Below are 144,179 nucleotides of genomic sequence, written 5' to 3'. Positions count from 1 at the left end.
GTAAAATTAAGATTTGAGCAATCTGATCCCCTTTTTTAATTTTCCAAGGAATCGCAGTGGAAACCATCACTTGTACTTTATCATCCCCGTTATTATCCAATATCCTGGTATGAACTCGAACTCCTTGTTCTGTTAGCTCTGCCCTTCCTATTATCAATCCTATTGTATCTGATGGTAATGGATTTTCCAACTTGGTTGTAATAGAAGTAGGAGTTTCGCTAGGAAGGAGAATTAAATCCTGTAAACTAGGGAGATCTACTGTGATGTCGAACGCTGGTGCAGAGCGTAGTTCCAGGGAGTCTGGCTCTTGTTCTGAATGGGGAAAGTTTCCTTGGTTGACGGGGCTGGAAGCTTGCCCCGAGGGTAGTTTCCCAAAAAGGGGGTTCCATCTTTATGAAAGATGGACCGGCACTGGTTAGCCCAGTGATTTCCTTTATTACATCTTGGACATAGTCTGGGCTCTTTATTATTGTTACTAGAAGGTGCTGAAGCTTCATGAGAGAAAGGTCAGGCTTGTGGAAGAGCACGACATTGTTTTTTAATATGTCCTGTCTTACCACAATTAAAACATTTTCCTGAAAATTTGTCTTTAACTTTTAAATTAGCCATTGCTTGGGCTAGCATTGAGGACTTAAAGGACTCTGTCCCCACTCCCTGACAGGCTTTAATATATTCGGCTATGTTAGCTTTTCCTTTTAAAAATCCTATGGCCTTTTTGCAATCAGTGTTTGCGTTTTCATATGCTAACAATTGAAAAATAGTATCAGACACCTCAGAGTTAGTAACTTGTCGTTTTAATGCCTCTTGTAAACGAGCAAGAAATTCAGTATAAGGTTCCTTAGGGCCTTGTAGGATCTTTTGAAAAGAAATATTTATTTGACCCGTAGATTCAATTTTATCCCATGCCATTAAGCAACATTGTCTAATCTGTTCAATAGCCAAATCATTCATTCTTAATTGATCTTGAAGATTACTCCAAGGACCAATCCCTAACAATTGTTCCATTGTAATTGGAAGATTTCGAACCTGATTACGATTAGCAGTAATTTGGGCATGATCTTGCCACCAAGACTTAAATTGTAAATATTCACTAGGTGATAGCACAGCACGGGTTAAGCTATGCCAATCAGCAGGAATCATAGGATTTCCTTCAGCTACTCCCTGCACGATTCCTTTTGTAAAGGGAGAATTAACACCATAGTTTTGAACGGCCTGTTTTAATTCTTTAAGAATTTTAAAAGGAAAGGGCTCATGAATGAACTCGTAAACTCCATCAGGGTTGGCGGGATCAATGCCTGGAGCCACTGTCTCCCTGACAGTTACTGGAAAGGCTAAGTGTATGGCATCCAAATCACCTTCCCTTTGAGCCTGTAAAATTTCCTGTTGAATGGATGATAGGTGGTGTTCAGGGATAGCGCTCACTTTCTTTACAACCCTGGAAGTAGAGGCTTGACGAGTCCTCGTCACCTTACTCCTAATAGGAGGCGATTGAGGAATATCAGAATCAACAATTGGAGCTGAAGGCTCAGGAGCCAGATATTCTCTATGATAATTTTGTTCAGGGACTGCATATTTAGATTCTTCCAGCAAAGGTGTAAACTCCCCTTCTTCCTCTAAGTCCTCTGTGGTCTCTGGAAGTTCTAAAACTGATTTAATTAAGTTCCAAGTACTCCAAATGGACTCAGGAATTCGAATGCCCTCATCCTGCAATATCCTAAATTCCATTCCTATCATTTCCCATATCTTTAAATATAATGTTTCTGATGTAAAAAGCCAATCACAATGTCTCTCAATAGTCTGAAAAAGTTTCAAAAGCTTACTTTCACTTGTTTTTGCACCCCCCTTTTTAAGGAGTTGTCCAAACAAACAAATGTAAGGATTATAATTTCCCATTTTACCCCGTAAATACCTGAGAGAGGGAACTTATCTGCAGGATTTCTTTAGCGTGGCCACACAAAATTCCTCCCTTCTTCTCAGGGCTCCACAGCACTTCCAGTGAATAAAATTTCCGCTGTAGTCGCGGTCCTTCATTCCTCGTGCCTGCCTGTTTGTGGGCCTGCCCCACGCTGGGCGCCACTTGCCGGGGCCAGCTCAGCAGGATGGGGAAGAACGGGTGCTGTGGAACTTAAGGAAAAATAGTTAACATAAAACAAGACACAGAGACATTTATCTTAAGTAAAGGTGGGAGCCAGGGACTCAAGGTCTCAGGGACCAAGAGCGCGGGACTCAAGGTCTCAGGGACCAAGAGCACCGCCTCAAGAAACCACACTGCTTTTATTGTGAGATTAAGTGAGGAGTGGCTATGGGTGGATGATACAGGGTTTGTTTAGAAAGCCACTTAGGTGGTAAAGGGTTAAGCTCTTACTCTGACCTCTAGGCACATAACAGTTATGCCTTTAGGTCTTTGCTCTTAAGCTTAAGTCATTTACCAGCACTGTGACTGTTTTTCCAAGAAGGAAGATGGGATAAAGTAAAGAAGGACAAGACGGAGTTTTCAAGGAAACATGTCTTGCAACAGATGAGGACGAACCTTTAGAAAATAATATTCTCTTTGAGGAAACACAGAAGGAACATTGGACAATGGTTGTATTTGTCGTGGAAGATAGAATTTCATTTATTATCTTGGGAAAATGCTCAATTATATTATACCAGGTGTAAATAGAGATCAATAGTTCTAATTCTATATTAATGACTAGAAGTTTAAATTAGAGTGATGAAAAATATTGAGGCACAGCATAACTAGTGGACCAGGAGAGCCTTGGAATGGTCGAGCCCAATGAAGGAAGCTATCTTTGTGGTTTTCAGGAAAAAAAGGGTGGGAGCACAAAGAATGTGAAAATCCCACATTCCTGAAAGAAATGGAAACCAATACAAAGAATGTGTGGAATGATGAGAGGTGTTAAACGATTTATGTTCAATGTGGAAAACAGTGAAATTAACAGGCTGGAATGTGGAAATACAATCCTACATAGCAGAGCACCTTAAGTCTGGAACATGGCAAGGTCAGAAATAAGAGAGTCAGGCACTTGGCTTGCCAAGAGGACCACAGTGGCTGCATACAAAAGGCCTGAGAAATTCTGAGCTGGCCTGTCATTTTAAGGGTGTTCATTTCCTCTAATGCCTTCCAGGTCCTCAAATTTGAAGGGAAATTTAAATGAGGGTTAATTCTTGGGATTTGCAAGAAATGCTGTCTGTGGTGTCTTTGGCCTTGATAATCAATCACTGGGTTTCCAGTGACCCGCACTGCTCTCCAGCTCGTTGCCAACCATGTGGGTGGGCTCTCCTATTTCTTAATGTGAGCCCTGTGTTGCAGGGAGTGGGGAAGGTCCAGCAGCCATGCTGATTTCCATAAATTGGGGTGGCGCCTCCTCAGCCTTTATAAGATGCCTGTCTCCAGGGAGATCACATTGGGCCAGCATTCTCCCTGCCACCCCATTAGTTCTCACACCATGGATTCCTGCAGCATGTCTTGAACATCCAGTGGTATGTTGACATGTGTATCTGGGCTGGGGATTGCATCCCATGAATGCCTTGATGCCTTCATGAGTGTGCAGCTTGGAGAGATGTAGAAATGCCCTTCAAGACGGTATGTTCAGAGATTGGCTTGGCCTTTTGCAAGCCATCATTTTGCCTAAATGAAAGAGACTCACCTCAGAATAACACTGTTTCTCCAAAACCGTAGCATTTCTGCTCTGAGCTGGAAAATACTGTTGTTTTGTCCAACAGAGTTGCCCATGCAGATATCACATCACCTGACTAAGAGACCTAACATGATTTCTCAGAGAATATAGGATCCTTTTTTGCTAGTCAACCTTTTGAACCAACTTAAATTATTATCATGAATTCAATTGAAACGATTTGGGATTTACAATACGTGAAGATATGGAATTGTGGTCTCTTCCCCTGGTTTCACAACAACACATATTGGTGTATACTTGTGGGTTTATGTCATCAGTTCTTTCTCTCTCTTTTTTTTGATTATTTTTCCTTTTATGATTGTTTATGTCTGGATAATCTTGAAAACAATTCATCCTGAGTATATGAGGCATTCCTGTGAATTGTTGTCCACAAGTTTGGCATTTCTGGAAGAGAGAACTCCGAGCAAGCCAGGTGTTTGTATAACCCAGGGCAGTCAAGGAATATTGATCCAATTACTGTGGAAAATGGTGGAACTTATCTATCTGTCGAGATTGTCCATCTCATTTTGTCTTTCTTCCTCAAAATCTCTACTCCCTTTCTTTCTCTCAATCTCTGTCTCTCCCTCTCTCATATTCTACCCTGTATTCCTAATTCTCTCTTTGTATATTTTCTTGGTTCCCTCCAAACTATGCCTACATTACCAAACACTTTTCCAATTTGAGCAATTTATTTCTGCGTTATGTCACGCTGGACTTTTTCCATTGTTTAATAGACTAGGTATTATTCTGATTGTGTCTTGGATTTGGTGTTTTCTCTGCTTCGTGTGCTGCATTGGGTCCTGATTTTCACTGTCTCAATAGTAGTTTCACTTTCTATTTGATGGGTTGGATATCTTTTTTCCTGATCTATCATCAATATCCGGAAAGTTCCAAGAGGAGCAGGAGGGAATTTTGCTTTTTGTGTATCCAAAAAGAAAGGCCAGGGAGATACATATTCCAGGAACAAAAGAAATTGCCTTCCTCTTAATTCTACTTGGGGGCTGTGAATTATTAGATTATTAGATCTACAAAAGGAAGCCCACAATGGGGCAGTAAGTTCCATGGGACTTTCCAAAGAATTAGCCATGGGTGTTAGGCAGAAGGAAGCGTGGACTTCCTAGGGGGATTTGTCTGGGTCTGTGAGATTGGCCAGGTCAGGGATGAGAACAGCCATCCCTGAATCCATAAGGTTGATAGCAGGCAGCCTGTGGTTAGTGGGTATTTCCAGAAAAATGGATCCTCTTGTCATGGAGCAGGGTATAATTATGAAATCTAGGGATCTCTTGGATTCAGGGATGTTCATGGAACTACACATCCCCTGGCCATCACAGTGGTTTATCTTAGGAATGCATGAACATGAAGCCTTTCTTTCCATTCTTTGTCACCGACACAAGGACATGACCACACATAGGACTAGGGTCCACGCTATGCAGGACTCCATGGAGTAATTGTAGCACACTCACAGCACATAGCAGCATAACCTCTGTGCCTAGAAATGGTTTCCACATTTGCAAGGCGTACTGAACAGGGCTGCCATCAGAAAAGTTATGGTGGTGTTTGCAAGCCTATAAGTCTTCTTTCTCTAGCAGCCAGGAATGCATTCCATATTTTGCGGTGGTTTGATTGCTTTCTTATTGCATTAGGGTTCCTTCCACTTATATTCAGGTGGTTTGAGATGATATGACCTGGATATAGGACAGACTACCGTGTATTGAAAAAAATACACAGGGCTATTGAAGTCGTGCATGAACCCATCAAAACATCAGCCATCACCAAGATGCTGAAGGCTTTATTTCATCCAATAATTTGATGCCCCTCTTCCTGAGGGTCTTCCTTCCATTCTGTTTTCAATGGAATCCAGGTGGGAGTTGGGTATTGGGCCCCAGAACCTTGACATTACTTCTCCTCTCATAGGCATAGGAGGAGCCCCCAAGTTCCACATTGCCCTTGGGTTCAAAAGTACCGATATCATTTTAAAACTTTAGAGCAGATACTCATTTGTTTGGGTGAACCTGCACAGGGCCAAAAACACCAGCCAGCCTGGCAGGGCACGATTGTTTTGCATCTCTGCAGAATCATCCCCAAGCTCTTTCACGTTGGTCCTTGGGAATCCTGTGTGTACCTGACCTGGATTGACCCAGCAGGGGACCACAAGTAACTGCAGGCCACTAGATCCCTCTGCCATGTTGTAATGGCTTTCTCCAGAGAGATGCATAGCAGGGAGTATAATACCTTGATATAGACCTAGGTTTTTTTTTTTTTAAATTCATATATTTTCATGAATAGAGCCAAGATTTAGGCCACTTGGTCTAGAACTCTGTTCTTTGCCATGATTTGTCTTCCATTCTACTCTGTTCATTTCTCTTTCCTTTTTTTCTCTCTCACGTATTCTATCTTCTTCATTGTAATGCTTGGTTCTAACTTACTGAATATTCCATCTATTTATCTATTTTACTACCTACCTATCTCTCCCAATTTATTAGTCTATATTTCAAACAACTTATTATTCTCTCTCTGGGTATTAAATATTTGGATGTGGATGAACCATTCAAAAATGCCAGAGGCCAGCTCCTTCAGCCAGGGAGCTTACACTTTTTCCCAAAGGAGATGGACAACATTGGTGAAATGTACATACAGAGACAGCCTCTTTGTCCCTTCTTTCAGGATGCTGGACTACTCAAATTGTATTGGCATTAAGTGGTTGATTATATAGACAGTTTCTAACTACAGATTCCATCATAGTGTTAAAAGTACATTGGTTAACTCTTATTATATGGTATAGCAGCTATACATCATGTTTTAAGATCTTTAGTCTAACTAAATTTAGTGAGTAAAATTTAAGGGCAATTAGGTATAATACATCATGTGGAAAGGAGGAGATTCAGTACAAATCATCCCATAGCCAGTCAATCTCCACAAGTTGAAGAGGTCACAGACATAACAAATCTTGTTTTTAGACGTGCTTATCTTTAAAGCATTATGGCGGGGAGACAGTGTAAGAAAATATAAACCAACTTAACTAGCTATCACTTAAAAGCTTCTATAACTCATAGCTGGGTGTCTTTCAATCCAGAATAATATATGTTTAACTTCTATGAGCCCCATTAAAATCCTAACTTTAAAGTTTACTGTATAACTAGTTAGTAGATAAACACCACGGTTTAGTTAACTTGGATTTAAATAGGGGAAAGTCCTTCAGGATGAAATTTTTACTATATTATTGTTGTAATTTTGTTAAATCACAAATAACCACAGGAAAATAGAATGGAAAATAAGAATAATAAGTAAATAATCAGGAAAGACTGAGGAAAACTGAATAACAAGTGAATAACAGAAAAGACTAAGTCATCCATGGAACAATCCTCACTCAGCAGCGCAAAATGGAGATTGTTTCCTGGAAAATTCAGTTCCCCACCAATGTCAGCAGGCGAGCCTTATTGTCTTCTGGGGCCTGTCCTCAGAATTGCACCATAAAGGCAGACATCTCCTTGCTTAGGTATCTGCCCTCGGAATTGCACTGTTCAGACAGGCCCCTTTTTCTTGATTAGGAGCTTGTCCTCAGAACTGCACCGTTCAGGCAAGCTCCCATCCTCAGCTCCTTGTATCTTCTCAGCTCCCCGCACAAAAATAATATTTTCTTTATAGAAAATCAGTAGAAACACTGGACCATGCTTGTATTTGTGGTTGAAGATATAATTAGTTTTATTATATTGAGAAAGTGCAGAATTATTATGTAACAGTTGTAATTATAGATTAATAGTAATAATCCTATTTTATTATTAGAATTTTAATTTATAATGAGGAAAACTATTGAGGCACCTGATGCCCAGTGGATCAGGACAGCCTGTGGAATGGTCTAGCCCAACAAAGGAAAACTGTCTTTGATGGTTTCAGGAAAGAAGCAGGGGCCAAAAAAAACTTGAAAAACTCATATTCCTGAAAAAAAAAAGGAAAGTGGAGCCAAAGAATGTGTGGAACGGTGAAAGGTGTGAAGCCATTTGTGCACAATGAGGAAAACTGTGAAAACAGCTGCTTGGAATGTGGAAATGTATGAATCCAACAGAAGAGAGCACAAGAGATCTGGAAAATGTCAAGGTCTGAACTAGAGTGTTAGTATACTTGGCTCACTGGAAAGAGCACAGTGGCAGCATTCCAAAGGCCTGGGACAGTGTGAACTGGCCCGTCATTATAAAGGGCCTTAGATTTTCCTAATTCCTTTCAGGTCCTCAAATTTGAAGGGAAATTGAAATGACGGTTAGTTCTCAGGATTTTCAAGAAATCTTGTCTGTGGTATCCTTGACCTTGAGAAGCCCTTGGTTTCCAGTGAGCCACACTGCTCTCCAGCTGTTTCAGAAATGAATGTGTTTCAGGGGACGAGGAAGGTCCAGCAGCCCTGCTATTTTCCATAAATTGGGGTGGGGCCTCCTCATCCCTTATAAGACCCCTGTCTCCTGGGCAAGCAGAGTTGGACAGATGTCTCCCTGCCATCCTGTTGGTTCTCACACCATGGTTTCCTCCAGCATGTCTTCCATAACCAGGGGTATGTTGACCTCTGCAACTGGCCTGGAGTTGTATCACCCAAATATCTTGATGCCTTCATGAGTTTGCAGCCTGGATAGACCTAGAAATGCCCTTCAAAATGGCATGGTCAGAAATTGGCTTGGCTTTTGCCAGCAATAATTTTGGCTAAATGAAAGAGACCCACCTCAGCATAACATTGTTTCTCCACAACCATAGTATTTCTTCACTGGGCAGGAAATTAATGTTGTTTCATCCAACAGAGTGGCTCACGCAGATATCACATCACCTGACCAAAAGTCCTACCAGGATTCCTCAAGAGTATATGATCCTTTTTGGATGACCAACGATTTAATGGAACTTACATTATTTTCATGATTTCAGTTGGCACAATTTGGGATGTAGTATAAGTGTAGCCATTGAATTGTGGTCCCCTCCCCTGGCTTCACAACAACGAATATTTATATATATATATATATATATCTGTGCATTTATTTCCTTGTATCTTTCATTTTTATTTGTGATTCTTGCTTCCTTTTTCTTCCTAGTTATTTCTGGATATCTTTGAAAACAATTCATCTTGAGTATACAATGCCTTCCTGTGAACTGTTTTCCCCACGTGAGGCATTTCAGAATGAGAGAACTCAGAGAAAGACGGGCATTTTGTATACCCCAGGACAGACAAGGAATCTTGAGCCCAGTACTAAGGGGAATTTTGGAGCATATGTCTATCTTTCAAATTTTTCCATATCCTTTTGTCTTTCTCACTCAAACCCCTACTCCTTTTCTCTCAATCTCCCTCTCTCCTTTTCTATCCTGTATCACTATTTCTCTCCTTGCATTTTTTTCTTGATTCCCTCCAAATATTGCCTTACATTACCAAACAGATTTCATGTTTTTGTGATTTAATTCTACATGTATATCACCCTTGACTGTTTCCATTATTTCACCGCCTATGTATTTTTCTGATTTTTGTCTTGTTGATGTTCTCCCCACTGTATTCGCTTTGTTGGGTCCTGCTATCCACTTGCTCTTTTTAGTCAGAGTTTCTAGTTGATCAGTTCGCTGTCTCTTTGTGCTGAGGTACCATCAATATCCAGAAAGTTATAAGTGGTAGAGAAGTGAATTTTGCTTTGTGTGTATTCAAAAACAAACACCAGGAAGTTATAGATTTTGGGAACACTAGAAATTGTCTTTCTCTGCATTCAGTTTTGGGGGGCGTGAGGAAAGATCTTCAAAGGGAAACCGCACCGGGGGCAGTAACTTCCCTGTGACTATCCAAGGAATTAGCCATGGGTTCATACCAGAAACAAGGGAGATATCTCTAGGGGGATTTGTCTTGTTATGTGTGTTTTGCCAGGTGTAGAGCATGAGAACCAACCCTGAGGCCATATGTTTGATAGCAGGCAACCTGTTTCTAGTATCTTACAGGAAATTCAGTACTTCATGGATTCAAGGATGTGCAGGGAACCACACTTCCCCTGCCCATCACATGGTTTTGTTGTGAATGTGTGAACCTGAGGCCCTTTTTTCCACTCTTTTTCACCAACACAAGGACATGAACTCAGATAATAGTAGGGTCATGTTGATGCAGGCCTCAATGGAGTAACTCTTCACAGCAAGAGGCAGTGCAACCTTGGTGACTAGAACTGGTTACACATTTGCAAGGAGAGTAAGGTGTACCAGCAGGGATTCCATCAGAAATTGTACGGTGGTGTCAGCACCGCCTATAAGTTTTCCATTCGTACCTGCCAACAATGCATTCAGTATTTGACAGTGGTTTGTTTGCTTTCTTATATTTGTGTTTGGTTTCCTTCCACTTATATTCCAATGGTTTCCGCTGATGAGCCCTGGACATAGGTGAGACTACTGTGTTTTATCCAGGTTATACACACTGCTATAGAAATCTTGCAAATCATTATAAAACTACAGGTGTGATAAATTCATTTGAGTAATAAAAAAACAAAACAAAACAGTATTTAGCACTCTCCAATGGGTTGAAAGCTGGGTTCATCCAATAATTCGATGCCCCTATACACAAGGGGTTTCCTTCCATTTCATCTGCAAGGGAGTCTAGGGAAGTTTTGTGAATTGGAACCCAAAACCTTGACTTTACAATCCCCTCTCACAGGCATAGTTTGAGCCCCCAAGTTTCCCATTCCCCTTGGCTTCTAGGGTACAGATATCATTTCAAGATTTTGAGCAGAGATATCCCTTGTCTGGGTAAACATGCACAGGGCCAAAGGACACCAGCCAGGCTGGGATTTCACCATTGTTCTGCACCTCCGTGGACTCATCTCAGAGCTCTCTAAAGTTGGTCCTTGGGAATCCTGAGTGTACATGACCTGGATTGATCAGGCAGAGGACCCCAAGTCACTGCAGGACACTAGGCCCTTCTGCCACATTATAATGTCATTCTCATTAGAGCTGCATAACAGGGAATAACAGACTTTGATATAGATCTAAGTTTTTAAAAATTCAGATTTTTTTTTGAATATAGCTAAGGTTTAGACCAATTGGATTAGCTCTCTGTCTTCTTTGCCATATTTAGTCTTCCAATATTTTTGTTTCTATCTCTGCCTTTTATTTTCTTTCAAGAATTCTATCCTCTTCATTTTTAATGCTGGGTGCTAACGTAGCGATTCTTCCATCTATTGATCAATTTCATATCTATCTGCATCTTGTCTACTATTCTGTGTATCTAAATGTTTTTTTATTTTCTCTACTGGGGTTTGATATTTTGGAGGATGCTGAAACTTTGTAAAATACCATTAAATGGGAAGACTATTAAAATATTATTAAATAAGACTACTAATAAAAGGGAATGCTAAATGATTGTGGGTTCCCTGGATTTGTGCAAAATCTTGTCTCTGGTGTCCTTGGCATTGATAAGCCCTTTATTTCCATTGACCTGCACTGCTGTCCAGCTGTTTGACACATATTACTGTGGGCTCTCCTCTTTCCTGATGAGAGCCCTGAGTTTCAGGGGATGGGAAGATCCAGTAGCCCTGCTGAGTTCCATAAATCGAGGTGGGACCTCCTCAGGATTATAAGATCCCTACTTCTAGGGAGAAAAGAAATGGCCAGCAGTCTCCCTTCCCTCCTGTTGGTTCTCCCACCATGTATTCCTCCAGCATGTCTTGAACATCCAGTGGCATGTTGACATCTGCTTCTTGGCTGGGGGTTACATCACCCAAATGCCTTGAAGCCTTCATGTGTGTGCAGCCTCAATAGACATAGAAATGCCCTTCAAGATGGCATGTTCAGAGATTGCCTTGGCCTTTTGCCATCAATAATTTTGCTAAATGAAGGAGACTCACCTCAGAATAACTCTGTTTCTTCATAACCATAATATGTCCCCTCTGTGCTGGAAATTGTACTTGTGTCATCTAAAAGAGTTGCCTGACCAGAAGTCCTGACATGATTCCTCTGAGAATATAAGACCATTTTTGGTTGGCTAAGCGTTTTATCCAACTTAAATTATTTCCATGAATTCAGTTGACAAAATTTGGAATTTAGAATAGATGTAGCAATCGAGTTGTTGTCTCTTCCCCTGGCTCCACAACAACAAATATTGATATTTATCTGGGTCTTTGTACTTGTTTCCTTTTGGGGGGGTTCTTGTTTCCTTTTTATTCTTGGTTATTTCTGGATAACATTGGAAACAATTCATCTTGAGTATACAAGACCTTTCTCTGAATTGTTTTCTACAGGTGAGGCCTTTCTGAATAAGAACTCAGAGCAATCCAGGCTTTTTGTACACCCTCTACAGTCAAGGAATCTTGATCCCAGTACTGAGGAAAGTTGTGGAACTTATTTCTAACTTTCAAGTTTTTCCACCTCCCTTTGTCTTTCTCCATCAAACCCTACTCTTTTTTCTCTCTCGATCTTTCTCACTCTCCCCATTTCTAGCTTGTATTCCTATTTTTCTTTCTTTGTAATGCTTTTGGGTAAATGCCCAACAGTGACTCAAATTTCCAAATACTTAGCATATTTTTCTAGTACATCTATATGTATGTCACCGTTGAGTTTTTCCATTATTTAATCAACTGTATGTTATCCCAATTTTGTCCTGGTTTTGATGTTGTCTCCACTCTATGTGCTGCGTTGGGTCCTGATTTTCACATTCTCAATTTTAGTTTCATTTTTGTTGTTGTTGTTGTTGTTGTTGTTGTTGCTATTTCTTGGGCTGCACCCACGGCATATGGATGGAACTATAGACTCATACTGAGTGAAATAATTCAGAAAGAGAAAGACAAATACCATATGATATCATTCATATCTGGTATCTAATATACAGCACAAATGAACATTTCCACAGAAAAGAAAATCATGGACTTGGAGAATAGACTTGTGGTTGCCAAGGGAGAGGGGGAGGAAGTGGGGTGGTTGGGGAGCTTGGGGTTAATAGATGCAGACTCTTGCCTTTGGAATGGATTAGCAATGAGATCCTGCTGTGTAGCACTAGAAACTATGTCTAGTTACTTATGATGGAGCATGATAATGTGCAGAAATAGAATGTGTACATGTATGTGTAACTGGGTCACCATGCTGTACAGTAGAAAACAAAAAAATTGTATTGGGGAAATAATTATTAAAAGAATAATAATAAATATACACCCTATATATAAAATAGATAAGTAACAAGGACCTACTCCATGGCACAGGGAAATCTCAATATTCTGTAATAACCAATACGGGAAAAGAATCTGGAAAAGAATGGATATATGTATAACTGATTCACTGTGATGTACACCTGAAATTAACACAATATTGTAAGTCAACTATACTCCAATAAAATTTAAGAAAGGATGGTCCAAATTTGCTGACAAAACAGAAATGTTAAAGCAGAATGTTTGCAGACAGTGTTTAGTACATAGCATGTACTTGATAAATAGTCATAGAGTAACTATTGTTGAACTGGGACCAAGATGCTGGATGCCTGCTACATGGAGACGAATGTCCCTGTTGTCTATTACATGCCTGGTCATTGCAGTGCTAGCCTTTACCTCATTACCTGGACACACAGTTTCTACCATGGTTCACAGTTGTGCCCTGTGTGCTGTCACTTACTCTTCAAAGACTATGTTCTTCTCTCTAACTTCCTTCTGGTGTTTCTTTTCAAAGCCTGTGTTCCAGGTTATTGATCCTTTGTATCTGTGCCATCCTGGTATAGTTAATTGTTTAGGTATGGCTGAGCCCCAGTGTATGACACCTAATAGTTTAAGAAAATATTTCAATTATATACTTGCATCTTGATCTGCAATCTATAATGACGCTATCCCATTGCAGAAAGCATGAGTCTTCCATTCAGTCTCCTCATGGCTGACTTCATCTCCTGGTTCCTCAGGGTGTAGATGATGGGGTTCAGGACAGGGATGATGACAGTGAAGGTGATGGAGACAGCTCTGTCCATGGAGAGGGCAGTGAAGGGCCAGGCATAGACATAGATGAGGGGCACCAAATGTAGGGTCACCACGGTGATATGGGCTGTGCAGGTGGAGATGGCTTTCTTTCTGCCCTCACCCATGTGAGCCCTCAGCATCACAAGGATGACTGTGTAAGACACAAGAAGAAGGACAAACCATAGAGTAGTGACCAGGTCATTGCTGGAAATCAGCAGCAGCTCCAAAACAAAGGTGTCAGAACTCAAGGGCCAAGGTGTTGGTGCAGGCAAGTTTGAGGACCTGGGGGACATCGTAGCAGAAGCCATCCACAATGTTGGGTCCACAGAAGGGGAGTGGTAGCAGCAGGGAGATCTTCACAATGGAGTGGGCAAAGCCCCCCAGCCAGGAGGCCACAATGAGGGTAGTGCACCGGCCCCTTTTCATGATGGTCACATAGTGCAGGGGCTTGGAAATGGCCACGTAGCAATCAAAGGTCATCACAGAGAGAGAGAAAATATCTGCCCCACCGAGGAGGTGGAAGAAGAACATCTGTGTGATGCAACCATTGAAGGAGATGGTCTTTCTCCTGGGAAGAAGGTCTACTAGGACCTTGGGGGCAGTGAGGGAGGAGAAGCAGATGTCCAAGATGGAGAGGTTGTGGATCAGGAAGTACATGGGTGTGTGCAGGTGAGACTCCCAGGTCACAGTGACCATGATGGCAACATTTGCTAACACAGTTGTTACATATACTGTAGATAAGATGAAAAATAAGAGCAAGCTAAACTCTTGAGACTGGGTAATTCTGCAAAAAATAAATTCAGACACCGTGGTATGATTTCTCAAGGCCATTGGATAATATTTTTTCCTCTATGTACAGCTTTAAAGGAAATAATGATATTACTAAGGCAATGAAATCAAGCAAAGATTTATCTCATGCATAAATTGAACTATGTAATTTTTAAAAATCACATGTTTTATTCTACAGGAACTTACTGTATTACCCAGGGAAATCACTCAGTTCCACCTGCTTCAGCTCCCCTATTAGCATAAGTTATAGGTTTGTTTCCCTATTATAGTCAGAGGGGGCCCTTGGTTTCTGTTAAAATCTACCCCAAGAAGTTACTGAGAAAGAGAACTTAAGGAAGTTTTTGTGGAAGCAGTTGCAGGTTCCCTACATCTTCATGAATCAGAGCAACTCCTATTTTATTCATTTTCTACTTTGTTCCTATGGATTAAACATCATGGGAATAAATCAATCCTTAGATGCCTTTCAGGAACAACATGATAGGGATCGATGTCAATAGCATATTATAGTTTTAAAAGCAACTGCACATCTAATTTCAATAAAATTTCCTAACATATCCTTCTGAGTTTTGTGGGAAGGCATTATCTTTTCCACTTCAACAATAGTGTGCAGTGAACTCAAAAAGCATAAGCTGATTTTCAAGGTTATACAGAAAATCAGTGTCAGAGAGAAGGTAACACAGATGTCTTCCATTTCTTAGTCCTAGGATCTTTCCATTATACTACACTGCCTGCCAGTTTCATAATACATAAATTCAGCAATAATTTGTGTAAGGGACTCTTTGCAGGAATTTTCCAGCACCTTCCATGGTGAGTTTTATCACTCCCTCAATTTCCACTCTCCATCACAATGGAATTTTAGACTATTGTTCTTCTATTACCTTTCCGAAATATCTCTTTAAGTTCATTTCATAAGCACTCAAGGGTTGGGGTTTAACACAAAGAAGATGACAAAGATGGTGATGGTTCAGTCCATAAGGAAGACAGCAAAGGTCCAGGCTTGCATCCACAGAGAAATGTCATGAAATGCAAGGTTACCACAGTGAAATATTCAGTCCAGGTATTTGCAGATTTCCCCCTGTGCCGTTTCTATACAATTAAGCAGTTTCTGATGAGCTTGCAATTTGCATTTCCTGATGCAGAGCAAAGTAACACAGGATATAAGCAAAGGTTGCTCCCAGTTCCTGGAGACCTGTTGGTTCTCTTACTGCAGAGTCCTTGTTTGGGAAGAAAGAGACAATTTTATTATATTTTTCCCAAGTGAGTCAGGAGTAGGCAATGTCTTATGGCTAGAGAATTAATTGAGGAAAAATCATGTTCTTGAAGAAGCTTAACAAATATGCATAACATCACATAGGAAGCTAGTGGTGAAGCCTTTAAGCGCAATACATATTTCACCCATGTCAGTTCAAATCTGCCCATGTCAGTTCCACGGTTTCTAAGAAGATTTATGACGGTGGAAGTGGTGAAAAGGAAAAAGTTAACTCAGAGGAAAAAAATCCTCAGCCGTGGCATCTCTCTGAATTACTAAAACCTCTATATAGAGAGATCGTCCCTAAATTAGTGCCTGGCTGGAAAGCTTCCTACTTAGTTTGTGTTGAAACAAGCTTTCAGAGCCTTGAGAAATTATGTGGATGAATAAACAAAAACCACACATTGTTAGAGTTCCCTGGTGCTCCAGTGGATTAAGGATCCAGTGCTGTCACTGCTGTGGCTCTGGTTACTGCTGTGGTGCAGGTTTGATCCCTGATCAGGGAACTTCCACCTGCCATGGGAGCAGCCAAATAATTGCACCAATGGTGGATCAAGCCCCCATTCTCACATATACTAGTCAGGTCCTTAACCTGATGAGTCACAACAGGAGCTGCAAAAAACCCGCCACACTTTGCCTCTCATTTGGTCTGGAGGACAGGACTACTTGTTTTGTTTCCCTGGTTTAGTCAGTCTTTGTGGGCTTAGTCACCTCCACAGCCTGTACTGATAGGTAGCACATTTTATCTCATAGACTTCTCTGAGTTTCCCACATTGCAAGGAAACTGGACACTGTGTCACATCTCTCCTAAGGATTCTACTGTCTTCATGGCTCTCCATGTGTCCCCTTATCTTCATCCTCAGTTAAACCCTTACCATTTCTGCTGAGATGGTTGTAGGAATTCCCAAATTGTTCTTCGGTGTAGTTGTCTCTAACTACATCCTCTCAGTTGTTTCCAGAAATATAAGTCACAAATGAGATCATTTATTCCTTTGTTTGAAAATTTTCCATGGTTCTCTATTGCCTACAAAACATCAAACTCCTCAAATAGCAACCATGACTTTTTTTTCCTTCTTGAGTATCATCTAGTGCCCTTTTTCCTTTGATCCTGTTTCAGATCTTTATTTTTTTGGTTTTTGGGTTTTTGTGTGTGTGTGTATTTTTGCCTTTTCTAGGGCTGCTTCCTGTAGCATATGGAGGTTCCCAAGCTAGGGGTCCAATCGGAGCTATAGTCACTGGCCTATGCCACAGCCACAGAAATGCCAGATCCGAGCTGCATCTGCGACCTACACCATAGCTCATGGCAACGCTGGATCCTTAACCCACTGAGCAAGGTCAGGGATCGAACCTGCAACCTCATGGTTCCTAGTCAGATTCATTAACCACTGTGCCATGATGGGAACTCCAGATATTGAAATGTTATGCAGATTCTTGCTGGTTCCTGCCTTTGGATCTAAGTTCCTGTTGTTCTCTCCATCCACCATGTCCTCCTCACTCTTAGACTCTTCTCCTGGATGAGCACTGAGTTTTCATCACTCAGGTCCAGCGTCCCCTCTTCTCTGAAAAATTTCCTAACATCTTTTTATGACCATAATTCCCTGCACTGACTTCTCTTCTGGCATAAATAACAGTTTATTCCATCTGATTTCTTCTATGTTTATATTTCCTTAGTTCAGTATAGTTTCCTTGTTACACCTCAAGGTCATCCTGTCTGCTCAGTGTTTCACCCATCCCAATGTCATCAAAGCTTTACTTAGTTTGAGCCACATGTTTGGTGCTCAGTAATTTTTTTTAAATTAATGAGTAAACTTGACATGACTTATAGGCATGGGCAATGGAGTATGAGTGAGCAAGAAGAATCTTCACAAACATAGCTTAAGAAACCCTTTTGTTAATGTCTTTGGACTGGCTTCAGGGGTGCCAGGTAGAGATTTGTTTTCTGATCCAGGCTTTAAAATAGCTCCGTGACCTTGGGAAAGTCATGCTGCTACTCTGGCCTCAGATCTTCAGTTGTAAAATGTACAGACAGTTTAGTATGATGTAGTCTGTTGCAGGATCTAGTGTGATGTGGGGTAGGACAAGGGGTTTGGAGGCACACTGGGATTGAAATTCTGCCTCTGCCTCCTTTTGTTTCTCAGAGCAGGTCCTTTATTTTCCTTTAATTTCCTCCACTGTAAACTGGGAAGCACAGAACTTACTTCACTGGGTAGCATGAGGAGTAACTATAATCATGTTTTGTAAAGTACCCAGAATATAATAGGCATTCAATTAATTCATTTCCTTTCTCTTTCCCTGAAAAAACAGTGCCTTCCCTGAAGGGTTATTTATGAGGACAGTTGCAGAATGTAAAATGCTACTCAACAGAAGAACAGCTTCTCTTTGAACCAACTTGCTTATTTTTATTCCAGTGAACTTGTGTAAATTAACCAAGTGGACCAGAGACTTCAGTGCTGGGTATTGAGTTTGGGACTTAAGGCTGGATCAAAGGCAAAAGAGACCCAGTGAGTCATGGGCAATGTACTTATACGGGGCTGCCTCTGCAACCTCCACAGTTTTTAAGGGAATTTGGGCTTAAAACCATGGTTTTTAAGGAAGCACCCATCTTGTATAAAGAGGTTCTGTGACCCACATGGACAAATCCTAAGCTGGAACAAAATCTGTTCCTTATGTGCAACTCAATCACTTCATCAAATAGAAACCGCTTTTTCTCCTACCATGTGGTGGTGTCCTCTTCTTCTTAGGAAGACATTCCTCCTTACCGAATATTTTTAACATACACTTTGTTTTCTGTCGCTGAAGTTTTCAGCTATTTGTGTGGTATCTTATACACTGGGTGCACTTTTCATGCTCATAGTGTTCATGTGTGGTCTGCAACATCTCACATTCTGATGGTTCAATATCCTTACCTAAATTCTTCAGCAGCAAACCAGGAAATGACACATTTTGAGACTGGGTAGCTGGGCCTCAGTGTATATGATGCTAAGAAATAGCATGATAGAAGGTGAAGTTCTTCTTAAGATTAGTTATACTAGACTTCAACATCTTATCCTCACCCTTCTTGTTGGGAAAGCCAGACTCAGGAAGTCATGTCATCGTGGCTCTTCTGCTTGTCCCAACGTGTTCCTGCTAGGCTTAGTCCCTCAGGCCCAAGCCTAATATGAGAATTAGCCAAGAGAATTTTATTGGATGTGAGTCTGGAAACAGAATGGACATTCTTCTGCTAGTGTTGGAGTTCCAGTGGGGATTATTACACCTTTGCTAAGTCATCACCACACAAAGTCCACACACACACACACACACACACACACACACATGAAGTTGTTTAAACATTTCAATAACTTCCAAATTCTTGCAAGGCTCCAGAAGATAAATCTATATAGTGTGTGAGTTTCTCAGTATTGGGGAAATATTTGTACAAACATTAAATGTTATATGATCATTCATTCTCAATGTGGGCATCATGCCCAAGGAGACAAAAACAGGTTCTTGGGGGCCAAAAAAAACCTTGGATATTACAGTGATTTGTGGTTCTTCAGAGAACATCAGTACATAAAAAGATATATAGTATATCTTTGGGAGTAAGATTTCTTGAGGGAGAGCAGTTAGGAGAAACATCTAATAAAGATCCTTTGGTGGGGTAATGAGTTAATTTTATCTATTTATTTATTTATTTATTTATTCTTTTTATGGCCAAACCTGAGGCACATGGTAGTTCCTGGGCCAGGGGTTGAATCAGAGCGGCAGGTGCTGGCCTATGCTACAGCCTCAGAAACACCAGGTCTGAGTTGCACCTGTGACCTACTCTGCAGCTTGCAGCAGCACTGGATGCTTAACCCACTGACTGAGGCCAGAGATCGAACCTGCATCCTCACAAAGACTATGTCAGTTTCTTAATTCACTGAGCTGCAACAGGAAATCTAGGAGGCAATAATTTAAAACATTTTGAGAAGCACTGGCAATATGTTTAAGAGTCTTGGACCAATGCCTCTGTCTTGTAGGGTGCAGAGAAGATGTGTGCCACCTATAAGGATTTTTTAGCTAAATATGAGCCCATCATAACAATTTGCAAAAAAATTGTTCTGTACGTTTCAATGTCCTCAGCTTCCTTATTCCTCTTGACCAATTTTTAAATGACGATTGGAGACAGAAGTTGGGATTGCATGTGAGCATAGAGAGAAAAAGGAGATTTACTGTCTCTTTGCAGATTTACTTCTTTGGAATTATTCTCTTGAGAGAGAGGAGGATTATAACATCGGCCCTGTGACTACTCCTAAGTGACCCTGTATAAAGTCATTGTTTACAGTATTTTTTGTTTGTTTTTACTCTCTTGGTGCACAAAATGGGTCTTGAGTGTGTGAAAAGTTATTCCTTAGGTAATTTTTTTATACCAGAGTGATTTGCTTCAATTGCCTATGCATACATAGATGAAAACTATAGTTTTGCTCCAGCTCTAAAAGTCTTGGGGGTGAAATAGAAATAGGGGATAAAGGTAAGAAGGAAGTTCAGGTTAACATAAAATAAATGTGGATTCTGTGCAGATATATCCCCAATCTGCTAATTTTTTTTTTTTTTTTTTTTTGCTTTTTAGGGATGCACTCTAGGCATAAGGAGGTTCCCAGGCTAGGGGCTGAATTGGAGCTACAGCTGCTGGCTTAGTGACAGACACAGCAATATGGGTTCTGAGCCGAGTCTTTGACCTACACCACAGCTCATGGCAACACCAGATCCCCAACCCACTTAGCGAGGCCAGGGATGGAACCCACATCTTCTTGGATACTAGTCAGATTTGTTTCCACTGAGCCATTATGGGAACTCCTGTAATTCTTTTGAGATTAATTTTAGCAGGCAAAAGTGTAGAACAGACTTGAGCATAGGAAATGCTTGGTCCATGTATATAGATTTGTTCATGTATATATCTGACTTAACACAACTTAAACAGTTCCTTTTGTTTTCACTAATTTATGAACTATTTTGAAGACTATGCACTCACAATATTAAGTCAAGAAGTGATTCTAATAATCCACTGAAAACAGCAACACCACTAGAGAGAGAATGTATGAAACAAATGCATTCATATTCTGTTTATATACATATTTAGGAACAGACATGTATACAATAGGGAACATTGTATGGCTGGTCATTCACAGGAGTGGTGCTATATTTGGAAGCTACAATCTTCTCAACATTTATCATGTTTCATTCTCATGACAACCTTGTGTGTAGACAATGTTATTTCCATCTTGCAGGTGGAGAAAATGAAGTCCAATATGTTGGCTTGAGAGCCACAGAGCATACCAAAAGAGTTTTTAGGGATATTTTTTTTCATCTTCTTAGGGCTGCACCCAGGGCATACAGAGCTTCCCAGGCTAGGGGTCAAATCAGAGCTGTAGCTTCCAGCCTACACTACAGCCACAGAAACACTGGATCCAAACTGCATCTTAGACCTACACCAACAGCTCACAGCAATGCCAGATCCTTAACCCACTGAATGAGGCCAGGGATTGAACCCACATCCTCATGGATACTAGTCAGGTTCATTAACCACTGAACCATGATGGGAACTCCAACATTTAGGTTATTGATTTCAACCTCATGCCCCACACTTCTCCCCAGTCCCCTAGCTGATGTCTGATCTCATCTCTTCCTTTTGTTCTTACATAATCTCTAACTGGAGTTCCTGTTATGGCTCAGTGGGTTAAGGACCTGATGTTGTCTCTGTGAGGATGCAGGTTCAATCCCTGGCCTCATTCCGTGGGTTAAGGACCCAGTGTTGCCACAAGCTGTGGCACAGGTTGCAGCTGCAGCTCCAATTGGACCCCTGGCCTGGGAACTTCCATATGTGGCAGGTGAGGTCATAAAAAGATAAAAAAGAATTTAGTGGCTCTGGGGATATAGACAAATGACTGTAGAGAAAGAGCCAGCTGTCTCTGACCCTTAGGTTAGCAGTGAGGTAACCAACTCAAATTAGATTTCCAGGCTCCATCTGACTGCTCATCCCATTTTATTGCTTTCAAAAGGCCCAAGCCTCCTCTGCATTCTCTTTATGGCTGACTTCATCTCCTGGTTCCTCAGGATGTAGATCATGGGGTTTAGCATGGGGGTGAGGACTGTGTTATTGATGGATACATCTGTGTCCATGGGCAGCGTAGTGAAGGGCCAGCAGTAGATGTACACACAAGGCATGAAATGAAGAGTCACCACCAGGATGTGGGAGGTGCAGGTGGAGAGGGCTTTGTTCTGGCCCTCCACAGAATGAGATCTCAGCACCACCAGAACCCTCGTGTAGGAACCCAGGAGAAAGAGGAACAACTGCAGGATCACCAGCCCATTGTTAGAGATCCTGAGGCGCTCCAGAGCAAAAGTGTCAGTGCAGGCAGCTTAACCACCTGAGGCACATCACAGTAGAAGACATCCTGGACACTGGGGCCACAGAAGGGGAGTGGAAGCATCAGAATAATCTGAACAGTGGAGTGCAAACCACCACACACTGAGGAAGCCACAACCAAGGCCAATCACACCTCTCTTCCCATAAGGGTTACATAGTGCAGGTGTTTGGAGATTGCAAGATATCTGTCATAGGCCATCACAGAAAGGAAAAAAATATCTGCCCCACCAGCAAAGTGGAAGAAAAAGATCTGAGCAGTGCAGCCATTGTAGGAGATGGCTTTCCTCTCTGATAAAGATCCACTAGGAATTTGGGAATGGTGACAGATGAAAAAACAGTGTTCAGGACAGATTCATTCCACAGGAGAAAGTACATGGCAGTGTGGAGGTGGGACCTGCAGGTGATGGTCACCACAATGAGGGCATTGCCCAGCACAGCTCCTACATAAACAGCAAGAAAAACCACAAACAACGTTTTCAGGAAGAAGAATTCCTTCATGTTGGTGTGGTTGCTCTGGACCATGATGGGGAGCACCCTCTTCTAGATCTACTTTGGGTGAATATATTTTAGAGTTAGGAGTGTGAAGTCCTGAGGTGACAACATCATTTATCATATATTATTATAAGGCTCTTTCAAGCATTTAGATCATTGTGACTACTAAGAAAAACCAAGCTAGAGTCTCCCCCACACACACCTTTTTTAGTCACACCCATGGCATGTGGAAGTTCCCTGGGCCAGGGATCAAATTCATGCTGCAGTTATATGTAACCTGCACTGCAGCTGTGGCAATGCTGGATCCCCCAATGCACAACACAGGAACTTCCCAGGGTGAGAAAATTCTTTTTTGTTGTTGTTGTTGTGGTGTCTTTTTGTCTTTTTAGGGCCACACTGATGGCATACGGAGGTTCCCAGGCTAGGGGTCTAATCAGAGCTGTAGCTGCTGACCTACACCACAGCCCCAGCAACTCAGGATCCAAGCCACATATGCAACCTACACCACACTTCGTGGCAATGCTGGATCCTTTCCCCATTGAGCTAGGCCAGGGATTTAACCCACATTCTTATGGTTCCTAGTTGGATTCGTTAACCACTGAGCCACAGTGGGAACTCCTGAAAATTCTTTACCCTGGTGATTCTTCTTTTATACTGTAAATGCCTTGAGTTAACAGGAAGAACCATCATAGTCTTATGTTCTTAATCTGACAAAAAGAAAGATTATGGTCTTTTGACTATGGCTTATCGTCTGTCCTGTAAGAATAACTTCTTCAAATGTATACAAAACTTTACACTTTACCCAAGTCTTCACCTGTAACATCATCTTGATTTTGATTTTCATGATGCCACTTTGGGGTTCTATAGAGCAGTTATGATTATCATAAGGGAAACTGCTCACATTTGTATATTTGTATATTTGCCAAGTTAATAATTGAAAAATCAGAGATTCAAAGCCAAATACATTTTATGATTTGAAAAGAAGTCTCTCTTTGACCAAATTTTAGACCTCTTCTCAAGGAGGTCTCAGCATTTACCTTCCTTGTCCTTCATTGCCAAGGACAGTTTTAGCAAGAATCCTGTTAAATCAATTTATCAAGAAGCCCCTACACTTCACTTCCAATCAAACTCCTCATCCACGCTTTTGAAATCTAACACCTTGTATATAAGTCCTTGGCTTGTCTTTAGCAAGAATCCTGTTAAGGCAGCTTAGCAAGAATTCCACATCCTTGATGTCTCCTTTTAGTAATTTTTCACTCAGTGACCCCTACATTCTGTTCATTGGCCATAAATCCTCACTTGTCCTTGTTGTAATTGGAATTGAGCTCAGTCTTTCTCCACTAATTCAGTTGTTTTGACCCCATTGAATTAGTCTTGAATAAAATCTGTCATCATTTTTAACAGGTGTTCAGTAAATAATTTTTCTTTCAGTCTCCAGGTTTTTCCACTGTTGCACTCTGCCAGATCAGAGTCTGGGGCTTCCTTTGATTTATTAGAGTTACCATGAGTACAATTAAGTAGCCCAAATCCTTAATCTTCATCACTTCCCTTAAAGGAAGAGACAAATCAGGGCCTTATAAGTACTCCCAGTAGGCTGAGACACTCGGACCTCATTTGGGTCAACAAAGCTCTTGGTAAAGAGCAGAGCTACAGTCATTGCTCAGAGCCCATGGAAGTGTCACACACAAGCTGATCATTAAAGCTTCAGGATCCCAGATGTGACTTAACCCAACCCCCCTGACCTTAAGGGGGGAAAGAGAAAAATATTTATTTTTCCAGAATTAGTCTATGGATTGGTGAAATATGGAGAATTAAAGAAAATTTAAGGTATTTTAATGATTTTTCTTTTTTTTTTGTTGTTAGAAGAATGAGATCTACCCCTTAAACAAATTTCAAGTACATAATATTGTTCACTATAGTCACATTGTGCTAATGCTCTCCAGGATTTATTCATCTGGCACAACCAAAATTTGGTATCCCTTGACCAAAATCTCCCCATTTCCCCCTATTCACAACCCCTGGTAATCACCATTCTACTCTCTGCTTCTGTGAGTAGAGGACATTAGATTAAGTGGCATAAGTCAGAAGCACAAAGACAAATACTACATAACCTTGTTTATAGGTAGAATCTAAAATAGTCAAACTCATATAAAGAGCTTAACCAGGTTTGTTAACATAAAATTCACTGATTTTTGGCTATTGCTATATTGTAGAAAAATAGCTGTTTTTCCCCCACATTATATATCTGGTCATCAGAGGACAAACCCTTTTCAATAAGAATAACTTTATGTCTAAGAACTCTCATATCAGATCATGTTAAAAAATTAAAATAGCTGAGATGATCAAAAATACACTTCAACAATAGAAAATAGACAGTCTTGGTATTTGAAGCAATGGAATTGTACCTGAAGAAACTAGGATGAAAAAGATGAGAGTAAACCAGATTTTGAAAAGAAAGAACACTTGTCCTGAAGCAAAAGCATAGTAAAGCATCCTGCAAGAAACCTATTTCTTTGCCACAGCTGCAGCAATGCCAGATCCTTTTCCTTTTCTTTTTTTCTTTTTTCTTTTCCCACTGTACAGCAAGGGGATCAAGTTATCCTTACATGTATACATTACAATTACATTCTTCCCCACCTTTTGTTCTGTTGCAACATGAGTATCTAGACATAGTTCTCAATGCTATTCAGCAGGATCTCCTTGTAAATCTATTCTAAGTTGTGTCTGATAAGCCCAAGCTCCCGATCCCTCCCACTCCCTCCCCCTCCCATCAGGCAGCCACAAGTCTCTTCTCCAAGTCCATGATTTTCTCTTCTGAGGAGATGTTCATTTGTGCTGGATATTAGATTCCAGTTATAAGTGATATCATATGGTATTTGTCTTTGTCTTTCTGGCTCATTTCACTCAGGATGACAGTCTCTAGTTCCATCCATGGTGCTACAACTGGCATTATGTCATTCTTTTTTATGGCTGAGTAGTATTCCATTGTGTATATATACCACCTCTTCCGAATCCAATCCTCTGTCGATGGACATTTGGATTGTTTCCATGTCCTGGCTATTGTGAATAGTGCTGCAATGAACATGCGGGTGCATGTGTCTCTTTTAAGTAGAGCTTTGTCCGGATAGAAGCCCAAGAGTGGGATTGTGGGGTCATATGGAAGTTCTGTGTATAGATTTCTAAGGTATCTCCAAACGGTTCTCCATAGTGGCTGTACCAGTTTCCATTCCCACCAACAGTGCAGGAGGGTTCCCTTTTCTCCACAGCCCCTCCAGCACTTGTTATTTGTGGATTTATGAATGATGGCCATTCTGACTGGTGTGAGGTGGTATCTCATGGTAGTTTTGATTTGCATTTCTCTTATAATCAGCAATGTTGAGCATTTTCTCATGTGTTCACTGGCCATCTGTATATCTTCCTTGGAGAACAGTCTATTCAGGTCTTTTGCCCATTTTTCCACTGATTGATTGGTTTTTTTGCTGTTGAATTGTATAAGTAGTTTACATATTCTAGAGATTAAGCCCTTGTCAGTTGCATCATTTGAAACTATTTTCTCCCATTCTGAAAGTTGTCTTTGTGTTTTCTTTTGGGTTTCCTTTGCTGTGCAAAAGCTTTCCAGTTTGATGAGGTCCCATGGGTGTATTTTTGCTCTGATTTCTATTGTTTTGGGAGACTGACCTGAGAAAATATTCATGATGTTGATGTCAGAGAGTGTTTTGCCTATGTTTTCTTCTAGGAGTTTGATGGTGTCCTGTCGTATATTTAAGTCTTTCAGCCATTTTGAGTTTGTTTTTGTACATGGTGTGAGGGTGTGTTCTAGTTTCATTGTTTTGCATGCAGCTGTCCAGGTTTCCCAGCAATACTTTCTGAATAGACTTTCTTTTTCCCATTTTATGTTCTTGCCTCCCTTGTCAAAGATTAATTGACCATAGGTGTCAGGGTTTATTTCTGGGTTCTCTATTCTGTTCCATGGGTCTGTCTGTCTGTTTTGATCCCAGTACCACACTGTTTTGATGACTGTGGCTTTGTACTATTTCTTGAAGTCTGGGAGAGTTATGCCTCCTGCTTGGTTTTTGTTTCTCAGGACTGCTTTGGTGATTCTGGGTCTTTTGTGGTTCCATATAAATGTTTGGATTGTTTGTTCTAGTTCTGTGAAAAATGTCATGGGTAATTTGATAGGGATTGCATTGAATCTGTAGATTGCTTTGGGTAGGATGGCCATTTCACAATATTGATTTTTCCAATCCAGGAACATGGAATATCTTTCCATTTCTTTACATCTTCTTTGATTTCTTTGATTAAAGTTTTATAGTTCTCCCATGTAGGTCCTTTACCTCTTTGGTCAGGTGTATTCCGAGGTATTTGATTTTGTGTGGTACAATTTTAAAAGGTATCGTATTTTTGTATTCCTTTTCTAATACTTCATTGCTGGTATACAAAAATGCAACTGACTTCTGAATGTTAATCTTATATCCTGCTACTTTGCTGAATTTATTAATCAGCTCAAGGAGTTTTGGGGTTGAGTCCTTAGGGTTTTCTAGGTATAGTATCATGTCATCTGCATACAGTGACAGCTTTATCTCTTCTCTTCCTATATGGATGCCTTTTATTTCTTTTGTTTGTCTAATTGCTGTGGCTAAGACTTCCAAAACGATGTTGAAGAGCAGTGGTGAGAGTGGGCATCCCTGTCTTGTTCCAGATTTGAGTGAGAAGGCTTTCAGTTTTTCCCCATTGAGGATTATATTTGCTGTGGGTTTCTCATAAATGGCTTTGATTATATTCAGGAAAGTTCCCTCTATTCCCACTTTGGCGAGGGTCTTGATCATGAATGGATGTTGAACTTTGTCAAATGCTTTTTCTGCATCTATTGAGATGATCATATGATTTTTGACTTTTTCTTTGTTAATGTGGTGTATGATGCTGATTGATTTGCGTATGTTGAACCATCCTTGTGAACCTGGGATGAACCCTACCTGGTCATGGTGTATAATTTTTTTGATATGTTGTTGGATTCAGTTGGCTAAGATTTTGTTGAGAATTTTTGCATCTATATTCATCAATGATATTGGCCGATAGTTTTCTTTTTTGGTGGTATCTCTGTCTGGTTTTGGAATGAGGGTGATGGTGGCCTCATAGAATGTCTTTGGGAGTATTCCTTCTTCTTCAACCTTTTGAAAGAGTTTAAGGAGGATGGGCACCAATTCCTCTTTATATGTTTGATAGAATTCACCTGTGAAGCCATCTGGTCCTGGACTTTTATTTGTAGGGAGTGATTTTATGACCTCTTCAATTTCATTTCTAGTGATCGGTCTGTTCAGTTGGTCTGTTTCTGCTTGATTCAGTTTTGGCAGGCTGTAAGATTCTAGAAAATTGTCCATTTCTTCCAGATTGTCAAACTTATTGCCATATAGTTGTTCATAGTATTCTCTTATGGTTTTTTGTATTTCTGCAGTATCCATTGTGATTTCTCCTTTTTCATTTATAATTTTGGTTATTTGGGTTCTTTCTCTCCTCTTTTTAGTGAGTCTGGCCAGGGGGTTGTCAATTTTGTTGACCTTTTCAAAGAACCAGCTCTTGGTTTTATTCATTTTCTCTATTGTTTTTTGAGTCTCTATTTTATTGATTTCTTCTTTGATCTTTATAATTTCCTTCCTTCTGCTGACTTTAGGACTTTTTTGTTCTTCTTTTTCTAATTCATTTAGGTGGAGGGTTAGGTTGTCAATTTGGGATCTTTCTTCTTTTTTGAGAAAGGCCTGTATTAGTATAAATTTCCCTCTGAGCACTGCTTTCGCAGCATTCCGTAGATTTGGAGAGGTTGTGTCTTCATTATCATTTGTTTCAAGGTAGTTTTTAATTTCCTTCTTGATTTCCTCATTGACCCATTGGTTTTTTAGTAGCATGTTGTTTAGTCTCCATGGAGTAGGTTTTTTCTCTTTGCTTTTCCCATGGTTGATTTCTAATTTCATGGCATTGTGGTCAGAGAAGATACTTGAGATAATTTCTATGCTCCTAAATTTATTGAGATTTGCTTTATGTCCCAATATGTGGTCGATTCTTGAGAATGTTCCATGAGCATTTGAGAAGAATGTGTATTCTGATTTTTTTGGATGTAGTGTCCTGAAGATATCAATGAAGTCTAACTTTTCTATTGTTTCCTTTAGGATCTCTGTTGCTTTATTGGTTTTCTGTCTAGAGGATCTGTCCATTGATGTGAGGGGGGTATTTAGGTCTCCTACTATGATTGTATTCTCATCAATATCTCCCTTTATGTCTGTTAATATTTGTTGTATGTATCTGGGTGCTCCTATATTTGGGGCATATATGTTGACGATAGTAACATCCTCTCCTTGGATGGATCCCTGAATCATTAAGTAGTGGTGTCCTTCTTTGTCTTTCTTTATGTCTTTTGTTTTAAAGTCTATTTTGTCTGATATGAGCGTTGCGACTCCTGCTTTTCTGTCATGTCTATTGGCGTGAAATATTTTTCCCCACGCTTTCACTTTCAATCTATATGTATCTTTTGTCCTAAGGTGAGTTTCTTGTAGGCAGCATATTGAAGGTTTTTGCCTTTTTATCCACTCAGCCACTCTATGTCTTTTGATTGGGGCATTCAGTCCATTGACATTTAAGGTGATAATTGATAGATGATTATTGCCATTTTAACCTCGTGTTCCAGTTGATTCTATGGTTCTCCATTCTTCCTTTCTTTTTTTTTTTCTTTTGGTTGGATGTTCTCCTGTTATTATCTGCTTGAGTGTTTTTTTTTTTCATTTTTTGCAAATACAATATTTGGTTTTGGCTTGTGGTTGCCCTTTTTTTTAAGTATGCTAACCCCTTCCCATAATTGTGTGTTTTAGCCTGATGGTCCTGTAAGTTCAAACACTTCATTACTATATTAAAATTAAGAAGAGAGACATACATACAAACAAAAAGTGTTATTTACCTCCTAACATCTCTTGCCCATATTTTATGGTTTTGATGTCTCTTTTTTATTTTTTTCTTTTTAATTTTATTTGTTTGAAGCATGTTCATGATTAAATCTGTATGCTGGCTTATTTGAGTGACTGCTCTCTGATTGCGGTTTCCTCAGTCCTAGTTCTTCCTCTTCTTCTTTTTTTTTTCTTTTCTTTTTTCTTCCCTTTCCTTCCTTTCTTTTTGGTTTAGAGAAGCCCTTTCAATATTTCCTTTAACCTGGGTTTTGTGTTGCTGTATTCTTTAAGTTTTTGTTTGTTGGGAAAAATTTTTATTTCTCAGTGGGAGATATTTAGAATTGGTCCCTGTTGCTATCACCTCAGGTTCACCTATTTCTTCCTATGTGGGGAACTGATGCCCAGGCATTTCAGCCCATCTCAATGAAAACAAGTTTTCAAATGTGTGTTTACCAAAACTCAGGCAAGCTGCATTCCAGCAAGAGAGCTTTCAAGCAAGTCATTTCCAGACGGACCATCGGTTGCATCAGCACAAATAGGACCTCTTTGTGATGTAGGACGTCTGCGTCTCATCAAGTTCTTAAGAGTCCCAGCATATTCAAAAATGTATCTTGATTCAAGGACATAAAAATTGGTATATATTTTGAATACTTGGGCTGAAAAACTGATGCTTTTTTCCACAGAAAAATGCAATGACTACATGGATGATTTTCCCTGATCATGCATCTGGCAATTATTGGTTGGCCATGTGTGAATGTGATGGTGATACCATCAAAGCAGAGGGCAGAGAGAGGGAGGCTGGGGTCCTAATGGCATCACTGAACCACTGAGTCATGCCTCACCTGAAATTGTCTGGTTGAGGCCCTACTATTAGACCCTTCCCAGTTAAGCCAGTAAATTCCTTTACTTTCTAAGTTGGGGTGAGTTGGGTGTTGGTTCCTTGCAGCTGAAATTATCCTGACTGATACAGACTTGGTTCTGCCCACTGTCCCACCTTTAACCACCCTCAGCTCATACACAATGCTCAGACTCTTTTGACTTAGTTGCAATTTTAATTACAGGAGGAGGTCTGTTGTATAGGTATTGGTGATTTTGGTCTCTGTAATAGTAAACACATCTGACAAGTCATCTTACGGACTTGACTAAATGGATGGATTTTTGATATGACATAAATTCTAGCTATTAGCCATCAATTCTTTCAACCTTAAAGATGCTGTTTTCTCTTTTCTTTACATTGGTTTGACAATTTATACAGTTTGAAATGTTTTCCTATGCATTATCTCATCTGATCATAAATCCATGTTTGGGGCTTATAGGATAGACATTTCCTACCCTTTTGGAAGAGGAAGCTGAGACAGGAGCCTGCACAAGGCCAGTGTGAGAAGGGGATTCTGGACCCCTCAGTAAGCCTGCTTGCTCTCTGTGACTCTGCATGGGTTAACCTCTCCTGTCAGTATCATTGTTGGTTGGTATGCCTTACATCTAAGTGACAAAACACCATGACTCAGGCCACTCCAAACAACAAGGACATTTACATCGTGCAATAAGAAACCCACAGGCAGAATGGGATCCACATGTGCACATCAGGCTCTGGTGCATTTCTATGCATTTCTTAGGGCTCCTTTCCCCTCTATTGGCTTCATCCTCAAGTGGACAGCATAGTGGCTGCAGCTGCCCAGGTATCAACAATGTCCAGCAGAAGGAACTTCTCTTTCCCCAAACCCTTCCCCTAAGTACTCTCAGACTATATTTCCATTTTGTCCAGCACTTGGTCCACACCCACCCCTCAACCAGCCATTGGAAGGGGAAGGGGTGTCCATCATCCTCTTAGAACAGTCAGCTGACTAGAATTGGAAGTTGAAGAATGACCTGCAGACCACTGCATCCACTTAAAGCCTATTTATGTCAACTAGATAGCTGTTCAACAGAACTGGCCTGGGATCTGTGGGGTTTTGCTGTCACAATCCCTCAATTGTTCATGCTTCCCTGTATCCATGCACAGGGGTAGTCCCCACCACTGCCTCAGAGCTTGGCCATAGGATTTGTTTTGGCCAATGAGAAAACAGTGAATGTTACACAGGGTGCTTGCCTTCTGGTTGCTCTTGGGATCTGTTATGGACTGAACTGTGTGCCCTTCAAAATTTATAGGTTGAAGCCCTTACACCCAATGTGACTGTATTAGGAGATAAAGCTTTTAAGGAGGAAATTATGGTTGAGTGAAGTCAAAAGGGTGAGGCCCTGATCCAATAGGACTGGTGTTCTTATAAGAAAAAGTGACAAAAAGAATGCTTACACAGAGAAAAGGCCATGTAAGGACCCAGTGAGAAGGCAGCTGGCTGCAAGCTGGGAAGGGAGGTCTCATCAGAAACCACATTTGCTAGCACCTTGATCTTGGACTTCCATCCACAAGAACCACAAAAAAAATCAAATTTCTGTAGTTTTAGGCTACCAGTTCATGGTTTTCTATTACGATAACCTAAGCCAACTAACACAGAAATCCTACCACCACCACCACCACCACCACAGGAACAAGCCTGGGCTAGTTTGCTGGGTGAGAGACACAAAGGCCAGTGGCCTTCATTGTCTCAACCAATAGCCAGCCAACACTCAGCCACATGAGTTATTGCATTGACCACCAGCCATTACAGATGCATAAATGAGCCCAAGTGAGACCAACACAAGAACTACATACCTGAGTCCAAGCAAAATTGCTGACCTACAGACTCAAGAGCCAAATAAGTGACTATTTTATGGTTATTTTAAGCTACTGAGTTTTGGGGAAGTTTGTTATGCAGCAATAGATAAATGATACATGTTGAATATATGAAGTTTTCAGTCACACACTTTTAAGTTCTCTGCAAGGACTTGATTACATAAGCTCCTGTTAGTCTGATTTGCAATGGAATTTGTCTACCCCATGCCAGAGGCATATTTACAGAGACCAGGCAAAATAAGTGAGCAAGGCAAAAATACAAAAAGATAGAAAAATAATCTTGAGTCCTTTTAGCTTGATTTTTACTTTCTATCTTTGATTAAAGACAGAGATGCAGAAGTATTCTCATACCATAAGGAAACAAAAACATAGGTGAGACACTTGATGGCAACTGTGCACAGAATCTCAATAATGGGGATACTATAGGGAGGGAGTGATGTGGCCTGTGAAGAACCAGATGTGCCCTACTGAAGAGGATGGCCTGGCACTATTTGGCACTGGCCCCTGTTGTCATGTTGGCTCAAAGCTCAGTGTTTTTTTAGTAGAGCTTACAATTTTTCAAGAGAAACCATAAATCTGGATTTTTATATAAAACCTCTTCCTTTGAAAACACTAATTCCATTCAAAATAAAATAACCCTACAGGTGAAATGAAACTCACTGTAGCCTGACTAGCCTCTGGAATGTTTGGTATACATATACTGGCTAACACAAAAATTAGAAATCAGTGAAACACACTGATGTCATGTAACTGGCTTGATGGAGCTTTTACTTTCCTATTAGTTTGGGATGCAAATATTTTCAGTAGACAGATGCAGATAGAAGATTTTGCAAAAAAAAAAAATGTGGGTTCTGAATGCAAAATACAATAGAGAGAAAAATGGAACAATGAAAAAATTACAGTCTGCAATTGCAGGTCTCTCTGCTTCCAAGCACAGAAAAAACAAACAAATAAAACACAAACCTCTAATATGGTAAACCCAGCACAAATTAAGAAAATGAATGAATGAAGATTTTATCCTTCACATTTCAAAACTATTCTCAGCCTGATGGTGTCCTTCTTGAAATAAGGAGTCTGATTTCACCTATCTTTGTATCCCTGGAAGCTAGAAGCACCTAATCAAGGTTAAGTGAATACATGAATGAATGAACAAGTGAATATTCCAAACGGATTTATAGGTGATTAACATAGGAAGTGTATGCTGGGAAGTGGCATTGTGTGGGTTACATGTCTGCAGTCAGGAGCCCATCAAACCCGGCCTTTTTCCTTCCATCTTGGCAAGGTAGTTAACATCTTTGTGCATCCATTCTTCATGGGTAAAATGAGGATAATGAAAAATGCCTACCCGATAGTGTTGTTATAAAGATTAAGTGAAGGCTGCTTGCAGACTGCACAGCACAGCCTGAAACATAGCACAGGTCTTCTAGATGTTGCTTCGGTTGATGGCTAGTTAAACAGTGGATTACTGGGTGAGTTGATAGGATGAGAGGCAGCATATTAAACTCCTCTCAAGGACATGACTTTTGAATAAAGCAGTGCAAATTTGGACTAGATTAAGTAAAAACCTTCCTTATATGGATTCTGTGAGAATCAGTTCAGGTCACATCTTGGGCAGAGGCCTATGGAATCTGGAAAGAAAAAAAAATTCTGTTTCCAAAGCATTTTCAGCAGCAATGAGGCCCAGAAGCTTCTCTGAGGAATGATTCTTTGCTATAGAATTGGCCATTTTCGGCAGCACACACTGATGTTGTAATGAGGGAGATAAAACAAACGAGTCCACAGTCAGCTGTTTATAGAGTACTCCATACAGCCTAGTTGTTCTTGAACCAGCAGAGAGAAACTGCCTTCTCTTCACTGGCAGAAGCTTGTGGCTTTTCATTTTCTGTCTCTTTTTGGGCATTGTTGCTTTCCTTTTCACTTTGCCCTAATAAGGAATGTTCTCTCTTGAGCCAAAAAGATGCCAATCTTAAGCAATTCTGAAGGAAGAGCTATTGCTGTTAGAAATTACTGAATAATTCTCAGCATTATTTTGCTATTATTGTGGCACTTTTCACTATTGTGTTCCTGATGTTGGCTGGGACTACCCAGTCTTCTGAGATGTGGGCAAGGTCAGTGCCAACCCCCACTGAATCCTCTGCAAAAGAAAAAAACTCCTACTGTCCCCCCAGGTGAGTGGGAGGGTCAACCCTGAGGGCTCCTCCTCCTGGTGCCCTTGCATCCTGGGGGCCTTTTTTGAATGTGGGCTGTTTTGCTCCATGTTGATTCTGATGGAAAAAATTAACTTCTTTTACCAGTCCCATAAATGGACCCTATTCATGCATAATGTATGTGACTACAGCAAGCCCTTCTCTCTTTTTAAGCTGAAGGTGAGAGTGGTTGAGAATGGGGAAAAGAACAACCTGCACTGGAATACAGCGAACGATTGAGAAACAACTTCAGCTGGAAGAGTAGGTAACACTGCTCTTACAATGCTCTGACCCTACCCCAACCCATCCCTCCACCTGGGACCCTCTGACTCACTCCCTATTTCTTGTCCCTTCCTCAGACGTGTCCTGGAGGTCCAAATGCTCAGAGCATCAGACTCGCGAAAAAAGTGGCTCTAGTACCTCAGACCAAACCCATCCAGACCCAGCATACAGCCAGGCACCCCTTTCCCTTAAAAGGCAGCTGAGATGAACATATTTGTCTATTTCTGACACATTTTCAAGGATCAAATGTGATGACCACCACGGAGGCTGGCGCATGCCCTCTGGCCCTGGTGTCCTTCCCAAGAGCACCTGCTACACTGTGCAGATGGGCCGGGGATCACACATCACAGGCCCAGCCCTGCCATCTGCTTTACTCAAGGTTTCTCCAGAGCGACCTCCACCATGCCAAGAAAACACCACTCCATGCGACAGAAATTCTCCTGGGGGTCCCATTAGAACAGCACGTGAGAGCCAAAATCTGCCCACCTCCCATGTTCTCTTCCCCCACTCTCCGGAAAGCACCATCACCTCAACCTACAGTCAGTATACAAAGTCAGGAGGTGGTTTACCTTCACTCGGTCCTCACCTCCAGAAAAGCGTGCTTCCCCGCCGTGCACCGCAGGGACCATGGCGTCACAGGGCCAGGGGGCCCGCGGGGGTAGGAGGAACTTGGGGGCTGTAGCGGGGGCCTTTTACCAGGGTGGGGCATCCACTGTGGCTGTGTCACACTGAACTGTGTCTTGAGTTCAGTGACTGCCGGTGTCTCCAGGGCTACCTTGGTCCAGCCCTCAGACGTGTCCTGGGCCCTGGACCAGCAGACTGGCCTCCTCAGCACCTCACAGGATCCTGCCCAGCTGAGAGAGCGCAATCATGCCTAAGGGAAAGTCACTCTGATTGGCTGAGCTGGATCACATGCCCAGGAATGAGCTGCACTGATTGGCTCATCCCCCTCTGTCTGAGGAGTGGGCAGACCTGTTTGTTGGAAGCCCTGTGAGTTCCGGGGGGAAGTTGGAAGTGGGGACAGGACGCTGGAAGGCAGGCCACAGTTTGGACTGAGTAGGTGGCTGGTTTAACAAGCAAGGGGACTTAGGGCTTGTCTTGGGAGCAGGAAGAATAGATTTCTGTGCCTCGTGTGCCAGAATCTTAAAGTTTATGTAGCGGCCTTAACAGGGTGCAGTGAGTCCAGGGTCCACACAGTGCTGCGTCCTTCAAAATAAATCTGGCTGTGGGTCTGGCGAGTGGCACCCACATGCCAAGGACAAGGGTGGGGGTGGGGTGAGGAGCCCCCACATGTCCCTCGAGGGTCAGCTGGTGGTCATGTCTTCCTGGCAGCCTCCTCCAAAGAGCTGCAGGCAGACCAGGAGCAGGGTGGCAGACTAGAGCACCCTGGGTCTCCCGGAGGAAGGGGAAGTGGGTGTGGGTGCCACCCAGCACCTATCTGGAAGGTTGCAGAAGGTGATCACATCTTATCTCAGCCTCAATGCCACATTTCCTTTTGAGCTTTGTGGTGGTTGCAGGATTCTAAGACTGTTTTGAGTCTCACAGGTGGATCGCCCTGAATTGTGTTTTCAGTCCCTCACCTTTCTATCTCTTTAATTAAACTAACCAATTAGATGAAAAGTGGGATGGTAGGAACTAATTTTACATATGAATTACCAGTAAGCACGATGGGTACATGATTTGTGGAAGCCAGTGCAAAATCAAATGTGGACCCTTGTGCAGAATTAAGATTATCAAGTTGTGACAGCAGAGAAGTAAACCAGGGTGGGGAGTCCACTGTGGCTGTGTCAGCCTTGCCAACAATAGCAAGTACCAGCTCACATTCCTTTTCAAAGAGCACCCTAAAATTGCAAGTGCTAAACTACCTGTACCATGATTTGACCTCAAGATGACATCTCTTTCAGAATGGCATAGTGTAGCAGTTTAGACCAGACTGCTCCCCTGCTAACCAGCTCTGTGGTCTTGACAGGTTACTTCATCCCTCCTCACCTCCTCAGTTTCTCTCTTTGTAAATTGGGATATTAAGACCATCTACCTCATGGGATTGTTTTGGGGATTTAGATGAGATAATGAAAATAATATGCTCAGAATGGGACTGGGACAGAGTGGCCACTCCACAGATTTTAGCTGCTGTCGAGGTTATGAGCATCGTAGCGGTTTTACCTACAGCTTAGCTGTACAGTGTTTCACACTCTTAGACATACTTCTACACAGTACTGGTATATGCCGTGCAAGGTGCCTCCTAGTATTTCCTGAATGTGATTGAGAAAGGCTATCTGGTGTGCTCACTTTTATGATTTTCTGTAAGTACAATGAAAAAAATCATTGACTCTTCTTTGGTACACACACACACACAGTGGACTATAACTCAGCCATAAAAAAAGAATGAATAATGCCATTTGCAGCAACATGAATAGATTTAGAGATTATCATACTAAGTGAAGTATGTCAAAGACAAATATATGGTATCACTTGTATGTGGACTCTAAAATATGACACAAGTGAACTTATTTACAAAACATAAACAGACTAACAAACAGAAAACAAACTTGTGGTTGTCAAGGGGGAATGGGGGAGGGATGGATTGGGAGTTTGGAATTAGCAAATGCAGATTATACATATAGGGTGGGTAAACAACAAGGACCTACTGGAACTATTGCCAATCTCCTGTGATAAACTATAATAAAAAAGAATTATGTTTATGTATAACTGAATCATGTTGTATAGCAAAAATTAACATGACATTATAAATAAGCTGTATTTCAATAAAATAAATTTTTAGAAAAACTCATTGACTCTTCAGAATGCCCAAAGCAGAGCTTTAGCCTTCTTAACCCGTGAGACATGTTTAGAGAAATTAAATTTTGCACAGAAATTGTGGGGAACTTTATTCCAGTGTCTGCACACAGTCTAATTTGTGTTCTAATTTGTTATATGTGGCCTGTAAGAAGGCATGTTGCTCTTTATTATACAAATTGGGGGGGATGTTTAAAATATATTTTAAGAAAAACAAATTTGAATTAACTTGGCGGGTCCCTCAGACTCTGGCTCCTGTCCCTGCAGGTCCTTGTAATGCTAGGATACTTGGCCTTTGGCAAAAGGCCTCATAAGGGACTTCACTAACAGTGGGTTGTGGATTTTTGTTATTAAGTGTTTCTAAAAAAACTAAAAACAAAAACTTGATGGAAACTTCACCTTAAAACAATGAAGTGAAAATTAGGAAAATAATTTGATCTTACATTTACTCCTTAGATAGTAATCACAACGCTAAGCTAATTTTAAAATGGAGAAAGAGTCAGGTGTTGATTTTTCCCAAATTTTTATTGTGGTGAAATATACATAACACAAAATTTACCATTTTAACCATTTTTCAGTGGACTGTTTAGTGGCAGTAACTGGACATTGGCATTCACGTTGTTGTGCTGCCATCACCATCTTCCATCTCCAGAACTATTTTCATCTTCCCAAACTGCAGCTCTGTCCCCATTAAACACTAAGCCCTCATGCTTCCCCTCCCCCAGCCTTCTGTCTGTGAATTGGGCTGCTCTGGGTACCTCATATAAGGGTGTCATCAGACAATATTTGTCTTTTTGTGAGTGGCAAGAATTGCATTTTTTTGTGTGTGCGTATAATTTTCCTAACAAGGTTGGATAACAGTACAATAAGATATCCCTCATTTTATGCTTGCTTTCATAGAACCAAAAAGACGTTTTTGAAGAGTCATTCAAGGGTTTCATCACTTACACAAGAATACACTTAAAATGTTTAATTACGGTGTAACTTATGGTGAAGTGTAAACATCTTAAGAATTCAGCTCAGTGACCCTTTTTATATCTGGTGACATCCAAATATAGATGTAGAACATTTCCATCATCCCAGAGTTGTCTCTTGTGCTGGTTCACAGTCAGCAGCTCCTCCCCACTGAGGACTTCCCTGACCATAAATAAGATACCCTGCTCCTGAACTTCATGTAAATGGAATTACCGTCATGTGTTATTTTGCATCTGGCTTTTCACTAAACACAGCATCTGTGATATTCGTACAAATTGCTCTTCTTTGCAGTTCACTCTTAGTTATTACCATGTACTATTTCATACTATGAATATACCACAATTTTTTTTACCCATTCCCTTCCTAATTGCCCATTATAAAGTCTCTGTGACTGCTCTGCCAAGAACATTTCCTAATTCAAATAATTTTTCTTTGACAATATCTGCATTGTCATCATTCATGTAATTGTTCTTTTCAGTTCTTGACTCTGCCATGTCCTCATTTGGGATTGCCTCTGCAAGAGAGTCTGTGTTTTCTAAAATCACATTATTGACTTCATAAAATCCTGCATCATTTGCAAGACTTTCATGTTTCCTTTGAAACCAGTTTGTCCTGTCTTTTTAGATGATGCCTTCATCTGCCTTGTGAAAGGGACTGGCTGATGAAGACATTGGTGCCGCAGGTGAGGGCAGGAGCTGAAGGTGAGTGGGCTGGGATGTTTGAGAGGGCTAACATTCCAACAGAGGAGTTGGGGGGGGTTAGGACTCCCCTCTCTTCTCCCTGCAGCCTTGCACTGGGGTTGGGGCAATGCACACCCAGCGAACAAGGCCAAATGTGTTCCACTCTGCCGGCTGCTGTGAGGGTCCCACACTTGCCCCTTTGGAGGATGGCCTTCCCTCTGTTGGCCTCATGCCACAGCCTGTGGTTAGCGATGCATGAATGTGCAAATGGGGACGGTTGTCACTGAAATTGCACACAGCTGAATAGCAATTTGAATTGCATGAGCATTAAGTTAGTCTTCCTTAAGAGAGATATGCAAAATCTGTGATTAAATGATTTTATTCAAGCGCCAGGAAGTATACTTGGCAGGAGGCACTTTGAGAACCTAATTTTAATGAATATACATTTTGACTTTTCAACTACAGGGCAAGTAGGGCAAAGGACATATTTAGATCATCCTAATTAATAGCCCTGTGTATTAGGGCTACTGTAGGGCTATTCTGTTTCTCCAGAGAAAAAGAACCAATAGGACATATATATTATACACATACATACTTATACCTCTGATATATTACACACACATATATACATACATAAATACCTACATTTTTAATGTATGTGTATGTATAAAGATAAGAATTGGCTCATGTGATAATGGAGGTCAGAACTCCCAGTCTGCAATCTGCAAGCTGCAGAACCAGAAAACCCTGTGCTGTAACTCATCGAGTCTGAAGGCCTGAGGAGCAGGAGCCCTGGTGTCCAGGGGAGAAGATGGGTATCTGAGCTCAGCAGACAGAGTGAGTTCACCCTTCTTGTACCTTTTTGTTCTATTTGGGCCTTAGGGTTTGGATGTTGCCCACCAGCCATGGTGAGGGCCATCCTCTGTAGCCAGTCTACTGCTTCCTGTGCCTATCTCTTATAGACACACAGACACACACTTTTTATCTCATGAGGAGGGACCTGGAAGTTGGCTGTACTTTCTGCTCTGGTCAGTGCACCTTCTCCTGGGCACTGGGGCTGCTCGTGCTCTGGGTGGGACCTCACTTAGATGCCCATCAGATGGGATGGAGCCATGTCTGTGAGGAAATGAGATACTGCTCTGTGCTTCATTCATGGTGCTCACGGGATTTGGGCAGCATCTGGTTGTTTGGAGGGACTCACTCTCTCACTTATGGGGTGTCCATTGGGAATGCAGGGAGGAGGTCAGGCTGTCCCAGCCCCCTTGGCCTGGAGAAGCTTTCATGAGGGTCATTGAGGGGTTTCCAAACAGAAGGAAACCTCTTGGAAGGGGTCAGGGTGTGGAGGAGGGGAGCACTCTGCTGACCGACAGGGCCATGTGCTTAGTGCTGAGTGAATTTTCAGTGAACCTTTATGAAATTGAAGTTTTGTAGGTCAGAAAAGCTCAATTGTAAGATTGACTAATACTTTCAAAACCCAGGAAGTGCCCATGCTCACTCCCAGCCACCCTTGCCCTGTGTTCATCTCAGCTGAGGGTTGGGAGTCCCTCCCTGCCTGTCCTACATCCTCTTTCTTACTACTGTTGCTGCTGCACTGGGTGCAGGGGGACCCATGCACAGAGGTGGGAATCTGAGGAATGTCCTACTTTTAAATTTTCTTCCTACTGAATAGAATATGAATATGAATTTGAGGCCGAATCCTAGCAGGCTGGAGAGAAATTCATGTTTTGGAGACAATTTACTCTCCCTTTAGGGCACAAAAGTTCTGGAGGTTGAGGTGGCTTGGGGGGTGACCTCCTCCTCTTTAGCCTATGGGGTTCACTGCTGATATCTCAGTGGGTGATTGCAGGTTATTTTGGGGAGATGAACCTGAAAGGCAGTCTTCCATAAGCTCCTGTTTCTGTTCTGTCACAAGTTATTATCTCAAAGATTATCCTTGCACACCTGTTTTTATTTTTATTTTTTGCTTTTTAGGGCTGCACTTGCAGCATATGAAGGTTCCCAGGCTAGGGGTCCAATCAGAGATACAGCAGCCAGCCTACACCACAGCCACAGCAATGCAGGATCTGAGCTGCCTCTGTTACCAACATCACAACTCATGGCAATGCCAGATCCTTAACCCACTGAGTGAGACCAGGGATCGAATCTGCAACCTCATGGTTCCTAGTCAGATTAGTTTCCACTGTGCCACAGCAGGAACTCCCTTGCACATGTGTTTTTGAATAAACACCTCTCTCTATGCTCCATGAGCCTCCCAGGCAAACAGACAGGTGATGGATTCCAGGTAAGAGCCTTGCCGAGGTTGTAAGCTCCATTAGAGCCAGGGTGTCTTATTTCACAGCTTCATCCCCAGAGCTCAGAACAGTGCCTGGTGCATGGTTAGTGTTCATTGACTCTCTGCTGGATGAGTGATTGAGATGGAAAATTCTTGGGGCTGAGTGAGGAAGTAAACCTGCAGTGCATTTGTATGATTTATTACTGAATATTTAAGAATGTGATCCCTTTTTTAAAATGGATTTTATTATATATAACCTACATATGTAGGGGTCTAAATGATACTTATAGAGTTAATGAGCATGTACATACCCAAAGCAAGAAAGAGGACATTATTAGCATCTCAGAAGCACCCCCATTGACCCCTCCAATTACTACCTTCTCAGAAAGTGAGCTTGCTCAGAAGTCCTGTCATTTAGGGCTCACCGATTGTTCTGAGCTTTATATAAATGTACATGTAGAACATGCTTTCTTTCGTGTCCAACTTCTTTCCCTCATCAGTATGTTTGGGGAGGCACGTGTGTTGGTGTGGTGTAGTGTACTGTGTTCCCTTTCATTGCAGTGTAATATTCCACCATGAGAAGAAACTGATTTATCCCCTATATGTTGATGGACATCTGGGATGCCTGTTACAACTGGCATTGCTGTGAGCATCCTGGCTTGTGTCCCAACTGCACAGAGTCATACATTTCTGTGGAGTACATCTGAGTGTCTGGGGTCACATGACCAGAGGCAGAGCCTGAGATGAGTATTGTAGAGCAGGTGACATATAGAAAGCACACTCTCTGGAGAAACCTGTAAGGACGTGAGGGCATGGGGGAAGCCAAACTACACTTGCAGCTGGAGTTCCCAGCAGCCTGATTCCATGGGGCTCTGGGGATGAATGGCACTGCAGAGTCACCCCCTGAGGAGTTTTGTAACTTTCAGTTAGCCAGGAACTGGCTGTGGGCGCCCCCCACCAGGGGATGAGCCCAGCATTGTGGGTGTTTCCAGTTGCGGCAGCTCCCATCGGCACAGTTGTTCTCTGGAACAAAGCTGGAAGTGGGTGCCCTGGCCTGTAAAGGTGATCCGGGTGGGTCACCAAACCACCTCCTACAGGAGAACTTGGGGAAGGTTCACTTTTCATGAGCATTGCCAAAGTGTCCACAGGTCCACAGTGCTTGTGCCTGTATATACACCCACCAGCATCATGCAGGTGTTTCAGTTCCAAATCCTCACCAACACCCGGCCTTGTCTGACTTTTACATTTTAGCCATTTTAGTAGAATTGCAGTAGTATCTCATGTGATTTTAATTTGTATTTTTCTAATGACTGATGAGGCAGTGTCCCTAGTCTTACATTTATTGCCGCATGAATATTCTCTTTTGGAGAAATGTCTCAAGCCCTTTGCCAATTTTTCTTCTGGGTTATCTGCCTTTCTTACTGTGTGAGTTCTGTATTTATTCTGGTCAATTGTCCTTGTCAGATATTTGTATTAGAAATATCTTATCCAACATTGTGGTTTTCCTTTTTACTCCATAATGTGTCATTTGCTGAACAGAAGTTCTTACTTTAATAAAGTCCAATAGGAGTTCCCGTCGTGGCGCAGTGGTTAATGAATCCGACTAGGAACCATGAGGTTGCGGGTTTGGTCCCTGCCCTTGCTCAGTGGGTTAACGATCCGGCGTTGCCGTGAGCTGTGGTGTAGGTTGCAGACACAGCTCAGATCCTGCATTGCTGTGGCTCTGGCATAGGCCGGTGGCTACAGCTCCGATTTGACCCCTAGCCTGGGAACCTCCATATGCTGCGGGAGCGGCCCAAAGAAATAGCAAAGAGACAAAAAAATAATAATAATAATAAAATAAAAAAATAAAGTCCAATAAATCATCTCTCCCTCTTCGTGGTTTGTACTGTTATGTCTCCTATTTAAGAAATCATTGTCTAGCCCAAGGCCATGAGATATTCTCCTTTAGCGTCATCTAGAAATTTTGTTTTAATTTTCACCTTGAACAATTAGATCTACAGATCATTTGGAATTGAGTTTTTTCAACAGTATGAAGCAATGCCTTTGTCATGAATCAAGGAACCATGTGTGTATGGTCTGTTTCTCATTCTCTATGTGTGTTTTATGAGCTCTATTTGTCTATTCCAGTAGTTCTCAACTGGGGGAGATTTTGCACCCTTCAGGGGCATTTTGCAATTTCTGGAGATATTTTGTTGGTGGTGGTGGTGTGTGTGTGGTGGTGTGTGTGTGTGGGGGGGGGTGTTGTGTATTGCTAGCACTTAAGGACTAGAGGCCAGGGCTGCTTGGGAACATCCCACATCACACAGGACAGCTCTGTAATAGAGAATCGCCATCCCCAGTGTCAATAGTGCCAAGGTTGTAGACCTGGGCTATCCCCATGCAGTGCCTATTGTCTTAATTACTTAGCATCACAGTGTCCCTACCTTGGGTCCTGTGAGCCTCCAGTTTCCTGAGTCTTCCTTTTTCCTCACATACATCTTTTTTTTTTAATTAAAAAAAATTTTTTTGGCTGCATCCTCAGCACAGGGAGGCCTCCATGCCAGGGGTGTAATCAGAGCTGTAGCCTCCAGCCTAAGCCATAGCCACAGCAGTGCGGGATCCAATCCATGTGTCTGTGACTGACACCACAGCTCATGGCAACACTCGATCTCTTTTAACCTACTAAGCAAGGGCAGCGATCGAACCGCATCCTCATGGATACTAGTTGGGTTTGCTATCACTTAGCCACAATGGGAATTCCCCCACATACATTTTTTTTGGTCTTTTTGCCTTTTCTATGGCCGCTCCCAGGACATATGGAGGTTCCCAGGCTAGGGGTCAAATTGGAGCTGTAGCTGCCAGCCTACACCACAGCCACAGCAACACGGGATCCGAGCCGCGTCTGCAATCTACACCACAGCTCACTGCAACACTGGATCTTTAACCCACGGAGCAAGGCCAGGGATAGAACCTGCAACCCCATGGTTCCTTGTCGGATTCATTACCCACTGAGCCACGATGGGAACTCCTCCCCCAAATACATTTTTAAACCAGCTTATCGGCTTTTTTTTTTTAATCTGCTAGGATTTTTTATGAGATTGGACAGGATCTATATCAATTTTGGAGGATTGACATCTTTCTAATAACATGTCTTAAAACTCATGAATGTGATGTATGCTATTTATCGAGTGCTTTTAAATTTTTATAATTTTGTTATTTTCCTCTATAGGTATCATATATGTCTTTTGTTAGATTTACTCCTATTTCAATTGATAGTTTAAATATTACCAGTTTTTTCCATTTCAGTTTCTAGTTACTTATTATTGGCAGTTGCTTTTGTATATTAACATGTATGTGGCAGTGATACTGAATTCTCATTAATTCTACTAGCTTATGTGTTCTTTTCACTTTTCTACATATACTATGAGAATTTACTTTGTCTTTTTCAATTGCTATTATATTTATTTTTACTTCCTTGGTCAGGACCTCCAATACAGTTTTGAATAATGACTGTCATTCTCTTGTTTCTAGTTTTGGTGACAAGTTTTCAGTATTTCACTCTTAAGTTGTCCTGATAACTTCTTGCTTTGAAGTCAGCTATGTCTGATTAATATAGTTTCTCTTGCTTTCATTTGATTAATATTAGCGTGGTATATATTTCTTTATATCTAAAGCGGATTTTTTTTTTTTTTTTTTTACAGAAAACACCATATTGGGTCTTGTTTTTTTGATCCATTTTGACAATCTGTCTTTTAAACCATTGGTGTTCAGGGTGATTACAGATATGGTTGGATTAGTATCTGCCATACTCATTGCTGTTTTCTATTTATTATCTTGTTTTTTGTTCCTGTCTTTTTGGTCCACTATTTTTCTGTATTTTGTGGTTTTAAATGAGCATTTTATATTATTCCATTTTCCCCTATCTTCAAATATTAGTTATACTTCCTTTTTTAATTTTGTTAGTGATTGCCCTAGAGTTTGCAATATACATTTACAACTGAAACAGGTCCATTTTCAAGTTACATTACTTCATGAATAGTGAAAGTACCTTATGATGACAAAACAAATGTAATTCTCCCTCCCATTCTTTGTATCACTGCTGTCATTTACTTCACTCATATTTAAGCATACAGAAGCATACATTCATGTATTATGTATAATGCATACATATGTATGTATAATCAAATACATTGTTGCTATTATTATTTTGAACAAACTGTTATCTGTTAGATGAGTTAAGAATCAAAAATATGAAGGTTTTTATTTTACTGTTATCTGTTTCTTCTTCACTGTGCTTCCTTTATGTAGATCTGAATTTCTGATCTGTATAATTTTGCTTTTCTCTAACGAAGGTCTTTGAACATCTCTTGCAAGACAGGTCTACTGGCAACAAATTCCCTCAATTTTGTTTGACTAAGAAAGTCTTTATTTCAACTTCACTTATGAAGGAGAGTTTTGTAGAGTACAGAATTTGAGGTTTAGGCCATTGATGTTTCAGCTCTTTTCTTTCTTACATGCACATTTAAGACCATAAATTGTCTTCTAAGCCTGGCTCAGGTGCATGCCACACATTGTGATATGTTTCTGTGTTTGCATGTGTGTGTGTGTGTTTATATATATATAATATAATATATATAAAATGTTTTATGATATTTGGAAAGTATGCAAATTCTGCAGTTGTCGGATACATTGTTCATGTAAATTAGGTCAAGTTTGTTAATCACAGTGCAAAAAGGTTTTATATCCTTTTTGGCATTTTGTCTGCATATTCTGTTACAGAGAGAGGCATGTTAAACCCTATCAAAGCAATTGCAGATTTTCTATTTCCTTTTTTTAAATTTCTATCAATGTATGTTGTGCATGTTTTGAATATATGTTCCTTAGGTACATGCACATTTAAAATTGTCATGTCTTCCTGATAGATTCTTCACCACTACAAGCAATCCCTCTTTATTTCCAGTAGTGCTTCTTTCTTTGAAATTGACTGTATGATATTTGTAGGTAAACCTCCAGTCTTTTGATTATTGTGTGTATGTATGTATTTTTCCATGCTTTGATGTTCAGCTTATTTGTATTTTTATGTAGAGTGAGATTCTCTTTCACAGCACAGATTTTAAAATAATCCAGTAAGACATTATTTTTTTAACTGGAGTATTTAGTCAATTTATATTTTATGTAAATACTGACATATTTGAGTTTATACCTACAATTTTACTCTTTGCTTTCTCTTGCATTTTTTTACCTTTCTAGGTTTCATTTTCTCTGCTTTCCTGCTTCCTTTTATATTACTCCATATGTTTTTTGTTATATATGCCCTCTCCTTAGCTTGTCATGCATTCCATTGCTATTGTTTGAATAGTTAACTAGATGTTATAACATGCATCCCTGAGTCCTTACTGTGTATTTGTCTAGTATAATTAGCACTTCCCCACTTTCACCACAGCTCATTTACCATAGAATAATGTTACTCCATTTCACCTCTCACTTTTCATATTATTGGTATATTTTATTTTTGAATATATTTTAAATACAACTAGACAGTATTTCTACTCTTCTGTATCCTTAATAATTCTTGAGATTGACCCATATATTTACACATTTATTTTTGTTCCTGAATCTGTACTTCTGAACACGGTCGTTTTTATGCTAACCTATAAATCCTCTTTCTTATTTTAGTTTAGGCTGATTTTTGTTTGTTTGGGGAAGTATTTCATCCTCACTTTTGAATGGTAGTTTCACTGGGCAGAGAATTCTAGGTTAGATATTAGTTTCTTTACTACTTTACAGTATCATTCCTTTTTCTACTGGATTCAATTGTTTCTGTTGAGAAGTCAGTTGCCATTCTTACTCTTTGCTCCTTGAAGGCAATGCCTCCTACTTCCTGGCAGATTTTCTTTTTGTTTTAAGAACCTAGGTATGGCTTTCTTTTTATTAATCATGCTTGTCAGTCTTAGTGTTACTTAGTGTTAGTCCTTTGAAATAGTTTATTGTGGTTGCTTTTAAGTTTTTCTCTTTGTTTTAGACTCTCAGTGGTTTCATTAAGATGTCTCTGGATGTGGCTTTCTTTTCATTTAACATTCTAATGGTTCATAAAATTTTTCAATATATGATTTTATATTTTTAAATCAGTTTTGGAACATTCTTGGCCATTATTGTATAAAATTGGGCTTCACCCCCCCCCATTCTCTACTTCATATATTTTGGGATTGTAGTTACACATCTGCTTAATCTTATGATCATGTATATAATTTCTATTCATTTTTACCCCATTCAAAATTCAGCCTGGGTATTTTCTATGCACTTATACAGTCCACTTTTCTTCATTTCATCTGTGTCCGATCTGCACTAAGACTCATCTCTTGAATATGTAATTTCAGTGATTGCATTTTGAGTTCTATAATGTCCAGTTTCAAAACAATTATAGATTCTAATTCTCCCTAAAATTCTCCCTTTCAGGTTTTTAAAAATTTTTGTTATTTATTTTCTTGAACACATTAATCAGAGTTATTTTAAAATCCATAGCTTAAGATGGTAATATATGAGTCATCCATAGATCTGTTTCTATTTTCTGCTTTTTCTCTGTATTTTATTTCATAGTATGCATGCTACTTTTGGAATTTTTCCCTGAATGATGGAATAGAGAGCCTCTATATGACACTACATTCTTCCAGAATATTGTTTTATTTTAGCTTGTAGTGGGAAGATATATTAGGGGAGGAACATTTTAAACCAGTCCGTTTCTTTTATCATCTCAAAACTCGCTCTCTTCCTCTCTTTGTCCCTTTTCCTAAGGAGTCCTGTGCTCCAGTTTTGTCTTCTTAGCACTGTGAGATGAAAGTGATGCTCTCTCTTTGACATCTAGAAGAGTTTTCTGCTTGTCTCCTTGGCCTTTTATGATTCCCCACTTAGCAATCAGCAAACATCTCTGGGTGAAAACAGCAGAATGTGAACTCGTGTCTCTGTGCCTGACCTCTCACCCAGGTCTTGGATCTGTGTGTCCTGAGAGCCTTGCTATCCTTGAGCACCAGCTTATTTTCCAGCAGGAACTCTGCCTAGCTCCTGCCTTCAGCTTGGCTTTCTTCTCATGTTCTCAACTTGTGTCTATGCTTCTTGCAAGCTATCAAAATCTTAAGGGAAAAGCAGTGTGATATATTGGACTCATCCAAATGTGTTTTACTTTTCTCTAGGACCTTTTGCCACCCATCTTTTGTAGTTCTTTCTCTAATCTTGAAAAAAAAAGCATAGTTTTGTAAAATTCAGCTTTTCTATGTATGTATTTTGTCTAGTTTTTCAGTAGAAGATTTATCTTGCTGCCAACTAGTCATTTATACCTTTAACTAGATGATAAAATATATTATCTTGGTCACCTGATATCCTACTATAAAGTAATATCCTATATTTAAGTCAAACTGGTGTTGTTGTAAGCAACAGAAACTGACCCTGGGTAACATAAGCAAATAAAAACTAAATAAGCCAGAAAAGTAGCCTCTGGGATAGGAGCTACCTTTACCCTTATTGTGTACCTGAAGGTCTGAGGCTCTGGGAGGTTAAGAGATCACACACATGGGATTGAAGCTGATACTCTCTGACACTAAACACTACTGTGCAGCTACTCTCTAGGAATAATGTAGATTCACATGTAGTTATAAGAAAAAATACAGAGAAATCCTATATATATATAGTTTCCTAGAGTGGTAACATCTTGTAAAAACTATGGTACAGTGTTAAGATGAGGATGCTGACAAGGAAAGTCAATGGACTTTATTCATCCTTCACCAATTTCACATGCACCCATTTCTGTATGGGCATTTCTTTTTACCACTAATGTATCAACTATTCTTTATGCCAAACTGAAATTAAGAGGAACATAGAAGGATCAAGATGTTGGAGGAGTAAGATGTCTTGCTCACATTCTCCCACAAACACATCAAAAAAATACACCTGTAGAGCGATTTGCACAAAACATCTGAATGCTGGCAGAACTTAAACCTCCAGAAAGGGCAAGAAATTCTCCACAAAACTGATTAGAAAAAAAGAAAAAAAGAGAGAGAGAGAAAGGGAATCAGGATGGGGCTAGCATTCTTGAGAAGGATCTGCAAAAGAGAAAAGGAAGCTGTACCCTGGGAAGCCACCTAACTGATGGGGAGAACAGCTAAGACAGAGGGATCTTAAAGTCACAGAGAAAAGCACTGCAGCTGGACTGAGGAGGGCAAAGTTGAATGAGAGATGCACAGATCATCTGCACCACTGCCCCAGACACCACAGCCTGAGACACTTGGGCAGGGGCTGGGCACTGAGACTCAGGCTCCAGAGGTCAGTTCCAGGAAAATGACTAGGGATGGCTGTGTGGAGACAGCCTGAGGGGCTAGGGAGTGGTGTGCCACTGGCTGAGGAGCAGAATGCCACAGCAGAGGAAACCCTGGAGGAGGTCTGGGCCCACAGGAGAGGCAAGGCACCATTGTTTGAGAGGGTGAGAGGAGGAGGGGCAGAGCACGATATAAATCTATTTCACTGCACACATGGACTCTACAGATGTTGGGGTGCCTCTGGTGCAGGCTACGGGTAGTAAGAGGCTATTTGCTCGTGCTGCTGGAGACTGGGCACCTCTTGTGCTGGTTACAGGTGGCTGCTGCCACTGCCAAATGATCCAGGCACTGCCTAAATCTGCCTGAGGCTCATTACCACCTTCCAGGGTCCTGCAACTAGGAGTACCTTCACCACCTTCCTGCAGGTCCTTGTAATGTCAAGAGCCCAGCAAGCAGCCACTAAAAACTAGCCCTACCCATTGCTTCCTTCTCCCTGAAGACACACTCAGCACCCTGGGGATAGCAGCCTGCTCACACTGAAGAAAGAGACAGCAAATATCCAAACTCCCGTGCCAAAAATAAATAGTAACCTGCCACAAAACACAAAGGGCTGCTCTTGCATAGAAATAGCCCTCCAAGACTATAGTTTGATTTCCCTAAACTCACAGCAAAAGAAAAACAAGCAAAATGAAGAAGCTCAAGGACCATTCCCAGTTAAAAGAATAGGAGAATTCACCTAAAGCAGCAAACAATGAACCAGACCTCTGCAGTGTAATAGACACTGAGTTCAACAGGGAGATAATGAAAATACTGAAGGAATTAAGAGCAGATATAAACAGTAGTCAGATTCCTTTAGAAAGAAACTAGAAAATATAAGGAGGAACCAAGAAAAATTAGAAAATTCACTTGCAGAGATGCAAACTGAGTCAAAGGCACTGAAGAGCAGAATGAAAAATGACTTGGAAGATAGAATAATGGAAATCACCCAATCAGGACAGCAGACAGAAAACCAAATGAAAAAACATGAAAGCAAATGTGGGATAATAGAAAGTGGGCCAATCTACACATAATAGGAATTTCAGAAGGAGAAGAAAAAGAAAAGGGGATTGAAAATATATTTGAAGATGTTATATCTGAAAACTTTCCAAATCTAAAGAAAATGGATATTAAGATACAGGAAGCACAGAAGGCCCCAAACAAGTTGAACCCAAACAGGCCCACACCAAGACATGTTATAATAAAAATGGAAACATTTAAAGAAAAGAGGATTCTAACAACAGCAAGAAAATCACCAAGTGTTAATTATAGGGAACTCCTATAAGACTATCTTCTGATTTCTCTACAGAAAACTACAGGCCAGAAGAGAGTGGCAAGACATATTCAAAGTTCTAAAAAGGAAACATTTTCAGCCTAGAATACTTTACCCTGCAAGAATATCATTTAAAATAGGAGAAATAATTTCTCCAAAAAACAAAAGCTAAAAGAGCACAGGACTACTCAACCAGTTCTAAAAGAAATAGTGAAGGGCCTCTTCTTAAAATAAAAAAGAAGAAGAAATAGGATGGAGGAAATCACAACTGGAAAATCACTTCAGTCAGTATACAGATATAAAAGGGAAAAAACCCTATTGTAAAAGTGATGATAAACACAAGGAATAACAAAAGGACAGACATGAAGATGCTAAAAAAAGGACCTCAAAATCATAGAATGTGGGGAAGGAGAGTAAGAAAATCTAGACTCTTTTTTAAAATAATGTGTTTGAGCCTATATGACTATCAGGCTAATGCAAGCCAGTATAGCAAGGAGTTAACATACTTAAAAAGCAGGGCAACCACAAATCAAAACCAAACATTACATTCACAAAAACTAAAATGAAAAATGCACAAGCATAAAATCAATGGAAATCATCCAACCAAAGAAAAGAACAAAGGAGAAACATAGAATCAACTGGAAAACAAGGATTAAAATGGCAGTAAATATATATTTATCAATAATTACCTTGAATGTCAATGCACTGAATGATCAAATCAAGACACAGAGTGGCAGATTGGATTAAAAAAGCAAGAGTCTACAATCGTCTGTCTACAAGAGACTCACCTTAGGGTAAAGGACACATATAAATTGAAAGTGAGGGGATGGGAAAAGATATCTCATGCCAGTGGACAATACAGGAAAGCAGGAGTTGCAATGCTTATATCATACAAAATAAGGCTTTAAAATGAAGGCCATAAAGAAAAAGAAGGACACTATTTAATGATAACGGATCCATTCAAGAAGAGGATATTACAGTCATCAATATATATGCCTCTAATGTCAGAGTACCCAGATACATACAGCAAATACTAAGACATAAAAGGAGAAATTGATGGGAGTACAATAATAAGAGACTTTAATACCCCCACTCAAATCAATGGACAGATCCTATACATAGAAAATCAATAAGGCAACAGAGATCCTAAAGGAAACAATAGAAAAGTTAGACTTAATTGACATCTTCAGGACATTACATCCAAAAAATCAGAACATACATTCTTCTGAAATGCATATGGAACATTCTCAAGAATTGATCACATACTGGGGCACAAAGCTAACCTCAACAACTTTTAAGAATATAGAAATTGTTTCAAGAATCTTCTCTGACCACAATGGCATGAAACTAGAAATCAACCACAGGAAAAGAAATGAGAAAAAACCGACTACATGGATACTACACAACATGCTACTTAAAACCCAATGGGTCAGTGAGGAAATCAAAAGAGGTATTAAAAAATACCTCAAGACAAATGATAGTGAAGATACAACCATTCAAAATCTATGGGACGCCACAAAAGCAATGCTCAGAGGGAAATTCATAGTGATACAGGCCTTCCTCAAAAAAGAGGAAAAATCTCAAATCGATAGCTTACCTCACCACCTAAATAAATTAGAAAAGGAACAAACAAAACATAAAGTCAGCGGAAGGAAGGAAATCATAAAGACGAGAGAGGAAATCAATAAAATAGAGATGCAAAAAAATAGAAGAAATGAATAAAACCAGGAGTTGGTTGTTTCAAAAGGTAAACAACATTGACAAACCTCTGGCCAGACTCACCAAGAAGAGGAGAGAAAAAACCCAAATAAACAAAATAAGAAATGAAAAAGAAGAAATCTTAATGGATACTGCAGAAATACAAATAAATAAATAAATAAATAAAAGAATACTATGAGCACTTATATGCCAACAAATTTCACAACCTAGAAGGAATGGACAACTTTCTAGAGACTTACAGCCTGCCAAAACTGAATCAAAAGGAAACAGATTAACTGAACAGACCAATCACTAGAAATGAAATTGAATATATAATGAACACACTCCCTACAAACAAAAGTGCAGAACCAGGTGGCTTCACAGTGAAGTCTACCAAACATACAAAGAGGAACTTATACCCATCCTTCTTAAACTTTTCCAAAAGGTTGAAGAAGGAACATTCCCAAGACATTCTATGAAGCCACCAGCACCCTAATACCAAAACCAGATAAAGATACTACCAAAAAGAAAACTACACGCCAATATCTTTGATGAATGTAAATGCAAAAATTCTCAACAAAATTTTAGCCAACTGAATCCAAAAGATGATACACCATGAATGACCAAGTGGGACCCATCCCAGGTCCACAAGGATGGTTCAACATGTGCAAATCAATCAACATCATATACCACGCTAACAAAGGAAAAGTCAAAAACCACAGGTAGAAAAAGCAGTTGATAAAGTCCAACATTTATTTGTGATAAAAACTCTTACCAAAGTGGGTATAGAGGGAACATACTTTAACATAATAAAAGCCATTTATGACAAACCCACAGCAAATATAATACTCGATGGAGCAAAGCCAAAAGCATTTCTGCTAAAATCTGGAACAAGACAAGGATGCCCACTCTCACCACTTTTATTCAACATAGTATTGGAAGTCCTAACGTGAGCAATCAGATAAACAAAAGAAATAAAAAGTATCCAAATTGAAGAGAAGAGGTAAAATCGTCACTGCATACAGATGACATATTACAAATAGAAAACCCTAAAGACTCCCCACAAAAACTACTTGAACTGATCAACAAATTCAGCAATGTATCAGGGCACAAGATTAACATTCAGAAAACAGTTACATTTCTGTATACTAACAATGAAATATTAGAAAAGGGATTCAAAATTACAATACCTTTTAAAATTGCACCCCAAAAAAAATCAGCTGCCTAGAAATAAACCTGACCTAGGAGGTTAAAGACTGATATGCTGAGAACTATTAAATACTAATCAAGGAAATTAAAGAGGATTCAAAGAAATGGAGAGATATTCCATGCTCCTCGGTTGGAAGACTTAATATCATAAAAATGTCCATACTACCCAAAGCAATCTACAGATTCAGTGTAATCTCCATCAAATTATCAATTACATTTTTCATAGAACTAAAATAAACAATCCAATGATTTATATGGAAGCATAAATGATCCAGAACTGCCTAGGCAAACCTGAGGAACAACAACAACAACAAAAACCAAGCAGGAGGCATAACTCTCTCAGACTTCAGACAATATTACAAAGCTAAAGTAATTAAGACAGTGTGGTGCTGGTACCAAAACAGACATACAGACCAAAGGAACAGAATAGAGAACCCAGAAATAAACACAGACACCTCTGGTCAATTAATCTTTGACAAAGGAGGCAGGAATATAAAATGGGAAAAAGTCTTTTCATTAAGTGGTGCTGGGAAAACCAGACAGATGCCTGCAAATCAATGAAACTGGAAGACACCCTCACACCACGGACAAACATAATCTCAAAATGGAGTAAAGACTTAAAAGCTAAGACAAGACACCATCAAACACCTAGAAGAGAACATATTCTATATTAATTCTCTGCACAAATCTGTGTGCTGGCCATAACCAAACTTGGCCCTAGAGGGAGGGTCAGACTGTTCCTCGGAGGAGCATCTCTGGATTACCCAGGGCACTTGCTTGTCTCCTACTTCGCAGTTGGCTGCCAGAGCTGCAGGAAGATCCCTGACCCAAGGCAGGGGGACAGAGCCCCAACCCTGCACCAGGTGTGAATCCTGCTTCTAGGGAAAGTCAGGTTGAAACTCCACGGTGGAGAAAGCAAACCGGCATTTGTGGGCGTGGCCCTCTGTTCTGTGCGCTGGGATCCTGAGACACGGGAGACGAGCAGGGGGCCTAGGAGCTGGGTGGGTGGAGAGCAAATGCAGATCACTGGGCATGCACGCCTGCACGCAGGGCCAGGCGCGCCTGCCCGGCTGAAGAACAAAGGGTGACCTCGGAGCCTTCCAGGAGCCCTGTGGAGGATGTGCCAAGACCATGAGGACTTGCCCGCCAAGCAATGCCCTTGCCCACCTGCCCCCCCCCCCGGAGGGCGCGCTGAAAGGAAGAGTACACCCCTGGTGAACTCCGCCACAACTTGAGGCCAAATTTAAGGTAAGCTTAAGAGAAACCACATTGCGGCCTGTGTGGTGGGTGAGGGGTAAGTGGTGCCGCACTCCTTAGGAATGCCTGGCCAAGGCCCCGAGCCCTTTGTGCCTGTGGCAGGGGCAACTTGCTGCAGCACTGTTGTGGGTTTTCAGCTCTGTGGGGCCTTGCTTCTGCCCAGCCCTGGGCAGTAGACCTCTTAAGTTTGGGGAAGTGGATGGAAAGAAAGCGCCCTACCAGATTGCGGGGGTGCCTAGGTGCTGGTCCACTTGGAGAGTTCAGGGCTGGCCCTGGATTTTGGCAGGTTTGTGTGGGGGGAGGCAGAGCGGCAGGAGCAGATAATTTGTCTTTGATCAGAATGGTACTCACCTTAGAGCTGGAGCGAGGAGCAGCCGGTGGCAACCCGGGGCACACCAGGTTTGGCCCTGGAGCCATTGCTGGAAAGCAGAGTGTTGGCCAAGGCAGAAGAACATCTGGTGCAGAGGAGCTAGGAAATCTCACATGTGTGCCCTGCCCTGCTTTCATAGGTAAAAGGTGAGTCAGCAAAGACTCCACTGATCTGAACCTGCACTTTGCTTCCAATTTGTGAAATATTCAGAATGTAGGTGTGATGTCAAGAGAGATCAACTGATGTCAAGAGAGATCAACTCCATCTTTGCGATGGAGTTACTGAGTTCCACTGGATGTTTTGTGACCTGAAGGAGTGCTGCTCTGAGGTTTGAGTTGGAGTTGGTTGAATGTACTTAGAATAGGTGTGGTTGGCCAAATCTCTGGGCTAAACATTTGAAACTGTGCTATCAGTTTATTGTGGTCTCTCTTTTGGAAGAGAAACTAGTAAGGTTATAAAAAAAAGAAAAGAAAAAGAGATCCTGGATCTTTCAGTGGTGTTTCTTACCCCAAGCGCTTTCCTCTAGGAAGTTAACTTGCTGTTGTGTCTGTAAGATTTTTTGTCCCCACTGATGTGAATTGTGGGGCTTTGAAAACAAGAACCAGATTTATGCATTAGGAAAGTAAACTCATAAGTATTTTCTATGCAGTTAAAGTTTTTTTGTGTGTGTCTGAACTATGGTCTTATTAAATGGTTTTTGTTAAGCAACTCCCAGGTGCCCGGTAGAGAAGTTTTTTGTTTGTTTGTTTAATTGTGTATTTACAGTTGCTGTTAGAATCTGAAAAGATTTAAAAGAGATGATCTTCAGTTATTTTTATATATTTTACAAAATCAGATTCTTAAGGCTTCATACATTCAGAAAGAGATTTCAGTAGTTTAAGAAGATTTCTATCAGTAAGTGTTAAAAGTAGGTAAAGGTGATTTTTTCCATATTACTCTTAGAATTGTGGTGCTCCAGCACATCCACTTTCTGCAGTTACTCAGAAAATGTGTTTCTCCAGGTCTCTAGGTTAATTCTGATGTTTGGCTTTGTGTTTTAGAAGGACAAATGTGGTGCCAAAAGTAGAATTATTATCCACCTTTCTTTGCTGTGTATTTAAAATTCATGATGAGTGCAAAAGTACTTAAAACATTGCATAATTTTTAAAAGCAATTAATATAACCCTAAATTATGTCATACGGGAGTTCCCATCATGGCTCAGTGGTTAACGAATCCGACGAGGAACCATGAGGTTGCGGGTTTGATCCCTGGCCTTGCTCAGTGGGTTAACGATCCGGCATTGCCATGAGCTGTAGTGTAGGTTGCAGACGCGGCTCGGATCCCATGTTGCTGTGGCTCTGGCGTAGGCTGGCAGCTGCAGCTCCGATTAAACCCCTAGCCTGGGAATCTCCATATGCTATGGGAGTAGCCCTAGAAAAGACAAAGAGACAAAAAAAAAAGTAAAAAAAAAATTATGTCATGCATGGAACTTAACACATTCATTCTAAGGTTTGACTTGAATAAAGTGTGCATTTGTGTATTCATTCCTTGAAAAATCACTAGCTTAAATGAGCCAAATTCCTTGTCACTCTGAAAGGAAGTGAGATTGTTAGAAAACTTCAGAAAATCTCTCAGGCCGCCTGTTTATGTCCATTTGTATCTTTTCATTAGTTACTAGAAATACTTCTAATGGGGTCTCATCATGTTAATAGACCATTTAAATCCATGTTATGGACAGGTACCAGAAGAGGAATCTAAAAATTATGTGCAGGAGTTCCTGTCTTAGCTCAGTGGTTAAAAAACCCAACTAGTATCTATGAGGATGTGGGTTCAATCCCTGGCGTCACTTGGACGGTTAGGATCCTGTGTTGCTGTGAGCTATAGTGTAGGTTGCAGAAGTGGTTCAGATCCTGTGTTGCTGTGGCTGTGGCTAAAGGTGGCAGCTGTATCTCTGATTCCATCCCTAGACTGGGAATCTCCTTATGCCCTGGCCGTGGGCCCAAAAGACAAAAGGATAAAAAATTCAAATTAAAAAATAAAAATTGCATGTAAAGTAATACTGTTTTTGTTCCATGGATCCCATGCCTTCCTAGTGTATGACTCTAGGCTTAGCTGTTGAGTCATCTCTGAAGCAGTCATTTCTTTGAATGTTAGACAGACATGAAAGGGATGTTACAGAATATTTTAACTGCCTCATCAGACCTACTTGCACCTGTTTTCCAACCAAGTTGGCTGATTTTACATAGAATCAAGAAACCTAAGCAAATTTGTGCATTACTGCTGCATTAAATGTTATCTGCATGGCCTAATTTGTGGCCTAAAGGACCTGGTTTAATAGAAGGAAGCCATAAGGCCAGGTGTCAGTTTAATCTTTATGAGTGGTAAATTGCTGTAGGTGAGGTTTCTTTTTTTTTTTTTCTTTTTTTTTTTTTGGTCAAAGCTAAATTATATAGATGATGAAACCAACCTGTGTCTTTTTTTTTCAGTTGTCAATTTGTAGGTGTTTATCCTGAGACCCTGGTAAGGAGCTTTTGAAATGAGTGATCCTAATAGCTAAGATCAGAAAGTTGCTTTCTTTTTTTTTTTTTTTCTCATCTCCTAGCTGAGAGGAGCTCTTTATTTCAAAAAATGTATTCAAGCATAGGAAGACTCAGTATATGTCACATTTTAAGTGTTTTTTTTTAAATCTTTAAGTCCAAGATTTAAATATTGTGCCAGGGAGTTCCCATTGTGATGTAATGGAAAAAAAATCTGACTAGTATCCGTGAGGATGCGGGTTCCATCCCTGGCCTCAATCAGTAGGTTAAAGCAGCTGGCATTGCAGTGAACTGTGGTATAGGTTAAAGACGTGGCTTGGATCCTGAGTTGCTGTGGCTGTGGCATACACAAGCAGCTGTAGCTCCAATTCAACCCTTAGCCTGGGAACTTCTTTATGCTGCAAGTACAGCCTTAAAAAGCAACAGATAACTATTTGGCCAAAATTCTTGCTTAATTCCAAAGGTTTATGTTCTATATGGAGGTAAATTTATGATTGTCTTCTACAGACAACATGGGAAAATCAGCCATTCTTTACTCCTTGTTAGGATATTCAAGCATAGTGCTTCTAAGAAACTCTGCAGTAGGGACACTGATCTGGCATCACTTGAAGCCACACTGGAAGCATTTTTAGGTGAGTAGTGACATGTTTCTCAGCTGCTGGAAATTAGAGCCATTTTCAGGGCATCCATCTGCAACATTTTCATTGGCCTGGTGGCTGCACCAGGATTTTCTGTGAAGCTTACAGTGATGGATGGATGTTCCCATGTTACCACGCCTTACTTCCCCACCCCTGTTTCAGTCCTGCCTTCCAGCCTTAATCCAAATCCATCTGTCCACTCATGAACTCAGCAGGTGTGGATCTCCTCTGTGCCAGACACTGGGCCAGACACAGTAAAGACAGGTGAACAAAGCATTTTACCTTATACTCTGGGTAGAAGTGGTAAGAACATACAAACAGTTCTCTCCATGGTGATGAGAGAGATCCATCAGGGTCTGCGTGGTTCATCACTGCACTTCAGTGAGCTGGGGATCTGGGGTGGGTTGGTATGAGGATTGGGTGGGATCTGAGGGAAGAGTTAATCAGGAGGGGACAGTTCAGGGAGAGCAAATATAAGTAAAGTAAATTGTACAAGCCTTAGTTGAGACTTGATTTCTGGTTTGATGAATGGTGAGTAAAGAGACTTAAGCATCCCATGTTATCATTCAGACGATGGTTAGTTTGTTTATTATCAGTATTTCTTTAATTCTGTTTTCACATGACTTATGACTTGCGTTTTTCCTTTTTATAGAACATAGAAAATCTCTGACCGGGGCTTACATTGGCTTATAAAGACAGAAAAGATAATTTGCATGGGGGATAAGAAGAGAGGAAAGATAGAAATGCTGAAGAGAAAGAGGAAAATAAATAAACTCTATACGAGAGTGAAGGGCAGGGGGAAAAAGTCATGTTTGCCTTATCTCTTAGAAGTGAAGGGGTGAAGATGTTACAAGTTTAGAGGCCCCACCACTAGGTGGTGGCATCGGCCTGGGATAGCTTGGTGGTTTCAAGCCTATGGAAAGGATACCTTTTTGGTTTGAAATAGAAAATAATATTGGGAGATTAAATTAGGAAAGTAGGTAAAAGTCAGATAATCAAAGATCTTTATTACAACACTACAAAGGATACTTAATTAGGCTAAGGGGAAACACTGAATATTTGCAAATGAGGGACTAATACTACAAAGAAGTTTTGTTATTTTGTTTTTTTATTTTGTCTTTTTTTTTTTTTTTTTTTTTTGCCATTTCTTGGGCTGCTCCCATGGCATGTGGAGGTTCCCAGGCTAGGGGTCGAATCGGAGCTGTAGCTGCCAGCCTATGCCAGAGCCACAGCAACACGGGATCCAAGCCGCGTCTGCAACCTACACCACAGCTCACGGCAATGCCGGATCGTTAACCCACTGAGCGAGGCCAGGGATCGAACCCACAACCTCAGCGTTCCTAGCTGGATTCGTTAACCACTGCGCCACGACGGGAACTCCATCCTGTCCATTTCTAATCTGCCCTAAATTTGCTAGTAAGAAGTGTCATGCACTGAGCTCTTATTATTTGCAATCCCTTTTCATATTTCATCTCAACATAAATTTATGACATGAATGCATTATTTCCAATATATAGAGATGAAAGCTGAAGCTTAGAATAATTTATTTCACTTGTCCAGGATGCTGTAACCAGTAAGTTGTGGAAATGAAAGGTTGATTCTGCTGTTTCAGTTCCAAGCTCTTAGCCTTCTAATTTAAAAACCTTCAAAAGCAGAAGTCTCTGCAAAGTATCAGGCATGATTCCCCACAAGAAGGATATTTATCCTGTCTTTTAGATCATACTATAAATAAGCTTTCTGAGAATTCATCTACATGGAGACCAGTATTTGACCTACACATAAACAATAAAATCTTAGGCATTGCGTATTGAGTGTTTTGTGGGAGAGTATCTATTTCATTCTCTTTACATTTCATCAAAAGAAACTGTGACATGGAAAAGGAAAGGAACATTTCTAAAACTGCACATTCTGATGCTGGCAGAATTAAGTTTAACTACTCAGGTTTCCTAAATCCCAACCTCTTTTATTTTTCCCCTACCTGGAATCACTGATGTACCAACTTGTTATAGAGCAATTCAAACAAAAGACAGTTTAGTTTTTCCATTTGATCTATGTAATTACTTAAATGAGGCTTATCATTTTCCAGGTGAGGCCTGCCTAGGGAAAAGAAGAGGTTAAAAGATGATAATCAAACACATCCTTTGACACTGCCTTGCAGCATTTTATCATATAAAGAAAACTCACACAAAGAAAACATTTATGATACAGGATTTTTTTAAGCTTCCATTTTGCACATGGATTTAACCTGTCTCTCCATTTTATTCCTAAATCATATAAGTAAGTTGTGTGGGACTATGACAAGACTTACTCTCTGCATCTATCAAATCTTTTGGTATTACAAGAATATGATGATTCTTTTTCCTATTTTGGAAAAGGAGATTTGTTCCAAATACGTCTACTCAGTCCTTTACAACAAGTTTACTCAGGCATCTGGGACACAAGATGGAAATTTATGCCTTCTGAAGAAGACACATGGTCTACTAGATATGAAGAACTGGCCCACTATGAGAGTGCTGAATCAATATTCCCTGCCTTTGTTGTTAAAATTAATTAACATATACTCAATTCAATGGAATTAGGTGACCAGAAGGAAGAACTTTTATGGCCTGTAACATAGCAGAGCCCAGCAGGAATAAGATAGACTTCTTCCCTTGCAAGTTGTTCAGCCCATGAACAGCCATGGGCTCATTATTTATTTACTTAACTCTCCAAACTCTCTTTTCTTCTTTTTAATATATTTTTATTCTTATTTACCCCAACACACTCCCCCCCCCACTGTACAGCCTGGGGACCCAGTTACACATACATGTATATGTAATTTTTTTTCCCACTGTCATGATGCGTTGTAAGTATCTAGACATAGTTCTCAGTCCAAACTCTCTTTTATCCTCTGTAGAGCATTCACCTTTTCTTGCTCTGATGGGGATTGCATATGGTTTGTCATGATTTCAGGCCTCAAATTTAAATTCTTGCTGACCCCCAGTAAACACGTCCTTCTGCAAAAATATCTAGCATTCTTCTTGTTTCACATCAATAACCAATGGAGGATGCTAGTATAGTGCCACCCATGAGTGAGTGTTAGCTTAGAACCTACTTCATGGAACCTCCTGAATGATTTGAGTATTTCCATTTGCACAGAGCACAATTCCTTTGGTAAATGCTCTCAGATTCCTCAGAGGAAGGTTAGATTGAAGATGTACACCAGTTATTTTTGGATGATATTTCAGATTTCTTACTCAAAATATCTGATGTGTTATTTATTCCAAAATCTATGGATATGGAAACTATCCACCTTTGATGATGGGTTGAGAGTGAAGATTGTTCTGAATCAAATCTGGCAGTTCATTCATCCTTCTGTATTCACCAATTCAGGTTAAATTGCATCATCACCACCATCATCATCATTGTCAGATTATTGGCTAGGGTTTCCACAACAAAACACTACTGACTGAGGACATTTATTAACACAACAGTTATTTTCTCACAGTTGTGGAGGCTGGACCTCCAAGATCAAGGTGACAACAACAGGGTTGGCTTCTAGTGGGTCCTTTCTTCCCTGCTTGTAGATGGCCAACTTCTCACTCTGTCCTCACATGGCCTTCCCTCCAAGAAAACATGCGGACACTAGTGCTATTCTATTAGTACCCCACCCTTGTATTAGGAAGCAACACCTATTTAAGTCTCCCCTGTTCGAAGCTTTCCAGCCTAAACATCTAGTATAAGAATAAATCATTTTAGATTACTTCAGTCTCACCCAATTTATTTTATTTATTTACTTATTCACTCATTCATTCATTCATTTTTTAAGGCCACACCTGTGGCATATGGAAGTTCCCAGGTTAGGGGTCAATCAGAGCTGCAACTGATGGTCTATAGCACAGCAACATGGGATCTAAGCCACATCTGAGTCCTACACCACAGCTCACAGCAACACCTGGTCCCCAACCTGCTGAGAGAGGCCAGCGATCAAACCCACATCCTCATGGATTGGACTAATTTCTGCTGCTCCACAATGGCAACTCAGACCTTAGCAAATTTCTAACTGCAACCTCCTAAGAGATGCTGAGCCTGAAGTACCCAAATGAACTGATCAAATTCCAAACCCACTGGAAACATATGAAATAATAGTAAATGTTGATGTTTTAAGCCACTATTTGGGGGGTGATTTTTTTTATAAGGCAGTGGTGTCTGAAATAGTGCAGTAATTTAGACACTCTAGTATTAGATACACTAATTGAACTAGATGGAAACCTGAGAAAATAGAAAAATAGGTAAATAGAAATTGTATATGAAAGCAGTGGTATTGCTGGGAAGTGGGAAACAGAAGGATTGTTATGGAATAATATTCAGCTGCTTGCCTCTTAAAATAATCAATTTTTGCAAAAGTTGGTAGAAAGGAAAGGTGCTTTAAATCAGAATGTGATATTGAAAAAAAAAAAAAAAGGAGTTCCCATCATGGCGCAGTGGTTAACGAATCCGACTAGGAACCACGAGGTTGCGTGTTCGGTCCCTGCCCTTGCTCAGTGGGTTAACGGTCCGGCGTTGCCGTGAGCTGTGGTGTAGGTTGCAGACGCGGCTCGGACCCCGCATTGCTGTGGCTCTAGCGTAGGCCAGTGGCTGCAGCTCCAATTCAACCCCTAGCCTGGGAACCTCCATATGCCTTGGGAGCGGCCCAAGAAATAGCTAAAAAGACCAAAAAAAAAAAAAAAAAGAATGTGATATTGGTCATTCTTTTCATTCAGTTTTATGGTCACTGTGCAATGTGGCAGAGAAGAAAGCTCTGTATAGACACAATGAGCAGTAGAAGCTACCTGTTCCCAATTCTTGTCTGGCTCCTGTCACTGCTGAGTGTCCAAAATTCCATTAGTAAAGTCCACCAACTCCCTCATAGGGCACAATTCTCTAGAGAAAAAAAATTTTGTGGCATCTTAGGTCATTAAAACTCCTCAATTTGAGAGTTCTCTTGTGGAAAAATGGTTGAAAGATCCTGTGTTTTCACTGCTGTGGCTCAGGTCACAGATATGGTGTGGGTTTCACTGCTGGCTCAGGAACTTCCACCTGCCACTGGCACAGCCAACAAGCAAACAAATGAACACACAGAAACAAAAAACCAAAACCATCTCAACCTGAGGGAGACAGCATCGTGTCATAATATACTCCGGGTATATATTTATTCCCTCTGTTGTCGTTCTTCTGTCTGTTTTATTATTCAAGGAACATAATCCATGATCCACTGCCAGGCTACTCCACTCACCATCATCTCTAAAAAGTTCACACAATATATAGTAAATTAAACCAAATCACTTGCCATCATAGAATTCACTGGTGTCATTATACCTTCCATCACCAAGAATCATTAACTGAGTAGAAAATTGGTATTTCCTGCTGAAGGCTGAGCTGTAGAACCATTTGGGACACCCTAGACTGAAAGTTTGGAATACCCTCCTGTATGTTTAGTATACAGTATGTGCTAAGTAAGCTTTGGCCATTTTGTACTTCATGGTAGCCATACTCATGGGGGAAAACCCCCATGCTAATGGAATTTCCCATGTGAAGGCTTATATTTTCCCTTCTCCATTCCAATAGCTAAAAGGTCCATTTCCACATATGTTCCTAGATTCTGCAATTGTTGGTTGAACAAGCGACTTCCTTCTTGAACAAGACTCTGTTTCCTATTTGATCTCTAGTGATGCCTGAAACTTTCTTGATCCAAAAGCCATGAGAGACAGCTCTGGATAAGGACATGAGGTCTCTGATGAGGAGGCATATTCAAATCTTCAAGAGGTTGTCTGCTACCAGCACTGCCAGCAATAGGAGCAATATATTATTCTTTTTGAAAGGGGAGCTGGGCAATACATTACCATATTCACCGTAGTCCACCCCTTATGCCCCTTATGGCACCTTTAGGATCCTGTTTCTGAGGGTAAATTAAAAGAAATGGTTAGAGTGGTGAACTCTTTCCTTTGCTACTGCAGTTGATCTTAGAGCTGCGTTTTTCTACTTCTCATCTTCTTCCTTCAGTGTCAGTTCTTCCTGGCTTCACTTTTCACCCACAGCTCAACTGATCTCTGTAACTTAGCTGGAGGTCTAGTCCAGAACCTTACCATACAAGGTCTAATCACTTCTTCAAAAATATTCTTCCCAACACCAGTGTTATAGCTTCTCCTTTTCCACCTAATATTCAGGGTCAATTACCTCTGCCAGTGTCACCTCTGCCAGAAAGAGGCTCTTCTCTGAATTATTACAGATTGTACTCCTTCTAGTGCTCAGGCTCTAAGATTTAAGATAAATTCAATACTGACAAGTAGGATAAGAATACAAAAAGTAAAGGATTTTATTATAGTATAATTGATCATTTTTATCAATGCATTCTGAGGCTGTCCAGGTTTTGGAGTTTGTATTTACATAAGCAAGTCAACAAATATCCTTACATTTAAAAACAATTTCATTTGATCTTCCTTTCATTTACAACTAAAATGATCCTAATTGAAACATATTTTTTTGTGGCATATGGAGTGCCCAGGCCTGGGGTCATATTTGAGATGCAGTTGCAACCTACTCCACAGCTGTGGCAACAAAGGATCTTTTATTTAACCTACTGTGCCAGCCCAGGGATTGAACCTGTGTCCTTGGTGTTGCCAGTCCTATTGTGCCACAGCAGGGATTCCATATTTTATATTGAAATATCCTTATTCTAAATATATCTTTGTGAAATTGGGCTAATTCATGTTTTGTTAATGATTTGCATTCGATATGTATTTCTGAGCCAGGATATGATTCTAATTCTAACATTATAATTCGTTTTGTCTTCTAGAAAGACTCATTACTCTTTTAAAAATTAATTGCAATTTGCATACATTTATGCTTCCGGATTAACTTTTAGAAACAAAGAACCGTCAGGCATAGTTTACTTTTCTATGCAAAAGAATACAGTATAGGTTTACTATTTTCCCCCAAAGATATAGATTTAGCATACTGTCATACTTTTTAAAAAAGACTTATGTATTACCATACCTAAAGTAAGTTAATTCATTATATTGACAACATCATAATAGTTTTTGTCTCAAAGGGAGAAGCTTGGGAGACTAGGCAAGCTGTGGTAAATAGAATTAGCCAAATAGAACTCTTCTGTTTAGCCAAACTAAAGGGTTTGAAGTAATTAGGCCAGTTTCTGGAAATAACATGGTCTAAGGTCATTAGAGACATGCTGCAAACCCTACCAAATTCACCACTACCATTTTTGCATCATAGTAACAAAAAAGAAATGAAACTAGCTCTAGGAGATTCATAGTGGGAAATTACTGGTACAGTGCCATTAGAGCTCCTTAATAGGAATGCTTAGATGTTTTTGGAAGTGTCTGCTCCATGAATACTTGCAGCCTGATGACTGAGGCAGAAGATGAATTCTGCCACCCTGTGGTGGACACTGGGATTTGGGATTCAATAATTTCATGCTACAAGTGGCTAGATGCATGTCATTTGAAAGACAAATCCTAGAAGTCACTGGATTTTTGTCAAAAACTTCATCACAAATGCCCTTTATGTCATAGATAATGTCAGAGGGTCATTTGCAAAACGATGGAGTAGCGTTACAAATTGTAATGAAATTGAAATCACGTATCCTATCTTGGCCGTGCTGATCACGGCCCTGGGAGGGGCATTGGCTGCACTTGCTATGGGTCAGGAGGGGTGTCCTGGGCCCCGTGGCTGCGTGTTCAGTGGGCCTGGGCAGGACCTGTGGCTGAGGCCTTTGTGGGACTGCAGGGCTAGGCCTGCAATGTGGCCCTGAGGGCGACCTTGGCCCGTGCTGAGGGGCAAAGGTCCCAACACTCGGGCTCGAATCCTATATCAATTGGCCACTTGAGGGGACACTCATAGTTCCTGGGGATGTTGGGAAGAGAAGCCCATCTCCACGGCCACATCCGGTCCTGAGGTATGTCCAGGGGTGGAAACGGGCAGGCCAGACGTGGTGGCTCTCGGGCCCTCCAACGGAGTTGTGGTGCCATGGCCCGCTCTTGCTGGTGTCCCTCAGCCTTTAGGCAGGCCTGGCCGTGTGAGAGTCCGGGCTGCTGGTGCTTAGCAGGTGGGCCAGGGAGGTCAGGCCCGTCCTCTCCAGAGAGTTCCTTAATGCTTATAATGGTTGGGCAAGGCTTGGGTTCCAGGGATGACCGCTCCAGGCCCAGGGTCCTTGTGGGGAACTCCTCAGGTTTTGCTAGAAGTGAGCACACTGGATCAGAATCGCCCCCAGGCTGCGTTGTCTGTGCAGGGTGGGCCTCCTGGTGGCCCAAATGGCCACCGGGGCCTCACCCTGAGAACATCCCTCAGGCTGGGTAAGGTTAGGGTCAGCATCTGCTTAGGCTGCCCTGGGGCCCAACCCCTGCCAGCCAAACCTTAGAGCAGACCAGGAGGTGGACAGGGTGAACAGGAAGGCCCTGGGATGCTCCACAGGTCACGGCCCTGGAGGGGGAATCAGGAGAAGACCCCTGCTGAGCCCACCTGGGGGAGGTAGGTCCCAATTCTTCCTGTGCAGTTCAGCCATTGATGCCTGTAGCTTTTTGATCACTGCATCATCCTCTAGGGCCCAGGGCCCGGAGATCTTGTCCTGAAGAAACTCATACAGGCCTTGCAGGGGCAGCTTCAGGAGGTGTTCTGGGGATGGGGATGTCATCAAGCCAACAGGGCCCCCATTGGGAAGGCTCAGCCCCCACCCTGGGGCCCCTCCCTGGGGGCAGCATGCATGATCGGCTGGGCCCAGGAGAGCCACAGCAGTGCCACAACCAGGAGCCAGCCCCATTCCTGCCACCTCTCCAGGGACCCTGCCCAGCCTGAGTCCTGGCTGGCCCTCCTCTGTGGCCTGAGTGGCCCAGGCTCGGGCTTACTCACTTCTGTGCAGCTTGATGATTGTATAGGCCATGGCTGTGAGCATTCGCTCCCCCTCCAGGATGTATACATCCCATAGTCTTAGTGTGAGTGAGAAAGGTGTCTGTGGGGACAGCAGGCCCAGGAGGGGCGGTTTGAGCAGGGCATGAGGTGTGTGGGGGGGTGTCCCAGCACAGGTTAGGAGCTCCCACTGCCTCTGGGTTCTGCAGTCCCACAGGCTGCCTCCAAAAAAGCCGTACAGCCCTTAACTGAGTGGACTGAGGAGGTCCCAGCCAGCCTGGCCTGTACCTCCACTGTCCTGGGGACAAAAGATAGCCCCATGCTCTGCAGGAGATATTCAGAGGAGCCTGGGGTTGACTGCAGTGTGGGCACATGCTTGCCCTCCCACCAGCCTGGCCCAGCCTTCCCTATAGGAGCCCAGGGGAAGATGGCTCAGCCTCAGGACCCCAGATGCCCCCTCCCCAGGGCTCTGGGCTTGCTTGGGGGGTTGCCTCTTGTGGACCTAGTCTCCCTGGGTACACTTACCTGGTCAATAAAGCAATGTTGGAACCACAGCTTAGTATAAATTTCTGTGTACATGTATTCCTTGTCCTGACAGAGGAAAGAATGTTTAGGGCTGGCCTGAATGGCCCCAGTCCTCCCCGCCTGGGGACCCTGTGCAGGCACCCCCTTCAACCAGTGGATCCCAGCTCAGACCTGGCTGCACCAGGACAAGAAAGATGAAAGTGCAGGCAGGCCAGGCTCTCTGAGGGCTGCCTCTACTCACCAGGTGCCTCTTCAGCTTGGGAAGAGTCCTCTCCAGAATCTTATCATGATGGGCCTGCAATCTCTGAAGTTTCGGGAACTCCAGAATGAAGAAGCCTGAGAAGCCCCAAGGAGCGTCCCCACTGGAAGTCAGAGGTGAGCCTGGCAAGGGCTTGTGTGTCCTGGGAGCCCAAGGCCTCCTCCCCAGGTAGTGACTCCAGTGTGCAAGGCCCACCCCAGCCTGGCTACATGGATCTTCCCAGACATGACTGACTGCCTTTGAGGCTTGGGGTGGCCCAGGGTTGAGAACCTGCTCACAGAGGCCCAGCTTGGCAGGTGCTCAGTGGTGAGCATCAGGCAGGCATCTGTTTCTGGCACAGCCCCTCCCCACTGTGGCTGCAGAAGGGGATGAGGACCCCAGTACTGAGGGACAGGTTGTGTGGCCCATGGGATGGGGGTTGGGGTGTGCGTGAACATTTCCTGGGCTTGAGAGTCAGGCGAGGGGAGGGGGTACAGCAGGGAGACACTGCCACCTGGGCCTCCTCTGATCAGGGGCTTGGGGTGGGGTTGGAGGTGGCCTGGTGGGTGGCAAAAGAGAGGCAGAGGGACCAGCAGGGATGGTGTGGTCTGGACAAGGACAGGGCTGAGAGCCATGGCTGTGGGACACAGAGGGCTGTGAGGGGAGCTGGTGCCCTTTGCTGATGGGGAGATGGACCAAGCTAGTCCCTGTTAGCTGGGGAGAACTCTGCAGGGAGACTCCTGTCGCCGAGTCACATCCAGCTCTCCAGGGTAGTCACCTACCATGCATGGCATGTCTTTTGTTGTCCATCAGTTGGGCCAGTGCCCAGAAAGCATCCTCCTCATTAAGAAACATGAGCAGGATGGCGACAATCTGGTTCATGCCATGGCAGTAGCCCACCTCCTGCAAGAATCAGTCAGATATGGCTGCAGGGACCCTTGGAGGCCTCCACCACCCTCTCCCTGGCACTTGCTCCTCAGCTACTTACTGGATGGTCTCCCATTTGTGCCTGGGCACCATCCCATGGCCCCCTTTTTCAGACGAGGCATGCCGGGTGCTGAGGACCAGCAAGGTTTGGAGGTCCTGCCATGAGGGCAGGTGGGGGTTGCTTACAGGCATATGTGGGGCTTGGAGGGCCATGGTGGTGGTGGAGCAGCCACAGACCCCACTTTGGTCATCCTGTGTGGTCATCTCAGCTGGTGCTCCTTGAGGGAATATTCTGGAAAGTGCAGGTGGGGTGCGGAGCCACCTCCAGGGAGCCACACAGGAGTTTGGGTTGCTGGGAACTCTCATCCCTGTTAAGATTCTGGTTCATGAAATGGCATCTTCAGGATTCAAACTCAAGTGTCACCACCATAGCAATGCTTTTTAGGTCCATGTGAACTTGCTATAAAACATTCCCAAGCTCACGGGCTGGCACAGCCTAGGCATAATGTGCCATTTCTGTCCTAAAAGTGGGGTCTGCACCCCAGCCATCCATGTCAGTTTGAGAGCAGAGCTCCCCTTGCATCACCTCTGTGGCTGTTGGAGCTGGCATGCTGACTGGTGCCAACAGGCCACTTAAGAAGCAGGGCCACTGTGGGATGGCTGGCCAGGGGTGGGTACTCACTGTGTTGTAGACAGAGTAAGCTGTGAGCACATTGAAGAGGGCTTGCTGCCTGGAAAGGGGACAATGGGGCTCGCTATAAACATAGCCTTCCACTGGTCAAGTGTGTGGTGTGTGTGGAACACTGGATGGAGCAAGGATCACTAATGTAGGATGGGGTGATAGCATTGCAGGTTCCATCCCACTTTACTTTTAGAAATGATGCAGATGGTCTAAAAAAGTAGACAAAGATCTAAATGAGGTGACATCTGGACCCATCTGACACTCACTCTATCCTCTTATGTCCTTGTGCAGCCTGCTCTCTGCTGCCCAGGGACCCTCCCCTCCACACGGGGGCCTTTTGACCTATGAAGGCACAGCCAACCTCCCTCAGGGTGCCTGCCCTGTGCATTTTTACTTCTGCAGGTGCTCTGCACAGGCCCCACTCTTGCCACCTCAGCTCCAGCCTCATCCTCGAGCCTCCCCTCCCCCAGGACCCCTGGCCATCACCCCCTGCCCCTCTGCCCAAGGGACCAGTGGCTCAGCATCCTCACTTGATGCCGTACCGCTCCTGGAACATAATATTGTTTTGGAAGGTGCGGCTCACGTCCATGTCAATATATTTGATGTCCCGAGAGTAGAGCCTGGCCTGCTCCTTCATTCTCTGTGGGTAGAGTCAGGGGTAGGGGATAGCGAGGTGAAAAGCCTAAAACTCTAACCAACTGCCACAGCAGAGCAGGTGCTGCTGGTTCAACACAAGTGTTTTCTGGAGAAATCCTTCTTTTGCCTGTTTCTGAAGCCAGGTAGGGTCACAAGGGTGCCCAGGTCACAGCCTGTGTCCAGCATCACTGGGCAGGGGACGTCGGCCTGTGGATGATCAGCCTGTGGCTTCTCCAAGGCTCAGACCCCCACCCAATAGTGACACAATGACCAGGCCAACAGCCTCCCTCCTCCCCCAGCCCACACAAGGCAGTCCAGGATGACAGTGCTGCCACTCTGGCCCTGGGCTTATCTCCTGGGAGGCTTCTCCCAGGTGTGGGTGTCCCAGGGCAATGGGGAGGCTGGGAGGGCAGCTGGACCTCTGTCCCTTGACCCCTCCCAGTCCCACCACATACAGGCTGGGTGAGGCAGAGGGCCAGAAAAGGAGCCCATGCCTGGTTTTCAGGGCCTTTTGAGAGCATGAGGACCGAGTGTGATGCTGGCTCTTTTCCCACGGTGTCAGTGGATGCCCACCATGCTCTGGGCCTCTCAGACTGCCCATCATTGAGCAACTCGGACACCTGTGGCCACTATCACACCTGCTCCCCCTTCACTTCCCCTGATGCTGCTGCTCAACCAGGTGCATAGAGCATCCACCCTGGGCTGTGGGACCTCGGGTACACTGGGGACAGGGGCTGAGTGTCAGGAACTGGCTGGGGGCAGGAAATCTGGGGATGGGTGAAGGGTCCCTGAGGCACAGGTGGATGGGCCATACCTGGTATTTCCCTTGGTTCTCCACCTTCACCTTCTCCAGATCCAAGAGCAGAGACCACGCCTGTCCTCTCACCTGTGGGGGGATCCCCTTGTAGACCCGCCGGCGCATCTGCAGGAAAGAAGGGGCCCTAAAACAGGTGCAGGTGACACCCGGCACAATAGATGCTCAGGAGAAGTTGCCTCTGTCTGGACCTGAGCTGGTCTCTACATGTGGCGTGGGCATGTCTGGTCCACCCTGTGGTGTCCTGGGCCAGAGTGGCCAGGGAAGCCCCAGGGGACCCAGGGCAGCTCTCTTCAGGGTCAGGATGTTCAGGTTTCTACCTTTCGACTGCCCCGGTATTTACTCCAGTTCCTCAGCATCTTCACCCACTTAGTGGCTCGCCTAATGTCCTGGGCTCTTTGCTGGAAAAGGGGACATGGTGGTGTCAGCCAAGCTGCCAGCTTCCCTAGAGTGGCCCTGACTCAGGGCCATGATCTTAGAGGAGGCAAGAAGGCACATACCCCTCACAGCCCAAGGACCCTTTGGCTGCTCTGGGGTCAGGCAGGGAACCACAGCCACACCCCGTGGCTACCTCCCACCAGCATAGCACAGATGGTTTCTCACCCTCGCCTTGTGGGTGCTGAGGCCATGGATGCTGAGGCCCTGGGTGCTGAGGCCAGGCTGTTCCCATCTGCAAGGCAGGAGAAGTAGAGCTGTGGGAACCAGGTGACTGGAAACCCCTGCCCCTGCCACCCCCCATCTTAACCAGAGACACCCAGAAACAGAGGAGGACCCAAGGAGGATTCCAGCTCTAGAGCAGACTGCAGCACCCCAGGTGGAGCCCCTACTTCCAATGGGGCTGGTCACCCCCTCTGCACTGTGCACCCCCACTCCTGACCTGACAGGTGAGCAGCCTCTCCCAGAGCTGACCCAGCAACTTTAGCCCAGTCTCCCCTCACCCATCATGGCTGGGCCATGCCTCCTATCCTGTGTCTCCTGGCACCAGACAAGGGATCAAACTCCACCTGCCTCTGTCACCTACCCATGAGCTTCCAGGTTCTGCATGACTGTCCTCTGACCATCTCTCTAAAGCAATCTCTCACTGCCCTTTGTGCTGTCCCCACATGGCCCCCTGTCTGGGCCCACTGCCCTCGGAGACTTGTTGGCCAGGTGCCCCCTCCCTGTGGCCATGCTCTGCAGAGCTGCTGCAGACCAGCCTGGCCCTGACCCTGCTGGATGGATGCCCTGGGCTCTCCCCAGTATGGATGTGGAGGCCACAGAGCTGAGGCCCATGTTGGCCCAGCCCCCAGTTCTGCCTGTACTACCTCCCCTGTGCACTCTTGTCAAAAGTCTAGTGTGGACCTTGGTCCCCAGTGGCCACCAGGGCTAGAGGCCCTGAGCTAGGCTGAAGGGTCCTGCCTCCAGAGTTGATTCCCCAAATGCAACCCTCCCCAAGGAGAGAGGGAGGGGGTGTCCATATGACTCATAGTGAAAATACTAACCTGTAGGTGACCTTGTAGCACGAGAGGTCAGAATCATCCCATGGGTCCGGGTCCGCTGGAGACCCTGACTGGTGCCCCTGAAACCCAGATGGTGCAATGAGATGAAGTTACATGCAGGGTGTCCTTGGGCGCCAAGGAACATCTGACAACAGGCCCAGCATAAGACCCTGCCCCTTACCTGCTCCTACCTGTTCTGATCCTGCCTGGGACACATTTGCTCCTGCTGCCTCTGGTCCCCACATGGGCCTCACCTGCTCAACCTTGGATCCGATCCTACCAGGAACATACCTGCCCCCATGGGCTGTGACTCCATTCCTGGGCCTCACCTGCCCCTTCAGGCTGTGGTCTGCACCTGGGCTATTATAATTCCCACTTGGGTGATGTACCTGCTCCTGCTAATGATGATGCCCCTTTGGGCCTCACCTGTTACCTGGCTCTGGTCCCCACCAGGCCTCCCTGTCTGTTCTTGTCTCTGACCCCTGCCACAGCTGCACCTGCTCCTAGTGACTTCACTCCCTCTGGGGCCTCACCTGCTCATACTTGGCCACTATTTCTGCTCGTTCCAGGGCCAGCAGAGTCTCCAGCTTCACCATGTTTGATGCTGCAAGACAAAAATCATAATATTCAACTTCATGGAAGAGCTCCAGAGCACCAACAGGTTAAAGTGGGCTCCCTGTTGGAGGCTCCCCATCTATGTGATCAGAGGGGAGAAAACTGTGCTGCCTAGGTAGGTGACAACCCAAACATCCTAACACTTCCACTTAATAGACCCCTCCCAGCAGCCTGGGAGATCCTATCACAATGAGATGATGGAGATCAAGAAGGGGGCCCAGAGGTCCATGGAAATGGCTGTCCTGCAGCACATGGGGGTGCACTCCTGGCTCAGGTATGCCAAGGGGAGGGCAGCTGCCAGGTGGGGAGGCTCCTGCTGGCTCATGGGACTCACATTTTGCTTAGGCATCAAAAGCCCAGGCAACAAAAAGTAAACATGGATAAATTGGACTTGATTAAAATTAAGGCAGCTGCACCTCAAGTGACACTGCCAAGGAAAAGACAACCCACACAATTCATAAAAATATGAGAATGACCTGACCTACAAGGGCCCGGTGTACAGAATATGTCCAAACTCCTAACTCCACTATAGAAACGGACCAAGTAGACAATGGGCAGAGGGCCCGGATAGATATTTCTCCAAAGTCAACCCAACTTTAGAGAACAAGCCCAGCAGGCACAGGAGACGTGGCTCAATATTAGCATCAGGGGTATGCAAATCAAAGCCACCAGAGGGCTGAACGTCTCCCCACTGGAGTGAATGTTACTGATTAAATGAGGATGTGAGAAGCTGGAAACTTCTTATATGGCTGACAGGATTGTAAAGTGGTGCAATGTCTATGGAAAACAAATCCTTTCTCCAAAAGTTAAATGAAGAGCCGCCGCATGACCCAACAGTTCTACTCCCAGATATAAACCCAAGAGAGAGGAAGACAGGGATGCAGACGTCTAAACATGTATGTTCATAGCAGAGCAACTCACAAGAACAAAAAGGTGGGCCCCATCTAAGTTTCCTTGGACAGATGGCCTGATGACCAGAATGTGGTGGAACATCATTCAACCAGAGAGGGAGTGAAACACTGCCACATGCTGCAACATGGACAGAGATGATGCTCAGGAAAGAAAGAAGGCACAGAGACTGCCTGTTTTGAGTTTCCAAGGAGGAGCCCGATCCAGCAGAGCCATGCCCAGAGAAACAGGAAGAGGTCAGCAGTCCCCAGGGCTGCAGGAGGGCTGAGTGGGAGTATCTGATACTAAGAGATTTACTTGATGAGGTAGTAGAAGGTGGAAATAGTGGTGGTCGTGGCATGGATCTGCTAATACACTAAAAACCTCTCAGTCATATACTTTAGCAATTGCATTTGATGTGTGAATTTTAAGAAAAAAGCTCTGAGCCAGATTCCCCACTTTCTGGGCCCCAAGAGGCTCTGAAGGTGGGAGTGGAAGTTGCACAGGTTTAAATAATGTCAGGTGCTCACCCAGCCAAGAACAGCCCTTTGCTCCTGCCCACTAAGCTCTTCCCTAACCATGCCCCTACTCCAGATGTGCCCACTGGGGAGGCAGATTGGGATGTGGGGACCAGAGGTCTCTAGGACAGGAGGCTCCCATCTGCTCCATTCTTCTTAACTCTCAGCTGATTCTGGCTGGTGAATCAGAGTAGAGTGCTAGCTTATCAGGAGGAGGGCAGGATTGGGGACAGGATGACATATTTGACCACAGGTGGCCACTGTGCTATGAGACCATCCCTAGGTTCACACTTGTGAACAAGTCACAGGGGGAAGTGGCTCATTTTCCCTGTTGATGTGGTGGGACACATCTGTTGTGGGACAACACAAAGAGGGTCTAGCCAATGGGGAACACAGCTGGGTTCTGTGGGTCAGATGACACATGGAACGATGGGGGACAGGATGCTGAACTGGGTGAGGCTCTATGTCCCCACCCCAGCTCACAGACCACATGTGCTCACCTAGCTGGAGTCTCTGATCTCAGGCAGGATGGATGAGCAACCTCTAGGATTTAGGCCAAAGAAGGGGCTTTGAGGAACAAGTGGGCCCTGGAGAGTTGCCTGAACTCAGACCTCCTCCTCTGCAGTTGCCCGGTGCTGCTCCTCGTCCCTCCATTCACCCCTCTTGACCTCCTCCTTCTCGGTCTCCCTAATGTCCGCCTCCCAACACCACTTTTCCACATTCCTCCAACATCCACACTCATCCACAATGGTCTCAATGCTACATTCTGCCCACTTCCCAGGGCCATGTCTCCCCATCCACCTCCACAACAGTCCTCCACGTTCCTCCTCCCCAACCACTGCTCCTCCGCCAGCCATTCATCCTTCCACCTCCTACATCCATCTCTCCACCTGATCCAGCTTCCTTGCACGTCCACCTCTTCCTCCTCCTCCTGCATCCTCTCTCCTCACTACTCCTCCCCACCTTCCTTTTCTAGGCCAGGGGTCTGAGCTCAGACCTCAGGCTCCTCACAGGTATTCAGGCACCTCTGAAAGCATCCCACACACCACAGATCCCTGAGTGGGCTGCATCTTCAGTTGGTTGGTGCTGAAGGTCCTTGTCACTTAGGCTACAGACCAGAGCACTTCAGCCTCCCACCAGAGGCCCCTGTCCCCTAGTGTCAGTATGTGGTGAGAGTGCAAGTCACACTTACTTTTGTGACCTCTCGCTGCTGGAGCTGTGCCTCTTTGGTAGAAATGCACCCAGGGATGGGGTGGGAGAGGTGGAGAAATGGGCGAGCGTCAGAGCAGGTCGGAGACCACAGGGCCTCCAACTGCCTGGGGACAAGAAAAAAGTGAGTGCCAGGCAGAAGACAGAACTGTTGGTCCACTGTTATTCCAACAACAATAGGGCTGAGGGCAGAGGTCACAGTTCATGCTGAGCCTGTATCTAGAGACTCATTATCTCCAGGGGCAGGGCTGTAACCCAGCAGGACAGGATGGCAGGGGAAGATGACAGGGGAAGCTCTAACCTGTCAGGTGATGGGTGCAGGCATTTGGAAACTCAGGAAAGCTTGGTCCCCCAACCCTCACCTTCCTCACTCTTCCTCTCTCTATTCCTCTTAGGAGTTCAGGGAACATAATGATGTGGACTCTTAAGTTCCCGGGTTTGACATGACTCAGGCCAGCGATGGACCACCCAGGTAAAAGCAGCTCCCAGATTTCTCTGGGTCTGAGCATCAAACCAGTGGCTCACATGGGTACACTTTTAAGTGACACCACCTGGATCCCAGTAGATGAGGCTGTTGGCTGGCCTGGACCTGAAAGTGTACTTCAGCCCCTTCTCCATCTCACCTTCATTCTCTTCCATCCACCTCCCACTCCTCCATCTCCTCGTGCATGGTCCTCCCACTCTCCCTTCTCCATCTACATTTCCTCCATCATCCCCCTCCCCATGCATCAAAATTTTATTTTCTTCCCCACAGTCCTGTCTTTAATGCTCCTCATCACTCACCTGCTTTCTCCATCCTCCTGCATCCACCTTTTCTCCTACATCCATCTCTCCTCTGACTTGACCTTCCTTCCTCCCCATCCTCCTTCTCCTCCTGTGCCTGCATCCTCTCCCCTCCACCTCCTACAACCTTTCCCCTCCCTCCTATTCCCCCTCTTCCACTTCTGGTCCAGGATTCTGAGCTCTGACCTCAGGCTCCTGACAGGGACTGAGGCACCTCTGTCAGCAGCCCACATTTCACAGAGGCCTAAGGGGATTGTGCATATGGTGGTTGGTGCTGGGTGTCCTTGTCACCTCAACCTCAGACCAGAGTGGTCCAGGCACCCACCATGGGCTTCTTTACTTGAAGTGTCAGTAGGGGCTGAGGGCACAGCAGTTGCTCACCTTTCTGATTTTCACTTTTGGATGTGGGCCTCTCCTCAAGATGGTAACGAGGTAACCAGGCGGGTGTGGGGATCAGGTGGGTCAGAGCAGGGCAGGCAGGTGAGTGAGCGTCAGAGCAGGTCAGTGACCACAAGGGCCTCCAACTGCCTGGGGACACAAAGCAGAATGGGTTCAGAGCACCAGATACAACTCTGGGGTCTCTGCCATTCCAACCAATATGGTGCCCATCCCACTGGCCAGGAGCATCACTGACTTCTTGACCTGAAAAGTGACTTTCTTTTCTGGGAGGGTCCTCTGTCCACACAGGGGAGCATCAGCAGGGGGAGATGGAGACTGGCTGTGCTGGAAACTTGCAACCAGCTGGCCCACCAACACTTCTTGCACTCCTCCTCTCCCCTGCCTGATTGCAGTGCCAGGAGGATTCTGATGTGGACCCTAAGCCCTTGCCATTGGATTTGAATCAGGCCAGCTATTTCATACCACCTTGTCCTCACCCAGCTTCCTGAGGTCCCTGGGACTTAGCATCAACCCAGGGTCTCAGTAGGGTACAAGCATTGCAGGGACCCCATCCAGATCCCAATAGAGCTGGTTCTGGGCTGGCATGGACCCCCTGCTCCCCGCTCCATCCATCCATCCATCTAGGACAAAGGTCAGATGTCTGGGTCAGTATTAAGCACATAACCAAGGAGGTTATCCTCTCCAGGGACAGGGCTGTAACATGGCAGGAGAAGTTGACAGGAGCAGGTGTTACCTGGCAGGTGAGGGACCTGGGCAAATAGGTCTTCACTAACATTTGGACCCCAACTCTGACCTTCATTCATTCCTCCTCTCCCCTCTCACTTAGGGTTTCCAAGAAAGTACTCAAGTGGACTCTAAGCCCTTGCAGTTTGACTTGACTCAGGCTGGAAATTTGCCACCCAGGCCGCACCACGCTGCTGGATTTCACCAGGTCCAAGCATCAAACCAGGAGCTCACTCAGGTACACCCTTTAAGAGACCCCACACAGCTCCCCACCACCTGCTCTGGGATGGCCTGGACCCCTGCTTCCCCTCCCTCCTCCTCCATCTTTCCTTCAACCTCTTCCATCCATCCATGTCCTCCTCCTCAGTCCTTTCCTCCCTCTCCTCTATCTATTCCTCTTCCTCCTCCTGCTCTTCATGCTTTTCCTGATCCATCTTCCTTGCATCCACCACCTCTCCTCCATGTTGTCTCCTCTTCCTCTCCCTCTTGTCCCTACATCTCCCTCTTATTCACCTTCTCCCTCCATCCTGCTGCATCCACCTTTTCTCCTGAATCCATCTCTCCTCTTGCTAGACCTTCCCATCCTCCGCCTCCTCCTGCATCCTCCTGCACCTCCTTCAGCCTCACCTGTCCATCCTTCTACCTCACTTCCTTTTCTGGACAAGAGCCTGATCTCTAACCTTGGGCTCCTTGCAGGGTGTCAGGCACCTCTGGCAGCAGCCTGTAGTTCATGGAACCCAGAAGGGGCTTCATGCTCAGGGATTGGGCTAGAGGTCCTTGTCACATCGACCTCAAATCCACGTGCTCCAGGCACCCACCACAGTCCTCTTCCCTTGAGATATTGGTAGAGGATGAGGGTGCAGCTCAAGCCCACCTTTCTAACGCTCCCTATTGGATGTGGGCCTCTCCTCTCAAGATGATAAGAAGGTAAGCAGGTGGGTGTGGAGATCAGGTGGGTTTGATCAGGGCCAGAAGATGTGTAGGCTTCAGAGCAGGTCAGTGACCACAAGAGCCTCCACCTGCCTGGGGACATGAGGCAGAGTGGGTTCCAGGCAGCTGGCATAACTGCAAGTTCATTCTAATTCCTCACAATATTGGGCTAAGGTCAGAAGTAAGGGTCAGTACTGAGCCCAAAATGAAGGAGGTCATCCTTTTCAGGGACAGGTCTGTAACCCAGCAGGGGAGGATGACCACAGACAGGTGTAGCCTGACAGGTGATAGACTCGGGCACATGAAAACTCAGGAACACCTGGTCCCTAACCCTGCTCTTTCTTCACTCCTCCTCCCCCCTCCTCTCCCCTCCATCTTGGGGTTCCCTGGTGGACCCTAAGTCATTGCCATTGGACTAGAATTAGACCAGCAATTTCCCACCCAGGCCTTCCCTAGCTCCCTATGGTTAGCGAGTTTGCAGCATTAAATTAGGATGTAAATCAAGTATACTCTCTAGCAACTCAACTTGGAACCCAAGACCAACTCTCAGGGCTGGCCTGGACCCCCTGCTTCTCCTCCACATCCTCTTCCATCTCTGCTTCATCCTCTTCCATCCACTTCTTGCACCATCCATCTCCTCCTGCTCAGTCCTCCCCCGCTTTTAACTCTTCCTCCTCCATCAGTTGCCTAACACTCCTTCCATCTTTTTTCTTTTTTCTCTCACTCCTGTCTTCATTTCTCGTCCTCACTCACCACTCCTCCCTCCCTCATCCTACATCCAACTCTGGTGTAGTTGGACTTTCTTTCCTCCCATCCTTCTCCTCTCCTGCATCTGCTTCCCTTCCTTCTTCTCCATGTCTTCCTTTTCTGGGCCAGGTGTCTGAGATGCAAGCTCTGTGCTTGGTGCTGGAGGTTCTTATCACCTCCTCCCCAGCCCTGAATCATCCAGGTACCCACCAGTGACCTGTTCTTGAGGTGTTGGTATGGGGTGAGGGTGCAGCTCCAGCTCACCTTTCTCACTTACTGTTGGATGTGGGCCTCTCCTTTCAAAATTGTAACAAGGTATCCAGTCGGGTGGGGGATCAGGTGGGCCAGAGAATGTTGGGCAGACAGATGAGCAGGCGTCAGAGCAGGTCAGTGACCACGAGGGCCTCCAACTGCCTGGGGACACAAAGCAGAGTGGCTGTCAGACAGCAAGCAGAATTGTGAGTTCACTGTCATTCCCCCCACAGTGGAGTTGATGTCAGAGATCAGGGTCAACATTGAGCGCATAACCAGGGAGGTCATCCTCTCCAGGGACAAGGCTGTCAGGAGAAGGTGACTGGGGCAGCTGTAGCCTGGCAGGCAATGGACTTGGGCATATCAACCCTCAGGAACACTTGGTCTCCTAACCCTGACCTTCCTTCACTCCTCCATCTTAGAGGTTTCTGGGAGGATAGTGATGTGGACCCTCAGTTTTTGCCTTTGGATTTGAATCAGGACAGAGATTTCCCACCCAGGCCTCACCCAGCTGCCTGAGGTTCCCTGGGTCACAGCATCAAACAAGGTGCTCCCTCAGGTACAACTTTTAAGAAACACCATTTGGAACTCAATACAGCAGACCCTGGGCTGGTCTGGACACCCTGCTTCTCTTTCACTCCCCTCTCCATCTCACCTGCATTCTCTTCCATCCACCTCCATCTCCCCACTTCTCCTCCGCTTCCTTCCTCCTGCTATTCCCCAACCATCTGTCTTTTACTACCTCACCCTCCTGTATTTTATACTCCTCTTCAATCATCTCGTCCTTCCTCCTTTCTCCATCCAATTCTGGTCCAGCTAGACCTTCCTTCCTCCCCATTCTTCCCCTCTTCCTCCTCCAGGACTTGGATTCTCTCCCCTCCTTCCTCCTCCCCCTCTTCCCTTCTGGGCCAGGAGTCTGAGCTGTCACCTCAGGCTCCTCAAAGGGACTTGGGCATTCTGGCCCTGAGGGGTGCTGCATGCTCAGTGGTTGGTGCCGGCAGTCCTTGTCACCTCAGCCCCAGACCTGAGTGGTGCAGGCACCCACCAGTGGCCTCTGTCCTTGAGGTGTTGGTAGTGGGTGAGGGAGAAGTTCAAGCTCACCTTTCTGACTCTCACTGTTGGACTTGGGCCTCTCCTCTCAAAATGGTGAAAAGGTAACCAAGCGGGTGTGAGGATCAGGTGGGTCAGAGCAGGGTGGGCAGGCGAGTGAGTGTCAGAGCAGATCAGCAACTCTGAGGGAGTCCAGTAGCCTGGTGACATGAAGCAGAGTGGGTATAAGGCAGGGTGCAGAACTCTGGGATCCCTGCCTTTCCACCCACAGTGGAAATGGGCCATCCCCTTGGCCAAGAGCAGCATTGAACTCTTGACCTATAAAATGACTTTCCTTTGGTATGAGATCCTCTCTCCACACAGGGGAGTGGGACCAGGAGCAGGTGGAGCCTGGCTGAACTGGTCATGGGCACCTGGACTCTCATGACCAGCTGGTCCTCCAACCCTGATCTTCTTTAACTCCTCCTCTCCCGCTGCTTGTCAGAAGTGCCAAGTGGATACGGATGTGGACACAGCCCTTGCAGTTGGACTGGCATCAGGTCAATGATTTCCCACCTCATCCTCACCCAGCTCCCTGAGGTTCCTGAGGTCCAACCATCAAACCAGGGGCTCATTCAGGCATGGCTTTTGCAGGGACCCTTCCTGGAACCCATAGAGCTGGCTCGGGCTGGCCTGGACCCCCTGCTCCGCCTCCATCCATCCATCTCCTCCTGCTCCTTTGTCCTCCTCCTGCTACACTTTTCCTCCTGCTCCTTTGTTCTTTCCTCCCCTTCCCCTCCCTCTTTCCTCCACTTCGTCTCCTCCTGAAACCTGTCTAATATTCTTCCCACCGTGCCCCCACCTGGAGTCAGTTTTCTGAACTCTGACCTTGGGCCCCTCACATGGAATCAGGCACTGTGGGCAGCAGCCTTCACCCCTTGGAGACACAAGGGACTGCACGCAGCTGGCTCATGGTCAGGGCTGGGTTTGGCATCATCTTGGCTGAGACCAGGGAGGACTGAGTCACCAACCCGCTTGCCCCTGTCCCCAAGAGTCAGTATGCAGTGCAGGTTTTTCTTACCTTTCTGGCCTCTTGCTGTTAGAGCTTGTCTCTGCTGTATAAATGGACCCAGGTTCAGGTCGGTGGGTCAGATCAGGGAAGGCAGGCGAGTGTCAGAGCAGGTCAGAGACCACAAGGGCCTCCAACTGCCTGGGGACACAAAGCAGAGAGGGTGCTATGCAGAGGGTGGAACTTGGGAGGTTGCTGCTAATCCACCCAAAATAGGACCAAGGTCAGAGGTCAGTGTTAGCACTGAATCTATAACCAAGGAGGTCATCTCCTCCAGGGACAGGACAGTCAGCTGGCAGTGGAAGGTGACTGGGCCAGCTGTAGTATGGCAGGCAATGAACCCGGGCACACGGCCCCTCAGAAACACTTGGTCCCCCAACCATGACCTTTCTTCACTCCTCCTCTCCCCCTCCCTATTAGCAGTTCCAGGACAGTAGTGATGTGGACACTAACCCCTTGCCAATGGACTTAAATCAGGCCAGAGACTTTCCACCCAGGCCTCACACAGCTCCCTGAGGTTCCCAGAGTCCAAGCATCAAACCTGGGGCTCACTACACCACTGAAGCAACCTCATCCAGATTGCAGTACCACCTGCTCTAGGCTGGCATAGATGCCCTATTTCCCCTCCTCTTGGTCCTCCACCTCTCCTTCTTCCTCTTCTATCCATCACTTCCATCCATCCGTCTTGTCCTGCTTAGTTCTCCCCCTCCTCCATCTACTCCTCCTCCATCTACTTCTCCTCCTCCTCCATCTTTCTGCTCTACTTCCTTCATCCTTACTCTTCTTACTCTCACTCCTGCCTTTTTAACTCCTCCTAATTCACCTCTTCTCTTGAGCCTCCTGTATCCACCCTTCTACTTTCATCTCTTCTTGGCTAGACCTCCCTTCCTCCACCTCCTCCTCCTCTTCCTGCATCATCTCTCCTCCTTCCTTCTCCCCCCCCCCTTCCTTTTCTGGGCCAGGGTTCTGAGCTCTCACCTCAGGCTCCTCACAGGGACTCAGGCTCTCTGGCAGCAGCCCACACCCCACAGAGCCCTGAGTGGGCTACATTTTCAGGGGCTTGGTGCTGGAGGTCCCCGTCACCTCAGGCTCAGACCTGAGTGGTCCACACACCAACCAGTGATCTCTCTGTCCTTGAGGTGTTGATAGGGTCAAGGGTGCAGCTCATGCTCACCTTTCTGACTCTCACTGTTGGATATGGGCCTCTCCTCTCAAAATGATAATAAGTCACCCAGGAAGGTGTGGGGTTCAGGTGGGTCAGAGCAGGGTGGGCAGGTGAGCGAGCATCAGAGCAGGTCAGCAACCACAAGGGCCTCCAACTGCCTGGGCACAGGAAGCAGAGTGGGTGCCAGGCAACAGACAGAACTCTGGGGTCACTGCCATTCCACCCACAGTGGAGCCCACCCATTGGCCAGGAGCAGCCCTGAACCGTTGGCCTGAAATTTGACTTTCCTTAGGGGGAGGGTCGTCTCTCCACGCAGGGGAGGGTGGCCGGGATGCAGTGGAACTGGGCACCTGGACCCTCACAACCAGCAGTCCCTGAACCCTGATCTTCCTTCACTCCTCCTCTCCTACTGCTTGTTAGTAGCGTCAAGAGGGTACTGATGTGAAGAGTAAGCTCTTGTGGTTAGTCTTGAATCAGGCCAGTGATTTCCCACACAGGCCTCAATCAGTACCTTGAGGTTCCCCAGATCTGAGCATCAAACCAAGGGACCACTCAAGTAAAATATCTACAGGGACCCCAACATGACTCTCAAGGAACTGGCTTGGGTTGGTCTTGGCCTCCTGTCCTCCTGCTCCCCCTTTCTATGCTGGTCCTCTTCCTGCTCATCCTTTTTGCCCTGTTCCTTCACTGTTCATCTTTCCTCCTCCCCTGCACCACCTCCTCCTGCCCCCATCCTCCCACCTCCATTTATCCTCATCTTCATTTTCCTCTCACCTACCCCCCTTACCCACTCCAGAAATCTAAGCTCTGACCTTGGCCTCCTTCATGAGCCTGGGCGCTGTGGCTGCAGCTGGCACCCCTCGGCTCCCTGAGGGGCTGCATCCCCCGGCTCACCTTCTGTGCTCCAGTGTTGGTGTCAGCTCAGCCACAGCTCATGGGGAAGGGGGTCACCTGCCAAGTGGCCTCTGTGCCCAAGGTGCCCATTAGGGATGAGGGTGCCTCTCTTGCTCACCTTTCTGAGCTCTCGCTGTTGGAGGTGCGCCTCTCCTCTAGAAACAGTGACAAGGTGGATGAGGGGGATGGTGGGTCAGAACAGGACAGACAAGCAAGCTCCAGAGCAGGTCAGAGACCACAAGAGCTCCCAACTGCCTTCGGACACGAAGCAGAGTGGGTGCCAGGCAGCATTGGAATTATGATGTCACTGCCATTCCATCCATGAGGGCCCATCTCATTGGTCGGCATCAGCCCTGAGCCCCTTACCTGGAAGCTCTTGCCTTCGGGGGAGGGTCCTGTGACCAAACTGATCTCCCCCGGAGGCCTGGCCTTGTCCCACTGTCCCTTGGCCCACCTCCCCAGGTGTCCAGCACCACTTGGAAGGGTGTGTATCACAGTCGTGCTCTGTTCCTGCCCCCAGGACACTGCAGAGCTTTTGCACTTATACCAACGCTAGGGACCATCATTAACTTGGGGCCAGTATCAGTGGCTGTGTAACATGTGTATTATGGATCTATCATGATTTTATTAAAGGTCCTTATTTTGGAGCTCTCAGGTCTTTCCATTTGCCAAACACCCAGGAGCCCAGGGGGAGCCCCAGGCCCTTGCTGCTCCCCCACGTGGAGGTCCTGTCAGTCACCTCTGCCTGTGGTTATAAATAAGGGTATTTGTGGTGCTCCACTGACCCCAGCTTCAGTCTCTCAGCCCTCCTGACCCTCAAACCTTTCCTCCCAGCTCTGACCTTAAAAGCTGTTGAGCTAAGTGCCTGCTGTCAGGGCTTTTGCGCTCCATCTGCATGTTTCTTAGTAGTGAGGTCAATAGGCATATTTTCTCTCTCCTCCCTTTGTATTGTGATTTATATGTCACATCATTTTCCAGCTGTTTGCCATATGTTTATCTGTAGAAATTCCTCAATAAGGACTTTAGAGGAGTTCCCGTCGTGGTGCAGTGGTTAACGAATCCGACTAGGAACCATGAGGTTGCGGGTTCGGTCCCTGCCCTTGCTCAGTGGGTTAACGATCCGGCGTTGCCGTGAGCTGTGGTGTAGGTTGCAGACGCGGCTCGGATCCCGCTTTGCTGTGGCTCTGGCGTAGGCCGGTGGCTACAGCTCCGATTCAACCCCTAGCCTGGGAACCTCCATATGCCGCGGGAGCGGCCCAAGAAATAGCAACAATAACAACAACAACAACCAAAAAGACAAAAGACAAAAAAAAAAAAAAAAAAATGACTTTAGAAGTGCAAATGTCTTTTCAGTTTCAAATTTTCCTTTACTTCATTGAGGGGCCCCCATGCACATACTTGACTTCTGTGTGTTTTGAACCTGTCCCTTTTTATAAGCAGCCTCTAGGATTTTGTCTGACTTAGCAAGACTTTTCCTATGTATGTTAGTCTTGTATTAGGTTTATCTTCTTAGCTGCCAGGGCCTCCCCTCTTGAACATTTTTTTTCCAGTTTTTCTAGCTATTGTTGCTTAGTTACTCTGCAGGTGAACTTTTAAAGCTGCCCAAGCAGGCCTCAAAAGAGCTGGTATGACATTTTCCCTGGGGTCATCTGTGTCATCCACTTAGGGAGAAGCAGGTTCATGGAGGCAGTGGACATTGATGGTGGTGGGCTTGAGAATTTCCTGTCTGGGCCTGGGGTGGGGTCTGCAGGCTGCATAGTCACCTTTCTACAGGGAGGGGTGGGTTTGTGGGGGCCTCTGTAGCTTCACTGACACCAAGAGCCTCCTAAAGTATAGCAACCTGGGAGTTCCCATTGTGGCTCATTGGAAATGAATCTGTCTTGTATCCATGAGGATGTGGATTTGATCCCTAATTCTGCTCAGTGAGTTAAGGATCCAGCATTCCTAGAAGTTTTTGTGTGGGTTTCAGGCTTGGCTCTGGCTGTGACATAGACTTGGAGCTGCAGCTGTGATTCAGTCCGTAGCCTGGGAACTTCCTCATGCCACACCCGAGGCCCTAAAAAAAAATAAGTTAAAAAAAAAAAGTGATTAAGGCCACTGGTGGACCCAGGCCAGTCCATAGGGCTGGTGGCCTGGATTACAGCAAAGTCACCTGGTACAGGTGTCCCCTTTAGCCCTGCCTCTGACAGTGGCACATGTATGCTTTCTGCATGTGACCATGCAAATGTGCTGTGTGGGTGGGCATCTGGCTCCTCCTCTGGGCCCAGCTGACCCACCCTGCACACAAGAAACTCATCACTTTCACCCACAGCATGGGGTGGAGCAGGCATGGCTGCTGCCCATTCTCCCTCCCTCACCTAGGTATGTGCTGAGGGTACAGAGGGGTATGGACACTGGTCCAGCACTGGTCCAGTACTGTCCAGCAGGCCAGGAATCCACAGCCCTTCCCATCACCTACCCTCCTGGCTGCCGGGGCTTGGATATGGTGACCACATGAGGGAAGTTCAGTCCCGCATGGGTCAGCAGGAGTGGTTGCCCAGCTCCCAAGGCTTGAGTGGCTGGGGATCCTGGAGCATCAACTCACTGCCTCTTCCCCTAAGGGTGTCAGATGGGGTCCCCCACTGTCAAGGAAATAGAGGAGAACTGAGGTTGACCATGGCCATGGGTTGATCCTGCTCAGCCAGTCCTCCTGCTTTGGGCTCTTGCCCTTTAACTTGTATCCTGCCCCCAGAGCAGCAGCCACAAAGGCCTGGATACCCTACCAATCACACCCACCATCGCCACCTTCCTTGGGATAATGTCTCAGGGAGCCCTGCTCCCACTCCCCTGCTCCAGTTTTCTCTTCACTCAGCACCCATGAACCACTTTAAAATATTCTACTGATTTCCACTGTTTCTAAGTTCACATGGGCTGGGTGCCCTCTGTTCTAGTTCTCTGTGCCCTGCACAGCTCCTGGACACAGAGCACAGGCCCCAGAATGAAATCAGTTTAAACACGTGTGGCAGAAAGCATCAGTTCTAGAGATGCTCCTGGTTAACAACACTGTCCTGTGCATGCAAGTCAAAAGGATAGATTTCATGATTATATCACAGAAAAAAAAAAAAAAAGAAAAATGAGGTGCAAACGATGTAAAGTAAGACATTAAAAATAAAGCCCAGTACGGCAGTCACTACAATAATTGTAAAACAGCCTCACTTACTCTTTGAAAGTAGTGATTTTAAACAACAACAAAAAAAAAGTTCTATCTAAATGCAGGTAAGGCTGGCATTTTTTGGGGGGGGGTTCAGGATTCTGTGTTGTCAGTGCAGGGGCTTGGGTTGCTACTGTGGCATAGGTTTGACTCCTGGCCCAGAAATTTATGCATGCTGCAGACATGGCCAAACAAACAAAAGCAAAACCTAACACATTTCAGAAACACATGTGTAGGTATTTCCCATTGTAGCTCAGCAGGTTAAGACCCTGAATAATATCCATGAGGAAGCAGGTTTGATCCCTGACCCTGCTCAGTGGGTTAAGATTCCTGCATTGCGGAGGGAGAGGACAAGATGGCAGAGGAGTAGGGGGACACGCTCGCCCTCTCCCACAAACACAACAAAAAAAGCACATCTACAGAAGAAATGACTCGCACAGAACAGCAACCAATCGCTGGCAGAGGAACCTAAACTCCAATAACAGCAAGAAGTTCGTGACATTATTGGGCAGAACGGGAGAAAAGAGGAGAGTGAGAGAAGGTGAATCCGAGCGGGACGGGGCGCTCCCGAAAGGGAACTGCGGAGGAGAAAGGGATCCCGCACCCTGGAAAGTCTCCTACCGGGCGAAAGATCAAATGAACCGGAGGAATCCCCAGATGCAGAGAAGAGTGTAGCAGTAAGTCGGAGTACGGAAAAACGGATCAAGAACCCAACGGACCATCTGAACTACGGGCACAGTCACCAAAAATTGAGACGCCTGGGTGGGGGCTGGGCACCGAATCCTCGGCTCCAGAGGTTAGTCCCCGGGAAAGGGCCGGGGGTCACCTGGGTGGGGGCTGGGCACCGAGACCTCGCCTCTGAAGGTTGGTCCCCGAGAGGGGGCCGGGGGACGCCTGGGTGGGGGCTGGGCACCGAGAACTCGGCTCCAGAGATTAGTCCCTGGGCTAGGGGGGCGGGGAAGAGCGGAAACTGCTTGGGAGGTCTCTAAACCATTTGACGGGGCAGAGACTGCCTGGGAGACTAGAAAACAAAGCTGTTGCAGAGGAAGGGAGCAATACTCTAGGGGCGGGGAAGTGGAAAGCCGCCTCAGAGGGAACCTGGGAGAAGAGCCTGGTCTGCGCCCGTGCTGGGGAGCGGAGAGAAGATGGGGTGGGTTCCCATAGAATACCCCCCACGCCACAGCAAGCTTACAGGCCCGCTAGCTAGCAGAAAGCTGTGCTTCCCAGTGCATTCCCTCCCCCCACCCCCGCCACCCCCTACGCTCTCGCCGAACCTGGGGCTGCCTGCCATCCAGGAGGGCTGGCCTCAACAATTGCCTGAAGATTACTACCGCAGGGGGTCTCCCTGCGCAGGCCTGCTTGCCCTTTGGAGGGGCTACACTTCCACAGAGCAGCACCAAACACCACCAGCCCCCTAGAAAAGGCCTGCAGCCCAGAAAAGCTAGAACAAGCCTAGCCAGGCCGTGAATAGATCGACCTAATTCTCCGACGGTTTTTCTGAGACGGGCTCCCCCGGGGAGGAGCCTCTTGGGTCTCCAAGGGCCTTGCTACCCGCCCAAGACCCCAGGGGGTGCTAAGACCTAGTGGACCAGCTGCATAGGACTGCCAGCTCCAGGCAGGACCCCCTGCAGCCCAGAAAAGCTGCAACAAGCCTGGCTGAATCTGGAAAAGATCTCAGACGGTTTTTCTGAATCGGGCTGCCCTGGGGAGGAGCCTCTTGAGTCTCCAAGGGCCCTGCTACCTGCCCAAGCCCCCAGGGAATGCTGAGACCTAGTGGACCAGCTGCATAGGACTGCCAGCTCCAGGCAGGACCCCCTGCAGCCCAGAAAATCTGCAACAAGCCTGGCCGAATCGGGAAAAGATCTCAGACGGTCTTTCTGAGTCGGGCTGCCCTGGGGAGGAGCCTCTTGAGTCTCCAAGGGCCCTGCTACCCGCCCAAGACCCCAAGGGGTGCTGAGACCTAGTGGACCAGCTGCATAGGACTGCCAGCTCCAGGCAGGACCCCCTGCAGCCCAGAAAAGCTGCAGCAAGCCTGGCCGAATCGGGAAAAGATCTCAGACGGTCTTTCTGAATCGGGCTGCCCTGGGGAGGAGCCTCTTGAGTCTCCAAGGGCCCTGCTACCCGCCCAAGACCCCAGGGGGTGCTGAGAACCAAGTGAAATCTGCTACCATCGTGGGGTGGACCTCCCAGTCCTGTCTGCCCTCAGGAAGTCCTCCTTTGCTTCAAAGAAACCCTGTTAGCCCCATCAACACTCCAGAAAAGCCACACTGCCTCAAAAAAGATTGACCAACAACGACAGCCCTCAGGAAATATTCCACGGCAGTGACAAGGCAAACACTACCCGATAACGGAGAGTACAACTCCCTCAGGAGAAAGAAGACAACAAGCAAGATGAAGAAGCTGAGAAACCACCCCCAGTGAAACCAACAGGAGAACTCACCTAAAACAGTCAACAATGAAACAGATCTCAGCAGTCTGACAGACCTGGAATTCAAAAGAGAAATAGTGAAAATACTGAAGGAATTAAGAGAAGATATGAACAGTAATGCAGATACCCTCAGAAAGGAGCTAGAAAATATAAGGAGGAGCCAAGAAAAACTAGAACATTCATTTGCAGAGATGCAAACTGAACTAGGGGCAGTAAAAACCAGAATGAATAATGCAGAAGAACGAATCAGTGATATGGAAGATAGAATAATGGAAATCACTCAATCCAGTCAGCAGACAGAAAACCGAATCAAAAAACTGGAAAGCAATATAAGAGACCTATGGGATAATATAAAGCGGGCCAATCTACGCATAATAGGAATTCCAGAAGGAGTAGAAACAGATAAGGGAATGGAAAATATATTTGAAGAAATTATTGCTGGAAACTTCCCAAATCTAAAGGATACTGGATTCAAGATACAAGAAGCACAGAGGGCCCCAAACAAACTGAACCCAAACAGACCCACACCAAGACACATCATAATAAAAATGGCAAAAGTTGGTGATAAAGAGAGGATCCTAAAGGCAGCAAAAGAAAAACAGAATGTTACCTACAAGGGAACCCCCATAAGAATATCAGCTGATTTCTCTACAGAAACACTACAGTCCAGGAGGGAATGGCAAGAGATATTTAAAGTGCTCAAAGGAAAAAATATGCAACCTAGAATACTCTATCCAGCAAGAATATCATTTAAAATAGAAGGGGAAATAAAAATTTTTCCCAACAAACAAAAACTTAAAGAATACAGCAACACAAAACCCAGGTTAAAGGAAATATTGAAAGGGCTTCTCTAAACCAAAAAGAAAGGAAGGAAAGGGAAGAAAAAAGAAAAGAAAAAAAAGAAGAAGAAGAAGAAGAAAAAGAACTAGGACTGAGGAAACCGCAATCAGAGAGCAGTCACTCAAATAAGCCAGCATACAGATTTAATCATGAACATGCTTCAAACAAAATAAAATTAAAAAGAAAAAAATAAAAGAGTCATCAAAACCATAAAATGTGGTCAAGGGATGTTAGGAGGTAAATAATCCTTTTTGTTTGAATGTATGTCTCTCTTCTTAATTTTAATATAATAATGAAGTGTTTGAACTTACAGGACCATCAGGCTAAAACACACAATTATGGGAAGGGGTTAGCATACTTAAAAAAAAGGGCAACCACAAGCCAAAACCAAATATTGCATTTGCAAAAAATGAAAAAAAAATACACTCAAGCAGATAATAACAGGAGACCATCCAACCAAAAAAAAAAAGGAAAAAAAAAAAAAAAGAAGAATGGAGAACCATAGAATCAACTGGAACACGAGGATCAAATGGCAATAAATAATCATCTATCAATTATCACCTTAAATGTCAATGGACTGAATGCCCCAATCAAAAGACACAGAATGGCTGAGTGGATAAAAAGGCAAAAACCTTCAATATGCTGCCTACAAGAAACTCACCTTAGGACAAAAGATACATATAGATTGAAAGTGAAAGCGTGGGGGAAAATATTTCACGCCAATAGACATGACAGAAAAGCAGGAGTCGCAACACTCATATCAGACAAAATAGACTTTAAAACAAAAGACATAAAGAAAGACAAAGAAGGACACTATTTAACGATTAAGGGATCCATCCAAGGAGAGGATGTTACTATCATCAACATATATGCCCCAAACATAGGAGCACCCAGATACATACAACAAATATTAACAGACATAAAGGGAGATATTGATGAGAATACAATCATAGTAGGAGACCTAAATACCCCCCTCACATCAATGGACAGATCCTCTAGACAGAAAACCAATAAGGCAACAGAGATCCTAAAGGAAACAATAGAAAAGTTAGACTTCATTGATATCTTCAGGACACTACATCCAAAAAAATCAGAATACACATTCTTCTCAAATGCTCATGGAACATTCTCAAGAATCGACCACATATTGGGACATAAAGCGAATCTTAATAAATTTAGGAGCATAGAAATTATCTCAAGTATCTTCTCTGACCACAATGCCATGAAATTAGAAATCAACCATGGGAAAAGCAAAGAGAAAAAACCTACTCCATGGAGACTAAACAACATGCTACTAAAAAACCAATGGGTCAATGAGGAAATCAAGAAGGAAATTAAAAACTACCTTGAAACAAATGATAATGAAGACACAACCTCTCAAAATCTCTGGGATGCTGCGAAAACAGTGCTCAGAGGGAAATTTATAGCAATACAGGCCTTTCTCAAAAAAGAAGAAAGATCCCAAATTGACAACTTAACCCTCCACCTAAATGAATTAGAAAAAGAAGAACAAAAAAGTCCTAAAGTCAGCAGAAGGAAGGAAATTATAAAGATCAAAGAAGAAATCAATAAAATAGAGACTCAAAAAACAATAGAGAAAATTAATAAAACCAAGAGCTGGTTCTTTGAAAAGGTGAACAAAATTGATAAACCCCTGGCCAGACTCACTAAAAAGAGGAGAGAAAGAACCCAAATCACCAAAATTATAAATGAAAAAGGAGAAATCACAACGGATACAGCAGAAATACAAAAAACCATAAGAGAATACTATGAACAACTATATGGCAATAAGTTTGACAATCTGGAAGAAATGGACAATTTTCTAGAATCTTACAGCCTGCCAAAACTGAATCAAGCAGAAACAGACCAACTGAACAGACCGATCACTAGAAATGAAATTGAAGAGGTCATAAAATCACTCCCTACAAATAAAAGTCCAGGACCAGATGGCTTCACAGGTGAATTCTATCAAACATATAAAGAGGAATTGGTGCCCATCCTCCTTAAACTCTTTCAAAAGGTTGAAGAAGAAGGAATACTCCCAAAGACATTCTATGAGGCCACCATCACCCTCATTCCAAAACCAGACAGAGATACCACCAAAAAAGAAAACTATCGCCCAATATCATTGATGAATATAGATGCAAAAATTCTCAACAAAATCTTAGCCAATCGAATCCAACAACATATCAAAAAAATTATACACCATGACCAGGTAGGGTTCATCCCAGGTTCACAAGGATGGTTCAACATACGCAAATCAATCAACATCATACACCACATTAACAAAAAAATAGTCAAAAATCATATGATCATCTCAATAGATGCAGAAAAAGCATCTGACAAAGTTCAACATCCATTCATGATTAAGACCCTCGCCAAAGTGGGTATAGAGGGAACATTCCTGAATATAATCAAAGCCATTTATGAAAAACCCACAGAAAATATAATCCTCAATGGGGAAAAACTGAAAGCCTTCTCACTCAAATCTGGAACAAGACAGGGATGCCCACTCTCACCACTGCTCTTCAACATCGTTTTGGAAGCCTTAGCCACAGCAATTAGACAAACAAAAGAAATCAAAGGCATCCATATAGGAAGAGAAGAGATCAAACTGTCACTGTATGCAGATGACATGATTCTATACCTAGAAAACCCTAAGGACTCAACCCCAAAACTCCTTGAACTGATTAATAAATTCAGCAAAGTGGCAGGATATAAGACTAACATTCAGAAGTCAGTTGCATTTCTGTATACAAGCAATGAAACATTAGAAAAGGAATACAAAAATACGATACCTTTTAAAATTGTACCACACAAAATCAAATACCTCGGAATACACCTGACCGAAGAGGTAAAGGACCTATATGCCGAGAACTATAAAACCTTAATCAAAGAAATCAAAGAAGATGTAAAGAAATGAAAAGATATTCCATGTTCCTGGATTGGAAAAATCAATATTGTGAAAATGGCCATCCTACCCAAAGCAATCTACAGATTCAATGCAATCCCTATCAAATTACCCATAACATTTTTCACAGAACTAGAACAAACAATCCAAACATTTATATGGAACCACAAAAGACCCAGAATCACCAAAGCAATCCTGAGAAACAAAAACCAAGCAGGAGGCATAACTCTCCCAGACTTCAAGAAATAGTACAAAGCCACAGTCATCAAAACAGTGTGGTACTGGGATCAAAACAGACAGACAGACCAATGGAACAGAATAGAGAATCCGGAAATTAACCCTGACACCTATGGTCAATTAATCTTTGACAAGGGAGGCAAGAACATAAAATGGGAAAAGGAAAGTCTATTCAGCAAGCATTGCTGGGAAACCTGGACAGCTGCATGCAAAGCAATTAGACTAGACCAATCCCTCACACCATGCACAAAAATAAACTCCAAATGGCTGAAAGACTTAAATATACGACAGGACACCATCAAACTCCTAGAAGAAAACATAGGCAAAACACTCTCTAACAGCAACATCATGAATATTTTCTCAGGTCAGTCTCCCAAAGCAATAGAAATTAGAGCAAAAATAAACCCATGGGACCTCATCAAACTGAAAAGCTTTTGCACAGCAAAGGAAACCCAAAAGAAAACACAAAGACAACTTTCAGAATGGGAGAAAATAGTTTCAAATGATGCAACCGACAAGGGCTTAATCTCTAGAATATATAAGCAACTTATACAACTCAACAGCAAAAAAACCAACAACCCAATGGAAAAATGGGCAAAAGACCTGAATAGACATTTCTCCAAAGACGATATACAGATGGCCAACAAACACATGAAAAAATGCTCAACATCGCTGATTATAAGAGAAATGCAAGTCAAAACTACCATGAGATACCACCTCACACCAGTCAGAATGGCCATCATTAATAAATCCACAAATAACAAGTGCTGGAGGGGCTGTGGAGAAAAGGGAACCCTCCTGCACTGTTGGTGGGAATGGAAACTGGTACAGCCACTATGGAGAACAGTTTGGAGATACCTTAGAAATCTATACATAGACCTTCCATATGACCCTGCAATCCCACTCTTGGGCATCTATCCGGACAAAGCTCTACTTAAAAGAGACACATGCACCCGCATGTTCATTGCAGCACTATTCACAATAGCCAGGACATGGAAACAATCCAAATGTCCATCGACAGAGGATTGGATTCGGAAGAGGTGGTATATATACACGATGGAATACTACTCAGCCATAAAAAAGGATGACATCATGCCATTTGCGGCAACATGGATGGAACTAGAGAATCTCATACTGAGTGAAATGAGCCAGAAAGACAAGGACAAATACCATATGATATCACTTATAACTGGAATCTAATATCCAGCACAAATGAACATCTCAGAAAAGAAAATCATGGACTTGGAGAAGAGACTTGTGGTTGCCTGATGGGAGGGGGAGGGAGTGGGAGGGATCGGGAGCTTGGGCTTATCAGTCACAACCTAGAATAGATTTACAAGGAGATCCCGCTGAATAGCATTGAGAACTTTGTCTAGATACTCATGTTGCAACAGAAGAAATGGTGGGGTAAAAACTGTAATTGTAATGTATACATGTAAGGATAACCTGACCCCCTTGCTGTACAGTGGGAAAATAAAATTAAAAAAAAAAAAGATTCCTGCATTGTCACAAGCTATGGCATATGTTGCAGATGTGGTTCAGATCTGGCATTGACGTGGCTGTGCCATAAGCTGGCAGCTGTAGCTCCAATTGTACTCTTAGCCTGGGAACTTCAATATGATGCAGGTGTGGCCTTAAAAAGACAAAAAACACAAACATACAAAACAAAACACATGCATAGCCAAAAATATACAAGTTTAGTGGGGAGTGGCCCTCTTGGGTATTTCAGACCCAGAACACAGTGACTTCTCTGTGGTGCCCTCGATACTTCCTTGTTGATGGTTTAAAAACCCACAGATTTGGAAGCAAAGATGCATTTCTCAGTGGATCACAGGTCTGAGCAGGATTCACAATGGGAATTAGAAATACTTAGAGTGACTACACCAACAGGCATGTGGGATGCAGCTCAAGTGGATTTCAGGAGAAGAGTGGATTCAGTGTGGTTGAACCAGGTGACAAGGGACACTGCAGGTCCATGAGTGGGTCATCAACTCATGGGGCTGGATGCAGAATAGGCTGAGTCAGTGGCAGGAGAACAGTTCTGAAGAGGGCCCAGGAGCTGGTCCTTCCAAAAAGCCTGGAGTCCATGATCATGCAGATGAGCACACAACTTGGGGGCCTGGTGGTGGATGAAAACTCCCCATGAGCCATAGTGGAGGCAGGGAACCACCTGCTCACCTGAAGCTCGAGTGTTTTGCCCAGGGGTCCAGTGGATGTGGCCTCGCTGCTAGTTTTCACTGAGCTCGCTGAATGCAGTGGGAGCCTTGTTGTTGGCAGAAATCCATTTGCGGTCTTGGCCAGATGGATGTGCACCAAGTGATGCCCACCAGGCCACCAGATGCCATGAAATTCTGGAGAGAGTGAGGGGAGTCTTGGGGCCTCTTCAGGACACGTGATTTTTCAGTGACAAGCAGGTCCCCGAAGCCTGTGGGGCCAGGCAACCAGAGTGCCTGGCCCCCTTCCACCCTACCCGGTCCCTGCAGAGGCACTAGGCTCTCCATCCCTCTGCATGTTCTGCCCTGCCAATGACCAGCACTGGGAGGCTGGCCAAAGCTCCACTCTTCTGACTGTTCCCAGACTGGCCCAGGCTGGAGAGTCCTGAGGGGATGCTACAAAGATACATCCACTTCACTGCCATGTGTGATCATCATCCACTTCGGATTTTCTGATCCCTACAGAGTTGAAAGTGCCAATGAAAATCAAAGGAACTGCACTACTTGCCCCTACCAGGTACTGGATGACACCTGCTGTGGCCCCAGGAGGCGTCCTAAACCTGATGCCTCAGGAGTGCTGAGACCCAGCTGGGATGGGTGAGTAGTGGGAACTCGATCTGTGTCCAGAGCTCTGTTATAGCTGCTCAGTATAAGTCCCACCCCAGGTCACACTGCAAAGGGACAGAGTCACAAAAGAGGACCTCCTCTGCCACCACATCTTCTGTTCATGCCTCTCTCTGTCCATCTGTCTCTCTGTCTCTGTATCTCTCTCTAGCTTGAACTCCACCAGCTCCTGGACTGAGTCCAGGCCCCTCACTTGCTGGCTGCCACGGCTGTGTAATCTGGTCCTGTAGTGCCCATACAGTGGCACCATCTCTTCCCATCTGGGGAGTCAGCCACACCACGATCACTGCAGAAAAGGACCAGCCCTGTGTTGCAGGTGACACGATGCCACATCTGTGTTCCCTTTGGATGGAAGTTTGGCAGGTCCCAACTCTGGCCCCAGCCTTTCCCTGGAGTGGGCATGACCCAGCAAGTCTGCTCCCCCTGCACAGCAGCCCCAAGAAACCCAGCTGCTTCCAAAAGCAAGAAAAACAGACAAACTGGGAGAGAAGAATCAAACTCCCCATTTGAAGAGGACATGGCTGACTAGACAATCTCAGGGCAGGTGCATGTGTCTTTTTCAAGGAAAGTTTCGTCTGGATGTATGCCCAAGAGTGGGATTGCTGGGTCATATGGTAGTTCTATGTATAGATTTCTAAGGTACATCCATCCTGTTCTCCATAGTGGTTGTTCAAGCTTACATTCCCACCAACAGTGCAGGAGGGTTCCCTTTTCTCCACACCCCCTCCAGCATTTGGTATTTGTGGACTTCTTAATGATGACCATTCTGACTGGTGTGAGGTAGTATCTTATAGTAGCTTTTTTTTTTTTTTGTCTTTTTTTTTTGCTATTTCTTGGGACGCTCCCGCAGCATATGGAGGTTCCCAGGCTAGGGGTCCAGTCGGAGCTATAGCCACCAGCATACGCCAGAGCCACAGCAACGCGGGATCCAAGCCGTGTCTGCAACCTACACCACAGCTCACGGCAACGCCGGACCGTTAACCCACTGAGCAAGGGCAGGGACCGAACCCGCAACCTCATGGTTCCTAGTTGGATTCGTTAACCACTGCGCCACGACGGGAACTCCTTATAGTAGCTTTGATTTGCATTTCTATAATAATCAGTTATGTGCATTTTTTCCTGTGCTTGTTGGCCATTTGTACATCTTCCTTGGAAAATGTCTATTCAGATATTTTGCCCATTTTTAAATTGAGCTGTTGGCTTTTTTGCTGTTGAATTTTATAAGTTACTTGTATATTCTAGGGATTAAGCTCTTGTCAGTTGTATCATTTGAAACTATTTTTCTCCCATTCTGTAAATTGTGTTTTCTTTTTGGTTTCCCTTGCTGTATAAAAGCTTGCCCATTTGATTAGTTCCCATTGGTTTATTTTTGCTTTTATTTCTGTTGCTTTGGGAGACTCTGACCTGAGAAAACATTTGTAAGTTTGGTATCAGACAATGTTTTGCCTATGTTCTCTTCCCAGAGTTTGATGGTATCTCCTCTTATATTTAAGTCTTTAATCCATTTTGAGTTTATTTTCATGCATGGTGTGAGGGTATGTTCTAGTTTCATTGATTTGCATGTAGCTGCCCAGGTTTCCCAGCAATGCTTGCTGAAAAGATGGTCTTCTTCCCATTTTATGTTCTTGCTTCCCTTGTCAAAGATTAATTGACCATAGGCGTCTGGGTTTATTTCTGGGTTCTCTATTCTGTTCCATTGGTCTGTCTGTTTTGGTACCACTACCACACTGTCTTGATGACTTTGGCTTTGTAATGTTGCCTGAAGTCTGGGAGAGTTATGCCTCCTGCTTGGCTTCTGTTCCTCAGGATTGCTTTGGCAATTCTGGGGCTTTTGTGGTTCCATATAAATTTTTGGATTGTTTGTTCTAGTTCTGTGAAATGAAACATGTTATGGGTAATTTGATAGGGATTGCATTGAATCTGTAGATTGCTTTGGGTAGAATGGCCATTTTTACAATATTTATTTTTCCATCCCAGGAGCATGGATTATCTTCATTGATTTTTAACTTCCCACTGGTGGACACAGAATTATGATGACCTGAGGAATAAAAGAGGTGGTTGGATTGTAAGCCTGCATTCTAGACTGCCTCAATTAATTTTACTTTATTTGCTCTTAGAGCATATCTGCCGCATATGGAAGTTCCCAGGTTAGGGGTCAAATGGGAGCTGAAGCTGCCGGCCTATACCTCAGCCACAGCAATGCCAGCTCTGAGCCATATCTGCAACCTACATCAGAGCTCACAGCAGTGCCAGATCCTTAACCCACTGAGTGAGTCCAGGGATCAATCCCATATCCTCATGGATACTGGTCAGGTTTGTAAACCTCTGAGCCACAACAGGAACTCTTAGACCTCCTTCAACCAAGTCTTCAGGCAAACAGTTGCCCCAGTGTCCCATCATGGAGGCAGTCCTGAGCACACAAACTCCTGGTGCTCCAGGGCTGACTGCATGACCATGTCCTCAAACAACAGAACAGATGGGAGTGACTCATATTCCCAAGACTTGTGTTTATAAAACCAGCCCCTACAGCAGAGACCCAGCAACCAAGCCAGCAGTTCTGAGGCAGAAGTAGGCCAGGCTGAGCTGTAAGCTCAAGACGAGTTTTCTATTTAGAGCCTCCTTGACAAAAGCAGCATCTACAAATGTGGGCCTTTAGGAAACTGAGAGCTTGGAGGTCCTGCATGGCTGCAAAAGAGCTGCCTCCTGGATGCCCTCAATCCCAAGGCCCAGGAGCACAGCCAGCCTCCTGCAGCATGTGCCCTCATGGAAAAGCCCCACCTGGATTCAAATCTGCCTTTGGCTATGGGGAAACTGCAGATACCAGGGCTTGTCAGGGGAATACCAGTGCCTGGGGATAAAAGTACATTTTTTCAAGGGTGCACTAGTGCTAGCAAAGAGTTTCTTCCAGGTCAACTTCCAGAGCTCCCGTGTGGTGCAGGTGGCCATCCTCACACCCTGTCCCCAGTGGGTCCCGCGCTGCCTCTCGTGAACACTCAGCCACATCAGGCCTGTGTGTTGCTCCTGCCACCCTGCACCCAGTACACTGTGACACTCTAAGTGTCACTCCTTTACATTTATTAAGCACCTACTATGTTCTCAGTGCCATTCTGGGTGCCTAACACTCTCTAAATGAACCAGCCCTTCCAAACGTGGGTTTGGAAACAGATTTTACTCTAAAAGAGCCTGTTCCTCTTAAAGTCCTTCAGGGTCTTTGGGCAGGGGGAAGGCCCTCCTTGCTGGAGCAGTGCCCACCTGGCAGGCAGGAAGGCTACCACACCAGAAGGCTGACTGAGGTGCTGGCATAGCTCTCAGTGCCCAAACACCTGTGAAGAGTACTCAAGAGTCAGGGAAGTGTGCCCCCCTGTGCTCTCCTGAAATCAGGCACCTGAGCAGCACTTCCACTGGCCAGGGCTTATCTTTTCCCTTACTTCACCTGACAAGTGCTCTCCCCAATACGTGAGTGTGCAGAGATGCAGTCTTTCAGGTGGTTTTATTTTATCTTAAAATATATTTATTTATTTAGGGGTATATAAAAGTTCCTTGTACAGAGATTGAATTCAAGCCACAGCTGCCAAAATGCAGAACCATTTAACCCACTGTGCCAGGCAGGGAGAACCTGCACCTCTGCAGTGACATGCCCCAAGCCACTGCAGTAGGATTCTTAACCCACTGCACCCTACAGAAACTCCTTTCATGAGGTTTTCTGCTTTGGTTTTGCTTTCATTTATTTATGGCCACACCTGTGGCATATGGAAGTTACCAGGCTAGGGGGTCCAATCAGAGCAGCCAGCCTACGACACAACTTGTAAGTTGCAGTTTTTGGTAGATGACCCTTGCTGTTGCCAATCAGAAAGTTCTGGCAGTTACTCATGGAGTCCCACAGAATCAGGTTTGCCATTATCATTCTTACTTGGTTGCATAAGTTGAGCAAATGAAACAGCAAGGATATTTTTACTTTCCTAAGTGTTTAATCCAGTTTACATAATTTGTGTTAACAATTTAGAGGAAAAAAAGAAATAGAATAGCTTAATCCTGGAAATGTGATCACATTAGTTACAATTTTAACAGAATAATTGCCAGTGAGTACCATATAATCATTTGTATTTAAATGCAACCAAACTACTTTTATTTAAATATTGACCATAGAATAGTATAGAAAGAATCATAATCCAAAGGATACCCAGACATTTCAACTGTGGGTGTACATCCACCAGCATTTGCTTACTGTTATGTTCACTATGAAGTTATTATTGAATCAGGAAAAGACCCATGAGGAGGCATTCTTGCCAATCCATTCATTCTTAGGAGCTGATTTGTAGGCAATTCCAACTGCATGCCTGTGAGACAGTGAACAAAAGAAAAGAATAAACATTTATTAATGATCTGAGTTGTGCTAGACACCATATATATATGAAATAGAATACATGTTTCTTCCTTAAATAGTTTACATTTAGATCCATGATACTGACAACACTAGAGCTTTAAAAAAGTTAGCAATTAGAGTGTTGTAATTTTCAAGTCCTAGCTCAGTATATTTTCCAAGATTTTACTTTTAAAAGCTGGCAAATTTTTCTAGAAGTGGTTTCCATCACATACATACCTTTTAACCCTGACTTACTGGTATTATGTTTGTGCTATAGAACTGAATTGCCCAACCAAGACACTGACAACAGGGGCGAGAAAAGAAGTGGGGTATACTTACCATGTGGAGGAACCCATGACCACCTCCCAATAGTGGCAGCCACTGCCAATGAATATATTTCCTGCTGCCCCATAGCACCCTGTGCCACTAAACCTCTCTGAGGTATGGCTGTTCTTCAGAGAGCTTTCATCTTTCTCCATCTGCAATCCATCATTGGAGATCTTCAACTTCTTGTGAGTCATTCTGGGATCCAGTTTAAAGGATGGGCGTGAAGAAAGTAGAAACAAGATAAATGCATGAAGGGAGTTCCAGTTGTGGCTCAGCAGTAACAAACCTGACTAGTATCCATGAGGATGTGAGTTCAATCCCTGGCTTCACTCAGTGGGTTAAGGATGCAGCATTTCAGTGAGCTGTGGTGTAGGTCAAACACGCAGTTCAGATCTGGCATTGCTGTGGCTATTGGGTAGGCCGGCAGCTACAGTTCTGATTTGAGCCCTAGGCTGGGAAGTTCCATATGCTGCAGGTGTGGCCTAAAAAGACAAAAAAAAAAAAAAAAAAAAAAAAAAAAAAAAAAAAAAAAAAAAAAAAGAAAAGGAAAAAAAAAAAAAAAAAAAAAAAAAAAAAAAAAAAAAAAAAAAAAAAAAAAAAAAAAAAAAAAAAAAAAAAAAAAAAAAAAAAGAAAGAAAGAAAGAAAGAAAGAAAGAGAGAGAAAGAGAGAGAGAAAGAAAGATTCTTTTATTGAAGTATAGTTGATTTACAATGGTGTGATAATTTCTGTGGGAATGAAGTTGTAACTAAAGAAACAACCTCCTGGCTGAAGCAGCAGCTAAGTGCCTGTCAGCTGCCTCTGCTGTCCACATACCACCCTTCTTGTAATCTTGTAGCAACTATGTACCTTATGTCCTTGATAGCAGAGCTGCTTACCCAGCATTCCTTGTCAGTTTCACTTTTGTAACCCTGTTTACTCAGCTTCTTAGGAACACTGTCTGCTCAGGAAAGGGGGAGGGCCAGACTGCTTGGGCAGGAAAAACAAGACCTGGAAGTCTGTAAAGTCTGTATGGTATAAAAGCTACCCAAAACAAAGACCTGGGGCTCAGACTCTAGAGGCCACTTTTCTCAGCCAGCATCCTGTGCTGAAAAAGCCTGGCTATTTATTCTGCATCTCCAAGTGCAGCTTGCCTCTTTCCGCTGCTCTGGTTTCTGCAACAGTAGCAAAAAGTGATTCATTATACAGGTACCCACGTCCATTCTCTTTAGATTCTTTCCCCACATTATCACAGAATATTGAGTTGAATTCTCTGTGACATACAGCAGGTCCCCACTGGCCAATCATTCCATATACAAGTGTGCATATGCCAATCCAAACACACCCAGTCCATCCCCCCCTCAACCTGCTCCCTTTGATAACCAGAAGTTTTTCAAAGTCTGTGAGTCTGTTTCTGTTTTGCAAATAGGTTCATTTGTATCCTTTTGTAAAGATTCCACATATAAGAAACCGCACTTATAGGCTAATTAAGGAAGAAATGATTTTCCTTGTATTATAGACAAATAGATTGCAATTCTGAGATATTCCACTTTCCATAAAATAGCTCCAATTTTCCATACACATGCACAGGGTGTTAAGTGACGATATAAACCAAATATGTAATGCCACAAACATACACACACAGGAAAGTACTGAACATAGTATTATTAACAATGTCTTCTTTCCACAAAAGGAGAAAAAGGCATTTGAAAGATAAACACAGGTTAGGAAATTGTTTTCTGTCTGGGAATAAGACAAATCATACAGACAGTAATAGATGCTCTTAGTATGGAAACAGCAGGAAATGTCAAAAATTTTAAAGAACCCTCTGTCACTACTTCCTCAACACTCACAATTAAGCAAAATACAGAATAATCAGAACATTCAGAGAAGACAAGGTTTTCCACAATTCTTAAAGACTTATTGAGAGTAGAGATTTTATTATTTTTGATTTTTTTCTTTTGAGGATAAAGCAGTAGTTCTTACACAGATGTGAATCACAGATGTCCACAGGTTGGATCAGGAACATCTTTTCTGTTCTCTTGAGACTGAAAGTAATCAGAACTACAGGTCCTCTCAGCAGCTGTACCTGCTCTCACTGCGATAGATAAAGTATACTTTCTTTTGTGAATAACATTTTGAAAACATGTGTTCTCTAAAATATCTTGGGATGAAGGAAGGCACAACACAGAGAACACATGCAGTTGTCAGGAACTAAAGAAATGTGTTCCAATGACATGGACACTACTCAGACAGTGTTTGAATGTTCTAAAACAGCTGATGTTTCCATTCCGATAGAATGGTAACATTTATACATGCTTTATTGACCACATTATTATGAAATTGATATAAATTAATGCATGACATCATACTACCAAAACTCTAGTAATCATTCACTTTAAAGTTTTTGAGTGATTATACAGACCCACAAACACAGAGAGAGAGAGATGAGAGAGAATTAATTAACTTGTGTGCCTTCCTTTTGGCTTATCAGTATAAAATTTATATCCAGATTCCCAACTATCATTCACAAAACTCTAGTGATACTGGATTTAAAAATTTATAGTTGTGCCCCCATGAAATCTAATACTAAATAAGAACAAGAAACAGAGAGACAGAAAGAAACAAAAAGAAGAAAGGGGGGAAGGAAGGAAGGAAGGAAGGAAAGAAGAAAGGAGTCTCCACATGTATTTAAGACAACAGCAACCTGGAATGACATTACAAACTTCATATATAGATATGAAATATGTATATGTATATATGTATTTTCTACTTAGAACTAGGTTTTTTATGGAGGTGAAGTTCATGTTACATAAAATAAATTATTTTAAAGTGAATGATTCAGTGACATTCCACTCATTCACAATGTTGTTCAATCACTACCTCTCTCTGGTTGCAAAACACTCTCATCACCCAAAAATAAAACTTCATACCCATTAAACACGTTTTCTCCATCCCTTTCTCTCCCTGTTCCCTGGTAATCACCAATCCCCCATCTATTTCCATGGATTTCTCCATTCTGGATATTTCATATAAATGAAATTATATAGTAGGTTACCTTTTATGACTAATATTTCATTTAATGTTCACAGATATTGTATGAAATAAATAATAGTATCATTGGTTCCCATTTCATAGGTACACTTAAGAGATTATCTAGTCAGTAGCAGAACTGCTACTCGGTTGGGTTATCTGACTCCAGCATCTACACTCTGAGTCACTACATCACAGAGGAAAGAAAACCTACACATCTGTTAGGCCTCAGGAAACCTGTTTCCCCATCCGCACTTGAAGAACAGACTGTCTTATGAGCTTTAAACTTGATCAGGAAAAAGAACCAGGAAAATTAATCTATAAAATAGAAGATAGACACTCTATAATTTGAGTATGTGTCTCTCTGAAAAATAGAGCAATGTGATATTGTTTCAGACAAGCCCACCATTATGTTCTCTTTGATTTCATTTTATATATAGCAATTATACTAAAAATAATGGATATTAAATGCTAAAAATGTTTTAATAGAGAACAAAACTTTTGTAATTTTCATCAGTGCCAAGTTTAATTATGGAAAGAATGATTTACTACTCAAGCCTGATTGGAAATTGAAAACTTTAAGAGGAATTACTAGTATGTCATTCTTAGAATACACCTTGCCTTTTTTTACCCTCTAGACCTATGCTTAGTAAACTCTACCATCTAGAAAAAGATATTCTTTAACACAATTTTCTAGATACAGGTCCCCACATTCTACCTCATTGTACAAGTCTTTTATCAAATTCCCATAGGTGAAGATCTTTCTATGTTTAGCAGTGACTAATAGAATGTCTTATAGGCTGCACTTAAAAAAAAAAAAAAACAGTTAGTTACCAGGGCTTCCCCTTGTGTCTTAGCAGGTTATGAATCTTACTGGTATACACAAAGATGCAGGTTTGAACCCTGGCCTTGCTCAGGTTAAGTAAGAATCCAGCATTGCCAGAGCTGTGGTGTTGGTTACTGACATAGCTTGGATCATTTTGCTGTGGCTGCGGTGTAGGGTGGCAGCTGCCACACCAATTGGACCCCTAACCTGGGAACTTCTATATGCTGCTGGTGCAGCACTTAAAAAAACGTGTTAACTATTAGTTAAAAAACTTAACATGATATTTCATATTATTCTTTATATTTTACACAATACATTATTTTATTTTTTTATATTTGTATTCTTTATTTTTTATATCTTTACAGTTTTAGGTAGAAAGAGATAGTAGTCGTGACAATTATGGGACAGCCGGTGGCTGAGGTTCAGAGGCCAAGGTCTGGGGGCAGATGTGTGTCCTGGGCTTAGCATTGGGCATTTGGCACGCTGAGGGGGCGGGCCCACTGCCTGTTGGTCAGGGAGTTCTTCATCTTACCTGTTTGAGGAAGAAACCCTAGGGCCTGAGCTTTGCATTGAGGAGGCTGTCCTGTGGGCCAGAAGGGGCAGGGCGCTCTGACCATGGGGGAAACATGGCAGCAGCCTTCTCCTGCAGTTTCTGGATCCAGGTCTCCAGGACCATGTGCAAGTTTGCCCACAATGCCTGAGATAAACACAGACCACCTGGATGCAAAGCAGGTGCAGCTGCTGATGGAGATGTGCATCCTCATGGACAAGAAAGATTGCAGGATCAGGGTGGAGATCAAGAACTGTCACCTGAAGGAGAACATTGAGAAAGGATAACTGCATCAGGGTTTTAGTGTCTTCCTATTACTCAACATTGAAAATGAACTTGTGCTACAATAGCGATCAGATTCTAAAATTATTTTTCCATACTGTTTCACTGATACTTGTTTTAGTCATCCATTAAGTATCCCAAAAGAGCATGAAAAAAATGACACAACTGAAGTTAGAAGAGCAGCACAGAGGCCTGAACTGGGGATTCCTGTGGAAGTTCTTCCAGAAGAAAGTAATTATCTGACACAAATGCACTTTAAGGATCAATCTGATGATATCTGGGGAGAACATGAAATTGGTGAGGAAGAATGTAACCTTGAATCCAGAGCCCATTGAGACTAAAGCTATCATTATGTATCAAAGGAAGAACTAAAGGAACTTCTGAAAAAGGCAGCCACTGGTGAAATTAAGATAACCCTGTGGCTTCAAATAATTGCAGAGACTTTTCTCTTTCAGTGGTGGGATAAGTTAAGTCATTTTGGCTTCAAATAATTGCAGAGACTTTTCTCTTTCAATGGTGGGATAAGTTAAGTCATTTGAATCAGTTTATTGACCACAAGAAAATACAAAGAATGTAAACGTGGAGATGAATGACTGTAAAGTACTGAAGAATTCCTCTACTTGGTAAGCTTAAAATGAATTTTTAAAATGTGTTTCCCCATTGTACTCTCATTGGAAATACTGACATTTTACAACCAGAATTGGTATGGAAGAGAATTCTTCATTTTTTATTCTACTCCCCATATATGTGCACTGCTATTTGAAAAAAAAAAATCTGAGAAATGATTATTAAAAAAGAATAAATAAACTTAATTTAACCTATCTAAATAAACAAATGGTCATGACAAATTTGGATAAGTGAGACTCTTCATTTTTGATATATTATAAACATTTTTAGAAGACTTGTAGTGCCTTTTACTATTTTCCTGGTACTTGGCATATCTTTAAATTTTTTCATAATCCAGAAAAATGAACAATGGAATATATTTTCTTTTCCACGTCAACACAGGTCAAATTAACTTTCTATATTAGAAGATAATATAGTTGAACATATTCAAAGGCATTAAATTGTATATATCCTGATTTCTGTCATTGTAAGTTAATTCTGTGGTTTAATCATTCTAGAAACATTGCTTTTGGTACACATTCATTACGTTGTCATTGAAACAGCCTTTGTAGATTAGCAAATCTGTATTCAGAATTCCTGAGGACAGACCAGAAATCTGTAAAACACAGCTTGGCTCATATAGGTCATACTCTGTGATAGATGCTATGCTTGGGCTGGAGAAAAACTGGAAGTGCCCATGTTTTGGCTGGAGAAATCTTTGTTGGGGGCCATCTATTGCACTGTAGGACTGCAGCATCACTGCATTCTATCCCCAAATACCACTGGCACCCCTCCCTACATGGCAGTGACAATGGATGCCAAGTGTGACCTGGAGAACAGTATCACCCACAGTTGAGAACCACTGTCCAACATTCAGGCTGTACTGTACAGGTGAAATTAACAACAAAAAGGGCACTAATGTTCATGTTAAATAGATCTGGATTATAGAGTATGTTTATATTAACATTTAAGTTGCACCTTGACTGATGTACTTTTTATACCCTTGCCATACATTTCTCACATTTGAAATCTCAAAACAGCTTTATTATCCTTGAAAGCTACGTAATAACTAATGAAAATGATAAAAAATTTTCTTACAAAGCTAAATTTTTATAAATTCAGTAGTAAAATCCATTTATTTTTAACCCTGAATGGTTCATTTCAGACAGGACTGTATAGCATATAATTAACTTTATTGAAATATAAACTCCCCAAAAAACACTAAATGGAAGGAAAACACTGAGGTTTTGAAGCAGTGGTCAGGCCACAGGGTCTGACATGTCATAAAGCTTCAGCCTCATCAGTTGGACTCCATTCCCAACTGATCCATGCCTTAACCATGAAGACTAATGTTGACCAAACTCATGTATTTGCAAGAAAAAGGTTTGGACCATAGATCCTCGATCTTGGTTAGGTCTGGGGAAAGGCTGATGTTTCCTCATTTATAAATGTTGAGGTGGGAACTTTGGGCACCATTCTGCCTACCACAGCCATCTAAGTTAAAATAGAGAACCTGGTCACTGGTAGGGGCTTCTGAGCAATGATGCAGGTCCTGACACTGTAGCCAGTTTTCAGTCCTATCCTGCAATATTTACATCCATGATGGAAGTAACAGCCCGGGCCTGGTTGACTCATGTGATGCCTTCAGTGGTGGACATATTCCTATAAGGCTAGTCTCCACATGTGAGCAAATGTCTATCCTTATTAGCCACATGTGGACATAGCTGGTACTCTGGAGTTGGTGATTCAACCATGCTCATTTTTCCAGGTCTTTCCAACATCATAGTCATACTTTGGCTTCAACACTAATGGGCAGAATTTTGTAAGTACTATGACATACAAATTATCTACCTATAACTCAAACTGATTTTATTTTTCAATGGAAGTATAGTTGATTTATAATGTCATGTCAATTCCTGATGTATAGTATAGTAAGTTATACATACATACAAGTTACTTTTATATTCTTTTCCATTATGGTTTATCTGGGGATACTGAATAAGGTTTTTATACTATAGAATAAGATTTTGTTGATTATCCATCCTATACATAATAGTTTGCACCTGCTAATCCCAACTCTCAATCCATCCCTCTCTACCCTCCACCTCCTTGGCAACCACAAGTTTGTTCTCTGTGCGTCTGTTTCTGTTTCATAGATAAGTACAATTGTGTCATATTTTAGATGCCACTTGTAAATAATATATGGTATTTTCTTTCTCTTCCTGATGTATTTTACCTAGTATGATAATCTCTAGTTCCATCCATATTGCTGCAAATGCCATTATTTCATTCTTTTCTATGGTTGAGTCATTTTACTGGGAGGGAGGTACCTGAGCTGAAAAAAAATTGGGTCTGTCAGGAAGACCATCCAGTTCTTGGGGGCATGTCAATTAGCCTAGAATGCTTGGCCTCGACATTTTTATACTTCAAAACTATTCTGCTATGGAGCCAAGGAGGTATATGCATTCTGGCTGACACATCATGATGTATATAGGATCAACAGTCTCCTGCACTGGGAAAGTTCCTGACTGCACATCCTTTGACATCTTTTCCTGGAGGATTTTCTGATGGATTGGCCCCTGGCTGCTGGAGGGCTTCAAGTGTTGCAACAAATTCTTTTTCTATACATAGACAAACATATATGTGTACTGTTCTAAATATACATACCTGTGTCCCTGTGCAATGTCTCATTTTAGGCTTACAGTCATTTTTATTGTAAGTGTATGGATCACTGACATAGTAAGCTATAAACCATGGAAAACACCACTGGATGAAAATGGAGGAATATGAATTAGGGGCTAACTTATCCAAAACAAATCCCTCCTGGTTGCTTTTTTGTAAACTGCTATGAAAAACATAGAGTTGAGAGGTTGAGAGGATAAATTATGGAGTTCCCATTGTGGCTCAGCACATTAAGAACCCAACATAGTCTCAGTAAGGATGTGGGTTTTACCCCTGGCCTTGCTCAGTGTTAAGGATCCAGTATTGCCACAAGCTTTGGTGTGTGTTGCAGATATGGCTCAGATCTACTGTTGCCATGGCTGTGGTGTAGGCTCTAGCTGCAGCTCTGATTTGACCCCTAGCCTGCGAATTTCCTTATGCTGCAAGTGCAGCCATAAAAAGAAAAAAAAAAGATTAAATGACAATAGAGTGCTATCATGGATTAAATGTGGCTATAAAATCATTGACACTCTTCTTCTTGAATCCTGGTGGCTTTAGTGATTTGCTTCTCCATAGGAGACCACAGGAATAATTCTATGGAATTTCCAAGGCTAGCAGCATCAACCTTGGTCTTTTGGGTCATATGCTCATGAACTACTCTGAGGCCATCTTGTTGAAGAAAACACCTTAAAAGTTTACAGGGAAATGCTCTGAAAAGGAGATGCTCAGCCAAGCTCCATCCAATCTGAGCTATTCAAGTGCTCCTAAATGACATACTAGACATTAGAGAGCAGAGACTTCATCTCTATCCAGTTCTACCCACATGGCAGATTCCTGAGATAAATGAATGGTTGTTGTTTTTACCTACTAAGTTTTGTAACAGAGTGACAAACAAAGTGACAAACTAAGTTTTGTAAGTTAGTTAGATAAATGAATGGTTGTTGTTTTAACCTACTAAGTTTTACCTACTAAGTTTTGTAACAGAGTGACAAACAATCAGAATAGATGCTGAAGTGGCAGCTAGGTCACATGTCCTGGCATTGTTTACAGCTCCAAGACTAGGCCCTTAGCCTTTGCTCATCCAGAGATGTGGTGATGTCCTTTTGTGTCAATGCCAGTATTCTGTCCTCTTGCATGGTCTCAATGATAAGTCTTATTTTTCACTCTCAATGTCAAGCTGTAGGAGGAGCTGGTGTCCTCCCAACTAAAGAATTATGAGTTTGCAGAAAAAAAGTTAGAACCCAGGGTTTAGCCAGGGCATATGGCTATTGGAACCCATTTTCCAATCTGCTAAAGGAGGAAGGATCATTGCTTCTCTAATACTATTAAAAAAGCGATATATCTTACTTCTCAATAACAAGGCTGACGCAGCAAGATTCACTTCAGAATGGGATGAGTGATAAGAACAGTACACCTGATACCTCTTCTGTCTCTCTGAGGTGGGAAGGTGCTTGAAGTTGGTGTCAGGTCATTTTCCTTCAGTTTGCTCAAGAACACAAGAAACAAAAACGATTTCTGTAGTGCATAAAATATTTTATCTCAGTAGGAAAAAGTATGTACTGTGGCAAAATCCTAGGGTTTTGTTGTTGTTTTTCTTTCTCGGCTGCAGCATTTGGAAGTTCCCTGGCTAGTCAGATCCGTAATCCACTGAGTGAGGCCAGGGATCAAACCTGCAACCTCAAGGACACTATGTTGTGTTGTTAACTCACTGAACCACAATGGGAATTCCAATTAGCTTTATTTTTATCTTATCTATGGTGTGAGAGAATGTCAAAAAACCTTATTACATTTCAGTCATAAGGAAGTAATACAACATACAAACTAAAAAAGTAAAACCTACATTCCCTCTGTAAAAATACCTACGTATTAACAAACATGTCTAATTCAGGTCAGCAATAATGTGCTGATTCTACATCTTGCTTGTCCTTACACTGAGCTCTGGAGGTCAGGGGCAAAGGAGTTTGATGGCACGAGTTTAAAAAAATACCAAATTTTCTAGTAACATCAGACAAATTTTTTTTTCATATTTAAAGGATTAAGTAAATATTTAATTCCCAAGGAGTATGTCAATGAGTAAATTTTGTTTTCTCAGAAGTAAACAAAAATATTTTCTTGAAACACACAAAATAATGTTTTCCACTTTAATAGCATAAGGCAAGAGAGTCAGAGAGAATATTGTTTGAGAATCCATACTTTCTTTTATTTGGCTGCAAACTCTTTTTTAAGTATGGTATACAGGACATGCTATAATTTATAACTGATACATTGCTATTTGTTCTAATTAAATATGCATGTGTTCTATTACATGGTTTTACAAATTTATTCCCCAATGTATAAAAATGCTCTAGGATTTGGAGTTCCTGCTGTGGTGCAAAGGGATCAGAGGCATCTCTGCAGAGCCAGGTCTCAAGTATGACACAGTGGGTGAAAGGATCCAGTGTTATGACAGTTGTGGTGTAGGTCCTAATAACGGTGGCTTGGATCTGATCCCTGACCCAGGAATTCCATATGCCATGTGGTGGCTGTAAAAGAAAAAAAAGTATTGAAAGATATTAAACTTCTAAAAAGAAGCCTATAAAATAAGTAAACTACAATGTATTTGCAAACTATAAAACTGTTACGACTTTATCTAGCTCAGAATTTCTAAAAGCAGCACTACTGATTTTTTTGCCAGTACTCTTGTTGGGAGAAGATGAAGAGAAAAGCTCCACCCTGTAAATTAGAAAAACATTTCGTTTCAATTTGCCACATCTTGGTATGCAAAATTCCTGGGCGGGAGATCAAATCCTCACCACAGTGAAATGCCAGATCTCTAACCTGTTGAGCCACTAGGGAACTCATATTCCTTACATTTTAGAGTGGTTGGCTGCCTCCCTGGTCTCTACTCACTGGATGCTAGTAGTACCATCCTATTTATGCTAATCAAAATGTATTCAGGAGTTCTCATTGTGGCTTAGCTGAAATGAAACCAACTGGGATCCAGGAGGTAATGGGTTCAATCCCTGGCCTTACTTAGTGGCTTAAGGATCTGGTGTTGCCATGAGCTGTGTTGTAGGTCACAGACATGGCTTAGATCCTGAGTTGCTGTGGCTGTGGTGTAGACCAGAAACCACAGCTCTGATTCAACACCAATAGCATGGGAAATTCCACATACTGCAGGTGTGGTCCTAAAGAGAAAATAAAAGTATTGCCAGAGGTCCCCTTGGAAGCAAATTTTCCATAATGCAAATGAAACCCATAAGAATGGGGTCACTGCCTGAACATACATCAGAATAATAATTTGGTAAGAACAACTCAGATATGATTTTATTTATTTCGTTCAGCATTATTTACCCAATTTCTAAAATTCACTTTGATAATGTAAACACAGAGTTAATGTAATTTTGACACATAAAATTTGTGTATATATATGTAAATATATATACATATATTTTATAAAGTAGGACACAATTAAAAATAACTTAGAATAAAGTAGAATATTTGTAATGATCACATTTAATTAGATTTATTTAAGACTTAAATTTGATAGGTTCCTATAAGGAAATCGGTATGTTTTGTTATACAACCTTATGTCCCATTAACACGATGGATGATTAGAAAAAAATCTGCTCATCCTATGATAACTGTCAATGTTTTTCAACAGAAGAGTACACTGAAAGTAAAAGAACTATGCATAATAACCCATCCATTTCAGAAAACACTCAAAAATAATAAGTGAGTGGCATTGTACTCTGTACTCTGACAATGTTTTCATAGAGGGCAAATGTTTTCACATGATGAAGGGCATTGGATGCGTATTATGTTCCAGAGATTTTATCTATTATTATTATTTTTTAATTTTTTGTCTTTTCTAGGGCCACTCCCACGGCATATGGAAATTCCAAGGCTAGTGGTCCAATCGGAGCTGCAGCCACCGGCCCAAACCAGAGCCACTGCAACGTGGGATCCGAGCCGTGTGTGCAACCTACACCACAGCTCATGGCAAGAATGCCAGATCCTCAACCCACTTAGCAAGGCCAGGGATCAAACCTGCAACCTCATGGTTCCCAAGTCGGATTTGTTAACCACTGCACCACAACGGGAACTCCTGTTCCAGAGATTTTTGCTCTCTGACAACATCTAAGAACATCTGGAATGCTTCCCTGATATTTTTAAAGTTTCTAATTTCTTCCAGGAAATCAAACACTATTATCTTAAAATCAAATAGTAATACAATAATGGTAAAATAGCAATCAATTATATGTAATTGCAATGTGACAGGAAAAAGCTTTATATCTCGCCTAGGACAATTACACATTTATATATATGTATACATTTTAGATCAAGTAATTCTCAAATTATGCATATACTAGTAGCTTTACATATACTTGTTTATTTACACTTCAAAATAATCCTTTCAATGTGCAATATTTTATGGTCTTCAATTACAGAATTATAATTCTGTAACAAATCCAGTTTTTTATACTTTCAGAATTACTACAACATGCACAATATTATCTATTCATATGTATATGATCTATTCCTTCAAGCTTCTCAAGATGAAATGAAAAAGAATGAAGTCTCAAGGATTAACCACAGAAGAGTTCCCTAGTGGCTCAGTAGGTTAAGGATCCAGTGTTGCCACTTCTATGGCTCAGGTCACTGCTGTGAAACAGGTTTGATTACTAACCCCAGAATTTTGCATGCCCTGGGAGTGGTCAAATTCAATAAATGAATAAAAGCAACCACAGAAAATGCCTCATGATTGAAGCATCAAACTTTATCCCAGAGAAAGAAGAGTTTATACTTCAATTATTTTGCATTGCTAATTTACAGAATACAAAGTTCAATTGTTCACTGCTTCCTGAAGATAAAGCCTCAAAGATTATGTCAATAACATTTGTGTAAATAATTCCTAATTTGTACTCTCCTAAACTTGTTTGGTTTTCACATATATCCACTGCGAGTGCAAAAGTAGAGGATCTATTATGGTACTCAATCTAGACCAAAGAGAAGCAATGTGTTGCAACTTCACTCTGCTCTAATGTTGGAGACCACTGAACTGCAGAACTCTCAGAAAGCAAACTTGGTACATGCAAAAGCATGATAAATCAAGGAATGCTTGTGATGGCAAAAGGCAGATAAGCATGTCTGCTGACACAGTGTTCTAAAATGCAGGGTCTCCTGTCAAAATAAAATGAGGGGCTTATATGTTAACTATATTGTTCTTTAGGCAGCTGTACTATATCCTAGATGTATACACCTGTGACTTTTATTGCTATTAGCCTCCCTAAATCTCACTAAGAGATAGCTTTGATACTCCCTGTGCCTACTCTTGCTCACTAATCTAAACACATCACTTTCCCTAATAAGTCTTTTGGGCTAAAGCCTAGGGGCTTTTATTCAGCAGAACAGAGTGCCTCCTGGTTCCCCACTTTTAAAATGTAAGAGTCTCGCGTGCTTTGCACGCCTCTTTCAGGATCTCCCATTGACCTGCAGCGCAGGATGAAGCACTCTAATATTAAACAGTTTATTTATTTATGTGTCTTCTAGCTGATTTTCTGAGAGCTGGTGAAACTGTCACCATCCATTAGGGGTAGTGTCAAACTTCCCTGGTGGCATATGCTCTGTAAGTGTAGAATCTACACTTATTTTCCCAAATACAGAAAGCTGGATTTACTCATCCATCCATCCATCTATTCCATCCATCCATCAATGCATATAATAATTTTATCAATTACACACATACATAATGAGGATGTGCTAAATACCAGTGCTACATAGAGGTTGGAAAAACTCAATCAAGGATCATATTCCCAACTGACAAGAAGTTTCTAATATGGTTGTGTTGACAGATAAGTCAACGGGTATCCTAAATCAAAACAATCAAGAAATATAATGAATTGAGAATGATGAAGGTGGTGGAGGAGTAAGACATCTCACTCAACTTGTCCCACAAACACATCAAAAAAACACATCTACATGTAGAATGATTCACACAGAACACCTACTGAACACTGGCAGAAGAAATTAAACCTCCTCAAAGGGTAATAAACCCTCCACATAACAGTACAACAAAAGCAAATAAGAGAGAGAGAGAGAAGGAAGCAAGATGGGACTAGAACTCTGAGAGGGAGCTGTGAAAGAGAAAAGGAACCCACATCTTGGGAAGCCACCTAACCAACAGGGAGATGAACTGAGAATGAGGGACCTCAAAGTCACAGAGAAAAGTGCAGCAGCTGGACTGAGGAGGGAAAAGCAGAGTGAGAACCTCAAAGATCATCTGCATACCACCCCAGAAACCACAGCCTGAGAAACTCTGGTGGGGACTGTGTGCTGAGACTCAGGCTCCAGAGGTCACTTCTGGTGAAAGGACTATGGATGGCTGTGTGGAGACAGCCTGAGGGGCTGGGGAGCAATGTGTCATGATCTAGGGAGCAGAACACCAGAGCTGAGGGAATCCAGGAGGAGGTCTGGGCCCACAGGAAAGCAAAGTGCCACTGTTGGGGGAGGGCAAGAGGAGGAGAAGTGGACTGCCATAGGACTCATCTCTGCACACATGCAGGCTCTTGGAGGGCTGGCCGCCTCTGGCTCAGGCTCCACCTGCAGCTCCAGTCCACCTATTGACTGCTTTGTGCTCTTCCAGAATTCTGAAGAACAGGAAAAAAACTAATGTAGCCTCTCATAGTATTAGATTAGCTTCTAGGAAAACAAGGGATGAGGTAGGAGAGAGAACCAATCATAGTCATTTATATTCCAAGTATGGATCATTATCAGGATCCAAAATGTTCAGAAGATACGTCAGTAAAGTGATGACCTACAATATCATAATTGGTATGAAGTTACCTGTTTTTTGGGACAAGCATTGCTGGAATAGTTGGTTGGGTATTAGAAGAAAAGGAAAAGAAAATATCAAAAAGAAGCAGTCTTTTCGCCCTAACACTTGGCATCATTATACCACAGTTCACAACACTGGATCCTTAACCCACTGAGTGAGGCCAGGGATTGAACCCATGTCCTCATGGATACTAGTCAGTCTCCTTTCTGCTGAGGCACAAAGGGAACTCCTATAGCTAATTTTTTTTTGTCTTTTTGGGGCCACACCTACAGCATATGGAGGTTCCCAGGCTACGTGTCTAATTGGAGCTACAGCTGCCGGCCTATGCCAGAGCCACAGCAATGCCAGATCCAAGCTGTGTCTGTGACCTACACCACAGCTCACAGCAATGCTGGATCTTTAACCCGCTGAGCAAGGTCAGGGATCAAACCCACAACCTCGTGGTTCCTAGTGGGATTCGTTTCCACTGCACCATGACAGGAACTCCTGTAACTGATTCTTAAAAAATTATTATTCATATTTTCACTTCTGCATCCTTTTTTTGCTTATTTAACATTGCTTTAATTGTTGTAAGCCAGATGTTTTTTATGCATGTAAATCTGCTCACATCATCTTAAAATCTGAGAGAATTAACTAAATGCCAAATTTACTTCCTGTATGGTTGAACAAGTGTCATTTACTAAAGCCTTTTTTATGTGATTCATAAAATGACAACAATGGCCAATTAATCTGTTAGACAGATGTTAGCTCCTTACCTCCACATTTAGGTGACTCCAAACTTCTTTTAATGAAAATGTTTAGCTATGATGTTTGACACCAAACTTATCTCACAGAGTTTTCCTAGTGTATAGATTAAGAGGTTAAACATAGGAGCAATGATGGAGTAAAACAGGACAAATACTTTATCTTCAGGAAAACTGGAGCAAGGTCTAAGATAGGTAAAGAGTGAAGCAGCAAAAAATAAAATTACTACAGTGATATGAGAGCCACAGATGGAGAGGGCTTTTCATCTTCCTTCAGCTGAGTGATTCCTTAAAGTGAATAATATAATGACATAAGAGAAAATAAAACCACACATGTCATTGAGGCCACCATTCCTGAATTGATAAGCATAATGACAGGCAACTTTTAGCAAAGGAGAGATGTCATAAAAATAGTGATTGATCTCATTAGGACCACAGAAAGGCAACTGGATTATCATAGACAATTGAGAAAAGGAGTGAACAGCTCCACCAGCCCAAGCAGCTAAGACTAGGAAATTGCATCTTGTCCTGCTCATGATAATCATGTAATGGAGAGGTCTGTAGATGGCAACATGGTTATCAAAGGCCATGACTGTAATAATTAAGACTTCAATCATTCCAAAGAAATGCTTGGAAAAGACCTACAACATCCAATTACCATAGGAAATGGTTTTCTTTCCACTAGCAGGTCACCAATGAATTTGGGAGTAATGCTAGAGGTATAGCAGATGTCCAAGGAAGAGGACTGAGGACTGTGGCAGAGGAAATAGTATGTGGGTTGGTGAAAAAGAGGACTGCATCTAATAGTAATAAGAATCAGAAAGTTTTCTATCAACAGGGCAATGCAACAGAATAAGAAAAACATAAAGCACAATATTTATATGTTCTGGTAAGAAGAAAGTCCCCAAAAATGAATAGTGAGATACTGCTCTGACTTTCTATATAATTCATTTTGCCATCTGTTATAAACAGATGATTTAAATATCTGAAAAGAAAAATCATGAATTTTCACTTAAAAATAGCAAGAGAACTATGTCTAGATACTCATATTGCAACAGAACAAAGGGTGGGAAAAAATGTATACATGTAAGAGTAACTTGATCCCCATGCTGTACAGCAGGAAAAAAATTTTGAAAAAGCATCATAATAAAAATTTCAAATTTACCAAAAACAATATCCATTAGTAGTAATATTAGTAATTTCTTGAATTTAAGCTTGAATTTTTTCTCTTATTTTGTAAAAAGTATTGTGAAATAACTTTATCATGGGAAAATGAATTAATTTTCAACATTACCATCAATAATTATAGGATATTTAAATGGTAGAGAAAATATTTTATTGTGTATTAGATAACAACAATTTTTAATTTACATAATTTTTTAATGTACACATTTTTAAATGTATAAGCCTCCTCCCTACGGTCAACTGGACTTTTTCCAGGGTGCTCTAGACGGATTTTCGGTTTTGTTTGCAACTTTATCCTCAAAGGTGCAAATTTATTGAAATTATATCACCTTGAATTACTTAATTTGATTAGTCACCCATGTCATGTGAACAAACAATATAAACTGGACATATAAAACTAATTGTTTCAGGAACATTAAAAAGCAAAGTAGGTTGAAACTATGCAGCAAAACATAAACTTCAACTGAGTGAATTTGTGAAAAATAATCACTAAATTCTTTCATTTCTCCTATTTACAGAATAACCTTGTATGTAGGACCAATCAAAATGATAAAATACAAGTATAAATTTCAAAATCATATTTGAATCATTCATACTCTATAACTTCTCTGAGAATTTGATGTGACTTATACACAAGCTAGGCAATAAAATTCAATTAATACAGAAAATAGCTCTAGGATAGATTGTCAGCACTAAAATCCTATTCATTGCATTAATGAATGGGAGAAAAATTCAACAATTTCATCTTTTGTACAGTATTGAAGTTTTATACAGAGAGAAAGAGCATGTAAAATATAGTGTTCTCCAGAAACTGTTTTATAAGGTGTTGAGGAGTTAACTTATACCCTGTGGGGATATAAACCCTGCAGTACACTTTCAACCAGTATGGGCAGATGTGGACGCCATCTGGGTGCTCAACATGACTTTATAAAACACAGAATGCTTTTGTAGCGAAGTTACTCCGAAGCCATCATGTACAATGGCTTACAAATTCACCATAAATAGGTAAATTAGTAGCAGTTTAAAATGTTCAATACTGTGAGAAACAAATTCTACTTTTATTCTTTTTTCTTTTTCTGGCTGGACCTGCAGCATATGGAAGTTCCTGGGCTACAGGTTGAATCAGAGATGCAGCCAGGGTCTACAACACAGCCGAGGCAACAATGGATCTGAGCTACATCTGCAAACTGTAGCACAGCTTGTGGTGATGCCAGATTCCTAACTTGCTAAAGGAGATTAGGAATCAAACCTGCATCCTCATGGACACTATGATGGTTTCTTAACCTGCTTAGTCACAAAGGGAACTCCCAGTTCTATTTTATTTTATTTTACTTTATTTTATTTTGTCTTTTTAGCTATTTCTTGGGCCACTCCCATGGCATATGGAGGTTCCCAGGCTAGGGGTCAAATCCGAGCTGTAGCCACCAGCCTACGCCAGAGCCACAGCAACGTGGGATCCCAGCCGCGTCTGCAACCTACACCACAGCTCACCCCAACGCCGGATCCTTAACCAACTGAGCAAGGGCAGGGACCAAACCAGCAACCTCATGGTTCCTAGTCTGATTCTTTAACCACTGCGCCTCCACCAGAACTCCTTTCCTTAGTTCTTAAAGGAACCCTCTCCACCATTCTAACCTTCTCAAAAAAATCAAACAAACTAAAACAACGCACTATGAACTCTCAGCTACAACTCAGCTGACATCCTTGCTGCAGTCCCCTAGGCTCCAGGTGTCCCTCAGCATTCCTGTAGGCTCTCCCCTCTAAGGCATGCGCGCCAGCGATCCCCACCAAGCACACACCACAAGCCAGTGGATTCCCGCCCACATCCACCCTCCCACCACTCACCCAGTCGCCCTCCTTCCTGAGGTGTTTCCTCGGAATTTTAAAGGGACCAACACCACCCTCTCCCCCTTCGCGCACAACCACACACACAAAAAAACAAAGCAAAACAGACAAAAAAAAAAAAAACCAACAGAAAGACAAAAAAACACCTCACTGTTACCTGTCAGCTGGAGCTCCCCTGACACCCTTACTGAACTCCCTCAGGCTCGCGGGGTCCCTCAGCATTCCCTTCTGCTCTCCCCTCTGCCCCACCAGGCAAGCGGGGCCCCGCCCCCCTCCACCCTCCCAGCCCTCACCCCTTCACCCCCCCTTCCTGCCATCTTTCCTCAGCTTTTTCAAGGGACCCTCTCCACCCTCTGCCCCTTCTCAAAAACTCTCCTCCCTGGAAGCTGTCAGCTGCACCTCCACTGGCAGCCTGACCTCTCTCCCACCGCGCCTGCCAGCGTCTCTCCGCAATCCCTTCCGCTCTCCTCTCTGCCCCACGCACGCACGCCAACCCCCACCACGCAGGCCCGCCGGGCCCCGCCCCCCTCCACCCTCCCAGCGCTCACCCCTTCACCCCCCCCCTTCCGGACCTCTTTCCTCTGGTTGCTCAAAGGACCCGCTCCACACTCCGACCCTTCGCCAAAAACTCCAAACCAGCTGGCTTACCTGGCAGCTGAGGTCCGCTGACAGCCTTACTGCACTCCCGCCGGCGGGCGCCTGGGGTCCCTCAGCATACCCTTCGGCTCTCACCTCTGCCCCACGCACGCAACACCCACGCACGCAACGCACGCAACGCACACCACGCAGCCGCCACACGCAAGCGGCTCCCCGCCCCCAGAGACCATCCCAGCAGTCGCCCCTTCACACACACCTGCACCCCCCCACACGCCCCTCCCCACACACACCCAGCCCGCCCATCTCCCCTTAGCTTTTTAAAAAGACCCACACCACCCTCTTCCCCTTCTCCAAGAAAATAACAAACAACAAAAAACGAAAAAATAATCACGCCCTTACCTGTCAGCTGCAGCTCCCCTGACAGCCTTACTGCACTCCCTCAGGCTCGCAGTGTCCCTCAGCATACATACCCTTCGGCTCTCCCCTCTGCCCCACGCAACAAACCCCCACCACGCACGCGACACTCTCAGCCGGGTTCCCGCCCCCCTCCACCCTCCCAGCACTCGCCCCTTCAGGCCCACCCCCCTCCCCAGCCGCTGCCGCCACCCCCACCCCGTCCCTCAACCTTCCTTAGTCTTCTAAAGGAACCCTCTCCACCCTCTGCCCCTTCTCAAAAGAATCATACAAACAAAGAAGAAACCCACCCTTCCCCCCACTATTAGCTCTCAGCTACACCTCAACTGACATCCTCACTGCACTCCCTCAGGCTCCAGGTGTCCCTCAGCATTCCTGCAGGCTCTCACCTCTGCCGAATGCACGCGCGCGCGCGCCATCCCCACCACGCACACCCCACAAGCCAGTGGAGCCCTGCTAACATCCACCCTCCCAGCACTCACCCCTTCGCCTTCCTTCCTCAGGTGTTTCCTCAGGATCTTAAAGGGACCAACACCACCCTCTCCCCCTTCGCACAAAACTACAACGCAACAACAACAAAACAAAGCCAGACAGACCACAAAAAAATCCAACCCAAAGGAAAAAAAAAAAAAAAAACACCGCACTGTCACCTGTCAGCTGCAGCTCCCCTGACACCCTTACTGCACTCCCTCAGGCTCGCGGGGTCCCTCAGCATTCCCTTCTGCTCTCCCCTCTGCCCCACCGGGCAAGCGGGGCCCCGCCCCCCTCCCCCTCCCCCGTCCCCGCCCTCACCCCTTCACCCCCCACCTTCCTGCCATCTTGCCTCAGCTTTTTCGAGGGACCCTCTCCACCCTCTGGCCCCTTCTCAAAAACTCTCCTCCCTGGAAGCTGTCAGCTGCAGCTCCACTGGCCGCCTGACCTCTCTCCCACCCCGCCTGCCAGGGTCCCTCAGCAATCCCTTCCGCTCTCCTCTCTGCCCCACGCACGCACGCACACACGCACGCACGCCAACCCCCACCATGCAGGCCCGCGGGTCCCCGCCCCCCTCCCCCTCCCAGCGCTCACCCCTTCACCCCCCCCTCCTGACCTCTTTCCTCAGGTTGTTCAAAGACCCGCTCCACCGTCCGCCCCTTCGCCATAACATCAAAACCAGCACGCTTACCTGGCAGCTGAGGTCCGCTGACAGCCTTACTGCACTCCCGCCGGCGGGCGCCGGGTGTCCCCTCCCAGCATACCCTTCCGCTCTCGCCTCTGCCCCACGCGCGCAACACCCACGCACGCAACGCACGCAACGCACACCACGCAGCCGCCACACGCAAGCGGCTCCCCGCCCCCAGAGACCATCCCAGCAGTCGCCCCTTCACACACACCTGCACCCCCCACACGCCCTCCCCACACACACCCAGCCCGCCCATCTCCCTTAGCTTTTAAAAAGACCCACACCACCCTCTTCCCCTTCTCCAAGAAAATAACAAACAACAAAAAACGAAAAAATAATCACGCCCTTACCTGTCAGCTGCAGCTCCCCTGACAGCCTTACTGCACTCCCTCAGGCTCGCAGTGTCCCTCAGCATACATACCCTTTGGCTCTCCCCTCTGCCCCACGCAACAAACCCCCACCACGCACGCGACACTCTCAGCCGGGTTCCCGCCCCCCTCCACCCTCCCAGCACTCGCCCCTTCAGGCCCACCCCCCTCCCCAGCCGCTGCCGCCACCCCCACCCCGTCCCTCAACCTTCCTTAGTCTTCTAAAGGAACCCTCTCCACCCTCTGCCCCTTCTCAAAAGAATCATACAAACAAAGAAGAAACCCACCCCTCCCCCACCATTAGCTCTCAGCTACACCTCAGCTGACATCCTCACTGCACTCCCTCAGGCTCCAGGTGTCCCTCAGCATTCCTGCAGGCTCTCACCTCTGCCGAATGCACGCGCGCGCGCCATCCCCACCACGCACACCCCACAAGCCAGTGGAGCCCTGCTAACATCCACCCTCCCAGCACTCACCCCTTCGCCTTCCTTCCTCAGGTGTTTCCTCAGGATCTTAAAGGGACCAACACCACCCTCTCCCCCTTCGCATAAAACTACAACAACAACAAAACTTTATCCAAAACAAATATGTTTCATAATATTAAAACAGACAATCATTACCCCAAGCATCTTTCTGCAGTTTGAAGCAATTTCTCAAGACAATGGCTGGCGGAGGAAACAATGCAATAGTCAACATATTCGTTCTTTTGGTATTCTCAGAGTTTCCCAAATTCAAAATTGTTCTCTTTGCTGTATTCTTGGGGATTTACCTCTTGACAGTGGTCTAGAATGTGGGCCTCATCCTTCTGTTTAGGATGGACTCCTGCCCATGTACTTCTCTTCCTCAGCATCTTATCCTTCTTCTATTTCTGCTATGTTACCTCCAAAACCCCTCAAATGTTCTCAAGCTTCTTCCTGAAGCCTGAATTCATCTCCTTTACAGGGTGCACCATACAGTGCTTTTTTCTAGCCTGGGTCTGACCGAGTGCTGCCTCCTAGCCGCCATGGCTTATGATTGCTATGCTGCTATTTGCAACCCTCTCCTCTACACAGCCATTGTGTTCCCCACTCACCCTGTGTGTGCAGATGATGGTTGGAGTCTATATAACTGGTATCCTTGGCTCATTGATACAACTGTGTGCTTTACTTCAGCTCAATTTCTGTGACCCAAATATTATCAACCACTTCTTTTGTGACCTGCCTCAATTATTAGTCCTCTCCTGCTCTGAAACATTTTTCCTACAAGTCATGAAATTTGTGATAGCAGTGATTTTTGGTGTGACATCTGTCAATCATCATGCTATCATATAGTTATATCATTGCTGAAGATAAGCTCAGTGGAAGGCATGTCCAATGCCTTCAACACCTGCACTTCTCACCTGACAGCAGTGACTCTTTTCTTCAGATCAGGACTCTTTGTCTATATGTACCCCAGTGCTAATAACGCTCTGAGCTATGATAAGATGGCATCTGTCTTCTACACAGTGGTGACCCCCATGGTGAATCCTTTGATTTATTCTAAGGAAAAAGGAAATTAAAGATGCCCTTAAGAGGTTTAAGAAGAGAATGTTTTCCCATCATCACAGTTAATTAATGGTCCGATAGGTTAGTGATCCTGTTGACTGGAAGTTTCCAGACTCTGGAAGGGAAATGCATGTAACTTCATTCAACATCGCTAATGCTCTGGCAGGATTACAATTGAGTCAAAACATCCAAATCCAGAACCGGCTGAGTGCCATGTAAAGCCTGTGGCTTCTTTGAGTCTTGATAATAGACTCTTCTCTCTTACACCAGCAATGACTTCACAAAGCAGTTAATATATCTTTTTTTTTATTTTTAAAGGTTTTATTGAAGTATAGCTAATTTATGAGGTTGTGATAATTTCTTCTGTACAACACAGTGACCCAGTCATACATATACACATATCCGTTCTTGATCAGATTCTTTTCCTACATAGATTATCACAGAATATAGGGGAGAGTTCTCTGTGCTACACAGCAGGTCCCCATTGGCCAATCATCAGTGTACATATGCCAATCCCAAACCCCTATTCCATCCCTCCTCCCCACCCCCAACCTGTCCCCTTTGGTAACCATAAGTTTTTCAAAGTCTGTGAGTCTGTTTTTGCTGTGCAAAAAAGTTCATTTGTATCCTTTTTTTAAAATATTCCATGTATAGGTGATATATGATACTTGTCTTTCACTGTCTGACTAACTTCCCTCAGTATGATAGTTTCTAAGTCCATACATGTTGCTGCAAATGACATTATATCATTCTTTTTATGACTAATATTCCAGCAGTTAATGTATTAATTTTTATGTACATATAACCTTCAATTTATCAGTGTTTACATACCCTTACATACCCTTTCAAAATTTCAGACTGCAGGCTTCAGAGAACGGTACTAAACACAAAGTTAGTAAATAATCTTTCTCACACACATCCCAAATGAAACAAGGTCCACTTTGTCCCAGACTCCAAACCCTCTGGATGCCTAGGCACATTCCAGTTTATCGATGTGGGGATATGGAGAGAAGCAGAACTTCAATTTTGACATAACTTCCCTGCCATGGAAACCTACCTTTATCAGAATTAAGTTGCAAGTATTTTTGCCCAGTGTGTGGCTTATTTTATTTTTCTTAGTGGTATCTTTTTTAAAGTAATTCTATGGAGACATAATTCATATACCACACAATTCACCCTTTTAAAGTTCAGGTCGATGATTTTTAATACAGTTACAGAGCTGTGCAACCATCACCATGATGAGTTATAGAGCATTTCATCAACCCAAAAAGAACCCCATACCCATTAGCACTCAGTCCTCATTCCCCTCAAACCCTGCAGCCTCAGACACCACTAATTGACTTTCTGTCTGTATGGATTTACTTGTTCTGAATATTTCACATAAATGGAGTCAAACAGTAGGTAGTCTTTTGTATCTGGCTTCTTCTTTCACTTAGTATAATATTTTCAGGGTTCATCCATGTTGTAACATGTATCAGTACTTCATTCCTTTTTATTGCTTAATCATATTCCATTATTATAAATAAGAATGAAATATATACATATATATATATATATATATATATATTTAGGTTGTGGGTTATTGTTGTTGATGTTTGTTTTTTGTTTGGTTGGTTTTTTTTTTTTTTTTTTTTTTTTTTTTTGCTTTTTAGGGCCACACTCACAGCATAGCTTCCCAGGCTTGGGGTCCCATCAGAGCTGTAGCTGTCAGCCTACACCACTGCCACAGCCATGATGGATCCTTAACCCACTGAGCGAGGCCAGGATCAAACTTGCATCCTCATGGATGCTAGTCAGACTTGTTAACCGCTGAGCCATGATGGGAGCTCCATATATATAAATATATTTAAATCATTCATCAGTTGATGGACATTTGGATTTGTTTTCACTTTTTGGCTATTATATATAATATGCTGCAGTGAACACTTGTGTACAAGTTTTTGTGTATATGTATGTTTTCATTTATCTCAGGTATATACATGTAGGAGTGGAATTGTTGTGTTATATGTTATTCAGTGTTTAACCTTTTGATAAGTGTCAGACTGTTTTTTAAAGCAGCTGCCCTTTTTACATTATATACCATCAACTTATGAGGGTTCCAGTTTCTCCCCATCCTTGTCAATTCTTGTTATATCATCTGCCTTTTTTATTGTAGCCATCGTGTTGGGTATGAAGTTGTACAGCATTGCGGTTTGGATCTGCATTTCCCTAATGGCTAATAATATCAAGCATCTTTTCATGTGCTTGTTGGACATTTGTTTATCTTCTTTGGAGGAGTGTCTATTCAGATCCTTTTCCTATTTTTAAATTAGGTTGCCTATCCTTCCATTGCTGAGTGTCATAGCCCTTTATATATTCTAGATATAAGGCCCTTATCAGATACATGATTTGCAAAAAATTTTCCAATCCACTAAGTTTTTTCCACTTTCTTAAAGGTGTCCTTTGAAAAAAGTTTTTAATTTTGATGAAGTTCAATTTGTATGTTTTTCTTTTGTGGTATATACTTTCCATGTCATATCTAAAAAGTCATTGTCTAACCTTCTAAGTTTATAGTTTTGTTCTTATATTTGGTATGATCCACTTTGCATTGTTTTTTGTATGCAATGTGAGGTAAGGGTCTAAGTTCATATTTATCCGCATCATGGAAAGATCTCAAAAATTATGTCAGGTGATAAAAGCAAATTGCAAAATGATATGTGCAGTATGATACCCCAGTCATGTAAAATTTGAAAGCATGAAATGTCACATATTACTCATAATTACATATAAACTCATAGGTAAAAAGTTTCACATCCAAATCTTTGATAATCATTGCCTCTGAAGGGAAAAGAGACTGGAAAGAATTGGTAGTCAAAGTGGTCTTCTTCAGACTTATTGGCAGTGTTTTTAGGTTGAGATAAATTTGACACAATATTAACAGTTACCAGTTTGAGTGGTCTATTATGCTCAACTTTTTTTTTTTTTTGGCTTGTTAGGACTACATCCATGGCATATGGAATTTCCCAGGCTAGGGGTTGAATCAGAGCTGCAGCTGCTGGCCTACATCACAGCCACAGCCATGCCAGATCCAAGCCAAGTCTGTGACCTATACCACAGCTCACAGTAACACTGGATCCTTAACCCACTGAGCAAGGCCAGGGATCAAACTGGCATCTTCATGGATACAAGTCAATTCATAACCCACTGAGCCACAACGGGAACTCCCAATTATGTTCTATTTTAAAGTTTTTTGTATTTTTTAAATTTATCAAATTAAAAAACACACCCACCCCCCCCACACACACACATGCATATCATACAAATCAATTAAGAATGATAGAGACAGGAGTTCCCATCATGGTGCAGCAGAAACAAATCCAAGTACGAACCATGAGGTTGTGAGTTCTATCCCTGGCCTCACTCAGTGGGTTAAGGATCTGGCATTGCCATGAGCTGTGGTGTAGGTCTCAGACGTGGTTCAGATCCTGTGTTGCTGTGGCTGTGGTGTAGGCCAACATCTGTGGCTCCAATTTGACCCCTAGACTGGGAATGTCCATATGCTGCAGGTGTGGCTCTAAAAAGCAAAAAGAAAAAAAAAAAAGGAAAAGAAAAGAAAAAAGAATGGTGGAGAACAGACCATTTCTGTTTGGCCCAGTGCTCACACTGGGTGAAGCTGTGAGCTGAGGCTTTGTGCACATGGCCTGTCAGCCTGTTGGGGGAGGATTCTGTTGGTATGTGGAGCTTCTGAGCCAGATCCCACAAGACTACTATCTTCCTTTGAGCTTATTTGCACTTTGGTTTATATTTTCCCAGTTTGGCTTCCAAAGAAAACCCCGGTCTCTATGCCACCCTCTGCTGCCCTTTCTCTAAAAAGCAGCAGAGCCCAAATCTCAGCAAGCACCTTTCTCTGGAGGGCTTAAATTTTAGCCCATTGCTCCAAGCTTTCTCCAAAACTATAGCAGATCCTTCACAAGGGAAGTTCAGTTTCCACTAAATATGTGTCCATTCTCACCTACGGGATGGCTGCAAAAGACCTCACTGTGTGTGCTTGATAAAAGCAGCATGATGAGCCAGATGACCAGGCTCCTGGAACAGCCCACAGCTGGGTTCCTGCCACGCCAACTCAGGCACGTGTTCCCTGTGGCCTGGCAGCTACAAAGGTGCAGAGTGCAAGCCATCGCCCCCAGAGAAGAAGGGCTTGTTTTGGCATCTCCCATGGAAGAGCTGTCCTGCCTGACACAGAGCCCATACTCTCAAAATCCTTATTTCGCTTCTATAAAGTGGAGTCAAAAACATGTGCCCTTTCTACTCACAGGTTCTCCTGAGGATCAAATGAGATAAGGCACATGGATGTGTTTGCAAACAGAACAAAAATGAAAGATGTTTGTGTATAATTTCCCAGTGGTGTGACCCCCAGGCCTTCCCAGATCATCTGCACAGCTACTCGCTCAGTCTGTGCACTGGGAAGGTCCCATCTTCTCTTTGATCTCTCCCCTTCATTTTTTGTTTTTGTTTTTTTTTCTTTTTCTTCCTCCCTCCAGTCCTGGAGGCAGCCTGACCCTTCTTTCCGATTGTGATCATTCAGTGCTTTCACTGCTGAACTGAAGGCCAGGGCTGGCTCAGGTTGACTGAGAAAAAGGACTGAGTTCCCCCTTCCTCAAGGAGGTAAAGTGCCTGAGATGACATGTTTTATCTCTGATTCTCCCAGGCTCAGGCCATAGCATCATGGCACATATCACCCACGCATGGAGGCAGCCGCCCGCTGCCGATGCCTGTGTGCTCCACCTCCACCAGCTCCACCTCTACCCACTACTGGCAGGACCCACTGAGTGGCATCTGCAGGGACATGCAGGAGGCCTTCGCCCAAAGTGAGCTCTGGGGCAGAGTGTGCTGGAGAGCTGGAGGGGTTGGAATCATGAACAGGATTCCTACTGAGGGCTTACTGTCTCTTTTCTTTTGTGTGCTTAGCTTTCAGTGACTGCATTTTCATATACAGTAAAAAAAAAAAATAAGTCAAGCGCCAGCCTCATCTCATTCCATGGGCAGCACCCATCAGGAAGGCTGCAGGCTTTGTGTGTGTGTGTGTGAAGTAAAGGCCGCCTGGAATTCTGTGCTCTTTTTGCCAAGCTGTGGGAAATGCCTTGTCTTTTTTGCCTCCTCTGGAGGAATTGGATGGAGGAATTCCCAAAGTCATGTACTCAGCCTGGAAGGTTTAGAGGAGGAAGAGTGGAACTCCAGACAGGCCCTTACTCAAGGCTCCTGGTCTGTGGAGCTAACAGCCAGCCATGTCTGTAGCTAGTGGAAGATGAGGCCACTCAGGAGGCCTTGTTGGGGTGGAGACAAGAGCAGGGAGGTGGTTCTGGGGAGGAAGTCCTGCCCCAGGGTTTGTTCTGGAATCCACCTCTTCTGACTATGGCTGAGATGCATGGAGCTGGCAGGGCCCTGCTCTTCAGACAGAGGAGAGTGAGGAGGGCCATGGGTGTGGGTGCCTGTGCACCTGCTGTGCCTGGGAGCCTGCCGAGCTGCTCAGCCAACCTCCCCTTAAGAATTCAATGTCCCAGGGCCTGGCCCTCAGCTCGCTCCTCCACCCACCACCTGGCAGTGCCATCTGCTCTGACTCCCCTCAGGTACAAGGAGAAACCTCCTCAATGACTTGCTGGTGGCTGCCGACTCCATCACCAACACCATGTCATCCCTGGTGAAGGAGCTCCACTCAGGTGATGCCCAGAGCTCCCACCTGACCTCCAGCCACTCCCTCCATGCCCTCTTCACTGCTGTAGCCCATGGTCCTCTTGCCTTCCCGGAGTGCTGGAGGTCTCCCTGAGAGCCTGGCTCCCTCCTGGGGTCACCCAGAGCTGATCACACACTTAGGTCTCTCCTAAGACCTTGCCCTGTGGAGCAAACACAACTCAGCCTCCAAAGCAGTGCTGTCTGGGCACAGTTAGGCCCGGCCTTGCTTAACCTGTCTTCCATCTGTGCTTCCTCCACTGCTGCTCTTTCCTTAGGCCTGCTTGGCTGGCTCCCTCGGGCTCTCTCCTGAATGACTAGAACCAAATCATCCACAAAATCTTCTGGACATTCTCCTGGCTGCCTTTCTGTTCTCTCCTATTTGATTTGGTTTTGAAACCCTATTCTCTCCTTTTGTCCATGGTGAGGCTCTGATTTCACTCCAAGTTCATGACCTAAGTCCGTTGCTTCCTTCATTCCTGGTGTTCAGTCTTATCTATGACTCTCTGTCACTGAGCTGTTTCAGTGATTTTCCAGAGACCCTTACCTCATGGAAAATTTCCACATCCATAAAACCCAGGAAGGAGAGAAAAGGCTAGGAGGCCATTCTCATATTGTATCTTCAAGAACCCCCATGATTCCATCAGATTCATAGCTGCCAGATATTTTACTAATGTTTTTTACAGCGGTCCAATTTCCATGTCATATTTTAAATAAACAGGCTCCCTTCCTAAGTGCCGTGGGTCACACATACAGATGGTCCACTTTTGTTGCTTTTCACCTAATATGGAGCTTTTAAATACCTTGAACTGACTTACCAAGATTATTAAATAAAGACAAAGAGCAGTTTTATTCAGTGGGTTTTTCAGACACATATGCTTATTCAGACACATACGCTGTAATCATCCGTCCATGCTCTCAAGGAAGGCAATCTTTGGGTCTTTCTTCAGACCTTTGTAAGAGGAAGCATGTGCCTTTAGTATCATCATGGGCCCAGGCCAAGGTCTGGCCCACAGCTTCACTCTTAAATCTGCTGTTTTTGTTTGGAGGAGAATAAGTGTGTGGCCTAGGTTGGTTTTCCAGTATAGTTAAGATGCCAGTTCCCCTGTGCAGGGACTGTTATGATAATGCTGTCTCTGCTCCAGTATCATTTCTCAATCCCCTTCAGAAGTACTGCCCCTCCACACACACACACACACACACACACACACGCACATGTACACACACACAGAAACAGGAGAGATGACCACCTCCGAGACAACTGCATGGGTGATTAGAAAGTCCCTTCCCTAAAATAGATCCCCACAGATGCTAGAAATACCACTTTTGGAGGGAATTTTAGGCCTTGGAAATTAACCACACTCATGCCTCATGGCCACCTATTAGGGTTTGTGCAAAATAATTGGTTCAAGAGATCATCACACTGGTTTGCAAGGTAACTAGACATCATTAAATGTGACGTACATAGAGACCAAACAGCTTCAGAGAAAGTAAGTTTGGGGACGCTCAGCGATCTCTCCTGGTAGAAAGGACAGCTTTATGCATCCTTGGAGAGTGCCTATATGATCACGCTGTCCCCTCCCCTTGCTGTAGAAATGTGGTGATTGGCCTAAGGGTGTGCATCTTGAAGGGGCAGAGCTGCTCTTGGAGCTGAGGTCTGAACAAGAAGCTGAAGCTCTGGCCACCCCATGGCCCTCCTTCCCACACAGGATGATGTTTCAGGTCTACAGTCCCAAGAAGGCCCCTCTCAGATGCCCCCCTTCCTGAGCCCCAGAGTCCACAGGCGGCCATGGACTAGGGCTAGAGCCAGTGTCCCTGTCAGATGGATGTGAACTCCCTTCATTCAGGTGCTGGGCAGGCAGGTTCTCAGTGAGGGCAAGAGTCTTGTCTGACACCAGCCCAGTGTCCCTGTCACTGTTGAGGCTTCTGTGAGATGGGATTAGACACTTACACTGCCTGTACATGCATTCTCTACAGCATGGATGTGCCATTTATACCCATACTTTGCCCTCATCTTTTTTGAAATTTTTTTCACAAATAATGAGCTCTTAGATTTGCAAAAGATCTCAGAAGTCATTTAACCCAGATTGCTGCCCAGTATGAAAATCCTCTGTTTGAAACTTCCAGTGAGCTCATTCATGACCAGCTCCCATCACTGGGAAGTTCTTTCTTATCCTGGAGACAGAAATCTGCCTTTCCATGATGAAGTGACCGTCATTCCACCTCCCAGATCCCCAGAGTGAGTTCAGCCCATTCTCTTAAGATTGGCCCTTCAGGTAGCTGATGGAGATCATGTGACTCTCCTCAGGCCTCCTCCTCAGGCAGCTATTTGGTCCCTTCGGCCCGTCTTCATGTAACATGGGTTTCAGTCGAGTATCCCACGTGCCCACCAGGACGTGGCCAAGTGTTTCCAGGCCTGGGTTCCGAGTGAGGTCCTCAGGCCGAGCAGATGTCTCCACCTTGGATGGTGGGGTCTGTCCCCAAGCAACCTTAGATGGCATTCGCTTTTTTCCACACAGCCACTTTAGCGTGACACTGTTCAGTCATTTGAAGTTTGTTGTCAACTAAAACCTCTAATTTTGTGTTGTTGTTTTTAATGGAAGCCAGTGTCCCAAAATGATTGGAAAGTAAGCTGAAGACTTCCAAATAATGCATGAGTCAAAGAATAAGTCATGGGGTTGGGGGACAGAAAGATTAATGGAATGATAAGGAAAACAAGCACCAAAATTATATGACTAGGACACTTATCAGTAGAGTAGAATGAAGTTCCAGAAACAGACCACTACATTGATTTTTGAGAAGGGCACCAAGTCAAGTCAATGTGGAAAGGAAAGCATTTTCAGTAACTAAGGCTGGAACAACTGTGTATCTGTGCAGGGCAGGAAGAATAAACCCTTGACCCTACCCTGTTCTGTATAATAAAATAATAAACAATAGATTCTAGACCTGATGGTAAAAGCTAGAACCGTATAGCTTCTAGAAGAAAACAAAATACTTTCACAACCTTGAGGTGGGTCAAGATTTTTAGACAAAACAAAAGGTGTCCTGTCATGGCTCAGCGGAAATGAATCTGACTAGCACCCATGAGGACACATGTTTGATCCCTGGCCTCCCTCAGTGTGTTAAGGATCTGGCATTGCCATGAGCTGTGGTGTAGTTCACAGAAGCAGCTCACATCTGGTGTTGCTCTGGCTGTGGTATAGACCAGGGGCTATAGCTCCGATTTGACCCCTGGCCTGGGAACCTCCATATGCCTTGGGTGTGGCCCTAAAAAGACAAAAAAAAGGGGGTGAAAAGCAAAAAGTAAAAGTAAAATAATAATTTAAAAAGACAAACACTCCAGTTAAAAGAGTGGGTAAGCAATTTGAGCAGACAGTTCACAAAAGAGAATTAAATATATAGCTAATGAGCACATGAAAAATTAACATAATTAGTCACAAGGAAACTCAGATTAAAACAAGACCATTTCTCATCAACCAGTAGGACTGAAGTCAGAGTGACTGACAATGCTCAATATTGACAAGGATGTGGAACAATTGGGACTCTCACCCCTTGCTGGCAGGCATGTTAGAATAGGACTTCAGATCAACCATTATAGAAAAATTATAGGTCTTTTAAAAAAAGAAGAGAATAGTACTTTGAGACCTTTTTGTCAGTTTTGTATAAACTTGAATATACAACTCCTCTATAACCCAACAATTCTGCCCCTACATATTTACCCCCAAAAATGAAAACACATATCCAGAAAAAAAGACTTGTATAAGGACATTCATAATGGCCTTAATTTTAATAGCCCATAACTGGAAACAAGGCAAATGTCCATTAACAGGACAATGGATGAACACATAGAGGTATAGTGAAAAAACAAAATGCTAATTGTCAATAAAAAGGAATGAACTACTGCCGGTACACAACATGGATGAATAATAAAAGTTGGACACAAAAGAATGCATTCTTCATGATTCAGCTTATATGAGATCTGAGAATAAAACAAAATGAATCTGTATTGACAGAAATCAGAAAGATCTTGCCTTTTAAGGGAATAAACCAGAAAGAAGACCAGGGAATTTTAGAGGGAGGGGTGATGAAAATACTCCATATCATGCTTGGGTGATAATTACACGAGTGCATACAACTGATAAAATTATTGAACTAAAGTTTAAGTCTTGTGGATATTTCTAAAGCAATTCTTGATTATAAAAATATTTTTAAGTGGATAAAAATTTAAGACAGCAGTCACAGAATGGATGGGCAAAGACAAGGTAGGAGACTGCTGCAGTGGTTCAAGCTGTTCTACAGTGCAGAATCTGTGATGTGCAGCTTTCCCTCCTTCTAACCCTTTGGAATCAACCTCTTTGAAAAGCAAATGAAAGGAAGTCAATCATTGTAAGAAAAGCAGCCTTTCAAAAATTGAGGTCTACCTCTTCTCAGCCCCTTCCCCTTTGAGCAGTGATGCTCTAAGTGTGGCCAGCCCCCATGCTCCCTTTAGTCACATTCCTTACAACGATTTTCTTGGCTTATCCCACTTGTGATCACTATAATGTGCCCTGCCATTCCCTCCATGTGAGTTTTTTTCCTTCTACTCTGAAGACTGTACTTCCCTCTTCTACCTCAGAGGGGAAGAGCCCGAGTGGTGAGGTCCTTATTTCTGGGAGTCTTCAAGCAGAGAGTGGATAATGCTCTGCCCAGGGAATTAAAAACATAGAGAGTGAGGCATTTAACAGGAATCGGGACCTGCCATCAGGGTCCCTACAACTCATACAAGCTGTACTTTTAGGACTAGTCCTTGATAAATGTTAATGCAGCCTAGTAAATACAAAATATGAATTATTTCATACCTAATTTCATTAGCTAAATTTAATTGTACCCTGTATGCATTTTGTAGGACTAGAGGATAGAATTTCATGCATATTCATTCTGTGCAACAAATTCTAAAATTTTCTTTGATCCTCTGCTAATTTTTCTGCTCTAACAATTAGCTGCTTCTCAGCTGTCCTAGCTTCCAGGCAGAATATGATGCTGATTTAATTACTTAACCCAAGACCAAGGCAAAGTGAAATACTGAGTCCTATTCTAATTTGAGTTCATTTCTCTTGAAATCTATTGCTTGCAGACTGGACTTTGCTCAGAGAATTAAGCATCACATATTGTGGGGCATTTAAATATTAGTTTCCCCTTTTCTTCAATTCTCTGCTCATGAGCTTTCACAATTGTCATTATTCATTAGTTCAGCAGTCACCACATTCTCTCTAGCACATGGTCCCAGTGACCCTCTGTGATGGTCCCCCACATAAGACACACTACCTCCAGTATGAGTTTCCAAGGACAGTTCAATTCAGCTGCACATCCATTTCAATCCTCAGAACAAAAACGTCTGAGCTTCTTGGCTCTGTCTTGTCAAGGAAGCATGTGAATAGTTCTTGCTTTATGTCCTTTACCTTAAGTCCACCATCTAACACCACTTAAAGGATTATTTGTAATCTTCTCAGGTAATTTGGATTAATGTAGATGTGAGAAGCAGAAACCAGACTTTATTTTACTTTTTGTTCTACCCACAGCCAAATCTAATGACTGTGGGTGATGATCTTGACTGGAGTTCAATACTAATCTGGTTTAATGGATTTCTCTCATTTGCTCCCCTTTTTAATTCAAGCTCTAGTTTAAAAATCAGAAAGAAAATTTAAATGGCTTGATGCCATTGAGTTGCAGCATCATTCTGTCCCTGTCAGCAAAGAGGGTCTGTTTTTGCTTTATTTTCCTTCCTACTGGCCACCTCCACATTATGCCAAGTGGGAGCCAATCATCAGACTCATTTCCTGAGCAAACTGTTGCTAACAGGGTATAGGCAGCATGGAGAATGTTTGAAGATGTTCAGTTTTTTGATAACTTGCAAATATGCCTGAACAAAGAGATCAAATTCTCTTTATGTTTTTAAAGCAAAAAGAATTGGGAACGCCACATGGGTGATCTCATAAAAAGTGTTTGTCCCAGTTTGGAAATCAAAATTTCTTCCTGATTAATGCCAGAAGGCTCACCTTGGGGCTGACTGTCCAGATCACTAGAATCCTCTGGAAGCCTGCTTTGGGGCTGTGTGGGCTTTACAAGACTATTGCCCTAGAAAGTCAAACTAAAGGAAGAGAATGAGTGTTTTCACAACTCACAAAGTGAGGTCATAGCTCTGGGCAGTAAAGGTATGCCCCACACCCCCTGAATACTGAACATCGAGGGAGTCCATTTGATCTCCATGTTGGGGCACCTTGTCCAGTGAAGCCAAATAGAAAGATAGAGAAGGACTAAAACACGTGAAGTGGTGTGGAAGTGGGAGCATGTCCTGCAGCTCACACACAGCTTCTGAATGTCTGTGTTCTGTCCATGAGCAAACTGGGTGAACAGACCCAAGTGGTCTCAGTTCCTAAATACAGGAGGCCATCTGACTTGGAGCATCCTCTTCCTGGCATTGGCCACTGTACTAAGAGGACAAGCTATTTAATACAGAATTATCCCTGTGGTCATGAAGTGTGGGGCTTGGACATGGCACCAGCTGGCCATTCTATAAATACCAAGTGCTTATAGAGTGTCCAGCCCAAAGTGAAGATGTGACTATGGCCATAGTCCCTAGACCTTTGTCTTAGCAGAGAGTGGACAACTGTGGAGACTGTCTTTAGAGGTCATGTTCTAGTCTGATGCCCCAGACATTCTCCTATAAGAGGCCCTGCTCCTTCCCATAGCAGGTTTCTGAACTTCCCATTCCACCACCAAAGACACCCTCTCTCTCCACCCTACTCTCTACCTCTATGCTAGTTGCTGTCTTGATTTTCTATGTTCTATCTCACTTGTCTTCTTCCACAGATCTTTCTCTTTTTTCTCTTGCTCATTATGTCTCTACCTGTTTATCTCTGTATCTGTTTTTGTCTTTCTCTATTTATCATGAGCAGTTCCTCAAAACTCCCTCTTCACCCAGAAAACTGAGGGTTTGAGTTGCTTTGAATGTTCTCCCCAAATGAGATACCTGTGGATGCCCTGATGCCCTGTCTACCATTTCAAAGGGTTTCTGAGAGGATCCACTAATCATGTGGCATTTGGAGTATTGTCCAATCCTATGCAAACATAGGAAGTATTAACATTAAAATGATCTAAATGAAAAATTACATCATCAAATTATTTTTTTTTCATTAAGCATGTATTGTTCCTGATTTTAGCCTAGCACTGGTTCTCCAGGGACTGTGGAGGGGTCATCAGAGATGAATGAGGTGTGGAAGGGCCACTGTCCCTGCCCTTCTGATACCAGTCTAGTCAGGCCATACACAAGATGCCCTAGACTGGTGGGTGCCAAAAAGGAAAATGTGAGGTGCCAGGATGAGGAGGACTGTGGCTGCCTCATGTCGGGTGGTCTCTTGGTCCCCTCCGGCTGCCACTCAGAATACTGGCCACTGGGTGACTTTAACAAAGTAAATTTACTTTCGCCCAGTTCTAGAGGCTTTGAAGTCAAGATCAGGAGGCCAGCAGGTTTGGTTCCTGGTGAGATGGCTCTTCCTGGTTCATAGATCACCTCCTTCTCCCTGTGTGTGCACACAGCAGTTCTTTGGTTTATGTGCACAGAGCGGGAAGGAGAGCTCTCTCCTCCTCTTATAAGGCCACCAGTCCTATCAGATTAGGACCGCATCCTTGAGACCTCATTTAACCTGAATTACTGTATTAGTCAGGATTAGAATCAAGAAGAGATTGATAAATATGCTGGGATAAATAGTTATAGTGATATGTAAGGAGATTTATTGTAAGGAATTGGCTTATATTAGTGTGGAGGCTAAGAAGTCCCATCATCTTGCATCTGCAAGCTGGAGACCCAGGAAAGCCAGTGGTTAGTCCCAGTCCAAGTATGGTGGCCTGAGAATCTGTGGAGCCAATGGTTTAAGTTCCAGTCTGAGTCCAAAGGCACAGAGAGAGCAGGCTCCTCCTTTGTTTATTTTAGACACATAAATTTGAGCTTCATGTGACATCCAAATGGATAGGTCAGTTAAGCAGTTGAATAAAAGAGCAGAAAACTCAATAATAAGTCAACTTATTTATTCCCTCTCAAAGCACATTCTTCAGAGATACCCAAGATAAATGTAACTGGCTTTCTCTGGCTGTCTAGTCTCAGTCATTGCCATAATGCTTGGCTGGTGTAGAACAAGCCATTTGATGGGGGGGGCATGGAGAATAAGCTGGCAGGTGCACCAGGTGGAGTGATCAGCACCAAGACGTGGGATTTTTCAAGGCCATGCACTTCACATGGCTTCCCAGAGGACATGTGTCAGGAGTTGTGTGAGGGAACCAGTTAGTCAAATCACATTCTTCCTGTCTGGGAAGACACAGTCCTGAACAAATGTTTCCTGGGCATCCTCAGTGGCCAATTTTGCATCAGAAAATGCTACTGTCCCATCTGATCTTGTTTCATGAAGTCTACAACACCTAGAATTGCCTCCTTTTTATTCCTGAAACACAAGGTTTTTAATACCCCATAATCCAGTCTGACTTTTCACTGCACATAGCTGTTCAGATAAGTCAGCTGAAGACCTCATCCCTGACAGTGCTTAATTCAGGGAGGATGGAAGGGAACCTTCCAGATGCCATTAATGGTCTCACCCTGCACCCAGAGCAGGGATTTCAGGAAGGACCTACCCCTTTCTGCTCTCAGTATTGGACAGTCCCACACCGAGGAGGCACCTATGACATGGCAGTAAATTGGATAGAAACAGAACACATCCAGATTTTAACAGCTTTATTTCTCTCAGCCAAATGAAATGTAACTAAGGCCCAGTAGGCTGATGAGAGCCTAGGCACAGTGTTACAGCTTGCACAGCATTGGCAGGATGCCAGCATTGGTGACTGCATGACTGTTTGTGGCAGAGGTTCTGTTATAGAGGCCAGGGAGGGGGTTACCATGAGGGGAAGGGAAGGAGGAGGAGTGGAAAAAAATCTTTAGTGCCTTCTATGATAGTGTATCTTGATCTCAGTATGTTGAGGAAATACGCCAATTTTCGAATGTGTTTGTGTGTGTTTTAATATAGCATCTCTGGGAAGATGGAAACTAGGGGCTAGAAATACATCATTTAAATAATATGGAAATTTCTGGGGCCCTTTTCATTAGAGTGTTTCAAATATATGACCCAGCAAGAAATGATACCCAGAATTTCTGTGACCTTTGCCCCTTAATGCTCCCCATTAGTCTATTATGAATTAATTCCATCTCTCATTTGCTATGCAAGTAATGCAGAAGTGATGCAGTGTTTCCTGGGAGAAACTAGGTACTTGGAAAATGCTAAAAATTGGGTGTATCTTAGCAGATACTTAGTAATTTTAACAAATTGTTATTAGATGAATGTATTCTATCTTGAAAGTGAGAAGCTCCTGGGTCTGCAGTCTAAGGTGGATCCCAAATTGTTGTGGATTTTGTCTCCAGGAACCCTCCCTACCAGGTTCTCATGGCGTAAATCCTAAGAAGATCCTCTCCTGCTTCTGGCAGGGGGAAGGGAAAAATAATCCAGTGAAATACCTTTTTATGGCCCACTCTCCAAGGGAAAGACTGCCTAAGACTTACCCCAAGAGGATAAGCCCTTCCACTTTCCTGTGCCACTGAGAGAGAAAAAAGGGCTTCAAGAAAGAGGGTGGTTATGCTGAAGCTGGAGAAGAAAGCACAGGGAAAACACCAGAGGGACACTTCTTGAAGGTCACAGGCCAGACATACAGGCCCACTTAAACCCTGGGACTTAACCTGAAGAGTAGAGAATACTTCTGTCCCCCACACCTCTCTGCCATGCCCACAGTGCTCCAGTATAATAGCTAGGTTACAGCTTCAAGAGCTACAGGACACAGGCAGTCTTTGAGGAGGATGATTTAGAGAAATTCAGAACCAAGAGAGCAGACAAAAACAAGGACATGAGAGGAGTTTGCAGGCTTAAACATCTGTGGTTGCTGAAAACATGAACTACAGCCTCACTCTGAGCAGATGACACACATCCTCACAGTAATGCCTGTTTACCTCACTTCCTATTTCCAGTTCCTGTTCCCTCAAGTTATCAGGCCAGGAATTTAAAACATCTCTGCTTACTGTGTTAAGCTGTCTATAGAAAAAGTAGATGCCATGCAAGTACCAATTGGTGATGTTATCAGAGGGATGAAAACACTAAGAAAGAGTCAAAAGGGAATACTAGAAATTTTAAAACTCTGAAAGAAGCAGAGAATGCCTTTGATGAATAGAGCTGAGGAAAGAATCAGGGAGCTTGAATATATATCAATATAAACTTCCCAAACTGAAATGTCAGAAGAAGAAAAGAATAAACAAACAAAAAACAGAATGGAATATCTAAGAACTGTGGGATGACATCAAAAGTTTTGATATATGCATTATTGGATTACTGGGAACAGAGGAAACAGAAGAGAGCAGAAAAATTTGAAGTAATGATGGCCAAGAACTTTCCAAAATAAATGTCAAATACCAAAACCAGATCCAGAGAATTGGTAAATACCCAAAGCCCTGACACTTAGCCATATCATATTCAAACTACAGAAAACTGAAGACAAACATAAAATTGTGAAACAAGATAGAGCAAGAAGGAGTTCCTACGTGGTTCAGCTGGTCAAGGACCCAATGGTGTCACTGTAAGGATGCAGGTTTGATCTCCGGCCTTGTTCATTGGATAAAGGATCCAGCATTGCTGCAAGCTGTAGCATAGGTTGTAGAACAGCTCAGATATTATGTTTCAGTGGCTCTGGCATAGGCTGCAGCTGCAGCTCCATTTTGAACCCTGGCCCAGGAACTTCCATATGCTGCAGGTGTGGCAGTAAATAGAAAATACAAAAAAGGCACAGCAAGAAAGAGGAGGGGGAAAAAACAAAACAAAACAAAGAAACCGCCTTACAGATAAAGGAGCAAGAGTAAGAATTACAGTGGACTTCTTATCAGAAATCATGTTGGCAAGAGAATGAAATGAAATATCTAGTGCTGAAAGAAAAAAAAACAAAACTTTCCATTTCCAGAAAGATTGTTCTTCAGAAATAAATGAGAAATAAGTCTCTGAAAATAAAAACCAAGGGATCCATTACCAGTAGACCAGTCCTGCAAGTAATGGTAAAATTATTCAGGCAGAAGGAAGATGGAAGATTTTAGGAATGTGGATCTATATAAAGAAAGGAAAAGCATCAAGAAGGAATCACTGGCAGTAATGTAAAATCTATTTTTCATTGCCTTGATCTGTAAAAGATCACTGTTAAAAGCGACAACATGAACAGCATCCTGGGTGATTATGGCACATGGAGAAGTGAGGTGAACAGCAGTGATGTCACAGGAGCATGAGTGAAGAACCAGAACACTGTTGTAGGATAACTGCATTCTGCATGGAGCTTGCAGTGTTACTTGAAGGTGGACTTGGATTCAGTTGTTATCAAGGACAGTGGTTCCTAATGATGTGAGTGGATATACCAAGAAGGCAAGAGTTATTCAGAGCTCAGACCTAGAGCCAAAGACTCATGAGTTCAGACCCAACTTGCCACTCATCTCCCATACCAGCTTAAAGAAGTTTTTAGCCTCTTTTACGCTCAGATGCCTCATCTCAGAAATTCAGCATCAATAGCTCCTTTATAAGGATGCTCTGAAGACTGAGCAAGCTCAGTGGTTACCAGAACACCTAGCTCACGGTAAATTTTCTATGGGTAGAAGCAGCGGTTTCAAATGTGGTCCCCAGACCAGCAGCATCAGCATCAGCTGGGAACATGTTGGACATGCAGATTCTCAGCCTTCACCCCAGACCAAGTGAATCAGAAACTCGGGGGTGTGCCCAGTAATCTGTGGCTTAAAAGTCTTGTAGGTGATGCTGATTCTTGCTAAAGTATGAGAACTGCTGCTTTCGAGGATTGAGAAATTACTGGTGATGCCAAATACTGATAAGGGCCTCCTCACTTGGAAACCCTGATCTGATAACTTCCTACAAGTCAGGCTCTAACATCACCAAGTAGTTCAGATGACAGTAATTTTAAACATCCACATTCTGGTCATTCTTGATCACCCTTTACTCTCCTCAGATGCAGCTCAAAGTTCGGCACAGAGTAGATTCCTGACAAGTACCTATCAAGTGAATGAATGTAATGAACACCCTGCAGGCATCCCCGAGGATCACAGCTCTTTCCATTCACTTTGCTAACCCAACAAGGAAGGGAGGGGATCCAGAAGATGCATCTTGTGTCAAACTATGTGGGATGTCTCCTTACTGTGAGCCTAGCATTGAGGACATGAGTTTGACTCCCCAACACAGGGCCAAGGGGATTTGACCCTCTCTTACTTCAAACCACCCATGATTCAGGAGCAGAGGAAAACCGAGTTTCCAATTGTTCAGGTCTTGGTTCCACTCATGAGCTTCCAAATGTTGAAGTCTCATGATGGAATTAGTTTCTCCATTTATAATTTGGGTTTCCTCATTTTTAGTTTAGTCCTAAAGTTCAATTGGGCCCCCAAGGCATACACAGTGCTGTGCTAGACAGGGTCGGGGCTTAAGAGAGAGTTCCTTTCCATCCTCATCTCCCTTCCCAGAGCTGATATTGGGGCATGGCAGAGAACAGGTACAGACAGGCTTAGGATGAAGCAGAGTATGGGACAAACCCATCATGACAAAGGCACATGAGTGATGGTGGGGGTGATCAACAGGAAATCTCTTCTGATAGGAGAGGCCAAGGGAGCTTCCTGTGGAAGCTGGGAAGAAAGCAGCTGCCACCGGAGTCTTCTTGGAGACTTGATGCTTCTGCCCTCTCCAGGGGAGTGGGTCTTCCACCTGAGTATTACACAAAGCCTATTTAACTAGCATTAAAATGTAGTTATTGGGGGAGTTCCTGTCGAGGCTCCATGGTTAATGAATCCGACTAGGAACCATGAGGTTGTGTTTTCAATCCCTGGCCTCGCTCGGTGGATTAAGGATCTGGCATTGCCATGAACTGTGGTGTAGGTTACAGATGTGGCTCAGATCTGGCATTTCTGTGGCTGTGGTATAGGCCAGCAGCTATAGCTCCGATTAGACCCCTAGCCTGGGAACCTCCATATGCTGTGGATGCAGCCCTAGAAAAGGCAAAGACTAGAAAAATAAAAATAAAAAAAATTTTTTAAATAAAAATAAAATGTAGTTATTGGACATTCCTAGTGCTGGTAACAGTGTAATGAAGTTTGCATTCTCATATATTTCTAGAACTATCTGGTAAACAAGCAAATGGGAATAATGATAATAATAAATTGCAAAGTGTTAGTCAACACACCTGAGGAGGTATTATAAATTTTTTTAAATCACTAAACCCTGCAATAAGACATGGGGAAATATGTCCTAATGGATGTTTTTTAAATAGAAGGGAAGTGATATTTGCCATTGCATTCTTTACAAACAAGTGGAAACAAAATAGATGTCAAAGAATGGTTACATAAATTGATCGTAAAGACTCAGTGGTTAGTGGCCTTTAAAATATTTTTTATGAAGAAATTCAGCTACCTGAAAATAAAAATATTAAGATATGTTAAGTTAAAAATTACAACAAAATTTTACTAAAGTATAATTGCAAATATCAAATAATAAACATTGGGGGAAATACTGAAATGAATTACAACAAAATAACAGTGTTGTCATTAAGACTGCAGACTGTGGTTGTTTATTTGCTCTAGTTTCCAAATGTTCTAAGATTTTGTTACATATAACACTTAACAGAATGGAAAATGTTAGAGCAAGAAAGAGAGTGGGGGATGGCCCTCCTTCTGGTTGAAGGGGGCGTATAAATAGTGGGGGGTTTTCTCCTTCCTGATTGCATTAGCCATTAGGAGGCTTTATTTTCCTCTTTGTTTTGCTGAAAAATAGTCTCCAAGAGAACTGAAGGGGGCAGGGGGAGGGGAGGCTATTTGACCAGAAGTCTATAAAGTAACAAAGTAGCAAATAACAAAGTAACAGGCCTGATTTCTGAGGTTTGCACTTAAGACTAAATCATAGCAAACAGCAACTTGGGCATGTGAGTCCCAGAAACAATGCTTCTGTGGTCAGGCTTTTGCAGTTGTGTTCTATTGAGCCCTCAACATCTGGCCCTATTGGAATGGATTCCCTGTATCCCCATTTCCATTTCAAATAGAATAGCTCTTTATCTTCAGTACTCATGGTTTTTCCTTCCTCATATAATTTTGGTTGCACAAAACTTAGAGATATTTGAAAACCTCTACTTAATTTTATAACTAAACATAATATTAGTTCTCATTTACTATTTTCCATTTAATAGTTATTGTAATAAAAATTATAGCTTTGAGTTAGATTAAGCACTTTTCCTCTCTGTTAACTATCAATATGTCATATTAAAAGCTGGCTATACCTCACTGCATATTATAAGATCTAAGCCCATGACATACAGTTAGTCTCCAGGCTCCACGATGCCTTGGTCCCTGCTGTATGCCCCAAACATCTTGCATATAGTAGGTGTTGAACAAAGTGTACTTTTGAAAAAGTGCTGCCATCTGGTGGCAGTGTACCCAAGTTTCATGCTTAGCATTTTTATTATTTAATGAAATCCATGAAAAACTGAATCAGAAAACCTAAGGCATGAGTTTGGTGATCGGCATGTCATTTTCCTCTTTCCATACTCAGCATAAATTGGAGGCATTTGAGTTCACGCTGGTCCACATATGCTTGCGCCTGTCCTCATGGCACACAGGTGCTGCTGCTCTGTG

At 43.4% G+C, this 144,179-nt stretch overlaps 3 protein-coding genes, 1 long non-coding RNA gene and 2 pseudogenes across 5 annotated transcripts; 2 read left to right on the top strand and 4 right to left on the bottom strand.

Moving 5' to 3' along the window:
- Nucleotides 1-13,473: 13,473 nt before the first annotated feature.
- Nucleotides 13,474-14,431, bottom strand: LOC110259042 (olfactory receptor 4D11-like). The gene is given in 2 exon segments (XM_021082334.1): nt 13,474-13,860; nt 13,862-14,431. Coding segments are annotated over 2 exon segments (957 nt in total).
- A 7,198-nt stretch (nt 14,432-21,629) lies between these two features.
- LOC110259046 lies at nt 21,630-22,545 on the bottom strand (annotated as a pseudogene).
- Nucleotides 22,546-65,525: 42,980 nt separating this feature from the next.
- LOC110259044 (USP6 N-terminal-like protein) lies at nt 65,526-97,144 on the bottom strand. 2 transcript variants are annotated; one of them, XM_021082337.1, is made up of 20 exons: nt 95,530-97,144; nt 86,494-86,656; nt 83,151-84,190; nt 81,989-82,117; nt 80,980-81,128; nt 79,891-80,040; nt 77,209-77,355; nt 76,028-76,151; nt 73,348-73,418; nt 72,818-72,894; nt 71,940-72,006; nt 71,337-71,444; nt 70,417-70,526; nt 69,887-69,935; nt 69,060-69,180; nt 68,281-68,375; nt 68,040-68,105; nt 67,518-67,617; nt 67,131-67,283; nt 65,526-66,846 (listed from the first exon to the last, which is right to left on the bottom strand). In XM_021082337.1, exons 9-20 carry the CDS (start codon nt 73,408-73,410, stop codon nt 66,401-66,403), a joined length of 1,455 nt encoding a protein of 484 aa, XP_020937996.1. In that variant the 5' UTR covers nt 73,411-73,418; nt 76,028-76,151; nt 77,209-77,355; nt 79,891-80,040; nt 80,980-81,128; nt 81,989-82,117; nt 83,151-84,190; nt 86,494-86,656; nt 95,530-97,144; the 3' UTR covers nt 65,526-66,400. The 2 variants fall into 2 exon arrangements, with proteins under 2 accessions (XP_020937996.1, XP_020937995.1); XM_021082336.1 differs by lacking the exons at nt 86,494-86,656; nt 95,530-97,144 and having other exon boundaries at nt 83,151-85,153.
- Nucleotides 76,322-96,404, top strand: LOC110259045. Its single transcript, XR_002341310.1, has 3 exons — nt 76,322-76,516; nt 78,053-78,187; nt 96,320-96,404. It is a non-coding gene; the product is annotated as an uncharacterized LOC110259045 (long non-coding RNA).
- A 3,282-nt stretch (nt 97,145-100,426) lies between the features above and the next one.
- Nucleotides 100,427-120,326, bottom strand: LOC110259041 (probable E3 ubiquitin-protein ligase MID2). The gene is made up of 3 exons (XM_021082333.1): nt 120,111-120,326; nt 101,181-101,363; nt 100,427-100,815 (listed from the first exon to the last, which is right to left on the bottom strand). Exons 2-3 carry the CDS (start codon nt 101,360-101,362, stop codon nt 100,734-100,736), a joined length of 264 nt encoding a protein of 87 aa, XP_020937992.1. The 5' UTR covers nt 101,363; nt 120,111-120,326; the 3' UTR covers nt 100,427-100,733.
- LOC110259040 lies at nt 105,537-106,682 on the top strand (annotated as a pseudogene).
- Nucleotides 120,327-144,179: the final 23,853 nt, after the last annotated feature.

This window comes from Sus scrofa, unplaced genomic scaffold (assembly GCF_000003025.6).
Source record: "Sus scrofa isolate TJ Tabasco breed Duroc unplaced genomic scaffold, Sscrofa11.1 Contig690, whole genome shotgun sequence".
In the NCBI taxonomy this organism is placed as follows: Eukaryota; Metazoa; Chordata; class Mammalia; order Artiodactyla; family Suidae; genus Sus; species Sus scrofa.
Note: the sequence above shows the minus strand (reverse complement) of the source record. Positions and strands in the feature narration are given on the sequence as shown.

Coding starts and splice junctions, on each gene's coding strand:
- LOC110259044 (XM_021082337.1), bottom strand. CDS start 73,410: ATGGTGAAGCTGGAGACTCTGCTGGCCCTGGAACGAGCAGAAATAGTG. Junction 69,181..69,886: donor CTTACTCTGTCTACAACACA/GTGAGTACCCAC, acceptor TGATTCTTGCAG/GAGGTGGGCTACTGCCATGG. Junction 68,106..68,280: donor CCAAGCTGAAGAGGCACCTG/GTGAGTAGAGGC, acceptor TTCCTCTGTCAG/GACAAGGAATACATGTACAC.
- LOC110259041 (XM_021082333.1), bottom strand. CDS start 101,362: ATGACTCACAAGAAGTTGAAGATCTCCAATGATGGATTGCAGATGGAG. Junction 100,816..101,180: donor GTCATGGGTTCCTCCACATG/GTAAGTATACCC, acceptor ACTGTCTCACAG/GCATGCAGTTGGAATTGCCT.